General features: G+C 45.4%; 1 protein-coding gene across 1 annotated transcript; it reads left to right on the forward strand.

The window, feature by feature from the left end:
- Positions 1 to 57,292: 57,292 nt before the first annotated feature.
- Positions 57,293 to 111,836, forward strand: GALNT6 (polypeptide N-acetylgalactosaminyltransferase 6). The gene is made up of 10 exons (XM_056858569.1): positions 57,293 to 57,862; positions 69,788 to 69,960; positions 83,288 to 83,437; positions 87,594 to 87,828; positions 96,241 to 96,358; positions 101,563 to 101,763; positions 103,699 to 103,830; positions 106,927 to 107,028; positions 108,266 to 108,418; positions 111,706 to 111,836. Exons 1-10 carry the CDS (start codon positions 57,375 to 57,377, stop codon positions 111,817 to 111,819), a joined length of 1,866 nt encoding a protein of 621 aa, XP_056714547.1. The 5' UTR covers positions 57,293 to 57,374; the 3' UTR covers positions 111,820 to 111,836.
- Positions 111,837 to 122,897: the final 11,061 nt, after the last annotated feature.

A 122,897-nucleotide genomic window follows, 5' to 3' on the forward strand; every position in this document is an offset into this window, starting at 1 on the left:
GTGGATCAACTTGTGGAAGCCACTCTTATCCATCTCATTTTTTTAAAATCTGTGAAATAACAGTTGTCTCTATGATTCCAGGTCATTTGGAGGCAGGATTGCTGACCTCCAGGTGAGGCCTGGAGATCCCCCAGAATTACAGCTGATCTCCAAACAACAGAGATCAGTTCCCCTAGCAGGGTTGCCAATTGCAGGTTGGAAAATTCCTGAAAATTTTGGGGTACAGCCTGGGGAGGGCAGAGTTTAGGAAGGCAAGGGATCTCAATAGGATATAATGCCATAAAGTCCACCTTCCAAATCAGCCATTTTTTCCAGGAGAAGTGGAACAAATGTTTTAAATAAATAAATAATAACTAAATAAGTGATGTATGTAGTCTAGGGTCCCTTTGCTCCACAGGCAGGAGCTTTGCGGGGATGTGGCTAGGGGCGCATGACATGTGCGCATGCCCTGTGAGATGTGCGCCCTGCACAATGCGCCAGTGTCACTTCCAGATTTACCCACATCGCATGGGTTGCGCACATGCACATCACGCACCTCCCCCTGGCTGTCTTTTGCCCGCTGCCCCTCAGCTGGTCAACGGGCAGCCTGGTGGATTGGCAGGCTTTTGCCTGCCCCCACCAGTCAATTGGCAAGCCAAATGTAGTCTGGAGATCAGTTGTGATTCCAGAAGATCTCCAACCTCAACTAGAGGTTGGCAACCCTATCCCGTAAAGGAAATGGCTGCTTTTGAGGGTAGATTCTATAACATTACACCCCCCTGAGTTCCCTCTCCTTCCCAAACCCTCCCCTCCCCAATCTCCACCCCCGAATCTCCAGGAATTTCCCTATTCAAAGCTGGCAACCTTATCTGGTAAAGCATGATAAGCAGTAGTACACTCTATATCACTGGTTCCCAACCTTTTTTTGACCAGGGACCACTAGGACTTTTTTGTTCGGTGCAGGGACCCCAAGGTTCAAAATAAAAATTCAGAGAATTTGAAAATAAACTTTAATCATAACTGTTAGTTAAACAATAAACTTAGAATAATATTTGAATATATATTTTTATAATAGAGAACTTTTAATTGAAAATATTAATTTATTATGGGTTTATAACTTTGTTTCGCGGACCTTAATTTCGTTCTCGCGGACCCCTGGGATCCATGGACCCCCGGTTGGGAACCAGTGCTCTATATGTTTAAACAGCCAAGTAAATAGCAAACGCTGGGGTGCAGGAGCCATTCACTTGCACAAGGACTTCGGGCCTTCCCTACTTTCCCTTCCTCTCATAGTCCCTTCTTACCCTGGAGAAATTGATTCAGGACTCATTTGGAGTAATAGCCACATGGGTTCGTTGGTGGGGCTGCAATTAGGAGGTGTTTTACAATTTAACAATACAGTACTGCAACTGTCCTTTCAATATAAAAGTAAAGTTACTGCTGACTTGGCTTTCCCTGAAGGTTACACAGTTGGAGTACTATTAACAATTCCGCCTGCCAAACTAGGATCCTGGAAGCTATTTATGATTCAACGTGATTCACACACACAACGCTTGCCCTGAGATTTTGTTTCCACGCTTTCCCTTTGCTCTCTTCCAGGTGTAACCGTTATATAGAGCAAACGCCCCATGTGATTATCACATATCAAGTGGCTCTCTCACACAGCAAGCTGCTACTAAACATGTAAGAGCTGACAGACAGGGTCAGATCTCAGCTGCATCTTGGTTGCCCTTGCTCAGTATTTCCTAACCCAAAAGACCCCCAGGGGTGTTTTTCCCCCCCCTAAGGGGCTACATGTTCACTGAATGTCTGCACAGGCAATCCCGCTCGCAGGGCAATTAACACGCACCAGGGCCATTCCAGATCAGGAAAACAGGGTGGGTGAAGGTTGGGGCCTAGGGTTGCCAGGTGCCCACTGGTGGTGGGCATACCCCCGGCAATTTACCCCTCTGCCCGCTGACCACCTGAGGGTCGGCGGGCAAATGTGCACGCATGCGTGCATACCGCGTGTGTCACTTCTGGTTTAGATCCAAAAGTTCTGCCTTGCGAGGGGCCTTATACCTCTTAGTTTGAGTGGTAAAGGGCCCTTTGCGAGGCAGCACTTCCGTTTCTAAACCAGAAGTGACGCGTGTGCGTCAGTGCTCGCGCACACACACATGCTTTCCGACAACAGCCTCCCGCCAGAGGAGAGGAGGGACCTGGAAGCCCTATTGGAGCCTAGGGTTGCCAACCTCCAGCTATCAGAGATAGATAGAAGCCCTATGGGACGCTGGTCGAATATTGAGGTCTATGTACCCTACATGAAATGAAAAGACTTAACAACAACTGATGAAGCAACTGCGAAACGAACCAGGAACCCGGAAGTGTCGTTTTGGATTTTGAATTTTTCTGGATTTTATTTTACTTGCAATTCATTTGCTTTTGGAACTTGAACTTACCTGGTGAAGCAACCTTGCGGCAATTGCATTTGAGAACTGTATGGTGAAGTAACCTTCAGACGTTTGTATTTTCTGTTTGGAACTTACCTTTATAGTGGAATGGTGAAGCAACCTTTGTCATCGTTTTCAGTGCTTTAACTGGAGATTTCGTTTGTAGTTCCTTGTGCCTTTGTCAATTTATTTCCATGTCTATACTTTTGGATTATGCATATTTTGTAAAAATCCTATAAGCTTTTGCTAATATTTAAAAATCAATAATATCGAGCTTTGGTGCTGTTTTGTTACTTAACCTCCAGGTACTAGCTGGAGATGTCCTATTACAACTGAACTCCAGCCAATAGAGATCAGTTCACCTTGAGAAAAATGGCCGCTTTGGCAATTGGACTCTATGGCACTGAAGTCCCTCTCCTCCCCAAACCCCACCCTCCTCAGGCTCCACCCCAAAAATATCCCGTTGGTGGCAAAGAGGGACCTGGCAACCCTACTGGGGCCCCTCCTGCACCATGGTCCCAATCCAGATCAGGCCCCTTCAGCACTTCAGAATTGAGACCTTTTCTGCACACTGGACTTACTCCTGATTTTCTTGGCAGTCGATCCACAAGCATTGGAATCAGTTTGGGCAGGGTTCTTCCACACATCTGCCCTCCCTGTGCATTTTCACAGTTGCGGAGTCAGCTTATTTTCTTCCATGTGCAGCTTAAATAATGACGATTTTCAGGGGAGGGTGCTGTCATCATTGGTGTCATTATCGATGGCATCACAGCACCCTCTCTTTTTAAAAAAACAACCCTAAAATATTGATATAGTGTTGTAATGATAGGTTAAGAAGGTTCTCTGAATCTCCAGCTTTCTTTCTTTTTTAAGTAAGACTCTAGCCCTTTCCCTCACAGAAATATACCTTTCCCCTTACATCTTCACAAGTGAAGAGACTAGAGATTTACTTTTGTAAAAATGAAAGCTGGGAATTCAGAGGACATGCTTAAGCTATCCATTACAACACTACATCAATAAATCAATATTTTAGGGCCATTTAAAAATACGAATAACGAATTACCTTCATATTCATATTGATGCATTCCGTTCTTTTTGTATACTCCTTTTTGCATTCTTTTGCATGTTGTAGTAAGTTATTATATAGTGTGTCTAAAAGTGTGTGGATATTATGATATTATATTATAATTTGTAGGTATATCGCTGAAGAAGCCACCTAGTGGCGAAAACGTCAACAATCCAGAAGACGTTCCTGTTTTGTGATTATTTGGTCGCCTGCCTTGCACGAGGACTCTTGTTCCTATATTCTGTGTGCTCATACTGTCACACAGTCTGCATTTTCTTAGCGACCACTTTCGGGAAGTCTGTAAGGACTACGTAAATATTGGACTTCTTCTGACTTCTAGTAGTCAGCTCATTTGTATATATTGTATATTGTTTTGTGTTTTTTCACTTGATGCACTATAGTCTTTGGATATCATGTAGAATTATTTAAATGGTTAATACATTAGTGCTTGCATATTGAGCCGATGCTGTTATTTATTTGAACTGATACTGTACAGCTTTGGTGATTTTTTGTGTTAGTACCTGAAGGTTGGCAACCCTAAGGGGAAATGGTGGCCAAAAGTGTGCACAACACTACGTTGCTTTGTTGCTAATGAGAATGCCTCTGCATTTGTGGCAGAAATTATAGGGAAACACAGACTCTTCAGTGTACGCCTACAGCCTTTGTGCTGGATTGTAGCTTGAAAGCAATTTAGGTATTCACCTGAAAGGTACTGTATGAAGTGGACCTAGAGGCACAGAGATGGGGTGGGAGACAGGAATCCCCCAAAGGAGCTGCTATTTGATCTACACTTCGGAATTATATACTCTCTGGCTCAGGAAATCACCAGGTATAAATAAAAGGGGATTGCAGGATTTACAGTGCAATCCAAAGAACACTTTCCTGGGAGTAAGCCCCACTGAATAGGCTTAAGGAGGCTTCTGCTTAGGACTGCTCTCTCATTCTTGCTACCCCATTCTCCTTCCCAAACAATAACTGGAACAGAGGACAAATGCATTAGTCACAGCTTCAACCTAGCGATAATCAGCCTTCACACCACTTATTTCTACTTATAACCTATTTTAGAGGGGAAAAAGAGGCAGCTTTGTGAAGAGAAGGACTTGCGCCATCTAGTGGCGGTCTGTGCCTCAACGAGCAAGATTAATTACAATAGACTTTGGTAATCCTGATCGTGGTGAAATTTTTTGAAGATGTGAACTACTCAAAAGCAACCAGCAGCCTGGGTTGCCACTTGGCAGCGCTCTTTGTGACTGAGATGAGATTTGAACCAGGAACCTCTCAACTTATATATCCTTACCCTCTGCACTTGTTATCTCCAACAATTGGCTGCTTGCTATTGCATAATTAATTTGTACTTAGTAGAGCAGGGGTATCGAACTCAATTGTTACGAGGGTTGGATATGACATAAATGTCACTTGGTCAGGCCGGGACATGCCTCATCAGCCCAGATTGAGAGCGGGGGGCGGCTGCCTTGGCTGGCTCGCGGGCCGCACAAGAGCTCTCAAGGGGCCGGATCAGGTTCCCAGGCCTTATGTCTGATGCCCCTGTAGTAGAGGATCTTTCCTGTCTTTTGTACTTCTTTGACTAACACAACACTATCTGTCTTATTTGGTAAGGCCTTACAATTTTCTGGTTTTTTTCCCCCAGCTCTGAAATGCTGAACAGGGAGGTGCTTTGTAAGACGTGGTATAAAAATAAACATGTGCACATTTATGATGTCTAGAGGCTCATTCTTTTTTTCCTTTTATATCAAGCATATGATGCTGCATATATACCTGTAGCAGACTTAAAATTCAATTTAAAAATATACAACCCAACAACCCTCCAATACAATCTTAAAGCAGGTGGTAAGTCACAAGGGTGTTTCCCACGGTGGGGCAGGCTTGTGTAGTTTCCTCATTGCCGCTATGGCTGCCAATACAGCTCAGCGGCAACACAGTTTCTATATGGCACGATTCCCCATAATTTCCCTGACAATGTGCCCCAGCAGCTAGGGTTGCCAACTCTGGGCTGGGAAATTTCTGGAGATTGGGGCTCAGAAGGGATGTGACACCCTCCACCCTCCAAAGCTGTCATTTTCTCCAAGGAAATTGACCTCTCTACTCTGAAGAACTTCCAAGAGAATTCCAATGGAATTCCAGTGGAAATTGGCAAACCTACTCAAGGTTGACTCAGCCTTCCATCCTTCCGAGGTTGGTAAAATGAGTACCCAGCTTGCTGGGGGTAAAGTGTAGACGACTGGGGAAGGCACTGGCAAACCACCCCATAAACAAAGTCTGCCTAGTAAACTTCAGGATGTGATGTCACCCCATGGGTCAGGAATGACCTGGTGCTTGCACAGGGGACCTTCACCTTTACTGGCAGTTGCCATTTACCCTACCACAAGCTTTTGGAGGCTTTTTTTGGGTGTGCTTTTTAACAATCAGGAACGAAGTATCACTATTACCTTATAACAACCTATGTATCAGATTATAAGTATTCGCACCTTTCTTTCTTTTTTAAAGTGTCAAGCACCTTTTGTTGTGAAGCTACACTTTCCCCCTTATATCTCTACAATGAAAGGGTCTAGAGCAGGGGTGGGGAACCTTTTTCCTGCCAAGGGCCATTTGCACATTTATAACATCATTCGGGGGCCATACCAGGCATAGAGGCATAGATCTCCCGGTGCGGGGGGGGGGGGTGGAGAAGCTAGTGTTGCCAGGTCTCCAGCCCCCACCAGGAGGTTAGGAAAATAGTATAGGAGCGAAGAACATTTACAAACAAGGTGCAATTTATATAAGCTTATATAAATTGCACCTTGTTTGTAAATGTTCTTCGCTCCTATACTATTTTCCTAACCTTTGGTATTAGTATAGAGGTGCCTGTTTCTCCCCCACCAGGAGGTTGGCAACCCTAGCAGAGGCTATGCCGAGGAGAGGAGAGGAGAGGAGAGGAGAGGAGAGGAGAGGAGAGGAGAGGAGAGGAGAGAGAAAGAAAGAAAGAAAGAAAGAAAGAAAGAAAGAAAGAAAGAAAGAAAGAAAGAAAGAAAGAAAGAAAGAAAGAAAGAAAGAAAGAAAGGGAGAAAGAAAGGGAGGCTTCCCCCCCAGACACACACACCCGCACTCACTGGGCCACGTAACCCCCCAGACACACACACGGGGGGGGGGGGAGAAGCTAGGGGGAGAAGCTAGGGTTGCCAGGTCCCCAGCCCCCACCAGGAGGTTAGGAAAATAGTATAGGAACGAAGAACATTTACAAACAAGGTGCAATTTATATAAGCTTATATAGCTTATATAAATTGCACCTTGTTTGTAAATGTTCTTCGCTCCTATACTATTTTCCCAACCTTTGGTATTAGTATAGAGGTGCCTGTTTCTCCCCCACCAGGGGGTTGGCAACCCTAGCAGAGGCTATGCAGAGGAGGGAAGGAAGGAAGGAAGGAAGGAAGGAAGGAAGGAAGGAAGGAAGGAAGGAGAGGGAGGCTTCCCACACACACACACACACACACCCCGCATGGAGATCTCTCACACACACACCTTCACTCTCTCCCCTGGCCACACAGCAGCCCAGGATCATGCACTCATCCGCGCAGTCGGGGGAAGAACGCCCCCACCGCACAGGGATCTCACCCAAACATACACACATGCTCTCTCTCTCCGGGCCGGATCACGCACACACACTCACCCACGCGATCATGGGAAGCACCCCCGCCGCTGCACAGGGATCTCTCTCACACACTCTCTCTCTCCCCCCACCCCCGGGCCGTGCAGCAGCCCAGGATCACGCACACGCACTCACCCACCCGATCAGGGGAAGGCCCCCCCCCCCGTTGCCGCACGGGGATCTCACACAAACGCAAGTGCGCCGGCCGGGAAGAATGGAGCACGGGGAGGGCTGGCCGGGGACCCTCGGCAGGCAGGCTGCAGGCCAGATAAAATTATCCTGCGGGCCGGAAACGGTCTGCGGGCTGGAGGTTCCCCACCCCTGGTCTAGAGACATACTTTTTTTAAAGCTGAGGATTCTACAGCCGATAGAGATCAGTTCACCTGGATAAAATGGCTGCTTTGCCAATTGGACTCTATAGCACTGAAGTCCCTCCCCTCCCCAAACCCCACCTTCCTCAGGCTGTGCCACAAAAATCTTCCACTGGTGGCGAAGAGGGACCTGGCAACCCTACAGATGAAAGGATTTTCCTGTGGAGGATCAGGAGGACTGGTAGGCACCTGAGCTTTCCTTAGTTTCCCCACTCCTACACATGAAGCCAGCTGGGTGACCTTGGGCTAGTCACAGTTCTCTCTGAACTCTCTCAGCCCCACCTACCTCACAAGGTGTCTGTTGTGGGGAGAGGAAGGGAAGGAGATTGTAAGCTGGTTTGATTCTCCTTAAAAGTTAAAGTCAGCATATAAAAACCAGCTCGTCTTCTTCGTCAGTGTGTGATTCCATTCCCCCTTTAGCCTTTCCTTCCCCCCCCCACAGAAGGTATGGGAGGGTATTCCATTTAATTCCACCTCCTTTGGGGGGGGTGTCTCACCACTCCATCTCAAAATACAAAAGGTGCACTTACCTCTCAGTCCATTTCAGACAAGACAGTCCAGGAGAATAGCACCAAAAGTCACTAAGAGGACTTTGTCCTCCTGGTCATCTCCCGGTGATGACCATCACAAAGGAGGGCGTAACACCTGTTAAAGGGCACAGAAACACTACCAGGAAAAGAAACATGCAATGTTATGGGGCTTTCACCCAAAGATACAGCACCTCTGCATCTGTGGCTTCCTTTCCCAAGCATTGAAGTGTTCAGAAATCTAACTAGATTCCCTTTATAAAGAAGGCTGACCCTCACTGTCGAGAAGCAAAAGTTAAAAAGCATCACACATCTTATCAGCACTTGCCAAGAATAATGCAGGAGGAAATTGCAGAAAGCTCTCCTAACAAAAGCATCTATTTTGCCCAGAGTGGTCTTTAAGACACTGGAGTCTATATGAAGAAGAAGAGTTGGTTTTTATATGCCGACTTTTTCTGCCACTTAAGAATCAAACCGGCTTGCAATCACCTTCCCTTCCCCTCCCCACAACAGACACCCTGTGAGGTAGGTGGGGCTGAGAGCCCAAGATGACTAGCCCAAGGTCACCCAGCTGGCTTCATGTATAGGAGTGGGGAAACAAATCCAGTTCACCAGATTAGAGTCTGATACTCATGTGGAGGAGTGGGGAATCAAACCTGGTTCTCCAGATTAGAGTCCACCTCTCCAAACCACCGCTCTTAACCACTACACCGTGCTGGAGGAATTACACTAGATTAAAAAACGATCAGGTTGCAACATACAAGGCCGACCAAATCTTGACATGTGGGCTGCAAGGTGACCCCCCCCCCATCTATGCTGGAGAATCTGGGCTGCAATTTAGAAGCAGTCATCCTAAATGTGTCATCATAAATGTGGTTGCTACACTAACAGTAACCAATTTAGCCATGTGTGAGATCGCTCTAGGCACATATGTATTTCCAGGATCAAAGCAAGGCTAGCAGAAAACAAGCAAAGTACAGGCAGCTAAGTCAGGTAAGTGTCCATCTCCCTTCCCCTACATGCCTCTTTTGAAATTAGAGCTCATCTCATCTGGCATCTCCAGTTAAAAGCAGGTGATATAAAAGACCTCTGCCTGAGATTCTGGAGAGCTGCTACCAGGCTGCGTAGACAATACTGACCTTGACAGACCAAGGCAGCTTCATGCATTCACATACAGGATGGGGAGGGTCCATGGATTCAGTGGAAGAGTATCCGCTTGGCATGTAGAAGATCCCAGGTTCAATCCCCGGCATCTTAAGTTAAAAAGGACCAGGTCGTAGATGATGCCGAAGACCTCTGTCTGAGACCCTGGAGAGCTGCTGCCAGTCTGAGTAGACAATACTGACCTGATTCAGTATAAGGCAGCCATGTATTCTGGCTGTATTCTAACAGCACACATTTCCCATTCTAGCTTTTTTCTCTTCCCTACAACTTTTTTTTTTAACATTCATGTTGAGGAAGAGTTCTGGAGAACTAGCTTGGCCACTATGTTGTGTGATTTTGGTCGGTCTTAATACAAAGCATGACATGGCTTTTGTTAATGTAACACAAGGCATCCCTTCACACCAGTTACCTGATGTTTGCTGTGCTGCCTCTCTGGTGACCAATCTCCCTTGCTCTGATGGTGAGCGCCCTGGCACTTTTCCTATCTTTATACTACATTTGTGTGGCAGTTACAGCTGAGTAGGCATGATAGTGATAGAACCCTCAAGAAACCACTCACTGCCTGTAGTAAAAGATTAAATTAATTAAAGGTCTATGAGTAAGGTGCTTGTCTTTAAATTAAGGCAGTTACAAAGGACATTAACGGTGAAAATAACATCGAAAGCAGCCCTAATCTACATGGTAAATGTATCAGTGTTGTCTCTCTTCTTACACAGTTTGCAAAGTATTTCTTTGAGATATAAATATCTGCACAGCCAACACCCTCCATTTCTCCTCAGCTCTCTCCCCTTCTGCCAGCTTCCTTCAACAACTGTCAATTCCCTGTTTAACTATCAAACTCTTCTGCCCACAAAAAATTCAAAGGCTCCAATCACACCTGTCCATCTGGCACTTTTATCTGCCTCTTTGTCATCTCCAGTTTGCTATGTAAATCTATAAGACTGTGTACACATTTCATCGCAAGCTCCATGCCAAGAGGACTTCTACCTGTTGATTTCTGGATATCAAACTTCTGTTAAAAGCAAAGGAGCAAGCCAGATTGGAACAGGTTCAGAAGGAAAAAGAGGATCAAGGGTCTGGAAACCAAGTCCTATCAGTAAAGGTTGAAGGATCTGTGCATGTTTAGCCCGGACAAGAAGGGACATAATCATGTTGAAATATCTGAAGGGCTGTCACATGGAAGAGGGAAAAGACAGCTTCTCCAGAGGGTAACACTAGATCAAATACAGGCTGAGTATCCCTTACCTGGTCTGCTTGGAATCAGAAGTGGTCTGTATTTCGGCTCTTTCCAAATATTGGAATATTTTGGAATTTTTGCATATATATAATGAGATACCTTGGGGGATGGAACCCAAATTCATTTATGTTTTATGTACACTTTATACACATAGCCTGAATGTAATTTTAAACAATATTTTAAATAATGTTGTGAACATTGAACTATCAGAAAGCAAAGGTGTAAGTATCTCACCAGAATACCTGTATCAGCTGTTAAACAAGAACAATAACAAGCAACAAACTAACAACAGTAGGCTTTCAGTCACCTACAATGCAGTGTATACTGTATTTTATTGTTTTAGCAGTAGAATAGAGCAAGAGTCCAGTAGCACCTTAAAGACTAACAAATTTTCTGGCAGACACAGGTGTCTGAAGAAGTGATCTGTGGCTCATGAAAGCTCTTACCTGCCAGAAATTTCGTTAGTCTTTACGGTGCTACTGGACTCTTGCTCTTTTCTACGCTATTGACAGACTAACACGGCTATCGTGATTTATTTTTTTAGGTGAAAGGAAACACTGAAAGCAGGCATCACAGATCTGCCTGCATGCCGGCTCGAAGGGTCCGGTTTTTGGATCAGTCCGGATATGGGATGTCTAGATAAGGGATACTCTACCTGTAAGTATCAAATACAAGGAGGATAGATTCAGGTGAAACATTAGGATAACTGTGGAATATATTCCACAACATCTACTGGAAAACTGGATCTTGCAGAGGTCCAACACTGACATGTACTGTTCAGTACTGTGTACTGACAGAGATCCAGTATTGTGTACTGATGGGTACACTTTGCTTTGCCAATGGAGCAAGAAGCAGCCCTCCTCCGTGGCCTTACAGGACAAGAGCAGGGGGCAGAGGCATAAGCTCCCTCTCCCTATGCTGTTGTCCTGATCTAAACTGATCCCGTACATTACCTGGGAATTAAAATCCCAGCACAAACCTTGCAACATGTCAGACCTACGGAAAACATAGCATGTAGTCAGGCCCACCGAAGGTGGAGGTCCTATGGCTGGATCAGACCGGTGCTGGGGTCGGGCAGACACTCCCATCTCTTGATAGGACACAGTGAATTCCATCCCCTTCCGTCAGGGTGTTGTCCTAGAAGATGCCTCCCTTGCAGTGGAGAGGCAGGTGTTAAACGTGGCTAGGACAGCATTCTAACACCTGCGCCGAGTTCAGCAATTAGCCCCTTACTTGTCCCACTTCGATCTCGCCACAATGATCCATGCAACAGTAACTTCCAGGTCAGATTACTGTAACGTTGTCTATGCAGGGTTGCCCTTGAAGCTGCTTTGGAAACTTCAGTTGGTGCAAAATGCAGCTGCACATGTCCTTACTGGGACTCCCTGGAGGACATATATACAACCAATGCTCCATCAGCTGCACTTAGGGTTGCCAGGTCCCTCTTCCCCACCTGGAGCCTGAGGAGGGCGGGGTTTGAAAAGCGGAGGGACTTCAATGCCATATCCAATTGCCAAAGAAGCCATTTTCTCCAGATGAACTGATCTCTGTTTGCTGGGGATCAGTTGTAATAGCAGGAGATCTCCACCTACCACCTGGAGGTTGGCTGCACTGGCTCCAGTTGGCATCTGGATCAAATTCAAGATGCTGGTTTTAACCTTTACAGCCCTAAATGGTCTCGGACCATTGTACCTTCAGGACCGTCTCCCCCAATATGTCCCCCCAAGAACGTTACGACCCAGTACTCAAAACCTCCTGGTGGTCCCTGCCAAAGTCAATCCAGTTGTCCTCGACCTGGTCCAAGGCCTTTTTGGCCGTGGCCCCTACTTGGTGGAACCTTCTGTCTGAAGAGACCAGGGCTCTGTGGGACCTCTCCCAGTTTTGCAGGGCCTGTAAGACAGAGATGTTCCGCCAGGCTTACAGCTAAGGGCAACACTGCTCCTCTCATTGATGGACCGACCTCTTCCCTCTTGTAGATCGTAACCAGCGGCTTAGTACTTAGTGCCTCTGATCTCATCTGCTCCCCTCAGCACTTTGGTTGGTAATCCATTCCCCCCCCCCCAATTTATTGTTTTTTTTTTCAAATTCTGGAAAGCAGAATTGGTTAAATTGAAGGCTGTTCCTGCCTGCACCATTAGATTAACTGTAGAGGCACTATTATAGTGGCTCAACCAAAATTGGATCTTCAAATTCGGTTTTATTGCTTTTCTATATTTAATTATTGTGCATTGTTTTTAATTATATGTATTGTGCATGTTTTGATTTGTTGGTAGCCAATCTGAGCCTCAGCTTAGTGAGAGGAGAGCAGGATATAAAACAAAAACAAAAATAAAATATGTGGTAAAGCACCTGCTTTGCATGCAGAAGGTCCAGTCCCTAGCGGCGGCAGGGGCAGCAGAAGAAGAGGAGGAGGGGTTGGTTTTTATATGCCAATTTTCTCTACCTTTTAAGGAGAATCAAACTGGCTTAAAATCTACTTCCCTTCCTCTCCCCACATAGGGTTGCCAGGTCCCTCTTCACCAAGGGTGGGAGGTTTTGGGGGCAGAGCCTGAAGAGGGTGGGGTTTGAGAAAGGGAGGGACTTCAATGCCATAGAGTCCAATGGCCAAAGTGGCTATTTTCTCCAGGTGAACTGATCTCTATCGGCTGGAGATCAGTTGTAATAGCAGGAGATCTCCAGCTTGTACCTGGAGGTTGGCAACCCTATCCCCACAACAGACATCTTGTGAGGTAGGTGAGGCTGAGAGAGCTCGAAGAGAGCTGTGACTAGCCCAAGGTCACCAGCTCGCTTCTTGTGTAGGAGTGGGGAAACCAACTTGGGTCACCCGATTAGAGTCCGCAGTTTGTGGAGGAGTGAGGAATCAAACCAGGTTCTCCAGGTAGAGTCTACCGCTCTCAACCACTATACCATGCTGGCTCTCTTTAATTTAAATTCAATCCCTGGCATCTTCGTTTAAAGACTTTCAGGGAACAAGGGGTGTTGACTAAGGCTGCAGAGAGCCCTGGCCAGACAGGGCAGACAATACTGAACTTGATAGACCAGTCGCCCGTCATATGAAAGCAGCTTCATATGTACATGTTTACTCAGTGGAGACTCAATAAATTTCCTGTTTTTACTGCCTGTCTGGGACTGCGAAAACGGGTTGTCATGCAGCTGGTCGAGCTGGTGGCTCAGCTCCTATCTCAGGTTGCAGAGGCCCGGCCACGTTAAGTGCCCTGGTGGAATCTTGATTATACCCTTGTGCCTGTGTGTCAGTTCTTTTCTAGGGTGGTGTGTCTGAGTAACTGCCAGCAAAGAGGAAATCCTGAAGGTGCTTAGGAGAGAAACTGAAATGTCTAGAGGTCAATGTTTATGACTCAGTCGCAACACACAGGAGCCAAACCCTGTTCTGCTCCAGAAACGGAAGTCTCCTTTAACCGATCTTGACCCAGGGACACCCACCCCCCTGCACCCCCAGTGGATGTATTTTTAGACAAAGGGGAAAGAAGCATTGCCTTTAGCCCTGACGTAACACATGGCTTTTGGACCTTACCTGCAATAAATCCGTGTGGGCAAACAAAATGCTGACATGAGAGAAAGTTCCAATTCTCAACTTCTGAACTGAAACTTTAATCTTAATCCTTCAGTCCTTAGTTGGGCACGAAACAACAGTAAACATTTCAGACAGCATGCAATTTGAAACCCATCATGAAACAAGGGCTGTTGTCTTTTTTTTAGGGTTGCCATCTTCCAGGTGATGGAAAGGAAAAAGACACGACTGTACTAGTACCACATAGGTTAGGAAATCAGTACAGGAGCGAAAGGATAAATGTTACCAGTGCAAAAACTTGTATTAATAGCTACATAAGACTCTAGTAACCAACAAAGTGATCTCTACAGTAGACTATCTGAATATAATACATTCACAATAGAAAAAGTCTCTCTATGGAGTGGAAAAGTTCATGTGAAGTGGTTCAATATTTTAATATTTGTATCATATTATGTATTGTAAATATCTGCATGAAATAATTTTGTATATTAAGGATTACAAGTGGGACTGAGGAAGAACTTGTGTGAAGAATTTGAAACGGCCGTATCCCCTTGTATCTCTGGCTTATGCAGAGTGGACTCCTGAGTTGAACCACTTCACAGGAACTTTTCCACTCCAAAGAGAGACTTTTTCTATTGTGAATGTATTATATTCGGATAGTCTACTGTAGAGATCACTATGTTGGTTACTAGAGCCTTATGTAGCTATTAATACAAGTTTTTGCACTGGTAACATTTATCCTTTCGCTCCTGTACTAACTTCCAGGTGGTGGCTGGAGATCTCCTGCTATTACAACTGATCTCCAGGTGATAGAGATCAGTTCCCCTGGGGAAAATGGCTGCTTTGGCCATTGGTCTCTATGGCATTGAAGTCCCTCCCCTCTCCAAACCCCCCTCCTAAGGCCCCACCCTCAAAATCTCCAGATATTTCTCAGCTGGCAACCCTATTTTTTATGGATAAAGGATCTATGTCTAAATTAGTAAGTGAACCATTCCATACAAGGCATCTTCAGGTTAACGGTTACAGAATTCTGGACTGTGCTGCTTCAGACTAGGGTTTATTTATCTCTTTAAAACATTTGCATGCCACCTTTCCTCCCAATGTAGGGTCCTCAAGGTGGCAATCAAAAAAACGTTAAGGGTCATGGTGGCCCTTGTGCGGGCAGAAAGGTGGGGTAGAAATTTTATAAAATAATATAGATAATAAAAATACAGAGAAAAATATATAAAATATTTAAAACAATGAAGTAAAACACACAAATAGGGAGGAGGCCCAGCGAGAGTTAGGAAGGGAACGCCAAACTAAACAAAAAAGTCTTCACCCGCTGGTAGAAGATAATGATAGAGGGAAACAGGCTAATCTCCCTGGGGATGGAGTTCAAGAGGTTCGGCACCATAACCAAGAAGGCCCTTTCTGGGGTTACCACCTGTTAGCCTCAGACAGCAGGAACACCCAAAGCAGGGCTTCTGAACATGACTAGAGTGATTGGGTAGGTTGCCCTGTGCCCATTGGGGGCAGGATATTTCGTGCCCCCAACAGGCCTTGCCTGCCAGCACTCCAGTGCCAGTGGAAGAAATCACATTTTTAAAATGCCGTCAGCAACCTGGAAGTGACATCAGTCATCTCTCAGAATCACTGCACACTCTATGGTTTTACCATAGAGTTTCCAGCAATGCCTAGAGAGGCACTCCTACTTCAGACTGCAGATAAGAGATTGCTTTTCTGAATGCTTTCCCACCTGGAAAAGAAAACGGCAAAACAAAACCTCCCAGAATGCAGTAAGTAGGGTTGCCAGCTCCAGGTTGGGAAATACCTAGAGATTTTTGGGGGAGAGCCTGAGGAGGGTGGGGTTTGGGGAGGGACTTTACTACCATAGAGTCCAATTGCCAACACTGCCATTTTCTCCAGGTGAACTGATCTCTATCAGCTGGAGATCAGTTGTAATAGCAGGAAATCTCCAGCTAGTACCTAGAGGATGGCAACCCAAGCAGTAGGCTAACAATAAGTGAAGATTAACAGTGCCATTCTAAGAACACTTTCTTGGAAGTAAATAGACCGGAGTAGACCTACTTAGGATGGTGTGTGTTTAACTTTTCCCCATGGGAATGAAAGGCAGGCTTATATAGGAAAAAGCATGCTGGGAGGTTTTGCCTTTTTTAAAGGCAGGAAAAGGGTATTCAGACTCCACTGGAGGGATGATTAAGCCTATTCCTTGGTGACCTCAGCCATTAAGAATCAAGTTTTCTCCTAATTTGCACAGACCCATCCCTTTGCCTAGACCTATCCTTGGTCCCCATTATGTTGGGAACTGGCTTTTATGCATACAGAGGGTGGCTGCAGATGTGCCAAGACAGTTTTTTAATCAGCAACACATTTTACTGGAATCCTAAAACTTTGGGGGAAAGAACAAGGTTAATGGAGGTTTGAGTAAGGTTGCCAAACTCCAGGTGGTAGCTAGGGATATCCTGCTATTACAACTGATCTCCTGATGACAAGATCAGTTACCCTGGAGAAAACGGCTGCTTTGGAAGGTGGACTCTGAGGTATTATACCCCTTGAAGTCCCTCCCCTCCCGAAACCTTGCTCTTCTCGGGCTCCACCCCAAACATCTCCAAGTGTTTCCCAACCCAGAGCCTGCAGCATGGCTAATAAGAACAAAAATACAGAGATGATTAGGGCACACAAGAAAATCACATGGGCCCAATACTGAGTAAGCATGGTCTTCTTCTAGCCTGACAGCTATTTTTTAAATATTATTTCAGGCTGCTGCATTTGTATTTGTAGTTTTTGCTTTCTGTTTCAGCAGTGACAAATTAATGGTTGTTGTTTTTTAGTTATTTTCGTGTATCGTTTTTAATTTTGTGAGCTGCTTTGAGCAGGTCTCTGGAAAGGCAGCACCCCTATTTTGCCAATAAATAAATACGTACTACCTTAAACATTCAGCCTAACCAACAACAGAATTCTGAGTCAAAACTTAGTCATACTTGCAGCCCAGTAACATAAGACCTGCCAAGGCAATGATTGTTGAACTTAAGCTTCTAAATAGGGACACACCTTTTTCTCCAATATTAATTTCCTGCATATTCCAAATTTAGCGCAGCAGCCCTGAGATAGCTAATTAAAGAATGATTTGGGCTGGAAAGGATCAAGAAAGAGAGAAGGGCAGAGAGGGATTATGTTTGAACACTTATCATCTCTTTCCGCAGAACTTGCTGTTTTTTTAACTCAAACCTGCTTGCTATTTTCATATATTTAAATGCTGAGTCAGATACATATTTGGGTGGGAGGCACCCATCTTGGAATATCTCTGATTTAGAGTTGCCAATTTTTAAACTGGTCCCACTAGCTGTCCCTTTAATATCAGTTTGATATGCAAGCCATTATCAGGTGACGTCATTTAACCTCATGACATAAAACTGCCCATTGCCAATCATTAAAGCTTTGCTTGAGACCTGGGCATATTTTTCCTGGCCAGTTGGCAACCTTACTCTCATAGAATCATTCTTATCTGCTTCTAGTAGTGTTGCCAGCTCCAGGCTGGGAAATTCCTGGAGATTTGGGGATGGAGACTTAGGAGGGCAGGGACCGGGTATCCATAGTGTCCACCCTCCAAAGCAGTCATTTTCTCTGGGGGAACTCATCTCTGCAGTCTAAAGATCAGCTTTATTCTGGGAGATCTCCGGGCTCCCTAACCTCTAGAGTCCCTGACTTTTCAGCCAGGCACAGTGGCCATGCCTTTAGTGGCAGCTTGATGGCGAGACATTAGCAGGGACGTTTATCTCCAGGCCACACAAAGCTTCACAGCCATTTCTGCGGCTCAAACTGCTATTAAATGCACAGGGGCAAGCCAGGCCAGGGTTTGTTTGTTTTTTAAAGGGGAGGAAATCAATTGGTAACCATGGTCTTTTATGCATGGCTGCTTTACTCGCCATCACCCCTCCAACGACTTTGTTTGGATTATACATGCTGCTTTCAACCGTCAGAGGTCGCCTCGCTCTCCCCCTGGGTTTCCCCATGTTTTGCCTGCGTTTTCAAATTCGAGATAAAACAGGTCCCTCAAAACGGGCAAAATGCGGGCAAAACGCAGGGAAACTCAAGGGGAGGCAACCTCTTACGGTCGGAAACAACATGCATAATCCAAACAAAGACCCAAAGTTGTCAGAGGGGGAATGAAACAGCCATGCATAAAAGACTCGTAGTAGCTTCTGCTTCTATTCTTGCGCCAGTGAAGTGGTCAAACTAGGACGAAGAAGAGCCCAGATTCAAATTGTTGTTCAGCCGACTAGCTTCCTGGGTGATCTTGGGCCAGCCTCTTTCTCTGAGCATCACAAGATTATTGTGAGGATAAAATGGAGGTGGGGAGAACTGAAGAAGCCTTCCCGAGTTCCCTGGAAGAAGGATGAAAATGTGATAGACATACCAGGGACCTGGAGCTGGTCACAGCTCCTGTATGGAGGTAGATTTGCAATTGCAGCTTGGTAAATCTAAATTTTACTCTAAGGGGCAGCCCATTCCTGAAGTGGGGGGCAAAGCTCCTTTGGAGCCGACATGACCCCATGCCATCATAGGTGCCACCTTATCACGGAATAAGGTAGCACCCACGCCAGTGCGGAGGCAAACACACCAGTGTCTGGATGCTGCCGGCTCCCACACCAGTGCAGCCATGCCGACGTGGGGGATGCTCCCGGGAGTGGAGCTGCTTTTAGGCAGCTTCCACAGCCCTTTGGCTCCAGGAACACCCCCTTGAGCAGCAGCGGTGGTGCAGCCTCACTGTCTTCAATGGGACATTTCCCCTGATTTTCTTTATTTTTATTTTTTTTAAAGGTTTTTTTAGTCTCCGTGGTAGCTGGGAAGCCTCTGAGGAGGCAGCGTAGCTCTGCCGCTCCTAGCCGCTGCGGATCTACCCCCCTCCCCTTTCAGGATCTATGCAGAAGTAAGTCCTGAGTAATTCAATGCAGTTTACTCCCAGAAAAGTGTCTTTAGGATTATGAGTCACCTAGAAGAAAGAAATATCTAGTGATGATGGCCCTAATAAAATTGCGTGCTGTGGTCTACCACTGCCTGGTCGTGAGCTTTTTCTGTGGCTACCCTGTGTTTATTTGATACTGTTCAAATTATTGTTTTATTTCTTTTGATATAAGCCATTTAAATTTTTGAGTTTGTGTGTGTTTTGTAAGCCACCTTGAATCCCTATTGGGGGGAAATAGATTAAAAGTTTTAAAATAAAATCTGTAATTGCACAAAGCAAACTGCATTCCCTTCCCTCCAGTGACAGCTCCTACTGTAGTAACTGAAAGATGCCACATCTAGACCTTGAAGAAAGTTCTTGTACCTTTAAGAATAACATGAAAAGTTTTGATACATTAGCTTTTGTAGCATTAATGGGCACAGTCTGCTGATTCACAGAATGCTCACCTCCGTAAAGTTCTTGTAGCTTAGATTACTGAAATGTGTTTTTGTGGGACTGCCCTTAATGACTGTCCAGAAATGTCAGTCAAAAACACAGCAAACAGGTTGAGGTCAAGGGCAGGATGTGCTGAAAGATCTGCACTGTCTGCCTATCTCTTTCTGGGCGCAGTTAAAGCGCTGGTTCTTACCCTTAATGCCCTAAATGCTTTGGGATCAGGGTAGCAGAAAAAATATATCCTCCCTTACTGGCCAGCCCATCTGTTAAGGTCCTTATCTCATTGGTGGCCCTGCCCACAGAAGCAAGGCAGACAGCTATTAGAAATTAGATCTGTGATAAGACCTCTTTCATGAAACTCATCTGGTTTCTACATCTGGCTTTTAAGTGAAAAGCTGAAACAACTTCATTCGCCAAAGTTTTTAACTGAATTTTATTTCTTTGCCCTGTTCTCTCCCCACACTTTTATGCTGGTTTTACTGGTTTGCTCTTTTGAAATGTATGTTTTACTGCTGCTGTTTTAGTTTATTTTAATCGTTATTTTTTATTTTGAATTGTAATTTTGTTTTATATTTTTAGCCGCTTTAGGCAGATCCTGGAACATGCAGTTAGGGTTGCCTCCTGTGAGTTGGGAAATTCCTGGAGATTTGGGGGTAGAGCCTAGGGAGGGCAGGGTTTGGGGAGAGGATGAAGTTCAGCAGGGTATAATGCCATATGGGCCACCCTCCAAAGGAGCCATTGTCTCCAGGGGAACTGATTTCTGTCATCCAGTGAGCAGTTGTAATTCCAGGAGATTGCAACATCTCACCTGGAGGTTGGCAACCATACATGCAGTGTATCAATCTTTTAAATAAATAATAACCATGTGTATTTTTCTTAGGTAGCTCCTGAACTTGAAATTCATGACAGGCTAGGTGAACATTGCTGTTTTGCAGACATGGTATGGCCTATAAATATGGCAGATATGGTTCCCTATAAAAAGGTTACAGTAATATATGGTTCCTGTTCGTGGAGTATTTTGGGAAACTCTAACAGAACTGGAGTTCTTCATTCTCACCAGATGTTCCTCCTCTGACAAATGGTATGTGCATAACTTGAATTAGATTACAATAACTGACATGACTAGCTTTCTTGAATTATGATGTTGCTGGAACATAGAAAGGGAATCTGTGCTGAAGTGGGATATAACAGTCTCACTAATAGGGTTGTCAGATCCAGGTTGGGAAACTCCTGGAGATTTGGGGATGGAGCCTGAGGAGGACAGAGACCTCAGTGGGGTACGATGTCAGAGTCCACCCTCCAAAGCACCCATTTTCTCCAGGGAAATTGATCTCTGTAGTCTGGAGATGAGCTGTAATTCCAGGGGATCCCCAGGTGCCATCTGGACGCTGGCAACCCTACCCGCTAAGGACACAACTGGTTGTTGCCAATTTGCCAGCTTTTTAATTGGTTCTATTCCTGTGCCTTTAAGAATAGCTGGATACAGGGAAGCTTATCAGTTCAAGTAGTGGAGCATCAGATTAGGACCAAACAGATCAGAGTTCAAAACCCCACTTTGCCATGAAACTCATTGGGTGTCCTTTGGGGCAGTGTTTTATTTGCAGGGGGCATAAGGTTGCCAGGTCCCTATTCGCCACGGGCAGGAGGGTTTTTGGGGCAGAGCTTGAGGAGGGCAGGGTTTGGGGAGGGGAGGGACTTCAATGCCATAGAGTCCAGTTGCCAAAGCAGCCATTTTCTCCTGGTGAATTGATCTCTATCAGCTGGAGATCAGTTGTAATAGCAGGAGATCTCCAGCTAGTACCTGGAAGTTGGCAGCCCTAGTTTGTACACAGAAGTGTCTGTTTTTATGTAACCTACAGGTACTAGCTGGAGATCTCCTGCTATTACAACTGATCTCCTGCTGATAGAGATCAGTTCACCTGGAGAAAATGGCCGCTTTGGCAGTTGGACTCTATGGCATTGAAGTCCCTCCCCTCCCCAACCCCACCCTCCTCAAGCTCCGCCCCAAAAACCTTCTGCCGGTGGCGAAGAGGTACCTGCCAACCCTACTGGGGGGCATTAAAAATCTGACTCTTCCCCATGTGCTCTGAAGTAGCTACTTCCAGATGGGGCCTGGAGTTCTCCCTTATCTGCAACTGATCTCTAGACTAATTAATTCCTCTGGGGAAAGGAGCGGTTTCAGAGGGCAGATTCCATGGCATCCATCTCTACCCAAACTCCTCCCTCTCCAGTCACGTGCCCGGTAATCCTCGAGAATTTCCCAAACCAGAGTAGACAATCCTAAAAGTAGCATATCCAATGCTACCATCTCATAATTCTGCCAGCTCATTCTACTGCACGTGAAAACCAGAACTTGTTTCCAAAGTATCTGTGTTAAGTGCCGTCAAGTCGTTTCCGACTCATGGAGACCCTATGAATCAATGTCCTCCAAAGTGTCCTATCCTTAACAGCCTTGCTCAGATCTTGCAAATTGAGGGCCGTGGCTTCCTTTATAGAGTCAATCCATCTCTTGTTAGGTCTTCCTCTTTTCCTGCTACCCTCAACTTTTCCTAGCATGATTGTCTTTTCCGGTGATTCTTGTCTTCTCATAATATGTCCAAAATACGATAGCCTCAGTTTAGTCATTTTAGCTTCTAGGGTCAGTTCAGGCTTGATTTGATCTATAACCCACTGATTTGTTTTTTTGGCGGTCCAGGGTATCCGTAACACTCTCCTCCAACACCACATTTCAAAAGAATCTACTTTCTTCCTATCAGCTTTCTTCATTGTCCAGCTCTCACACCCATACATAGTAACAGGGAATACGATGGCATGAATTAACCTGATCTTGGTTGCCAGTGACACATCCTTACACTTTAGAATCTTTTCTAGCTCCTTCATGGCTGCCCTTCCCAGTCTCAATCTCCTTCTGATTTCTTGGCTGCAGTCTCCCTTTTGGTTGATGGTGGAGCCAAGGAATAGAAAGTCTTCAACAATTTCAATTTAATCATCGTCAACCTTAAAGTTGTGTAATTATCCTGTAGTCATTACTTTTGTCTTCCTGATGTTCAGCTGCAGTCCTGCTTTGACACTTTCTCTTCTATGGCTCAAAAACTAGCTACTTTTAGCTACTCGAGTTCTGATAAAGAATTTTTAAAATGCTTCCTAAAAATCATTCCAACAAACAGGCACAGACCAAAGATTTTTCTAAGGTTTGGAACGCCCTTAAAAGGAATGTGAGATGTGAATCCCAGGCTACAACCTTATCTGATTACATTCAAGCGGACATTATACCTAGGGGACTTAAGAGTCCAAAAATCTCCAGCCCTACACAGGCAAGACAAGGAGTTTAACGATAAATGGACTGCTATGTTGAATAAGTGTTCCATTGATCTGATTATGCTTATAATAGAAAAGTCCATGAAAGAAGCAGAAAGTGCACAAGAGGAAGCGGAGAAAGCAAAGGAAGAACTTAAGGAGAATATGCCGGAGGAAACCTTTAAAGAGCAGCTAGCCACCCTGGAACAGGATTTATCCAATTATGCCAAGAATATTAATACATATAAGGACCAAAAATTTATTAGAGACCAAGAAGATTATGCCCAGGATAGAGTGTATTTCTGGTTGGGTAAGGGCATCCACCAACAACCCAGGGGTAGGCAGAGGGAAGCTAGGACCTCCCCCTCAGAGGGCTCATTGCTGGAGCGGGGAGGGTCCAGAATATCCAGTGCAGGTTCATATAATTCCTCTTATTTTCTCCGCCCCCAACGGAGGGATTTTTCCTATGCCCCCAGACCTCAGAGGGGACCACGGAGAAAGAAGAACTCCTGATTAATCTCTAAACAATTCACTGAACAAGAAAGATGGATTCTTAATTTAGGCATAGGTTTTGTTCCCACCCCCGGCTACTCTAGATTCCAAACCCGGGTGGATTTATATAAATTTTTCAGGAACATCAAATTAAGAAAGGACAGGACACGGAAATCTCCCCCTTCAGACCTAGATCCTCTTTCGTACCAAACAATTCTAGCCATTTCATTAACACATTTCAAGCTCTCGTCCTACGCGACATTGAAAATTTGGAGAGGAGAAACAAATGGTCAAAAAGGGATCCTCCAAATTTATCACAGGAATGGATTACCAATGTCTCTGAGCACCTGATGTTTACGGGTAACTACAACGCCAAAAATATTTCCTTTTTAGACGTTACAGTCTATAAAACAGAACAGCACACAGTAGCTGTAAAACCTTTAAAGAAAAGTACTGATAGGGGAGCAGGGTTACATTACACATCTCATCACCCACTGCACTTACGCAAAAATCTTCCTTTCAGCCACCTGTTAAGGCTAAAACGCAATGCTACTCGTGAGCAAGACTTTATGCAAGCGGCTACAGAACTGAAGACCAGTTTTAAGAATAGAGGATAACCAGAGATTGTCCTGCAGGATGCAATAGGAGGAGCTTTAGGCAGAGACAGAAAATCTTTATTGGATAACAAAAGGAAGGAAGTAAAAGAGAGACGCCTATTGCGTCGCTTGAATATAACCATCTTACATATGATATCCGGAAGATTATCAATAGACACTGGCACATCCTAAGGGATGTACCGGACTGCCAAAACCCTCCCATTTTTGGATTAAGAAAAACGGTCTCTCTCAGAAATTATCTAGTAAAGACAGATCTACTAGTTAAAAAACCAACCATTAATATAAATGGGCATTTTAAATGCAGCTCATGTTCATCATGTACCTTCAGCTTGCCAATTAAAGAAATAAGCTCTTCAGCATCCAACTTTAGATTCACTATTTTAGTAACTGTATGTCCCAAAATGTCATTTATGGAATTTTATGCCCATGTTCACTGATGTACGTCAGGTCTATGTCCCGACCCATTAAATTGTGCATTGGTGAGCATAGGGCAAGAATTCGTGTGAAAATTAAAGATGCGCCACTTGTGGAACATTACTTCAGTAAAGGGCATTCAGACACAGACATGTTCTTTTTTGTCATTTGGCAATATTAACCTCGCCCTTACATAACTCAGGATATAAAAAGAATATTGCTGCGTAAAGAAATGCACTTTATTTATTTATTTAAAACCTTAATGCCTACAGGTCTCAACACAGAATTTGATCTTTCTTGTTTTCTTTGAATGTATAAAATGTTTAAAAAGTATTAAAAAGTATTGAATAGTGTATAAAATAATGTAAGATACCCTCTGTACAATACTGATAACTCTATTGTATTTGGTTTTTGTATATACAGCTTGAATGTAACTTACACAATGTTTCAAGGTAGTAAAAAAAGTTATGTGAAGTGACCATGTCACTTTAAAAACCTATACAGCTGACAATCAAGTGCAAGGAGCTACTTAATTACATATGGTTAGACCTTTCTCACATAGTCAGAACCGTGAGAGGTCGACATACATCATCCTAAGGTATTCGTGGGATGGTTCCATCTGATTTTTATCCTAATTTAATTTAAACTTGACCACCAAGTGAGATAAAAGTTAAACACAGAATTTACTATGGTTATAGTTTATATTAATTCTTAAATTAATTACAGGGACATTACTCTCCAGACTTAAAATTTTGTTTGAATATATGTTTTTATTACAGAGGTTGAATACCCAATATCACTTGTGAGCAATTTCCCACATAGAAGCTAAACCTTAAAAATTAAAAAAGAAGGAAGACCAACATACTGACGAAGTATAGAAACGCGCACCAACCTAGGGTGGCGTCTGAGTTGGACTTCATTATCGCCAATTATTATTCTTTCTGCATGCTGTGGTGTCCCCTTACGGGAGATATCCAGGAGCTCCTGCCCACCGGGAGGCGCGTCTTTCGCCGCAGAAGACAGCGGATCCTGAGAGCTTGGGAACCTCTTTGGGGTGTTCTTCTTTCCTGCCTTTCCCTCGCTACGCAGCCGGTTTGTGAATCAACACATCGCACTGTGGAAAGGTGGTCGCATTGCGACTTTTGATTTGTCTTGAACTTTTTGTGGCTGTGTTATATTCTATTAGGGACCACAGCCAACTCAGTTTGAGTGAATAATTATTTTGGGACATTGCTTTATTTTAGTTGGAACATTGCTTATAAGAAGAATTGAACTCGGTATTGCATATTGTGCGATTCAACACAATGAAATGGTTTCTTTTGTATATATTAGTAAAATGAACATTAATGAACTGTGAATTACATCTTATATCATTGGAGCCCACGTGCTGACTTTGTTCTACAACTGTGTTAATACAGCATAGGTGTTTGTTTTGCTTAAATTACCTGGAAGTTGGCAACCCTACCTCAGATTGCCTAAAGACTTGAGGCAGAGAACCTCGTTCGCCGTGTCTAAAGAAAACACGCAGTGAAAGTCTCAGGTCCTAAAATAATAACAATAACAATAATAATAATGGCACCAGACTAGGGTTGCCAGGCCCCTCTTCACCACCAGCGGGAGGTTTTGGGGTCACAGCCGGGCAGGGTTTGGGGAGGGGAGGGACTTCAATGCCATAGAGTCCAATTGCCAAGGCAGCCATTTTCTCCAGGTGAACTGATCGCTATCGGCTGGAGATCAGTTATAATAGCAGGAGATCTCCAGCTACTACCTGGAGGTTGCAACACAAAGCAGGCACCTCCGTGCCAATCCCAAATGGTTAGCAAAAACCGCAACGGAGTCTCCAACACAAAGGTAGCAACAAAGTATTATTGGTGCTTACACATAAACGACATCAACAAAACAGAGTGAAAAGTACATATAGAAACGACCAAAGTTATATACAGTATATACAATTTGAGCCGAGTGCAGTCTCAGGGCACCCATTGCCACGTTCTTCCAATTATGTATAAATATTTCTTCAAAGAGTCCAAAAGTAGGTACATTCCCAAAAGGAACACTTTTTGGGAAAAGATGGGGTACATTCCCAAAAGGAACACTTTTTGGGAAAAGATGGGGTACATTCCCAAAAGAAACACCTTTTGGGAAAAGATGGGGTACATTCCCAAAAGAAACACTTTTTGGGAAAAGGTGGGGTACATTCCCAAAAGGAACACTTTTTGGGAAAAGATGGGGTACATTCCCAAAAGGAACACTTTTTGGGAAAAGATGGGGTACATTCCCAAAAGAAACACTTTTTGGGAAAAGATGGGGTACATTCCCAAAAGAAACACTTTTTGGGAAAAGGTGGGGTACATTCCCAAAAGGAACACTTTTTGGGAAAAGATGGGGTACATTCCCAAAAGGAACACTTTTTGGGAAAAGATGGGGTACATTCCCAAAAGGAACACTTTTTGGGAAAAGATGGGGTACATTCCCAAAAGGAACACTTTTTGGGAAAAGATGGGGTACATTCCCAAAAGAAACACTTTTTGGGAAAAGATGGGGTACATTCCCAAAAGAAACACTTTTTGGGAAAAGATGGGGTACATTCCCAAAAGGAACACTTTTTGGGAAAAGATGGGGGTGTTTCTTTTGGGAATGTACCTACTTTTGGACTCTTTGGAGAAATATTTCTACATAATTGGAGGAACGTGGCAATTGGTGCCCCGAGACTGCACTCGGCTCAAAGTGTATATATACCGTCTACAACTTTGGTCGTTTCCATATGTACTTTTCGCTCTGTTGCGTTGATGTCAATTTATGTGTAAGCACCAATAACCCTCCGTTGCTACCTTTGTATCGGAGCCTCCGTTGCGGCTTCTGCTAACCACCTGGAGGTTGGCAGCCCTGCGCCAGGCACCTTCCCGCCCAGCCCGACGGCCTCGGGAGGCGGCGGAGGGCGCTAGGACCCAGCGGCGGGCGTGGAGCGGCGGGCGAGGCGGCGTTCGGACCCGACGGCCGCGCCCCCGGCTACACCTGTGCTCAGGGCGGCGGAGTGCCCCGCTGCCTCGCCTGGGGTCGGCTGCAGGTGAGAGGTGCTGTCGGGTCTGCCGGCCCCGCCCCGACCGGCCGAGCCCTGCAACGCGGCTAGCAGACGCGGACCCCCGCCGCCCAGCTGAGCTCGCCCAGCGCCCTTCGGAGGGGAGTCTGGAGGCTGCCCTGGGGCTTCCCCAGAGCGGGCTGGGGGTCGTCTCTGCTCCGGGGCGGACTGGGGCAGAAAGGAGGGGCTGGCCCACGGAGAGGGTCCCGCGGCTGCTGCCTTCCTTGGTATGAATGGGGGCCGGGGGCGCTAGCCAAGTCTTGCCTGGGCAGGGGATGGGTTTGGGGGAAGCGGGAAGGGGAAATAGGTTTCTCATTGATATTCTGTGATATGGTCTTGGCTGCCTTGGAAAGTTCTAGTTAAGATATGGAAAAAGTTTTCATCTACCAGGCCAAAAGTGCTTTCTGCTTTTTCTGAAGATCATTCGCAGTGGGTCGCCGTGTTGGTCTGTCTGCAGTAGTAGAAAAGGGCAAGAGTCCAGGAGCACCTTCAAGACTAACAAGAATATTTTCTGGTAGGGTGTGAGCTTTCGTGAGCCACAGCTCACTTCTTCAGATACCGAAGGTATCTGAAGAAGTGAGCTGTGGCTCACGAAAGCTCATCCCCTACCAGAAAATATTCTTGTTAGTCTTGAAGGTGCTCCTGGACTCTTGCCCTTTTCGGGATCTGAAGAAGTGAGCTGTGGCTCACAAAAGCTCGCACCCTACCAGAAAATATTCTTGTTAGTCTTTAAGGTGCTCCTGGACTCTTGCCCTTTTCGGGATCTGAAGAAGTGAGCTGTGGCTCACGGATGCTCCTACCCTACCAGAAAATATTTTTGTTGGTCTTTAAGGTGCTACTGGACTCTTGCCCTTTTCTACTACTGCTTTTTCTGAGTTAGTAATGTTATCACAAAACCTATGTTGGGTCAAGCGGCAGGTATTGGTCTTGGGAACCAATCTGAGCCCCAATTTGCAACATGGGATCTGTCTTTGAAGTCTGTATTCTGGATATCTTCCTTCCCCTCCCCCTTCTTCTCCCCCCTCCCCTTCCTCTCCCCCACTTCTCTTTTTCCCTCTCCCCTTAGCATGTAAAATACCCTGAATTTAAAAAAGCAAAAGGGGGAAGAGGTCAAGTGCAACTCACTTGCAGTTCCTCCTGCTTGTAGCTTGGCCAGCTTCTTGCTCTGAAACCCACCAGTTGCAGACTGATGGCACAAATAAATCCAGCGGCTAGTCTGAAAGAGAGATCTCTGCTAACAGTGTGAATTCTTCCCTTGCTGTCCTCTCCGGTACATGGATTTCTTGGATTTTCTTGAAACGCTCCTGACCCAGAGGCGACAGTGGGACAAAAGAAACACACCATGCGAAGAATCCCTCTTGCAAAGCGCTTTCAGCTCTCTAAAAAGCTGCGTTCTCTCTCCAGTCTGGGTTTAAAAACGGTTTTCTCGCTTTGCATCAGCATCCTTCAACAGTAGCACTTTGGCAGCTCGAAAAGTGTCTTCAGCATTGCATTAAAGCGTCTGTAGAGTTTAGATCCTGTAAACCACAGAGAAGGTCTTGAGCTGCATGAGTTTTGGCCAGACAGGCCTGGTGCCATTAAGTTCCAGATTAGGGAATTTCTAGGCTATGGGTTGACCTTTTATCTGCTAATATTTTTTAAACTTAAAAAAAAATCAGTTTGAGGAGGCAACTTTCAGGTTCCTTTTTATTGTAATAATATACTTAGCAAGTCATACCGTGTGTGTTAGCGTGAAGTGTTTCACACGATCTTAAACTTTGCCCACAACCATGTAAGACAGAAAAGGGCATGATTAACACCTTACCATGAGCTCTGGTGGCTTCCTGCATAATAGGCATGAGGTTTGAACTGGGGATTTCCTGGTTCAGAGCTCAGAGTTGCTAGACTGAGTCATTAACTTTACAGCTCTCTGGTTGTAAGACTGGCTAGGGGACCAGAGAATTAAGAGAGACTCTAGCAAGGCGTGAGGAATTTAGCCCTGGAAGCAGTTGTCAGTGGCATAGCTGGGACAGGCAGGGTGAAAACAGTGTCTCTGAGCATGAATGTTCCTCACCACAGACTAGCTTCGGCCAGATGTTACACATTTGGGGTTAAGAGGCATGATTTCCAGGGTGTTTTTTCCCCCAGGCATATTGGAGTCTTCTGACATGTTAAAACGTTTGAGCATCAGTCAGTCTCAAAATGAGTTCACATGAACGTTGTGGGGCTACCTACCACCACAACGAATGGGAGCTGTTTTCAGTTTTGGTTTGTATCTAAGCATATCTTGGGGTGGAGAATAATCAACATTTGTTCAAGTTGTGAGTTCCTTGCTAGTAACACACAGAACAGCTCACAAGATATCTGTCACAAGGTGACTATGAACACAATGACCTCCTGATCGGTGGTATGCGTAGGGGGGAGGTCATATGAATCTGCTTGCTCAAGTACCTTGGCACATGGAATTGCCTCTCATGCCTGCATGAACTGGGTCTTAATCAGACTGATGTGTATGTGATAAGGGTTATTCCTTTAATAGCTTCTGACGGCCAGGTATTTATCAGGTGAGGCGTTACTAGCATGATATTGAAATTATGGGAGCTCTACCAGATAAATTAGCAAGCCTATCTAATGCTTTAAGTTGGTTCAGGACATCCCCCCCCCCAAAAAAAAACACTCTACCTCGAATTAAAAAGGAAATTGAAGGAAAGCTCAAAAGAACCACAGCTAAAGTGCTGCTGAAGGAATCTGGAATCCTAAATCAAGCCCAATTAATTCTATCTGTTGCTTGATGTAGTTCTATACAGCGTTGGTCTCATGTAAACCTGATGGATTTATATTGGGGTAATGTGATGTACTGGTTAAGAGTGGCGGACTCTAGCCTGGGGAACCAGGTTTAGTCCCCCACTCCTCCACGTGAAGCCTGCTGGGTGACCTGGGGCCAGTCACAGTTCTCTCAGAACTCTTAGCCCACATGGCAAACCACCTCCGAATGTCTCTTGCCTTGAAAACCCTAATGGGTCGCCATGTGTCAGCTGTGACTTGATGGCATTTTTCTTCACAGTATTGCACTCTCTTGGTTATACAGCACAGTACAGCTGGAAAAATATACTACTTAAAAAAAGTCAAATCATTTTAAACGTAAGGCAAAGGACACTTACCATTTCCTTTTAAACAATTGAAACCAAAAGTAATCAGTTCTATAAGGGGGTGTGGAAAAACTGAATGTCAGATTTTTTTCCCTTAAGTAATAAAGAGTGGCCATTCTGTCATGAAACTGCATTTATTTTGTGTGTTTCTGTTCTCCAAGTTTATCTAAAGACAGGTGAGCTGCCATTTGGCTGTGAATCAAATTCTAACCCACCCACACAGGTGTCTTTGTTCCTGAAAAGACAGCAGTAATTTTACCTCTATTGACATCTAGGAAGTGAAGGGCTGCTACCAGTGGAGTCATCTGTGTTTCCTGGAGTGCGTGCCTAAATACGGACGGAGCAGGTCTAACATGCTGGCAAGCAGCAAATGAAACACTGTTGGAGGTGGCAAAGCTGCCAGCGGTTTTAAAGTTCTGCTCCTGGGGTTCCTGAGCTGTTTGGGACTCGCTCGATTGGCAGGCTTTGCTGGGGAGAGCGGGATATAAGAATACCGTAATAAACAAATAGATAAAGGTCTGTAATGGCTGCCAACGTGCATCGAAGGGCTCCATATGCTCCAATTCAGTCCTATTTTCCAGTTCCTGTCCCTGATAAATATGCAATGGAGAAGCTGTGGCAGGGAGGGCTCAGTGGTAGAGCATCTGCTTTCTGTGCCGAAGGTCCCAGCTCTAAACCTTGGCATTTCCAGTTAAAAGGATTAGGTAGTATGAAAACCCTGGGCCTGAGAGCCAGCATGGTGTAGTGGTTAAGAGCGGTGGACTTAAATCTGGAGAAACTGGGTTTGATTCCTCACTCCTCCACATGAAGCCAGCTGGGTGACCTTGAGCCAGTCACAGTTCTCTCTGGACTCTCTCAGTCCCACCTACCTCACAAGGTGTCTGTTGTGGGGAAGGGAAGGCGATTGTAAGCTGCTTTGAGGCTCCTTAAAGGTAGAGAAAAAGCAGGGTATAAAAACCAACTCTTCCTCTTCTGAGAGTCTGGAGAACAGCTGAAAGTCAATGTTGGCAGTACTGACCTTGATAGACCAGTGGTCTGACTATAGGCTTCTTTCACACACATTGGATAATACATTTTCAAAGCACTTTAGCAATAGCCAAGAGAGCCAGGTGGTATAGTGGTTAAGAATGGTGATTTGGAGCGGTGGACTCTAATCTGGAGAACTGGATTTGATTCCCCACTCCTCAACATGAGTGTTGGACTCTAATCTGGTGAACTGGGTTGGTTTCCCCACTCCTACACATGAAGCCAGCTGGGTGACCTTGGGCTAGTTACAGCTCTCTTAGCCCCACCTACCTCACAGGGTGTCTGTTGTGGGATGGGGAAGGAAAGATGATTGAAAGCTGTTTTGATGCTTAAGTGGTGGAGAAAGTCGGCATATACAAACAAACTCTTCTTCTAGTTTGCAGGTGGAATTTCAGGAAAATCCACTTGCAAACGATTGCTGAAGAGCATTATTCAGCAGGTAGCATAAGGCTGCTTCCTGGGTCAGTTATGGTATGTTCTCAATAAATCTGTCAGCAATCTTTTTGGAGGACATCTTTGTTAAAAGGTTATCATAACCTGCTAGGTTTTGTCATTCATTTGGGCAAATATAGGTCTGATTGTCGGGGGGGGATGCAATATCTTCCTGTGAAGTTGTTGATATGGTGGGAAAGGAGAAGAGGCATGAGGTTTGCACTTGGCCAGTTATGTTTGCAGCAAGCTAAGCTCCTGTGGCATGCCCAGTGCTTCAGAACCTCACCTGGGGCTCAAATGAAGGTTGCACAGGTGGGCAAAAGCCATACACTCCGCCCCTCATATACACACGCTGCTGGCCTCAGAGACTCTACCAGCATCTCTGAGCCTTGCCTTGGTTGTTTGGGTGGCAAACCAGTCTGGTGGGCCAAGCGAAATGGTCTGGCATGGCACTGTATGGGGCACATACTGGTGAACTGCCTATCCTGGCTTCAGGGCTTGGGCCCCAAGGACTCTTGAAGTTCTATGAAGACAGAATTTCCCCCCTCGGCCTAGAGCGCACGTTGCGTGGAGGTGTCGGTGGTGGGAAGAAAGGAGCTGCTTTTCCCTCAGAGTGGGAACCGGCAGGTGCTCGCCGGGCGGGGGGGAGAGGGGGAACCAGGTGACCCTGGTTGTTGGGGGAAAGGATCTGGCTTTAAAGAAAACGAGCCTTCAAGGGGAGGGGAGGTGAAATGAGGCTGGGGGAGGGGGCGGTCTAGCCTGGGAGGGTTGGAGATGACATTGACCACGTGACGCTTATTCCAAAAGTGTGCCTTTTATTATTTTTATTATTATTATTACTGTGTGTGGTTAGGTGGAGGGAGAACGCAGATGCGCCCTTTGTGAAGTGTGTAGAAATGGGGTGGCGGTGGGTGCCCTGCTGTTGGTTCTGTAAGGCGAGGGCGATATGTATTTTTTTTTTAAAGGGAAGTCATCCCTTCCACAATAAGGGGAGGGGCTATGGCTTAGTGGTAGAGCCTCTGCTTGGCATGCAGAAGGTCCCAGGTTCAACCCTCAGCATCTCCAGTTGAAGGGACCGGGCAAGTAGGTGATGTCAAAGACCCCTGCCTGAGACCCTGGGGAGCCGCTGCCAGTCTGAGTAGACAGTACTGACGTCGATGGACCAAGGGTCTGATTCCGTATAAGGCAGCTTCATGTGTTCATGTGCACACATCTGATCCACAAAAATATGTATGCACCACATCTTGCAGGCCTGTTACTTTGAAGACTGCAGCCGCTGAGGTAGATCTTGAGCTGTGATCACTTATTGTAGGACAACTATGTTTTTTAAAAAATCTTTGCCGAAATAACTTTTTCGCTTGGGCAAATGACTTTGGCAGAATAAATGAATACAGCATAGCCTGGCAGTGAAGACCCTTTGGTCATTTGTGGGGTGGCTCATAAAGTAATCCTTGATATCAGATTTGAGGTTTTGAAAGTGTATTCTTGTTGTTTTTTTCTGAGAAATGTTGGATGATACATGATTGAAGTATCCATGCAACATGCACCCACAAGAGGGTGTTTGACACATTCTTGGGCAGGGGTCCCTAACTTTTTTGACCCAGTGGACACCTTTGGAATGCTGACCCAGGGCGGAGGGTGCAACTACAAAATAGCTGTCACAAGGGGTGGAGCCAGCTATAAAATGGCTGTGGCAGGAGGTGGAGCCACGTGCACAAAGGAAGCTCAAGTACAAGGGAAAAGAAGGGTAATTTGAAAAAGACACTGGGAAAGAGGAGCAAGAGAGAAGGAAACCAATACGGTGGTGGCGGCTGCTGCTGAAACAATCCCGATCTCCAGTGGCCAATTAGAAGCCCTGCTGGGCAGGAGCCCCACATGGCCCAACCCACTTTCTAAAAACACTTGGTGGGTACCAGGAAAAGTGTTGGCAGGTGCGACATTGGGGACCCCTGTTCGAGGGTGCTCATCTGTGTCTAGCAATGGAGAGCCCCAAAAGAGGCTCCCAGACTTATAAAACATGCACAGGTTCTGTGTCAGACTCACTGAGATCTCCTAGTGGAATTTATCTCACAGAAAGGGATATCTGGGAGTCAGAAGTTCTGAAACCCCTTGGCTTACTGTGATGAGTGGAAGCTTTGAAATAACAAATGTACTGTACAAGATGAGAGAAGCTCTTTTAAAAAACAAGAATTCAAGCTGTTGAAAAACGGATAGCAATCGTATGCACACAATTTGGGAATAAGCCCCCAATTACTTTAATAGGACTTCTGTTGGGTAAGCATGCATAGGATCAGGATGTGTATTTTTATTTGACTGTACCAGAGGCCTTGTTTATTGCCACTGTGGAACTTTTATGCAGGTAGCAATGTTGGCGTGGCAGTTTCCTTGGCTAAAAAAAAGGTCTCATGCTTGTCTCATGCCCAAATTAAGGGTTAACTTCAGTGCTGGCTTGCCTGGAAAACTTAGCTTTTGTTAACAACCTGCCTTGTTGACTGGTGCAAGGCAGAACTGGTTAGATTGCTTGTGTTTAATATTGACTGATAACTGAACAGGGAAAACAGCTCAATTAGAAAGTGGCACCAGCAAGCTCTTGAGCAAAATTTCTTTCCCGCTCTCTCCTTGGCTTAATGGTCAAAATGTCTTAAAAATCAAGGGGTCAGAAGCTATGTAACAGCTTAAGACCCACTGAGTACCTTATTTCTGTGCACCCCATTGCAGAGGATCATTGGGGGAGTTTCAGAATGCAAGCAGGGGGGTGGGAAGTATTGAGGCCTTGCCCAAGGGCTAAATCTCATTACTGATATATCTGTTTGCCACTTCAGAAATAAGAGAATTTTTTCTTCCATGACTCGAGAGTGTATATTTTGGGGGAGACATTGATCAGGCGGCACCTGTTACTTTGAAGACTGCAGCCGCTGAGGTAGATCTTGAGCTGTGATAACTTATTGTAGGACAATAGGAAAAGTGTAAGTCCCCTCAGCTCCATGCTCCATCCAGGGATACTTCACCTGCACATCGTCACGTGTCTCACTGACCTTGGAAGACCCCCTCTACCAGGGAGTAGAGAGAGCATACCCCTTCGCCTATGGGATCGGCGGTTTACTTCTCTTCATTGGAGTGGGAAGCGATACATATTGACATCCCCTCCAGCTCGGAGTCAGCTGCCTTGATCCAGCACCAGAGACACTGGAGGGACTCACATCGTCGTTGGGATTCGGATGAGGAAGCCTTCTCACCCCTTTGGAGCCAATCTCCTTGACACCGGGATGAGTCACCTTCCCCTCGGTACCAGGAATCGTCTACCCATCGATGTCAAGATGCATTTCCTCAGATGAATCGGCACTGAACTGACTTGCCTCTTCAGGACCATCGGCATTTGCCACGTTGGGAGGCTCGGCGTAGAGATGTTTCTCTGCCGTCCGAACAGTATCACTCCAAATATTACCAATGGTCTTCCTTGCCTGATCAGAGTTGAGATTATCAGTTCTGAGACTCCCCACCTCGTCAGCACCAAAACTACTATTCATCCCACTGATATTCGTCTGGGAGAGACAGAGGGTTACCATCTAGGCTCTCCTCAGTTTTATACTGCATGCCATACAGCTGAGGTTGCCAGCAAAGCAATGGCATCCTGCTTCACAGGCAGTCATGGCTCAGGCCACCTAACCTACCCCAAGAGGCCAAATCTAGACTGGAGGATATGGCATTTGATGGAAAATCTCTCTTCCATGAATCCACAGGTGACTTTTTGCATATGTTTAAAAAGGATAGGGTAATGGCAAAGTCCCTTGGGTCGACTCATCAACCTGTTTCTGCCAGTGGAAAGCAGAAATTTAGACCTAGGTCGGGTCCACCTTTTTTCCAAAAGGGATACCAGTACTAACTGGGCCATTATCCTTACCAATCACAAAAACTGTATCCTTACCAGTAAAAAAAATACTACCCACCACAGGATCAGAAACAGTTTAATCCTAGGGGTAGGTAGCACCTAGGGGTGCTGGTAATTATCCACTGGCATGACCAGCCATCGAGGTATCTGCAGAAACTCAACCACTTTTTTGGCAGGTTGTCGTTGTTTGTTAATGCGTGGAGTCACATTACTTCTGATGGTTGGGTGCTTTCAGTAATAAAATATGGTTATTTCTTGGAATGGTGTCATGTCCCTCCTTGTGGATCACCACCAGGTTTATCAGTTGCAAGCCCTCCAGAACTTATTCAGGAAGTCTCCCTTCTACTTCTCAAGGGAGTGATCTCTAAAGTCCCTGATAACATGGTCAATGATGGTTTCTCTTCTAGATATTTTCTAGTGGATAAAAAGAGTGGTAAAAGGTCTATTCTAGACCTCAGAGCCTTAAATAAATGTATTCGAGTAAGACCTTTCAGGATGGTTTCTGTTCCATAAATAGTGTCCCTTTTGGCTCCTGGAATGGTTTTTGCAGTCCTTGACTTAAAGGATGCTTATTTTCATGTTTCTATTAACTTCTCATGGGAGAAATTCCTTCAATTCTCTTGTGAAGGTTCATACTACCAGTATAATGCTCTACCTTTTGGTTTAGCTACTGCCTCTAGAGTATTTTCCAAATGTGTTGTAGTTGTAGTGGAGTACTTGGCTACTCAGGGAATGAAGGTCTTCCTGTATTTAGATGACTGGCTTCTGGTGGACTCCTCCCCAGAAGCTTTGAATGACAGTGTGTCAACTATCATTGCCTTGCTTGGTTTCCTTACCTATAATTACCTTACGCTTGGTTATCAACTTCGAGAAATCTAAACTCGAACCCACCCAATGTTTATTGGGATGGTGTTAGATTCATGGGTGGGCATGCTCTTCCCCCCACTTCAAAGAGTTAGGGCCATACAAGCCCAGGTTGAAACCTTCACTCGTGTGTGGTTACGGTTCTAAAGTCCTTAGCGCAGTGGAGTTGTGAACAGAACCTGCTATAGGGAGTCCCTTTTGGAGTACATACTCATGAATGTCAGGTGTTTACAGATGCCTCTTTAGGAGGCTGGGGAGCTTAGTTTGGGCGATTGTCAGCCACGGTCTGCAGCAGAATCCACGTTAAACATATCAATCTGTTAGAATTGCAGGCTATAAGACATGCACTTGTCTCTTTTGCAGGTGTCCTACAGGGCAAATGGGTTCTGATCACCATAACAAAATACTACATGGCACGGGCTCCAATGCCCTGTGCAGAGAGGCTATCTTGATATGGGAATGGGCTGTTCACCTTTAAGTCCATTTGTCAGCTATCCATGTAGCAGGAGTGTCCAATACTCTAAGGAGAGACTCAGACATTCATCACAAGTGGTCCCTGAAATGGCAATGCCTTCAACCAGTATTCGACCAGTGGGGTACACCAGAAATAGACTTGTTTGCCACTTGGGACAGTGCACAATGTGCTATCTTCTACTCAAGAGCAGCAGCAGACCCTATGTTCATGAGAAATGTGTTTCAGATACGCTAGGAGGGTCACTTGGTATATGCATTTTCTCCCATCCCACTGTTGCTCAAGACGATGGGGAAAATAGCCACAGACCACACCGTGGCATTACTGGTAGCTCCCTTTTGGCCGAAGTGGCCATGGTGTCCTATACTATGGGGACTGTCCCGGGGACGGCACATACTGTTTCCTTGGGTGCCAGACCTCTTGCCAGTGGGCTCTGTGTGACACCACGACCTGGAGTCACTACATCTAGCGGCATGGCTGGTCCTGCAGTGAGTATCTTCTCTGATAGAGTAGCCGGGGTTCAGGTAGCTGCCGGGATGGCCTCGACTAGACAAGCCTACCATCTTAAGTGGAGAGGTTTGTCACCTGGTCAGAGTCCAGGGGAATTACCCCTTTTGCTTGTCCAGTGGAGGATGTTTTTGAGTACCTGTTACATCTGAAAGATGGTAGCCTTGCTAACTCATCTATCAAGGTTCATCTGGCTGTGTTGTCGGCCTTCCATTATGGTGTTGATTTGGCCTCGTTCTCTAACCCCCTCTGTAAAAAAATTCCTAAAGGGGCTCAATAATCTATTGATGCTGGTACTGGGTTGAATGATGGGGAAACCTTTTGAGCCGCTGGCTACATGTGAGCTGGCACACTTGTCTTACAAAGTTGCTTTCTTAGGCCATCACTTCAGCCAGGAGAGTGAGTGACCTAAGAGCTTTGTGGCATGACACTCCTTTTGTTAAATTTCACCCTGATAAGGTGGTTCTCCACACCAGTATCCAACATTTGCCTAAAGTGGTGTCTAAATTCCATATGTGTCAGGATATAACCCTACCCAAATTTTTCCCAAACCTGGATTTGGACAATGATAGGCAGTTACACTCTTTATTATTCTGTCTGCACAGAACTCTCCCGACTAGGAAGGACTCAAACCTCTTTGTCTGTTTCAAAGGTGATAATAAGGGTCGAGTGGCATCCACTCAAACGATTTCCCAGTGGATTGTGTAGGTGATCAAAATAGCTTATGAGGTGGCCAGGCGTGACTGCCCATTGGACATCCATGCCCGTTCCACATGGGCACAAACATCTCCGGTGGCCTTTACCGCTGCAGTTGACATCCAGGACATATGTAAGGTGGCCACGTGGTCATCTCTGGTGGTGTTTATCCATCATTATGCCATTGATGTTGACTCCAGCACAGATGTATCTATAGGGAGAGCAGTTTTACATTCTATACTTAAATAAATAAATAAAGGTGTATTGCAGTCTCCTACCTCTTGTGTGTTGAGCTTGCTAGTCTCCCATGTGGCACTGCACAGAGGCCACAACAATGAAAAACAATGTTGCTTACCTGTAACTGTTGTTCATCGAGTGGTCCTCTGTGCAGGCACACATCCCTCCCTCCTATCCCCTCTGTGGAGTGCTTCAGTTGTTCTGGGGGTTTTCCACGGTGGCGGCAGGAGAACTGAGGGATGGTCAATCCTCTTAATCATGTGACCATTTCGGAGGGAAAAGCCATTGGCTGAGGCCGGAAACTGATGTGGGGGGAGGGGAATCGTCCCTTCTAGAAGCTTTCCATTCTAAAGTTCTTTGTGGGTGGCCTGCGCATGCGCAGATCCCAAGTGTTCCTGCACAGAGGACCACTTGATGAACAGGTAACCAATGTTTGTTTTTTGTTTTTTGAAAACTCCCTGCCCTCCGAGAAAGTTTTTCCTTATCAGTATGCCTGCTGAGCAAGGCCTATGTGTACATTTGATTAACCCTTACAGAGTACAGAGGATTCTGGGGCACATTGCATGAAGGGCTAGCCAACCTGTAGGGCCTCACTTTTGCCATGTGTGGAAATGAGCGCACTCCTAAAGAATATGTTCAATACTCCATTGCTTTTTTTTCGGTGGAGCTGTTCACAATTACTATCTTAATCTTAATCCGTTATCTTGATCTGAGGAACCTCAGGATTATTAAGGACCCAACTTGATCACCACTGTTGTGAGCAGAAAATGGATTGGGGAAGCTTCAAATCATGAATCTTCTCACTAGCTTCTGACTAATTCCATTGACTTACCTTCAGTTGCTCATCTGTAAAATGGGCATAGCCATCCCACCCCCTGTCCTCCACAGTGTGGTTGTCAGAAATAAGGTCGTAAATCCTTTACCATTTCTTGAGGATGCTGTAACGACATCGTTTTCTCAATTTGACACTAGCCATATGAGGAAGTGGTTGCTTCAGATGTACAAGGTACAGAATTAAAGACCTGGTTGCTTGTTTCCTGTGCTGGAATTAGGCTTGTCCTGGAGCCCTTGAGGAAGGGGGGGGGATTAATCTTCCAACCAGTCTCTCATCAGCGAAATCAGAGTAACTGCAGCTGGATTCTCAGAGGTGTTGCCAAGCTAAAGTTTGCAAAGCATGGTGCATGTAAAAGAGCTAGATAAAAGATTACTAATGACTTCCAGAAGAGTAAAAATGTGTAAAACATTGTACGAAATCAAGATAAAATCAGCTCCTCTCTGAGGCGGTGTTGGTGTTCTTACCTGCACGTCACTTATACAGGCCCTTAGGATTCAAGTATCGCTCTCCACCCCACCCCATTTGGCACAGTGGAAAGTTGCTTTCCTCTTAAGGTTCAAAGGTTTGCCATACTGGGAATTGATGCATTCAAGGCATTGTTGTGGAGCACTTTAGAAAGAGGTGTAGAGGGTATGTGAGCCAATATATGACCCTCTGGCTAAGTGATCACCATTTATGGAGCTGGACAATGTGTAAACTTCATGGGAATAGGAGAGGGGACAAGTAAGTGCTTCACATAACCCTCTTTTCTCTCCAAATGGAGCCTAGGGTGGTTTATAAGTGTTTCAAATAAATATATCCTTGGTAGTCAAGAAGACAAAAGATGTACATCTCTAACTAGCAAGCTGGTAGAATTCATAATGGGGAGATGGAGTTAACAGCTGGGGTGATTTGCCAGCCATTCCCAGTTTTGAATTTTCATGAAACCCACTTTCCTTAGAATATCAGCCAACTGGAGAAAAAAACCTCAGTTTCTCTTGCCACTAAATATACCTTGATCTCTCAGAAGATGACATAACCCTTGAGTGAATTGTATCTGAGATCTGTCATCCCAAAAGTGTTCTATCCTGTGTAACTTACCGCACCCTCTCCTAAAGACTTGACTAGCCATCCACCAGATACGGAGGTGATGGGGGGGGTGTCTTGCTGAGTGAGAGCTAAAATCCAGTATACATGATGTGGGCTTCTGCAGTTCTCATGTTTCATTTTGAAGACAAATAAAACTTCTTTACCTTCACGCATGAGAAGAAAAACTGGATGAGCCAACAACTGTGTGTCTTCTCTGTGTACACACCATCACCCCAGTACTTTTTAGTCTTCTGCTTTCTTGATGACAAGAATGACTGAAATGAATATTGAAGATACCTCATTGTTGAGCAGTTATTAAGCCCCATGTTTTATGTTTTACATGGGAATATTTATTTCACTGCACTACTATGTAGCACCAAAGGTTTACTTCATATGAAAATCAACATTGTAGCCCTATATAGCCTATCCATCCCTGAGTCTAAACTTTGGTTTAAAGCTTTTGTGCTTCACTGGAGTGTGAGGGCCAGAAGGGTTGTTGAGCCGAGAAAGAAAGATGGGGTATAAATATTTTAATTAAAGAAATACATGATTGCCACCCCCAACCGGTATATTGAAAGCAAATTGTGTATATGATTCTGACTAGAGCCACATGGGAAGGGAAGAGGCGATTTAAGCTATCAATCCCTATTCAGTTTTGCTAATCGAAAGCAAGCTCCCGGGATCAGGAGAATCCACATTCTTTCTCTCTCTTCCCAACTTCTCAGTGGCAGGAGAACATAAGGCACACCTTATTGTTTATTATTTATTCATTCAGTTCATTTGTACTCTGCCTTTCTCCCCAATGAAGACCCAAAGTGGCATACACCATTCTCCTACCCTGCATTTTATCCTCACATCAACCCTGAGAGGTAGGTAGAGTATGACTGACCCAAGGTCACTCAGTAAGCTTGGGTAGGAGTGCACTCTCTCTTCTGTGTGATGGGTAGGATTCCCCTTAGTAACAAGATTGTTTAAGAGAGGTGTTCACTCTGTGGTGTGCAGTGTGATAACGTAGCAGTCATTCCATGCCAAATCAACAAAATTTGGCCCATGAGTATTGCATCATGGTAATGGATTTTGTTGAAATTATGCAGCGTCTTTATGCATGTTGGAATGTTTCTGTAGCTAAAAACTTTTTTTAAAAAACATAACTCACTGGTGACATGGCCACATCTCTGATATTTGTCAAGGTCACATTTCCTACGAGGCGTCTAGTCATTCTGGTTGCCATTAGAATAAGATGTGCCTTACCTATATCTGTCATTAAGCCCTCATTTTAAAACATCTCTTTCAAAAGTATAGGGCAGTGTGCTAAAATCAGCAGAAATGCATCACTAATTGATGGCCAAACGTTTATAGGAAGCTTCTAAATTTACAGAAATTTCAGTGCTCGTTATCTTCCATGAGATCTAGTGTGCTTTTGTTCACCCATCTCATTGCAATATTTTTCATGGGCGCACTGTGTTTTTGGCGATTAAATGTTAGATAAATGCAAAAATCTCCCATGTCGCTCCCCAAATCAGCACCTGTAGATTTCCATGATCACAATGCAACCCTCCAGTTGTTGACTTGGCATGGAATGCTCCATGTATTTTTTGAGGCATGAAAAGGTGATGAATGAGGTCCTGATGAAACAGCCAGTGTGGTGTAGTGGTTAAGTGCGGCGGACTCTATAATCTGAAGAACTGGGTTTGATTCCCCACTCCTCCACATGAAGCCTGCTGGGTGACCTCGTTCTAGTCACAGTTCTCCCTGAAATCTCTCAGCCTCAGCTACCTCACAAGGTGCCTGTTGGGGAGGGGGAGGGAAGGAATTTGTAAGCCGCTTTAAGGCTCTTTTCAGTAGAGAAAACCGAGGTAGAAAAACCAGCACTTCTCCTTCTCCTTGCTTTAATAATACTGGAGCTATGGGGATAGTTTGTATCTAGTTGCTGATCTATCTAGATCAGGGTCTAGTCCCTGATCTAGAGTCTGCCCATTGTTGTTGGTTTTAGCTTAGGACACTGTACACTGAGGAAAGACCTGCCACCTAAGATCTGTTAGAAGTATTTTTGTCTAGGGTAAGCTATAGGTGCCCTGGCCTAGGTGGCCCAGGCTAGTCTGATCTCATCAGATCATTGAAGCTAAGCAGGGCTGGCCCTGGTTCTTACTTAGATGGGAGACCACCAAGGAATCATAGAGTTGGAAGGAACCTTCAGGGTCATCTAGTCCAATCCCTTGCACAATGCAGGAAATTCTCAACTCTCTTCTCCCTCCCCGCAGTGACCCCTGCTCCATGCCCAGAAGATGGCAAAAAGCCCTCCAGGATCCCTGGGAAAACTGGCCTGGAGGAAAATTGCTTCCTGACCCCAAAGTGGTGACCCCAAAAGGGCCACGAGAGCCAAGCACTGACGCTGCCCTTCCTTCCCTCCCTCTCCTGATCTGCCTAAATTCACAGGATAAAATCCAGGGTCGCTATGTAGAGGCAGGCAAAGGCACACCACCTCTTGCCTTGAAAATCTTGCAAGGGGTTACCATGTCGGCTACAGGTTGATGGCACTACACACACACAAGCTATAGAGAAAGTATTGGAGTGGTGTTTTTAGATATTTTAAATTAGTAGTTAATCATGACCTCAAGGCTTCAGTGTTATTTCTTTTGATCAGCACCACTACTTAAGAGTTTCAGCTGGGAGGCAGAGTTCGGACATCTGTTTATCTGGCTTGTTTGATAACAAAGGCGTTGATGTTGATTTTTCTACAAATGCAAGATCAGCTAGTGCTCGAAACAGGTGTTACCTTTATTGATGTGGATGCTTGCATGCAATATGGAGTTTTCTTTTGACTACTTTGCTTTTGTTTCACGTATGCACACACAGGGAGGAAACATTATTTAACCTTGCATGATTTGTTTCCCATGCTTTGTTGTGGATGGCTAATCCATTCTCGTGATGCTTCAGGATGGTGTTCTTTGTTCTTTTCTTGAGCAGAGGTTCTCTGCTCGAACATCTAATACTGGGAATAAGACCATAATCTTCACACATAATAGGCACAGGTTTGGTTTGCATCTGGGGTTTTGTGCCCTTGAGTGCGCGCGAGTGGAGAGCACTAAAACATCCAGATGCAGCCCCAAACACTGTCTATGATGTAGGAAGACTTCATCGCTGCTGGCTGTTTGTGGGCACAGCCTTGAGTGTTGAACAAAGAGCTGCTCTTTTAATGCTTCCCATTTATTATATTGTTAGTGTATGTTTTTCCTAATACAGTTCCTCTAATGGGATGCTCAGTCTGGTTACGTGGGAGGTAGCCCGGAAAGTTTAAAGGCAAACATTTATTCTAGCATAAGGTGCCAAAAGCCTTCTTTTTGGGCTTAATAATGTAGAGAGCCAGAATGGTGTAGTGGTTAAAGTGTCGGATTAGGACCTGGGAAACCCAGGTTCAAATCCCCACTCGCACCATGGAAGCTTGCTGGATGACTTGGGCCAGTCACACGCTTTCAGCCTCAACCCTGGCAAGTATTTGGATGGGAGACCTCCAAGGAATACCAGGGGCATGACGTGGAGGGAGGCAATGGCAAACCACCTCTGAATGTCTCTTGCCTTGAAAACCGTACAGGGTTGCCATAAGTCAGCTGTGACTTGACCCCCCCCCCCCAAAAAAAAAATGATATAAGGTGGGACTCGTCTGGGGCTTTGGTCTAAAAAATAAAAACTGGTTATTTTAATATATTTTTATCTCTCCAACGGGAACTCAAAGTGGCTTACAAAAAATGCGGATACTAATGCAGTTTGCACAACCAAAGTCCAGTGTAAAGAAACAAAGAAAAACTAAACCAAAAGGTACACAAAGTATGCTAGACAGGTATCCATGGGGTGATCCATCCAGCCACCGGGGAGCCCCTCCCCTGACCCCCCCCCCATGCTGTTAAGAACTTCAAACAGGAGGGAGACAAACACTCAGCCCCAGTATTACAAGCTGGCAGCCAACTTCCACAATTCCCCTTCCTGCTGAAAGAGCTCACAGCCACACCCAGGCTTTAAATACCTGCAGCAGGAGAAAGAGACATCTTATCAATTATAAGTAGGGTTGCCGGGTCCCTCTTCTCCACTGGTGGGAGGTTTTGGGGGCAGAGCCTGAGGAGGGCAAGGTTTGGGGAGGGGAGGGATTTCAATGCCATAGAGTCCAGTTGCCAAAGAGGCCATTTTCTCCAGGTGAACTGATCTCTATCAGCTGGAGATCAGTTCCTGTATCATTTGTCATTTTTCCATGTCAACTCGGGCATGCTAAGCTCTGCGTCCCACATTTTCCAATCATTACAGTAGCTTGCAGCCTGCTCCTAGGTACAGATGAGTGCCTTTGCACCCACGGAAATCAAATGATTGAGCTAGTGAAGTAGTACTGCCAGTCTTAGGGACTCTGTCCACACAGAAGTGTCCATCTTATCTTAATCGTAAAACCAAATTATTTCTGTAGTGTTTGTAACGTGTTTGAGATGCACATGTGATTAATGCGCAAGTGTACGTGCATAAACTCCCAGGGTGGTCTCCTTAACTAGAACAACATTACTCCATTTTGCCTTTCCTTCTCTGCCTGGTTAGCCTCGACTCCAAGTAGCTTAGAATAATCGGTGTAAAAACAGACTCTACAACTGAGATCAATTTTAAAATACTTTAAAAGTAAAAACATTTTAAAACCAAGAAAGCAAACAGCCTAGAGCAGCACAACACTGATTTGTCTGTTGTTTATACATCAATCTGTTATCTGATAGGTGTTGTGCAGCTGGCTAGAGGGAATACTACATTCCAGTTGGTTCTTATGTTTCCTTCCACACAGCGAGAATTCTCTGTTCTGCATTTATTGCAGGGGCATTCTCCTTGGCAATGGGGCATCCACATGGGAGTTTTCTGCACATCTTCATCAGTCACTACTCTCCTCTGTATTTTTCCTCACTGTTCTACCAGAGAGCTTTTTGAGGGCTTTTAAAAATCCAATTGATAATTGCACTAGTACTATAGCAGCGTGGTGTAGTGGTGAAGAGTGGCGGGACTCTAATCTGGAGAACTGTGTTCAATTCCCCACTCCTCCACATGAATCCTGCTGGGTGACCTTGGGCCAGTCACAGTTTTCTCAGAACTCTCTCAGCCCACGTGGAGGCAGGCAATGGCAAACCACCTCCGATTGTCTCTTGCCTTGAAAACCCTGCGGGATCACAGTAAGTCAGCTGTGACTTGGCCACACACGCACAAGCATGATAGTGTTATAGAAATTACTGTTTGACAAATTTCTCTGGTGGCGTAGCATGGAGAAAAATAGCCACTGGAGTGCTTGTGCCCATTTGGGTTATTGGGAAATTTAAACTGTGGGAAAATGCCATTATACCCATGTGCAGGCATCATATCACAAAGGTGTAGAAAATGTTTTAACTGTGCACTGCAATCTGCCCTTGGTCAACAAACCTCTGTAGTGCTGCTATCCTCGATAGATTTCCACATGCGCGTTCCATTCGACAGGTGCCAACATGCGTTTCTCCATAGAAGCAGAACTTGAGTCTTGTTTTCTTCTGAACCAAAACAAGATCAGCTGCATGCTTAAATGTTGTCAGCAGCAAGAGGGTAAAGATGCCTTAGGATGTGAACACAGTCTTCAGTCACAAAATCCCATTAACTATCATTTAATAAGGAATATGTTTTAACTTGAATGAGCAGGGAAGAGGTAGGATTGACAGGGATGCTGACAAGATATAATAGGAGAAGGCATTTGTTGGCCTCGGGACCTTTTTTTTTAAAGGTCTGCTGGTGTGAAATTTGGCCACGTTTGTTGTATTTCAAAAATTAGTAAGCCGTTCTTCTTAGTTGGTTGAATTTTACACTATGTGATAGCTCCAGCCCATCCTCAAATCAGAGCCAGTCAAGAATTTATTAATGGGTCGGAACAGAAGCGTCAAGACCCAAACTTAAATATTTATTCTGCAATAAAGCATGCTGACTTTAGGTTAGTCGCACACTCTTGCAGAGTTGTTGCAAGACTAAAGAAGAAGGGGGAGGCAAACTATGTACAATTGGGAAGAAGGGCGGGCTAAAAACGGAATCAGTTGGATGGGGTACACCATCACTCCACCCACTTTCTAGAAAGCCGCCATTGGGCACCCAACCCTGACTTGAGTACTCATGTGACCTGTTTGCCACCAGGCAATAGCAATCTGGGGAGAGAGAAAATAGCCAGCCATATTTGAGGGATAGGGTTGCCAGGTCCCTCTTTATCACCGGTGGGAGGTTTTTCGGGTGGAGCCTGAGGGGGGGGTTTGGGGAGGGGAGGGACTTCAATGCCATAGAGTCCAATTGCCAAAGCGGCCATTTTCTCCAGGTGAACTGATCACTATCGGCTGGAGATCAGTTGTAACAGCAGGAGATCTCCAGCTAGTATCTGGAGGTTGGCAAACCTATTGATGGATAACTTCTTTGGTCCCATGAACACATAGTTCTTGAAGACTTAAGATATTTTTAAAAACAGATCACAGTATTAACTGCAGCTAAGAGAGAACCCTGGGAAGAACTACTCTGTGCTCCCAAGGAGAGAGACATGCCCAGCATTTCTATCTAAATGTGCGTCTGGGTTTCTGCATTGAGGTTTTAAAAGCTCCTGTTCTGATATTTCCCAAGCAAGAGCATGACAGAGCTCCAAAACAGACAAGCCACTAATCTTCACATGACTGTACAAATATGTTTATAGAAAAGACTGGCTACTTCCTGCCTGCCACACAGAAGTTTAAAGTCTCTGTTTGCTTTCTTTCTTCCTTCCTCCCCTTTTTAAATTTTTTTTATTGGAATTTTGTTTTAATTCTACTGAAAATAAAGACAAACCTGCTGAACCGGGTGAACTTGCAGGTGCCACTTGTCTGTCCGCTGTTTAGCTGGTAGTAAATATCTTGCCTTGACCTAGATGACCCAGGCTAGGCGGATCTCGTCAGATCTCAGAAGCTAAGCAGGATCGGCCCTCGTTAGTACTTGGATGGGAGACCACCAAGGAAGTCCAGGTTCACCATGCAGAGGATGGCAATGGCAAACCACCTCTGAACGTCTCCCGCCTTGAAAACCCTACTGGGTTGCTAGAAGTCAGCTGCAACGTGAAGGCACTTTATACACACACACAGGTATCTTAAGAACAGATTTTTCAGTTGACATCTGCATTCAGAAAGTACAGAAAGACTCATCTTTTTTTGTGAGTTCCTGTGTTGGACCTCAGCTTAAATGTTCTCATTGTGTCTTGACTGAGTAGAATTGTGGCCCTGTCTAAAACACTGCTTTTTGAAAATGTTTTTCAGGACCCTGCCTTAAAAACAGTCAGGCAATAGATGACAATATAAATATTATCTCAGGGGATTCTACTGTGTCTGTGAGGTAGTGGGGTAACAGGAAATCTACCTTTTCTCCACAGCCTTGAGCAAGAAGCTAATTCTTAAGGTGTGTGTGTATGTTAGCATTTTGAACCTTTCCTCCCCTATGTGAATTGTATGGGAGGCTTTGACAGAGCCCAGCCCTTAAAATATACTCATGCTGCTCCCTCCCTTCTGCTTGTGCCTTCGCTCAGAACACTGGTCATTTATGCATGCGATTTTTACCAGAGGTTCGTTGCTCGCTGGACCCACACTTTCCTGTTGGGAATCTGTGCACCAGCAGTCTCCAAGCTGAAATCATGTCCCGCCCCTTTAAATGCTGCTTTGTAATTGGCTTACTTGTAGTGCTTACTGTGAGAGAAAATCCCCCCAAACCCAATTTCCACATAAAAAAAGCATTTTAAGAACAACGACAAAAAGGAGCAATCTGAAAGGGTGTGTGGGGGTGGGGGGAGAAATCCAAGCCTCAGTTTTAAAAAGATTTTCTTCTGCTCAGAAAGAGTTCCAAGGAAGCAGGAAGTATTTGAATCCCCGCCTCTGGACATGCTGCTTTGTAATTGGCTGTGAGAGAAACCAAGCTTCTGTGGCCCATGCTTTGCCTTCTGCACAGAGATTTCAGCCGAGCTGAGCTCAGGGGAGACGGAAGAGTCAGGTTAACAGAGGAATGGGAAGACCCGGACATTGCGAGGGCTGGCAGTGAGGTCATCTCTAATGGACAGAAAATTTGTGCATTACCCCAAGGAATAACTGAGACAGACCGGGGGCGAATGTGAGTGGAAGTACCCATGCATAAATGACCACTGATGATCCTTTATAGTACATACAGGAGGAGGAAGAGAAGTAAAACTTTTTTTGCTTGATTCTACTTGGAAGAAAGCAGCTGAGGCCTGGTGTACACCAGCCAGAGAATGCAGGGGGAAATAGTTGAGGTGATACAATGGGATGTATCCACTTTAGACTTGCGGGTGAGGGATTCCAGCTTTGGAAGTTCTTGGGCATGCAAGTAGAAATCTAGTGCTACTTACCCCCCCCCCTTGACTGTGCTACCTTTGCACTTGGAGAGAATTGTTAACATGGGGCATTCAAAAATGTGACCCTCCATGATCCTGCAGCCTGAATTGTTGCTGTCCATTTTGCTGCCTCATTCTCCTGCAGGAGTAAACCAGGCGTAAGATGCTTAATGTTGGGTGAGTAGGCAGAGTTGATGTTCTTAGGATCAATTAGACTGTAGGAAATCTTTGGGGGTTATTTGGGCTGCCAGTTGGCAGTTACTTATCCTTGCCGTTAGTTTGCTTCTCAGAGAGCATGGAATATATCATTTGAGCAGTGATTTCAAAATTGGCGGTAAGGAGGACTTAGAAAGAGGTAGTGAGAAGGGTGCTTACCCCTGCCCCAAACAAATCGTGTACATCGTTTTTTTAAAAGTTACATAAGCAAAAAACAAAACAAAAACCCCTCCCTGGGTTCTGGTTGTGTGGATAGAGCCATACACATGTAGAGTTTATGCATGCATCCCAATGAATGCATGTAGACTGGGGAAGAACTTGCCATTGGGATTCTCCTGCCCCCTTCCCTGTGCATGCATACGTGCACTGTATGTGCTTAGAGCATTAGAAGTGGGCTAAACTTACTGTGACAAACACATGTTTGCAAACCTGACTGTCTCTTGTATTAGTCCACTTCACACATGGAAGAAATTGTTACTGGGGACAAATAAGGATTTCCCCCCCTCCTAATTGCAATTGACTGTGGGAAGAGCTTTTGTGGGGGCATTATGGTATTTTATTTGTGTGCCTTAGCTTGCTCATTTGGAACCATCCCAACCCAGTTACTCTGGGTGGACTTGTGTAGACCACACCATCTTTCTGTTCATGGATTTCTGTTTTCTGGATTTCTTCAGTTGTGTAGACCACACCATCTTTCTGTTCATGGATTTCTGTTTTCTGGATTTCTTCAGTTGGTGGTGCTTGCTGCCTTGTGCTGCGGGGACTGAATTTAGAGGTCTCTTGTACCCTTCCAGTTCTACTATTGTAAGTACAAAGGAAGAAGCAAAACATTCCCAGTTATTATACCAAAAATCTAGGTTCTAATGCCCGGCTCTGAACGCCTACTTAAACTTAAGCATTGTGTCTCAAGAGTCCTAAACAAAGATAGTGCCACACACAACTGGTCTAGTTCACTTTAATTCAGAAGGAAATGCTGAGTAATAGGATGGCATGAATCAATTCCCGGCTGTGAAATCTGGCTCAGCACATCAGTCATTTGCATCTCTGCCCCCAGGTTGAAAGGATAATGACTCGTGTGTAGATGTAATTTTATTTCAGACAGCAAGAGAGATGTCAGCAGACCTCTTACAATCAGGGATGGTTCTTTCCGAGTCTGTTACTGTGTTGTATCCTTTTTGCTTTAGCTAAAAAGATATATATAGTCCATAAACCCACACACAAGTTTATCCTCCTTGGTCACGTACTGCTGTCACTCATGCAAGAAGAGAAAAAGGACATCCATCCTGTTTGGAATAGGTTGGGTAGGTAATCTCAGTTTGTCCAAAAGTTAATTCTGTGGGGATTTAGTGTGGTTTATAAAGAGAAGGAAAGGAGAAGGAAAGACGGATGCTGGATCCTCCTTGCACTCTTCGACATACTTGCTAATGGTAGCATTATTTTATGTGGAAAAGCAAATAACTTGTGACCAATCAGATATATATATATAAAAAAAGCTTTCTGCTCCAGCTAACTAGAATGGGAACTGTGAACTGGCTATTACAGGAGTAAGATTTTTTGTGTGTGATTTTTTGTGTGTGGGGGATCACTTCTAAAAATAATCTGTCATTTTACTTAAATTGCATACTGGCTGGTGGCACTAGGCCAGGATTGAATGTTGCGTAACACTTCTATGACATTTAACTATATCAACAATTCTGTCTTGGGTTTTCCCCTCTTCCAAAAGAATGTCCACGTGTGCAATGCAAAATATAAAATCTTTGGTTTTTATAACAGTCTTCTAACCTTCATGACTGAATGTGTGAGAGAGCTGATTTACACATGCAAGAAAAGGATGTAGGAATAAAGTGTGATAGAATAAACCGCACCACATTAGTCTACAGGGCGAAGGTTGCATTGCAGAATGTTCACCTGTGTTAAAAAATAATCCCTGTAAGTAGAAAACTAGCGCAGGAAACAAAGGATGTGTGGAAACTCTCTCCCTCCTGTGCTAGTTTTCTATTTGCTTGGAACTTCTTATGTGGAGGGACATTCAAAGCCTCTGCACTGCCACCTTATTCGCCTGCATATGTACAGTATGTTTTGGCTGGGCAATGGGCTTTTATTGGTCAGGAATGGTATAGTGCAGGGCTCCTGAACCTTTTCCAGCCTGCGGGCACCTTTCCGAAATTCTGAAACAGCAGGGTGGGAATAGTCACAAAATGGCTGCTGTAGCTTAGCTTCATTCACACAGTGGAGATCCCTGTGCTGTGTTAGCAGCTGCTGCCAAAGCCACATTTTTTAAAAAATCTGTACAGCCAGTCAGTAACCTTGCAGGGAAAAGCCCCATCAGGCCCTGTGTGTGTGTGAAGTGTTCGTCAAGTCGCTTCCGACTCATGGCGACCCTATGAATCAATGTCCTCCAAAATGTCCTCTCCTTAACAGCCTTGTCAGATTTTGCAAATTGAGGGCTGTGGCTTCCTTTATTGAGTCAATCCATCTCTTGTTGGGTCTTCCTCTTTTCCTGCTGCCCTCAACTTTTCCTAGCATGACTGTCTTTTCCAGTGACTCTTGCCTTCTCATAATGTGACCAAAATACGATAGCCTCAGTTTAGTCATTTTAGCTTCTAGGGTCAGTTCAGGCTTGATTTGATCTATAACCCACTGATTTGTTTTTTTTGGCCGTCCATGGTATCCGTAACACTCTCCTCCAACACCACATTTCAAAAGAATCTGGCCCTACCCACTTTCTAAAAACACTTGGCGGGTGGCAGGAAATGTGTTTGTGGACCCCCCATTGGAGACCCCTGGTGTACAGATTTAGCACTGTGAGAATGAGCCCGGAAGGAACTTTGGGACCGTCTGCCTGCCTGATTCCTCCCTTCCAGCGCTTATATATATATATATATATATATATATATATATATATATATATATATATATATAGCAAGCCGAATTTACGGAATTTTAGGGCTCTGTCTAAGCTGACCGATGAAGAGGTTCCTCTGAGCGTGCAAAAAGGGCACTTCCGTCATCACTTAGATAACCTAGTCAAGCTTGAGTCTTTTTTTTAAATAAAATTTTATTGGTTTTTTTAGGAAATATTAAATTTAACATTCGTTTAACAACATTTATAATAATAATCATTAGTAAATATCTCGGTAATGTTGTTAAAAATACATAGTAATGAATTAACAATGACTTCCCCATCACCTCTCTCTGCTTCAAAATGGATTAGTACATTTCTTTCATTTATTTTATTGACCCTAATATTAAACAAAAACCGTCAACAACTAATCATTAAAAACACATAATGGGTTGATGTAGTCAGGCTTGAGTCTTAACACATTTTTTTTAATTAAAACCTTATTGGTAATTAACAGGCTATGCTAGATCACTCCTCTCCCTGGGAAAAGAGAAATGATTTGGGGGAACCTCATGTTCCCAACAGGCCCTGTATATAAAGAGTCCCCTAACATGAAATGTGGTAGCATTTTTGAAGCAGTAGATGAGATAGTCTATGCAGTGTCATGACTAAAAGTCTTTCTGTAGAACTTTGTGGCTCCAGGTATCGCCTCCCTTACAATGCAGCTCACTAACTAACCTTGGGCTTAGCCACTCATCCTAACCTTCCTCATATGTGAGTATAAAATGTATGCTATCCTGAGTTCCTTGGAGGAAGGGCAGAATAAAAATATTTATTATCCTACCCTTCCTTCACCAAACTCATGGCAGTGTACATCAGTCTCCCTTCCAAATGCCCTAGACCAGGGGTGTCAAACATAAGGCCCAGGGGCTGGATGCGGCCCCTTAAGAGCTCTTATCTGGCCCGCGAGCCAACCGAGACAGCCACCCCCCCCCTCCTGAGGCGTCAATGATCAAAGAGTATTAAATGAAAGAAAATACTGTAAGAGTGTTTTTGTTTTAAGAATGTTTGTATTTTAAGTAAAACTAATATCATTAATTGGCTTTGTCTGTGTCTTCTATCAAGTTTGTATCTCCGGTACCTAGCATTAAATTTTATGGTACGTCTGGCCCGGCCCAACCAAGTGACATTTATGTCATATCCAGCCTCATAACAAATGAGTTCGACACCCCTGCCCTAGACACAGCCAAGACACAAGGGTGATACAATAAAATTATTGCAGAAGAACGAAAATGCCCATTTTGTCTGGATCAAACAGACTCCTTAGCCCACATTGTTTTAGCATGTCCACAAAATAATATTGCACTAAATAAATATATCGCTCCTTGAATAAAACAGCTAAAGACGCTTTCTGAGTAGCGGAGACTGGGTTATCTTCTGTCAGATAGATTGGTCAATTACGTGAGAGATGTGGCAACTTTTCCCTTTATAGTGTCAAGGAAAAATTAAATTTCATTTGCCCTTTTTAAAGTGTGAAGTGGTTGATGGATAGCCGGTGGCTGTTAAATCTAGGGAAAAAAAGGCGTCTCCCTTCCTCCACTTTACCTTTACAACAGCCCTGCAAAGTAGGTCAGGTGGAAAGAGTGTGACTGGCCCAAGGTTACCCAGCGAGCTTCGTGGCAGAGCAGGGATTTGAACCTGGGTCTCCCAGAACCCAGTCCAACACTTTAACCTACACCAAGCTAGCTGTGATGAATAGAAAGATATGGATCAATATCAAGTTTGTAAATTTGTTCCTAGCTGGGATACTACCATATGTAAATATCTCTGCAGGAAACAGTGAATGCAGTGTGAACCGCCCACCCCACCCCCACTTTCCTGCAGCCTAGGACCTCTCTCAGCACTACCATTCCCCATACTTTCACTAAAGCCATACCTGTATTAAAGAAGATTAATTGTTTTCTCAGTAATCCTTTGGTGACTGACATAGTGACATCAGTCCTCCCAAGGTAATTCTCATGTTCCAGAAGACGCCTTTGAAAGCAGAACTGGAAATGTTGCCCTTCTGCCAGCTTGGGAGCACATCTATCCTTTGTGATAGATTGCTGGGCTGGAAGGATTATGGGTCTCTCTGTGTCTTTCTTTGGGAAAATATAGCAGCACCACTATCCTACGCACAGCCTGATCCTGCGTGTGCTTACTCAGAAACTCCGCTGAGTTCTGCTCCCAAGTTGGGTTGGATCCAGGCTCAGTTTTCCTCTCACTCAAGGCACTTCTGTCAACAGAACACAACCTTTCTGCAGCCCATCGATTCCCCCAAAATACAGCTACCTGGGGACAGAGGACATTCAAAATACCGTATGAGGCAAATTGAGGCTCTTCAGCAGGAAGGGGAATTGGTAAAAACTACCCCTCCCCTTATATTAGTGGAAAGTTCAGTCTGGATCCAACCGTAAGGATGCATAGTATTGTACCCTTAAATAATGGTGGGTGCAGAGTAGGGGGGTCTGGCCACTTAGGCCCTGGGACGAGTAGATGCCACAGCTCAGGTCTTAAAAAGTCTAGTAATTATAAAATGAGCAAATTGCTGCAAGATTCCCCACCCACCACCATGTTTACATGTCTTCATTTCATGAAACAAACAACAGATTTGGTTATCTGCAACTTACTGGTTGAAAGCAACGATAAGTGGCAGGATTAGTGGTGGAAAGTGCTGCTGAGTCACAGCTGACTCATGGCAACCATGTAGGGTTTTAAAGGGAAGAGATGAACAGAGGTGGTTTCCCATTGCCTGTTGAAGCTGGAGGGTGAGAGATTCAGAACGGATAAAAGGAAGTATTTCTTCACATTACGCATAGTTAAATTGTGGAACTCCCTGCCCCAGGATGTGGGGATGGCTGCCAACTTGGAAGGCTTTAAGAGGGGAGTGGACATGTTCATGGAGGCTATGGCTATTCATGTCTACTAGTAAAAATGGATACTAGTCATGATGCATACCTATTCTCTCCAGGATCAGAGGAGCATGCCTATTATATTAGGTGCTGTGAAACACAGGCAGGATAATGCTGCTGCATTTGTGTTGTTTGTGGGATTCGTAGAGGCACCTGGTTGGCCACTGTGTGAACAGACTGCTGGACTTGATGGATCTTGGTCTGATCCAGCATGGCTTTTCTTATGGTCTTATGCCTCTGCGCAGCAACGCTGGAGCTCCTTGGTGGTTTCCCATCCAAGTGCTAACCAGGCCCAATGCTGCTTAGCTTCTAAGATCTGATGAGATCAGGCCAGCCTGGGCCACCCCAGTAAGGGAAAATGACAGACTGCGTACCCTCTTTTTCTCCTTCCACTTCCCATTTGATTGATTTAGGGTTCAATTAATGCTCCAAGAGATGGCAGTCAAGGCATACTGGCACCTGAGCTCATATTACATTAGTCCACTTGACTGTGTTTGCCATCCTGCTAGCTGAGTGGCAAAAATGGAATCTGCTTTCATCCCCAGCTGTTTGTGTGTGTGTGTGTGTGTAAATGAGCATATAAAGCTGCCTCATTGCTGAGTCAGGTCCATGGTCTATCTAGTTTAGTACTGCCTATTGTATTTAGTGTAATTGTTATCCTGCCCTTCCTCCCTCTCAACAACTCAGTAAGGTATGTTATGCTGTGGCAGAGTAACTGGCCTATTGGCACACCGCAGGCTTCATGACAGTGGGGGTTTGAACCCGGGTCTCCCAGATTCTCGTCTGACACCGTAACCACTAGGCAACACTGTCTGCCAACAGCCGCTCCAGGAGCTTAGGCAAAGAAAGGTCTTTCACATCACCTGAACATGGAGATGCCAGGGATTGAACCTGGGACCTTCTGCATGGAAGTTATGCGCTCTACCACAAAGCCCATGGCTCCTTCCCAGAAGCATCATTGCTCAGGGGCTGGTAATCCTGAATGGTGTCACTTTTTGGTTTAGAGCAGCTTAATGCCAGTCATTAAGTGGTTCGTTCACACATAGGCACAGTATATCCCCACATGAAGTCATCCTCTAGTATCTGGCATTTTCTCCCGTCTGGAGCCAGAGGTTGTCCTCAACATCACAGCTCTTCTGCTACCAATTAAGCTTGATTTCTCCCATACACTAGAGTGTTTATGGGCCTGCTTCATGTTGACCAGGGTTCCCCAATGCGGCACCCATGGCACCCACCGCTACTTCCCCTGGCACCATCTGAGCTTTTCAGAAAATGGGTGGGAATTTATTTTATTTATTTTATTGCATTTTTACCCCACCCTCCCCAACTCGAAGGTCGGGCTCAGAGCAGCTTACATGAACCAAAATATAATTGAAACAATAAAACATTTAAAAATACAATTTAAAATAGCCCAGATCAATCTAATAAGTAGGACAATAATGGCCCGCACCCCCGGTGCTAAAATCCAAAAAATAGCCATCTGCAGCCGGTAGATGAATCTGACCCCCCCCCCCAAGTTGGTATAAGCGGGGGTGGCGCTCTGCAGCGGGGGTGGGAGAAGGATTAGGGAGGCCAGTATTTATAATGAGAACTGCTGGGTTGGAGCCATTATAAGGCAACATTTGTTTTGGCTGCCCTCATTTATATTTATTAATTTTATGTATTAATTAAAACATATCCCACCTTTCCTCTTAGTTCAAGGCAGCTTACAATAATAGTTCATACATCCCCAGCTAAAACCAATGATAAAAAAGCCCCAAATCCCTTCTTCCTCCCCACCCCCTTAGAAGATGCCTGCTGTTCAAACCCCCTCAAAAACCCTAGCAGACAGGCAGGCCTTTCATCACTTCCTGAAGATCTCCAAGGAGGGAGCCCCTCTCAAATCTTCAGGTAGCCCATTCCACAGAACCACGATGGAAAAGGCCCAGTCTGTGGTCAATGCCTGATGAGCCACCCACTAAGTGGTGAGATAGCCAACAGATGGCTGTCTGGTGACTGTATGGGGATGCCATCCTCCAGGTGGGACCTGGAGATCCCTTGGAGTTACAGTTCATCTCCAGACTATAGATATCAGTTCCCTTGGAGAAAATGGATGCTTTGGATGGTGGACTCTATGTTATGGCATTGTAGCCCACTGAGGTCCCTGTCCTCCCCAGGTTCCATCCCCAAATCTCCAGGAGTTTCCCTACCTGGATCTGGCAAACCTACCCCACCTCTCCCGCTGGTGGTCAGGGGGGACTTGGCAAACCTATAACCATCATTGGCACCCAGGGACATATGGAAGGAGACGGTCCTTCAAATATGTGTGTCCCAGGTTGTGAAGGGCTTTAAAGGTCATAGGCAGCACCTTGAATTGAACTCAGAAACAGACTGGCAGCCAATGAAGCTGTTTCAAAATGGGCAACATATGGTCCTGGTGGAGGAATGGAGTTAGTGAAGAAGCACATACTGATCTGTTGAGACTTATCAGTTCTCTTGTGTGCCCCTCAGGTTTGAAAGAAGATGGTAAGATTCCACAGATTAAACGAAGTCTTGAAGAGTGTGCATCTTTGATACAGAAGCAGTTGCCCAACATCACTCGCCATGAGGCTGCTCCGAAGACACTACGGCCCACTGAAGCTGGCTTTGGTGGGCGTCGTCTTCATGATTTTCCTCTTCATTATGCAAAGGGACGTGGGCAGTGGGGAGAACAGGGAAGAGCCCTGGCTAAAAAACATTGTGGACAGGAAAGATCAAATGATTGACATAATGATGGGGGCAGTCAACAACATCCGGGATTCTATGCCAAAGCTGCAGATTCGAGCTCCAGTTCAGCAAGAAGCACCTGTACAGAGCAGCAAGTCTTGCCTACCAGGCTATTACACACCAGCAGAACTGAAGCCCCTTATGGAGCGTCCACCTCAGGACCCCAATAGCCCAGGTGCTGATGGTAAAGCTTTCAAGAAAGACCAATGGAATCCAGAAGAGACCAAGGAGAAAGAGCGTGGCTATGAGAAGCATTGCTTCAATGCTTATGCTAGTGACCGGATCTCTCTCCAGAGGCCCCTGGGACCAGACAGTAGGCCTCCAGAGTAAGCTTTTCCTCCTTTCCAAACTCTTTAGAAAATACTGTGATAAACACCAATTACTCTTTTCCAGCTCACCAATTACTCTTTTCCAGCTCACCATGTTGGGTATGACCAGATGGGAAGCTGATCATCTGTAGCAACCACCTATGTGGTGTGGGAGAATTTCCCTGGTTTCCTGCTTGCCTAGATTCTTATTAGGTGCACCTGTACAGCAAAATCCTAGTGGGGCATGAAGATGGTGGCCTTCTCCTGTTTGTTCTTATTAAAATAGTATTTGGGTGTATCATGCTTCTGTACATGGGAGTTACATTTTTGTCTGTCATGACTAATAGCTGTTGACAGATCTATCCCCCATGGATTTTTCTATTTAATGCCTTTTAAGCTACTGATATTGACAGTGTCTAAGTGAAATATTTGCCAGAGCAGTGCCTCATACTGAAGCACTTGTCCCTGGGAAGAGAAAGGGTGGCATCCTGTTGATGGTAGCCAAATTATATTGAAGATAAGTTTCATTGTTTGAAATTCATTGGTATGAATGGTGGAAAGGCCTTTCTAGATCAGGGGCTTGGGGGGGGCACTCTGCAAGGTTTAAAGAACCACTCTTGGATTGAAATTAAGCAAAGGAATTTGTACCTTTTGGAAACCTAACTCATATATAATGAGGAGTAAACCAGTGAGTTAGCCTGAAATATGGGCACTTTTGATTAACAGGGGGATGGTCTGCCTAAATCACTTTCTCTCCCCCCCCCCTTGTTCAATGGGCACAAGTTTCTCAGTGCAGACTTCTTTTGTGGCTTTCTCTAAAGCTTCCCACTAATCCTGTAATGTAGGTTGGGATGAGAGATCATGACCAAAGGTTGCCCACAATTCACTTTTCAAACTGCATTCCATTATTGAACGCCCATATCCATACTCAGTTGTTCTCTGCGGCTCCTCCAATCCAGCATTGTCCTGATTTAATTTCTGTTAAATTAAATTGCTCCGATAAAGCAAGAATTGTGCTACATGTTTGTACTATCGATTCACTTTTACTTGCCTAGAAAAGGGGCAGTTTGCCATTAGCAGTAAAGCTGAAAGAATTTAGGCCTCCAAAAACTTATCCTCAGAATTCTGCCTTGCAAATGCTTAAACTTTGCTGTTTCCAGGTCGGTCATCTGAATATTATGTGCTGTCTTAACTAGACACCCAATTTATATTTTATTTCAGTATTTGGTATTCATTCTGTAGTGGTATTAGCATATGACTGATAGGTAGTTTATTTGCGGCCCTTGGCCAGATAAAACAAGATACATGGACTAAAATGGTCTTACCGACAAAGGTTTACTGTCCGAGTCTTAAATCACTTAAAAAAATTAAAAAAATAAAATAAATAACATCCAAGTTACATCTGCCATTTGGACTAAGAGACTACATTGTGGCAACGAATTTTCATTGCAGCTGTACAAAATTTTGCTACCTGAGAGGTGATTGAGGGATTATCTCCTTGTAGGAGCTTTTCTATCTTTTCTCTTTCCCTGTTGGATCCCATTCTCAGTATGAGGGGCTCAATAAGCTTAGAACGGGGTATAGTGTAAAAGTTACAGTTCAGGAGAACATGTTCAGTGGTTTCTAAATCCCCGTATTTACAGGGGCATAGTCTCTCTGCCCTGGGTATCTTCTTGAATTTCCCCTCTAACATAGCAGAGGGTAAGGCTGCGCACCTAGCCAAGGTAAAAGCCCTCCTATATTTGTTAATCTCTAAGTAACGGAGATAGGCTGCTGGTGCAAGGATAAATTTGGAGGGGGGGAGCCATAAATAGGGGCACTCTTGCTAGATCTACTTGTCGCTCGATATCTTTAATCCTTTGGTTTATAGTTGACTTAGCTTGATCCTACCCTAACTGAAATAGTGCTAGGGGGGTAAAACCCAGGTTATTTAGTTTGTCTTCAATGGCTATTATCCACTTTCACCTAAAGGTATCACAAAAAATCAGTGGAAGAAGACCCTTGGGGTTGAAATTAATTTTCAGCCAGAGATAAAGCGAGGACAAGACAACCCTTGCCTCCAACTTCATCATGCCAGTTTCTAAACGGATCATAGCATTTGATACACATCTTGGCAATTGCAGGGCAGCTCTAAGAAACTTGGATTGCACTCGTTCCATGGGAATAAGACATGAGGGTGGAAAGTCAAGTTGTGTTCCAAATAACATTTGTGCTAGAGTTTTCGCCTGAAAAAGTTTAAGGGCGGCTGGAATATAGTGTGCCCCTTTGGTCCGGAGAAAATTTATTATTGATCTTTCCCCTAAATTGGCAACATAAGTATTATGGGCCAGCTTGGAGCCAGTTGCCTGGATTGTCGTTCCAAGATATTTGAATTGGGTTACCTGTTCCAACCTATGACCATTTATGCTCCACCTCCTATAGTAAGGGCGATTACCAAAAGCCATTACTTTTGTTTTGTCATAATTAATAGTCAAGCGTTGCTTCTCACAGAACGTTCCCACTCTCACTAGCGCCCTCCTTAGGCCAACTGGGGTTCTTGAAAGAAGTACTGCGTCATCGGCATAGAGCAGAATATGAATATGCCTGTCCACTAGTTTAGGTGGATGTAAATCCGGTGCGTTCAAGGAACTGACTATGTTATTTATATAATAGGCAAATAGCAGGGGGGCGAGTAAACAGCCCTGCCTAACTCCTCTATAGGTGTTTATGGGGACGGTAAGATGTCCTCTTCTATTGCACCTGACTCTCAGTGCTGTTCGTTCGTGTAGGGCTCGCAGCAGCATCAGGAGCCTTTTATCTACATTTGAGGCTTCAAGCTTGTCCCAGAGTAAAGGTCTGGAAATCGAATCAAATGCTGCCCTAAAATCAATGAATGCCGCATATAAAGAGGGTTGTCCCATATTAGAATATTTCTCTGCTAGATGTTGCAGGACAAGGCAGTGCTCTATCGTTGCTCTCCCTTCCCTAAAGCCTGCCTGCTCTATTGCCAAAATATCCTCTTGATTGAGCCAGAGGGTTAATTTATCTAGCAGGTGCCTTGTGTATAATTTGCTGATGACGTGAGACTAATTGGCCTATAGTTGGAAGGGTCCTTTCTATTTCCTTTTTTATAAAAGGGGACGACTATTGCCAGCCCCCAATCTTTAGGGATTCTTCCAGTAAAGTCTATGTAGGTAAACAGTGCGGATAGAAAGGGAGCCCACCATTCTATGTTCTCCTTGATAAACTCTTGGGGGATACCATCATATCCAGGAGCTTTACCCCGTCTTAGTTGGTTAATATGGGATTTGACCTCATTTAATGAGACAGGTGGCCAGGAGGGAATATTTGACGGGTCAGGACTATAGGGAGCCAAAGGATGCACGTCGTCATAAAGGCTGTGAAAGAGTATGACCAACCTATCCGCGGCCACATGTGAATCTAAAGGTGAGTTCTCCTTGCAATTGCTACCAGTAACTAGCCTCCAGAATACAAATGTATTTTTAGCCTTGGTCGCTTTAATCAATAATCTCCAAGACTCCTTAAGGAGCTCCTTTTTCTTTTGAGAGATTAAGAGTTTGTACATCTTTTTAGGCAGGAGAAGGGATTGTTGGGCTGCCTTGAGTTGGCTACCCTGAGCTTTGATGAACTTACTATAGGCTTGTTTAAGTGCTGTTTTTGTTTCAAGGCAGTCATTGTCAAACCAGGGCTTGGATTTAATTACCGACCTCTTTCGTTGCTGACATGAGCTAAAAAGCAAGGGTCTTAATCTCTGAATAAAATCCCTATAGAGTATTAATGAGTTTTGATCTGGGGCTGGATTTTAAAAAGCTGAACAGTATGAATATACCTCCTCCACTGACAGGTGATCTTTCAATTTAGATTGCAGCTCATTCGACCATCTTATAAATTTGCCCATTGGGTTAGATTCTGATGTGGCCGTTGTATAAAAAACGCTAAGGTGGGCGTCCCCTAAAGGTAAAGTGGCCTGTAAGCATAAAGCAAAATGCTCTCCCTCTAAATTAGGAAGAATTTAGAGAGCCTATGACTATTGCAAGTGGGTTTCAATTTTTTTGCCATGAGGAAAGCTTTTTCAAGTATTTGTCCATCAAGAAACACCTATGCATGTGTGAACCCCCAGCATGTTGCTGAAGGTGCACATTTTACTCTTGGTTGGTGCAAGGCATTGTCAAGGTCTCACCATACCCCTCTGTGATCTCTCACTGTGCGGCAGAAGACGTTTTGTGTCCCCCTGCTGTGGTAACTTACAGAGGAATCCTTTTTTTTTTTTTAAAAAAGCATTAAATTAGCAGCATGACACCTGAAAAACTATAGTTGCTGAAAAAATTAAAACCAGCAGTACATTGATTAAAAAACAGCATCACCCAAAGAACAACAAAGCAGCCAAAATTTAAACTGAAAGCAGCCTCCCCTGTGAACCTTTCCTTAAAGATAATCCACTGTGCTCTCCCCAAAAAGCTATTTGAAACAGTTACTGCTTTTTGTTATTTAATATGTAGCAATCAATTAGTATTTGCCAGCTGTCAAAGTCTCAGCAGCTGGCAGCAAGTCTAAAACTTTGAGGTTGTTAGGTAAAACTGAAAACGTTAGTTTGAATTTTGGATTGCAATCTTCTCATTCAAAATAGGGTTGGCAAACTTGCGGCTGGGGAGTGGGGAGCAGCATCTTGAGTGGCTGTATTTTTTACACTGTTATTGGCCCTAACAGGCAAATACTTGTTTAATCTGTAAGTCGTGATGATGATAGCAAACTAGCGGCTAAGTACCAACACTGGCTGAACTGCACACTGCCGAGAAACACCCGTGTGAATTGCCCACATGGATTCGGGAGTACTATCGGCTCTGCTTAACCACCTCAAGAAATTGTTCAGGAGAGGATAAAAACTTGCCAGTTTTGCTTCAACTAGGATACATTTCTCCTCTTTTAATTATCGAGCGCTCTCCCTGCTTCCTTCTGCCCTACATTTCCCCGCTGCTTTCCTGTCTGCGAAGCAGCAAAGCATCTGATCTGCAGCCCTCTTTCTTTTTTAAAATAAAGGCTGCCCAAGTTCAAAACCTTCTTGATTCCCTCTGTCCCCACCCCCCCGCCCTTGGTTTCGGTCCATTTCCTTTGCCTCCGAAGAGCTCCATTGCCCCCTTAATTTTTCACTTTGCTCGCGGAGTGGAACGGACCCGTCTTACAGTACAGGAGGGGGGTAAGGAAGGAGTCAAATGCGACCCCTTGTCTTTCCCCTTCCCTGTGGTCTCCCGAAGCTAGGGCTTGCTTTTCATAGGGGGAGATAAGTCAGTCATGGCCTTGTGGTGGGTGGGGAGGGAGAGGGGGGGAAAGCCAACAAAGGCAGCTTGAATAGTGGCTCAAAACCACTTTGCAGACGGTCCTCCTCCTCCTCTACCTCCCCCCGCACCCGACGACGGCCGATTATTTCTGCCTAGCAGGTGTAGATATCACAATGGAAGAATGCTGTGTTCTAGGCAGGGAGCGCAAGAATGTTATTCAGTCAACCAAAGAGGCATAAACCAATTTAAATTAAAGCGCAAGGCCCTCCCAGAACCGAAACCATAAATCGGAAAGCTGGGGGAAATTGGCGCAGATGGAGGGAGCCTGTGAATGAAACTTGTATTGTTGGGTACTTTCGTAGGGGGGTGGAGGCTGAAGAAAAACCTGATCTTCCATGTGGAACGTTTTCCCCTTTTGATGTGTGCCAGAGGTATGCGGCATGTAAGGGACCCTTTGCCTTCCTGCTGACGAGTTCAGAGCAGGGCCTGGACAGCGAAATCAAAAGGGGGTGGTGGTGGGCAGTTTACCCTCTGCCAAAATTATTTAAATCCCCTTGACTCAGCCATGCTCCTCTAAAGAGTTGTTTGTCTTCTGTGCCCTACAAATGTTGGTTCAAATGTGGGAAATAACCGTCGCCTCTTACTCTTACGCGTACCAAATGTCCATTTAGGGAAAACTGTCGTTCTTGTTGAAAGTAAAGATGCCTAGTGGGTTTGGGAATTGTTCTGGCTTTCCCAAAGGCCATCATTCTCCTTGCATATTGGAGTTCAAGCTTAGAGGAATGAGGCTAAACCATTTTGGGAGGGCTGAGGAAAATTCCCACCACCACCGCTGCCCATGTTTCAAACAACACACTTCTACATTTCACATGTTTATTGTCACAGGTAATAATTTGGGACCGTGTACAAGGTATGCATGCCAACAGTATGAATCCCTGCACTTAAAGAATAGTGAACCCTGCTATAGTAGTTTTGTTTTCTGCTGCCAAGTCACACCTGGCCCGTGAACGCACTAGCAGCTTCCCTCGCAATTTAAACGTGTCCAGTACTCAAGCATCCAACGCGACCTAAAATTTCTGTTCCCACCGCGACGCCTTCCTCCGCTGTATTAGATCAAATCCGTATGTTTTCCCCTCGAGGCAGCATTCATGCGCCAGCTCGAAGGAGCATTGTGATTGGCTGAGGTGGTAGCCTGCCGCGCATGCCCACTCAGTGCTTGAAACGCCGATTGGTCCAGCGTGGGCAGTGAGGCGGGGGGAGTGGGGGGGAACAAGGATGGCGATTGGTCCAGCGTGGGCAGTGAGGCGGGGGGAGTGGATGGTGGGCTGGCAGCAGGAAGCGGATTGAAGACAGATTTTATGTTCGCACTTCAGGCTCCGGGTGAGGAAAACGTTTAATTTCTTAATTCGCCGTATAAGCGAATGCTCTTAACACGGAGAAATTGTGCTCTGGAGACGTCTCCGGAATACTTCGGAAGAGATGAAGTGCGAACATGCAAGGAAACCCCGTAGAAATCGGAGCTCCAAACGCGAAGCGCGGACATGGTCCTGAATTATAGGAACCCCGTAAGGTTTTCAAGGCAAGATACGTTCACAGGTGGTTTGCCTTGGAGATCTCCCATCTAAATACTGGCCAAGGCCGGCCCTGCTCAGCTTCTGAGATCAGCCGAGATCAGTCTAGCTTAGGCTATTCAGGGCAGGGTGCAATAGTAGTCAGGAGGCATAAAAATCCACCACAGTTTTATTGCAAACAATCCATTATATAGTGCAAACCAACCAGCGTATTCTTTGTTTACATAACACTATCAGTACTTTCACAAAGTACCAGCACAGACAAGTCTCTGCCCTAGCAGTTTACTATCTAAAATTTTTGCTCAAGAGTAGGCTATAGGACCTTGAAGGGACTCTTGCCCCAATAAAATCTTTCTGTGCCTTCTTGAAATGGTCCCTTTTAGTCAAGCTCTTTTAAAGGACAAAAGAAAGTTCAGACTAGGGTTGCCAGCTCTGAGTTAGGAAATACCTGGAGATTTTGGGAGCAGACGCTGCGGAGGGCGGGGTCTGGGGAGGAGAGGGACTTCAATGCCATAGAGTCTAATTGCCAGAGCGGCCATTTTCTCCAGGTGAACTGATCTCTATTGGCTGGAGATCAGTTTTAATAGCAGGAGATCTCCAGCTACCACCTGGAGGTTGGCAACCCTAGTTCAGATGGGGACAGCAAAATGAAGCAAGAGAGCTATTCAAACTAACATGGCCATATGGCAGGTTTTTAAAAAATCTTATTTAATAAAACTGTTGATTATTTAAAAAATGTCTGTTCTTGTAGGTTATCCGGGCTGTGTGACCGTGGTCTTGGTATTTTCTTTCCTGACGTTTCGCCAGCAGCTGTGGCAGGCATCTTCAGAGGAGTAACACTGAAGGACAGTGTCTCTCAGTGTCAAGTGTGTGGGAAGAGTAATATATAGTCAGAAGGGGGTTGGGTTTGAGCTGAGTCATTGTCCTGCAAAGTATTAAAGGTAATGTGCTAATCATTGTCCTGTAAGTATCAAGATAATGTGCTAATGAGGGTGTGGTATGTTAATATGGAACCATTGTATCCTGAAGTGATCTGTTAACATGTGGAATCCAAAGCTAATCCGCATGGCTATTGTGGACTGTAGTCTTTGTTAGTCTGGAGGTTTTCAGGACAGGAAGCCAAGCCTTATTCATTCTTAAACTCTCTTCTTTTCTGTTAAAGTTGTGCTGATGTTTATGAATTTCAGTGGCTTCTCTGTGCAATCTGACAAAATAGTTGGTAGAATTGTCCAGTATTTTAGTGTCTTGGAATAAGACCCTGTGTCCTGTTTGGGTCAGTCCATGTTCAGCCACTGCTGATTTCTCAGATTGGCCAAGTCTGCAGTATCTTTCAAGTTCTTTTATCCTTGTTTGTATGCTGCGTTGTGTGGTCCCAATGTAAACTTGTCCAAAACCACGGTCACACAGCCCAGATAAACTACAAGAACCGATGAACTCTGACCGTGAAAGCCTTCGACAATATTTAAAAAATGATTTGGATGACAAATGCATGTTCCTAGAACTTAAATCCAGTCCTTCCTCAGCAATATCTGCACTTCAAGCATTCTCTCACATATCTGCTCAGAAAATATAGTTTTCCTTTCCTTTTATTCCTTTTATCCCTTAGAAGCGCCTTGATCCATTGATCTTGAGCAGCATATATCTAGTATTTGAGGGATATAAGAACTGAAACAAATCTTGCCACTGACAATGTAGCCTTGGGGTCTCTATCACTTAGTAAAAAAGGCATTATGTCAGTCACAGAGGCATTGGATTTGTATGTTAAAAGTGGGGAAATATAATGTGATTGGAGTTCCTCGTAAAAGCGGCATTCCAAAAGGGCATGAGCTAGTGAATCGATAGAGCCAGAAGAGCAAGGACAGGTCCTGTCTGAATATGGTATATTCAAAATTCTGCCCTGCATAACCATAGAGGGGTTAGCATTCAATCTAGCTAAACAAAAAGCTCTAGAAAGATGAGGAGTTGTCAAATAATATGTATAAGCAGGCAAACCACATGGTGGTGGTATTCCGAAGAACTGGGATGAACAAACGTGGCGAGCACAAAAAGTAGTGCTGTTATAATCAAGCTCTTTAATGCGCTTTTTAATTTTGGTGAAAGCCTCAGTTTTCCCAAGATCTAATAACATATCCTGCGAGAAGCCCAACAATGACAGTTTCTCATCTAGGATTTTTTGCCATGAGGATTTAAAAGGGTCATGCTTCAGAGAAGCTAGGAACCCCTCAGTGCTGAAGCACAATTTAAGGTATAGTTTAAAGGCGGCCAACCATGCCCTAGCTTCAAGTGGCATTTGGCCAAACTTGGAACGAAGAGTAACACCAACAACACATCGAGGGGCATTTAGGAGTTTTTGTAAGAACTGAAGCAATGGACGATCTATAGATTCATTGACAACTGTTATCCAGATGGCAACACCAAAGAGAATAATTGGGGTAATTTTTAGATTAAAAACCTGAATAGCCCCTGGAATATATTTGCCACTTTTGGTGTGGAAAAAGTTGACAATAGCACCAACCCCAGGTTTAATTTTGTTGGACACTGCTTTTTGATGTGCATTCCAATTTAGGTTATGGGGGAAAAGAATGCCAAGGTAAACAAACTCCTTGACTTGGTCAACCTCAAAGCCGTCTAATACCCAGCAAAAAAAGGGGCATTTTTCTCCTCTTAGTGAAGATCATAATCTTAGATTTATGATGGTTTATTTTAAGATCTTCCTTAGAGCAGTACTCAGAGAAGGTTTGTAAAGGAGAACTGCATCATCTGCATAGAGTAGAATTGGGGTGGGATGACTTGCAAGCTTTGGGGGGTGACAAGACTCTGAGAAATTGGTTGCCATATCATTCAGGTATAGATTAAACAAGAGAGGAGCAAGGAGGCAACCTTGTCTAACTCCCTTGGCCAGTTCAAAGGGCTCGGTTAGTTCTCCTTGGTCGCCACAGCGAACCTGAGCTGTGAGGTCAGTATGAAATTGTTGAATAAGCCATAGTAACCTCCTATCCATAGTAGAATTTGACAGTTTCAACCATAGCCTCTCCCTCGGGATGGTATCAAAAGCTCCCTTAAAATATAGTTTTAGTAGTCTTTTACGAGTAACGTAGCTTAGAACTGGGTAGCGAATATAGAACCACTCTCCGTTTCCCCCATTTGATACATAAACTGTGTGTTAAATAAGCCACTTACCTTATTACATAGTCTTAAATAATAATTATTGGCAATTATTTCAAGAGATAGTGAAGCATAGCGGAGCCCTATTCCAATATATCTAACGATACCCCATTTGTTCCCCTGGTTTTCAGCTGCTATATCAACATCCAATATTATGGATGAAAATGATATTTACCTCCATTTTAAAAAGCAGATATTTAATGTGAGTGGTAAATTCTCTACTACTTTACTAGTCTTTGCTATCCCACTAGTAGACTGTTATGCTGTGAGATAGGCAGGTACAATCATTCTCTTCTTACACATTCAAGTGTGGAATAATGTACAACATTCAGCATCCTGAAAACTTGACCCTTCATTAAAAACACTTTTTCTGGCCCTTAAGGTTGTAAAGATCAGCTCCACAATTCGAGTAATGATGGTGAAATTTCAGAGGGAGTTTAGGGTTCAGTGAGCATTTTTTTAATGGGGGGCACCATGCAGCATAGAGCGTGGCCCCAGTGTACCTGGTAAGCTTTGTGATGAAGTGAGGATTTGAACCCTTTGGCACCCTGTGCTGTTTGCCTCTCTTACCACATCCAACAGAATAAAAGTGGTACAAAATAAGTGAGTCTATGTGGCACTGTATCTTTGACAATCAGTTCCATACCTAGGAACTGTTGATGCTGATTTTTTAAATTTTATTTTATTGAATTCATTGGGGACCCAAGGCAGCTTACGTCATTCTCATCTCTTCCATTTTTTCTTCACAACAAACTTGTGAGGTAGGTTAGGCTGAAATAGGGTTGCCAGGTCCCTCTTCGCCAACGGAGGAGGTTTTTGGGTGGTTTTTGGGTGGAGCCTGGCATGAGTGGAAATTTGAACCTGGGTCTCCAAGATACTATACCGGCATTCTTAACCATCACCACAAGAGCTATATTGGGTGGGAAGAGTGGAGTGATCTGCCTAGGGCTAGGCTCTGAGCCATCATGCAGGAATTTACGTATGCTTGGAACAAAGGATCCTTATTGTGTGGTTCTGTCTCCCAGCTGAGTTTGCTCACAAAGCAGAAGGCAATACTATTCTGTCCTGAAAGTCTCTGGAGAATAAATGATATTTTCTCCTTTTTCCTTAGTGAAACACTACTCCAGTGCATGACAACGCTTCTATTTGTAAGCCTGCATTAGGGAACCAATTGAAAATACTACTGTTGTAGCCTGTCCTATTACTTCAGCCTGTGAGTTACGGGCTCTTGAACCAAGGCAAGGTTAAGTACCATGAGAGGGTGGGGGAGTTGTATATGGGTGACCAGGTAGGCTTTGTATCTTTCATAGCAGGGAAGAGAGAATTTCAGCAGGTACAGTTTTTCTCACTTGTGCAGCACTAGGCCAAAGCAGGATTACAGCAAGAAGACAAAAGTCATGACTGCTCAGGAATTACACAAACAGGGAGGAGGGATAATAACATTTAGGAGGAAAAAATGGCACATCCCCATCCCAACCCAAAAGGTGGTCCAGAAGGATAACACGATCATGAACCAACGGGGTCGCACTCCCCCTATCCATCTCCCAGTGCAGGTCATACGCCAGGGTGGCCAAGGCCGGTTCAGTCTCGTGACCAGGTCTGAAACCAGGTTGGAATGGATTCAAACAATCCACTTCATTTATGGAATGAGGACAATTACTCTGGGGAGATTTGTGGAGGGGAGAAGATTAACTTTTGCCCTGGGCAGCAAAATTCCTCGAACCACTTTTCAGCCCTATCTGTCTAAAATGGAATCTTTGCCTACCTGAGGTTTTTTGATTAAATAGGACTCATACTGAAATAGTACTGTGTATCTCAGTCTGAGGCCAAACCCTGAGGCCAAGTTGCAGAGTGGCTTTCCCCCCACTGCGCTTGCCGAAGGGCAGGGAACAAAGCACGTATCTCTCTGACGCTCGGCATTCCCTTCGCAGGTGCATTGACCAAAAGTTCAAGCGATGCCCGCCCCTCCCTACCACCAGTGTTATCATTGTCTTCCATAACGAGGCCTGGTCGACTTTGCTCCGCACGGTGTACAGTGTTCTCTACTCCTCCCCTGCCATCTTGCTAAAGGAAATCATTCTTGTGGATGATGCCAGTACAGATGGTAAGTACACCCTTCGGGGCTGGGTGGTGGAACACGCGGCTGGCTTTGGTGGAGAAAACATTTGGCTTTTTCCTAAAAGACGGGTGAAGGTTAAAAAAAATCACACTAGTGTTTACCCAGGAAGGTCTGTGACACAAGATCTATTTTTTAGCTTTAAACCTCCCCCCCCCCCCAGGGTTGCCAGGTGCTTCCTGGCCACCAGTGGGGGGGGGGGGTAGGGTGGCCAGATCCAGGTTGGGAAATTCCTGGACATTTGGGGATGGAGCCTGGGGAGGACAGGGACTTCAGAGGGGAGCAATACCATGGAGTCCACCCTCCAAAGCATCAATTTTATTCAGGAGAACTGATCTCTGTAGTCTGGAAACTTTCTTTGCCTCTTAAGACCTGAGCATCCACAGTCCTTAGGGCCCCTCCTGGCAACCGGCGGGAGATATTGGGAGGTGGGTACAGGGAGCAGCGATCTGCATCCCTGCGCAATGACGTCACTTCCAGTGTGATGCGGAAGTGCCAATATTGCACTTGGGGGGGACACTCTTAACACTTGCCCCCAGAACTCTAGGGTTTCCATAGAGTTTTGGGGAGAGCGATAGAGCATCCCCCCCGGTGTGATGCCGGTGCTTCCGCATTGAGCCGGAAGCGATATCATGTAGGGATGCAGATCTTTCCCCCTCCCTTTTGGCTGGCCTGCTTCTGTCTGCTGAACAGCTGAGTGTTGGTGGGCAGCAGCAGGAAGTCCCGAAAGATTGCCCAACATTAGCGGGCACCTGGGAACCCTAACAGTCCTAGGTAACGCAAGTAGGCTAAATACCATTTTCAAACCTTTGGAGTTTATGGTGCGGGTCTTGGGTGACCTGGCTGTCTGAATGCAGCCGGACAGCAAGATTAACTGCATATAAGTTTTAAATGTATATGAACCCACTTGTTGCTGGACTTGTGAATGAGCACCTAACTTCCTTCTCCTCCCCTCCCTTTGCCAGGCAAAGCACAATGAAGGAATCCTGGTTAGAAACTAAGGGCTTTTCTATGTCGGGTTTTTGCTGCAGCTTGGCTTCTTAAGTACAGAGGTGGTCTGGAAAACACAGGGTAAAACTTGAAGAAAAAGTGGGAGAGCAAAGATGGACAAACATACTGTGTGTAAGGGAAGAGAAGGGAAATGATGCAGGTAATGCAAGCCACCAAACACACACATGCAGAAAAGCCCAAAGGCCCAAAGTCTGGCTATCAGTAATGTAGAATGCAGATGTGTGGGTTAGTCAGGATTAGTTTTTCTTCTTTTTAACCAGGATTCCAAATCTGAGTTTAATTCAGGCTTAGAACTCAAGTTAATTGTTTGGGGGACTTGCATGGCTAACCTGTTTGTATAACAGGCAGAGTTAATTTCTAACCAAAATATATTCATCATGGGAGAAGGGAAGGGGAGTGAGGCTTACATACACAAGTGGGCCTCCTAGGGAGATTGTGCGCTGATTGAGTGTGCCATCTGAATGCTCTCTCTCCCTCACCCCCCCCCATCTGCCTCTAGTTTCATTTTGCTGATCTATTAATCCACACACTATGGCCCATTTCAGAACTAGATACATCTCCTACCGTAGCAGGTAAAAGCAGTTGCTCACTTTCACCCCTTGTTATCTTTTGAGAGCCATCGTAGTGTAGTGGTTAAGAGCAGTGGTTTGGAGCGGTGGACTCTGATCTGGAGAACCGGGTTTGATTCCCCACTCGCTCCACATGAGCGGCGGAGGCTAATCTGGTGAACTGGATTTGTTTCCCCATTCCTACACATGAAGCCATCTGGGTGACCTTGGGCCAGTCATAACTTTCTTAGAGCTCTCTCAGCCCCATCTACCTCACAGGGTGTCTGTTGTGGGGAGGGGAAGGGAAGGTGATTGTAAGCCGGTTTGAGTCTCCCTTAAGTGGGAGAAAAAGTCGGCATAAAAAACCAACCCTGCTTCTTCTGCTTCTGCTTCCTTTCACCATTTTTGTAGAATCAAAGAGTTGGAAGGGGCCAGGCCATCTAGGCCAACCCCCTGCTTAATGCAGGATCAGCCTAGAGTACCCCTGACAAGTGTTTGTCCAGCCTTATGCTTTAGATTGTAAGCTCCTTGGGGCAGGGGCAGGTTGCCAGTGTGTATTCCGGCAAAATGCCATGCATGTTGATGTCGCCATGTGAATCCATCATGTGAATCAAGCCCCTATTGAAATCCTTACCCAACTACTGTTAGCCCTTTTGTTTCTGCCCTCTCCCCACCCTCCTGCCTCTGGGCTGTCAGAGGCAAAATATTTGGTGTATCTTTACCCATAATTTGGAAGAAGGTGTGACTGGCAGGCTGCGTATTAGTCATGGTAAACCTGGCAGAGCCAGGTGCGGGGAGGGGAAGGCTGGTCTGCCTTCCAAAAAGGAAAAGATGGTAACTTTCAAAGAAGTGGCTTTTAGAGTTTTCCCTGCCACCTGCGTCCTTAATGGAATCATCTGACTTATTGTTGCTGATTGTGGGTGATTTGGGGAGGGGGGGTTGGATTTATGTTTCCCAAGGGCACTGGTGAAGGAAGATTTCCTGTGGCCCACAGATGCAGCAAGCAATGGTTAGCTTCCATCTGGGGGGAAACCGCTCACTCAGACAAGGGTAGAAACTGCAGGCTGTCATTTAACAATCTAAATGGGTTATACCTAAGGTGAGGATAATGACAACAGTTCAGCCTCATGGCTTCCTCGGGGTGGGGAATGTCCGCTTCCCTGACTCTCAGCAGCAGGCTTCCTGGGTTCTTTTGAACACACCGAGTTGATTTTTATCCCCAGTACCCACTCTGTGGCTCATGGAGAGCCATGTTCTCTATTGGCATCAACCAGAAGAGCCACTTGACTCCTGGATGCCCTGTGCTTCAGCCCTCTGTCTCCTCAGCGTTAGGCACAGCAGCTCAGACCAGAGAGTGAACATGATAACCATGTTCAAGTACTTGAAGGGCTGTCATATAGAGGAGGTGTCAGCCCTTGGCCCACAGAACCAGAAATCACCACAAAGTCATATAGAGTCCAAACAGATGGCTTTTACTGGTCAAATAGGCATACAGTGCAAACGAATAAAATGACAGCTATGAGAGACTCACTAGCTGGGAGATATTATAAGGCAGGAAAGGCGGGAGATTACACGCATAGGCTGAATACAGTTTCCCAGGAGCTGAGTTCCCAGGCCTAGGTATGCGACCTTGGGGGGCAGACAATACAGCGCAGAGACAGAGGCAATAACGAAACCGAGATAGCAGCCTGACATTCTGCTCCCCTCAAGGCCCCCTCCCAGTTCGCAAGGGGGCTGGCCTATTCGGGTAAGCAATGTGAAAGGCGTCGACGAGGTCGGGGGCGGAGACATCCCGTGCGCGCACCCATTCGTCATAGGCAGGGGGGAAATGTTTCCAACGGACTAAATATTGCAGGCTGCCATGGTGAACACGGGAGTCAAGGATCTTGGAGACTTCAAAGTGTTCCTCCCCCCCCACCATGATGGGTTGCGCAGGAGGTGGGTCCGGATGCCACTGTGGAGAAGCAACATGGGGTTTGAGGAGGCTAATGTGGAAAACAGGATGCACACGCCTCAAGGATTTGGGGAGAGCCAGTTCCACCGTGACAGGGTTTATGACCCGGGTGATGGGGAAAGGGCCAATGAATTTAGCACTGAGCTTATGGCACGGTTGGGTGGAACGGAGATTTTTGGTGGAAAGGTAAACCAAAGCACCCACTTGCAGATCACCCCCGGGGGAGCGATGTTTGTCAGCTTGCGCTTTGTATTTACGTTTGGCCCGGTCGAGGTTGCTAACGAGCCAGGGCCAAGTGGTACGGAGGGCGTGTGCCCAGGAGGCAATGTCGGGGTTCCCCTCCCCCTCCACATTATCTGCAGGAGCGATGGGACTGAAATCTTGCCCATACACAGCAAAAAATGGGCTAAAACCTGTGGATTGATGCATGGCATTATTGTAGGCATATTCTGCTAAAGGTAACAGTTCCACCCAGTTATCCTGGTGGTAGTTAACATAACAGCGTAAATAACATTCAAGTACAGCATTGACACGTTCAGTTTGACCATCGGTTTGAGGATGGTATGCACTAGACAACCCTTGTTCCACTCCCACCAACTTGAGGAAAGCTTTCCAAAACTTAGAAACGAAACCACTTCCGCGGTCACAAATTATCTTACGCGGAAACGAATGTAAACGAAAGATATGCGTCACGAAGAGGCGGGCCAGTTTCTGAGCAGAGGGGATCCCTGCGCATGGAATCAAATGTATTTGCTTAGAAAACAAATCAGTAACAACCCACAACACAGTTTTACCCCCACTGAGAGGGAGATCAGTCATGAAGTCCATAGCAATCACTTCCCAAGGTTTGCTGGGCGTTTCAAGAGGTTGTAGCAGTCCCGGGGGTTTGCCCTGCAATCGTTTCGCAGCGGCACAAACGGGACAGCTGCGAATGAAGGAGTCAATGTCGGAACGCATCCCCCCCCACCAGAACTGTCTGCGCAATAAGTGAAGGGTTTTCAGAAACCCAAAGTGCCCAGCTGTTTTGGCTCCATGAGCTAAATGTAAAACGTCCTTCCGGAGAGCTTTGGGTACATACAATTTCGAGTCCTTGTACCAGGATCCTCCTTGTTCCAAAACACCAGGAGGTAGGGTATGAGCGGAACGTTCTAAAAGACACTGGTCCCGAAGGACAGTTAAAAAGGACTCGGAGATGGGGATTTTGGAGGGGGCCCCCCCGTCGGTCATGGAGATCTTAGAAACAGTTATGGGGCTAGTGCTTACGTGCGGCGGCGCGCAGACTGCAGGCGGCTGGGCGGTCGGAGGGGTAGGAAGGGCGGGAACTCCGGTTTGTTGCGGTGGCGGCTGGGCAGCCGGTTGGGCTGGCGGAGCTTGTAAGTTGGGTAAGGTGTGCTGATGCTGGGATCGAGTTTGCACAGCCAGCATAGGTAGGGCCCCACGTTGCATAGGGGTGAACAGAGAGTTGGTGGGTCTCTCGAGTTTTACCGGATATTGTGGTAAACGGGAGAGGGCATCCGCGAGAACGTTCTGCTTCCCAGGGACGTGCTTCAGGGTGAAACGGAACTGAGCAAAGAACTCCGCCCACCGTTGTTGTTTCGCCGATAGCTTATGGGACCCCGTGAGGGCAGCTAGATTTTTGTGATCGGTCCAAACCTCAAAGGGGACTTTAGACCCTTCCAAGAATTGTCGCCATAGAGTCAGTGCATGATGAACTGCTGAGGCCTCTTTCTCCCAGATGGGCCAGTTTAATTGAGCGTGCGCAAATTTTTTTGAAAAGTAAGCGCAAGGGTGAAGAAGACCATCCGGTCCTTGCTGGAGGAGAGCCCCTCCCATGGCTACATCGGAAGCATCGACTTGCACAATGAACATTTGATTTGGGTCTGGGTGCTGTAGCACCGGCTCCGAAGTGAAGAGGCGTTTGAGGGCCAGAAAGGCGGCTTGGCATTGCTCAGTCCATAGGATTTTTGCGGAGGGCAAGGCGGCCGAGCTTACTTTTCCCTTAGTTTTCAGTAGGTCTGTAATGGGTAGAGCCACCTGGGCGAAGTTAGGGATGAATCCTCGATAGAAGTTTGCAAATCCCAGAAATTGCTGTACTTGCTTACGGTTGGTGGGGGGAGTCCAATCGAGGACGGCTTGGACTTTGGCGGGGTCCATGCGAAGACCTTGGTGGGAGATGATGTATCCCAAAAACGTGAGTTTGCTTTGGTGAAATTCGCACTTAGCTAGTTTTGCGAAAAGTTGATGGTTACGCAGGCGTTGCAGAACTTCCCTGACCAGAGCCACATGCTCGTCCATAGTTTTCGAATAAATGAGAATGTCATCTAAGTAGACCACCACCCCACGATATAGAAGGTCATGTAGGATTTCATTGATGAGTTGCATGAAGACCCCCGGGGCCCCTTTTAATCCGAACGGCATCACAAGGAATTCATACATTCCGAAACAGCTAGAGAAGGCAGTGAGGTGCTCATCCCCTTCGCGGATACGGACTCGGTAGTAAGCTTCTACCAAGTCTAATTTAGAGAACACACGGCCTTCCTGTAATTGTCCCAAAATATCTGATATTAATGGGATAGGATAGGCGTTGGTCTGGGTAACCGCATTGAGCTTTCTGAAGTCAATGCACAGGCGAAGGTCGCCTTCTTTTTTCCGGACGAAAAACGCGGGGGCCGAGTTTGGGGCATTCGAAGGGCGAATGAACCCTCTGGCGAGGTTTTTGTCCAAAAAGTCCCGGAGGACAGTGCGCTCGGAAGCGCTCATAGGGTAAATCTTACTCTTGGTTAATGTGCAGTCCTTTACCACTTCAATCGCACAGTCTGAGGCCCGGTGGGGGGGTAAGGCATCACATTCCCTAAGGTCGAAGACATCTTCAAAGTCCCGGTATACAGCGGGTAGAGCCGGTGGTGTTGGGGCAGTAGAGGTTAATGCTGGAACGGGCGGATATAGCAGAGCAAAGTTTTGCCGATGCTGGTCGCAGGTGGGACTAGCGAAGGAGATAGTGTTTGTTTCCCAATCAATACTGGGACTATGTCCTTTAATCCAGTTAATTCCCAAGACCACTTCAAATCGGATAGGGGCTATAGTGAAGTCTATTTGTTCCCAGTGGGAACCAATTCCCATTGCCACCCCTATGGTGCGGTGATCAACTGGACCCCCCTGGAAATGGCTTCCGTCCATTTGGGCAAATTGGACGGGGGCGGGTAAAGCCTCAGAGTCGGCTCTGAGTGCAGCAAAAGTGGCTTCGCTTATGAGAGTGCGACAGCAACCGGAGTCAATGAGTGCTTTGACGGGGATTTGTGGGCCACCGTTAAGTTGTTGTAAAACTGCATCCACGTAGACGGTGGAGTCCACTTCTTTGATTTTGGTAGGAGCATTCGGTTTGATAGGAAGATCCTGAGAGGTCTGTGGAGACGCTCCATTCACCACAGACCGAAGCCGTTTTTTGACAAGTCGAGGGGGGATTCCAGGTTTAAGGCTGGAGAAATCCAAGGATTTTCCTCATCCGAAGAGGGAAAGTTGTCCCCCAATGGGGCACTTGTAATCCGAGACCCGGCGGGGTCGTTGGTAGTAGGCAGGGAGGCTGGGTCCCCGGCATGGAGTGCAGAGGGTGTGGGTCTTCCCGGAGCTGCGCTGCGGGTGGCCGCGGTGCCTCTGCGTGGTGGACGACCTCGGGCGCGGGTTGTCGTGCTGGGACGAAATAACTCCTGGCGGCGCGGGCAAACGGCTGCAAAGTGGCCCATTTCTCCGCAAGTAAGACAGGCACCCCTCTGAAATCGGGCTTCACGTTCCTGGGGCGGACGTGGGGGATTTCGTGGGACGAGCAGTGGTGCCTTGGGTTGAGGCTTTTGGGTGCCTTTTTCCTTGTGCTTTTGACGGACGAGAGAAATAAAGCGTCGGCGGCTTTCCACTTCCTCGGCTAATAGGATCCAGTCTTCGAGGGTATCGGGATCGCCCCGCATGTAAGACCAGTTCAGAATGTCAGGATGCAAGGCTTCCCTGAAATGATGGATCAGGGTGGTCTCGGGCCAACCTACAATTTTACTTGCCAGTCGTTGAAATTCATCGGCAAATTCTCGTACTGTAGCAGAGCCTTGTTTTAATTGTAAGAGTTCCGTTTTGGCTCTTTCCCCCAGGAAGGGGTCCTCAAACCTCCTTCTCAGGGCAGTCATGAAGTTGTTGAGGGAACGAATAGCACGAGAGCGGGTGTCAAACTGGAGGACCATCCAGTCAGCCGCTTTACCTGTCAGAAGGGAAGCTACGTAACGCACCCGGCTATCTTCCGTGGGGAAAAGTTGTCCTTGTTCTCGCATATAACTGTCCACTTGATGCAAGAAACAAGGCAAAGTCTCGAGAGATCCGTCATACGTAGTCCTCAATTTGAGTTGCTTCCAAGGGCCGGGCGCAGGTTGACCCGGTTGCACGGGTGGTCCGGGCGGAGGGACAACAGGAGCTCCAGGAGGCAAGGGTGGAGCAGGCACATTAGCGGGTGGTTGCACGGGTGGTCCGGGCGGAGGAGCAACAGGAGCTCCAAGAGGCAAGGGTGGAGCAGGCACATTAGCGGGTGGCTGTACGGGTACCCCCTGACCCGGTATCGGAACGGGCTGTCTGTGAGCTATCAGGGTTTGTTGTAATTGCCTGTTCTCCTGAAGCATACGTTCCATTACTTCCTGGAGTTGATCAACACGGTCGGAGAGCTCCCGATTCTGGGCTCGTAAGAGATGAACCTCCTCACTTGGGCCACCAGTAAGATGAGGCTTACTGGTTCGGAAGCTTGTGGCCCATTGAGAGCTATCCCCATATAAATCCTCATCTTCAGACTCTCCTGAGTCCCGACGTCGGTCAGCCAAACGGCGTGCGCGTTGGGTCGCGCGCGACGGGACAAACGCCGGGGAAAAAGACAGACCTGATAGCCCTAGTACATTGTCCTTGGGGCGCGTGTCCACGTTCGCCTGATTCCTAATCCTTGCTGCAGCCGCCCTGGCTGCTTCCGCAGCCTCTCTCTCTCTTGCGACCTTAGCCGCTTCGGCGGCTTGCTGATCCGCAAGAACTTTGGCGTTCTCAAGTCTTAGGGCAGTCTCTGCCGTAATGCGCGGCAAAAGTTCTGTCTCCAGGAGTGAGAGTATGGGGTCGGGTTCCCCGCCCAGCAGAGGTTGTACTCGAACCGCCAGTGCGGGTGCCTCGGCTCCAAAAGTCGAGGTCAAAACTTGAGCCAAGGTGGCTACCGGGGTGTCCTTTGTACATTCCACAAGGAGAAGAGCGGTGCTAATAGCGACTCGCTTGGCCTCAGCCTGACAGCTGGCTGCATCCGGGATCAGGGAAAAACCCTCCGGCGGGGCTCCCGCCATGGTAGAAAGAGTTTCTCGAGAAATAAGATTATCCAAAAGTCCAGTTAATATTTGTAAATCCTCAGTCGTCAATCGGGCATCGTCCAGTAATTGATCCAAGTCCTGAAGATCCAAACGAGCATCAGTATCCTCCGACGTTAACATCCAGAGACGTCCTGTAAGAGATTGCCACTGTTCCTGTACCAGTCCCCTCAAGCGGCAAACCTCTCGGGTCGTCCGGAAAAGTTCAGCGATTAAGTCTTGTAACAGAGTAGGATCCTCAGAGAAGGGCTCCAGGGTAGCAGATCACCTGGAGAGCTGCACAGCTCCCATCCAAGTGGCAGGCGAACCCCCCTGGGCTCCAGCCTGGCTAGTAGAATGGTGAAGAGAGATAGCTGTCATAATGTCAGCCCTTGGCCCACAGAACCAGAAATCACCACAAAGTCATATAGAGTCCAAACAGATGGCTTTTACTGGTCAAATAGGCATACAGTGCAAACGAATAAAATGACAGCTATGAGAGACTCACTAGCTGGGAGATATTATAAGGCAGGAAAGGCGGGAGATTACACGCATAGGCTGAATACAGTTTCCCAGGAGCTGAGTTCCCAGGCCTAGGTATGCGACCTTGGGGGGCAGACAATACAGCGCAGAGACAGAGGCAATAACGAAACCGAGATAGCAGCCTGACAGGAGGGTGCCAAGTTGTTTTCTGTTGCTCCAGAAGGTCGGACCAGAACCAACCGGTTGAAATTAAATCAAAAGAGTTTCCGTCTAGACATTAGGAAGAATTTTCTAACAGTTAAAGCGGTTCCTCAGTGAACAGACTTCCTCGGGAGGTGGTAAGCTCTCCTTCCCTGGAGGATTTTAAGAAGAGGTTGGATGGCCATCTGTCAGCAATGCTGATTCTGTGACCTTAGGCAGATGGTGAGAGGGAGGGCATCTTGGCCATCTTCTGGTCACTAGGGGTGTGTGTGGGGGGGAGGTAGTTGTGAATTTCCTGCATTGTGCAGGGGGTTGGACTTGATGGCCCTGGTGGTCTCTTCCAACTCTATTGATTCTATGCCAAGGCACTCCAACAAGAGGAAGCTGGCTGTGGAGAAAGGGGAATGAAATCACCCCCTCTCCCCACACACACACCTACACTGTGGCCAGTTTGCTCTTTTCTCAGGAGGCAGCCATGGCGATTTTTTTTTTTTTACTGTCTTCTATGTGGCCAGCTGGCTTGCCTCTTGGTGAGAATTCAGAGGCTGCCTACAAGGGTAGGGGTTGTTGGAGAGGACAGAGACAAGCCCTTTGCTTTCCCCCCTCTGGCATAATGCTTGCAGTTTACCCATCCTCCAGTCCCTCTGGCAGCGGCTTTTTCAAAGTGTGCGTCACTTCCCAACCACAGGCCCCTCCAGGCAAGGGTCTTTCTCACTTCCCCGAAACATCGGTCAGGTGCCATGGTGGGGGAACAGCCTCAGAAGAGCCTCAGTTGGCAGAAAATGACACACAGGTCAAACATGAGGGTCCATGCCAAAGAGGCACGTGTGGCTCCTGAGACACTGAGAAAGTATCAAGCAGTTTCCTGAACTATTCTGTTACAGTATAGCCCAATTACCTTTATAAAAAATGCCCTCCTGAGCAATTCTGTTTTACACAGTTTTCAGAATGACAGAAGCGTGATAGCCTTCCTGACCTCCTCAGCCATTCCACAATCTGAGGATAACATGGAGAAGGGGGAAATGTTGTAAGCTGCTTTGGTTCCCCATTGAGGACCAAAGCAGGGTAGAAATATCTGATTAATACATGAAGTCTCAGTTTGCCCATGTGAATGGTGCTCCCAGCCTCTCTGTAATCTACAGAAGCAGGGCACAGTTCCCATGCATTTACAAAGGACATGCATAAGTTTTCGTGTTCTCCCAACTAGACACTGTAGTACCCAAATTAAAAAATGCAGAAACTGTCCTGGAAAATGCAGGCACCCCACCCCCAGCAAAGAGAACAGTCCTGGGAAATACCAACAGCCCATTTTAGTATTGTCCTTCACTATCTATGAAGCGCTATTTTGTTTAGCTCTTTAGAAACTTACGTTTTTGTCTGAACTGTTTGCATGTTTCTTATGCAAAAAGAGACACACAGGTCAAACATGAGGGTACATTTGCCCCTTCTGAATTCTCTAATCCCATTCCCCCCTCTTGAACCCCCTTTGAAAACCGAGATTAATTCAGTCAAATTTCAGATGTGTAACTGTGTTAGTCTGTTGCAGCAAAAAAAGCAGGCAGGACTCTTGTGTTCCCTTAAACTAGCCTTTTTATTATTCTTTTGCCTGTGCCAAGTAAATCTTGATCATAGTTTTTGAGAAAAGGACAGAATGGGTCCCTCTTCAGGCTTTTCAGAGCCCTCTAGAGAATTTGGTTATCAGGTTTCTTGCTTGGTTTTATCAGGTTAAGCTGATCTCTCTTCCAGGAATAATAAGGAACTTATTCAAAGCAAGTCTATTAATGTGTCTTTATTTGTCTATATAACCTACTGCATTGTTTACTGTCACGTACCATCCATGACAATATAACTCTAATACTGAAAGGCTCACTTGTATGTACTCTACTGATCTTATCCTTTGGCCTATAGGAAGAGTGAGAAACCTTTTCCTCTTAGGAGCGGAGTGGAATGGGACATATTCCCTGGCCTTATATTCAAGAGGAGCCAGCATGGTGTAGTGGTTAAGAGCAGTGGGACTCTAATCTGGAAAACCAGGTTTGATTCCCCACTCCTCCACATGAAGCCTGCTATAGGACCTTGGGCCAGTCACTGTTCTCTCGGAACTCTCTCAGCCCACATGGAGGCAGGCAATGGCAAATCACCTCCAAACATCTCTTGCCTTGAAAACTCTACGGGGTTGCCATGAGTTGGCTGTGACTTTACACACATACACACAGTACTCAAGAAGAATGGGTCTGAAGGCAAATTAAGTGGTATCTGCAGAAAATTTCCACAAATACTCTTTGATCTCTGCATTGTCGCAGGCGGTGGGGTGCTGCAGCTGCCATTTGAACCTCTGCCATGAGGAGAGCAAAGAGCAGATGCGCACACTACCACCTGGGTATGCAAGCAGAATGTTAGTTTTGCAATCAGTGCTAAAGCTACGACAATATTTGTGTATGGGCATCATCTAAAAATAATAAAAAGAATTCAGTCTTCACACATGGCTGCTAAGTGTTATCTCTCTTTGCTCATACATATACAGATATCGTAATCTTTACATATCGGAATAATCTGCCAAAAATTTTAGCAACCATTCATAAGATGCTGGAATTCTCTTCCATTTATTTTGCTATGAGTATTTTTACCAGCCTGAAATAGGGTTGCCAACTCTCCCAGAATTACCACTGATCTCTGGACGACAGAGATCAGTTCCCTTGGAGAAAAATGTCAGCTTCAGAGGACAGATTCTGTAGTTTACCATAGAATCTAGAAGAAACTCTTAATTCATAAAAATATGATATACCAGAATCTGTGTTGTCTTTTAGGATGCATGAAGAATAAATATTTCAGTTTCGTCATACTTGTTTTCTCAGTACTGAGCGTTCGCGTCCTGTTAGCTCTGTTTCCGGTGGTCTCTTCTGCATAGCCACTCTTCCCGTTCGCACCAAAGCTCAGAGCTGCCGATCATCTACAATCGCTCACTACGATAACTACGATAACCCACTTCCTGCCATGGTTTGCACCTGGTTATGAATTGTGCAGTCACTGAAGGTGCTAAATAAGAACAGATGTTGAGAAAAGATGGAGGGGCAGGGGGGAAGGATAGCCAGCGTGGTGTAATGGTTAAGAGCGGTGGTTTGGAGCGGTGGACTCTGAACTGGAGAACCGGGTTTGATTCCCCACTCCTCCACATGAGCGGTGGAGGCTAATCTGGTGAACTGGATACATTAAAGCAAGGGTCCCCAACCTTTTTGAGCCTGTGGGAACAGTGTGTTGAGTGGAGCACAAAATGGCTGCCACAGGAGGTGGAGCTAGCCACAAAACGGCTGGTGCAGCTTACTTGCAGTCACACAGTGAAAATCCTTGTGTTGTGGTAGCAGCTGCTGCCAAAGCAACAGTTTTAAAAATCTGCACAGCCAATCAGAAGCCTTGCTGGGCAAAACCCCCACCTGCTTTCTAAAAATACTTGGCAGGCTCCAGAAGAGGTGTTGGTGGGTGCCATGTTAGGGCCTTTTTTAAGCAGAGGCTAGATGGCCATCTGACAGCAATGCTGATTCTGTGAACTTAGGCAGATAATGAGAGGGAGGGTAGGAAGGGTTGCGTCAGTCCTTGGCTCTTGTGGCCCCTTCTTGAACGCCCAGGGTAATGCCTATCATCACTTTTAAATAAGATACTGGTCATGCAAACTTCTGCGTGAGTCCATGATTTTCAACAACTCTTCCTTCCAGTCGGTAGAGTCTGAAAACTATGTCCTAGCACATTTTCTGCAACTTTGACATATTCCATTCCAGACTACCTGAAAGACCAGTTGGACGAGTACGTCAAGCAGCTGCAGATAGTGAGGGTCGTCCGACAACTGGAGAGAAAAGGTTTAATTACTGCCCGGTTGCTTGGTGCAAGCGTTGCCACGGGAGATGTGCTCACTTTCCTCGATGCTCACTGTAAGTACAGTAATGGCTCTTTACTTTGTCTCACATCTTGTTTTTGTTTTTTCCAGTGGAAAATGGGCTGGTTTACACACACCGCACTTCTTCCCTATGCTTGGAGCTGATTGCTGCCTGCATAATCAATGACTCCACGTGATGGCTTGCGTGTATGAATGGGCAACAGATGGTTATTGTCTCAGATGCAGTACTTTTTCAATAGAACCTATTCAAACATTCAGCTGCCAGTGATCAAGTCTTGAGGAATGAAGACATGAAGCTGCCTTATACTGAATCAGACCCTTGGTCCATCAAAGTCAGTATTTTCTACACAGACCAGCAGCGGCTCTCCAGGGTCTCAGGCAGAGGTCTTTCACATCACCTACTTGCCTAGCCCCTTTAACTGGAGATGCCGGGGATTGAACCTGTGACCTTCTGCATGCCAAGCAGATGCTCTACCACTGAGCCTCCCCAAGAAGGATGTAGACAAGAGGAATCAAGTGACTGGAAAAGACAATAATGCTAGGAAAGGTTGAAGGTGGCAGGAAAAGAGGAAGACCCAGCATGAGATGGGTTGACTCAATAAAGGAAGCCACAGTCCTCAGTTCGCAAAACCTGAGCAAGGCTGTTAATGAGAGGGTGTCTTGGAGGCATTAATTCATAGGGTCTGCTGTAAGTCGGAAGCGACTTGACTGCACTTAACACACACATTATTACTATTATTTGTGCACAGTTTAGCTTTCTTTGGCAAAATTGGACATGCCTATTTATGTAATTGTAAAACTATTTCTCATCTTTCCTTTGTAGCTCAAGGCGGCTTCAAATCCAAAGTTAAAACATACAAAGTACAGTAAAACCCTAATAATCCCCCTCCCTTGCATTGTAACAATGGCAGAGTTGAGGCTAGAGTAGACTGATTTCTTAGAACAGAAAGCTTTTTTAAAAACCCTGAGTGCGGTACTACCAGTTCTAAATTTGGGGGTAGAGTTGCCAACCTCCAGGTGGGGCCCAGAGTTCTCCCAGGATTGCAACTGATCTCCAGACCACAGAGACTGGCTCCCCTGGAGAAAATGGCAGCCTCAGAGGGCAAAGTTTTTGCTTTCTATGCCCCATCTGTTCTGGGTTAAGAAAACCACAGAGGGTATCTTGCTCAAAGCCCCCCAAAATACGGCTGCCAACTCTGGCTTGAGGAATTCCTGGAAATTTATAGGTCATGCCTGTGGACAGAGGAATCTGGGGAGGCATTTCACCTAGAATCGATGGTATACCATACAGCAAAAACTTTATCACAGAGCTTCTTACATTTTCTCTGAAACACCAGTCATGAGTGGCATTGCTGTTGGGTTTGAAAGCCATTTGAAGGTCTTGAGGGCCCTGGCTAACACGTAACCTTACCACTCACTTGGGCTGTATCATCAGAAGTATAGAGTCCAGATCATGAGAAGTGATAGTATCACTTTACTCTGCTCTGGTTAGACCTCACCTAGAGTATTGTGTTCAGTTTTGGGCACCACAATTTAAGAAAGATGTAGATAAGCTGGAACATGTCCAGAGGAGGGCAACAAAAATAGTGAGGGGTCTGGAGACCAAGTCCTATGAGGAAAGGCTGAAGGAGCTAGGTATGTTTAGCCTGAAGAGAAGAAGACTGAGAGGTGATATAACCATCTTCAAATACTTGAAGGGCTGCCATATAGAGGATGATGCCAAGTTGTTTTCTGTTGCCCCAAAAGGTCAGACCAGAACCAATGAGTTGAAATTAAATCAAAAGAGTTTCCATCTAGATATTAGGAAGAATTTTCTAACAGTTAGAATGGTTCCTCGGTGGAACAGGCTTCCTCGCGATGTGCTAAGCTCTCCTTCCCTGGAGGTTTTTAAGACTAGATGGCCATCTGTCAGCAATGCTGATTCTATGACCTTAGGCAGATCATGAGAAGGAGGGCATCTTAGCCATCTTCTGGGCATGGAGTATGGGTCACTGTGGGTGTGGGGGGGAATCAGTTTGGAATTTCGTGCATTGATTCTATGAGCCAGTCCGGGAAAGCTGACAGTTATCCTGCCCACAGTGCAAGGTGGCCAGTAGAACTGGCCCTAAATGTACAAACAACCAGAGGTAACATTATTTGAGGAAACCATAACTGTGACAGAACGAACTCAGCACTTACCAGAGAACAAGCTATCGCTTCTCCAGTTAAAAGAACATGGGCAGCAGGACTTGGAAACAATGCCCTGAGACCATGAAGAGCCACTACCATAAGAGACAAACCTAGGCTAAACCAACTATTGGTCTAATTCTCATATAAAGCACCGTCTTGGGTTCATGCCAGCATGGTGTAGTGATTAAGAGCAGTGGTTTGGTGCGGCAGACTCTGATCTGGAGAACCGGGTTTGATTCCCCGCTCCTCCACATGAGCGATGGAGGCTAATCTGGTGAACCAGGTTGGTTTCCCCACTCCTCCACACAAAGCCAGCTGGGTGACCTTGGGCTAGTCACAGCTCTCTTAGAGCTCTCTCAGCCTCACCTACCTCACCGGGGGGGGGGGGAAGGGAAGGTGATTGTAAGCCAGTTTGATTCTTCCTTAAGTGGTAGAGAAAGCCAGCATATAAAAACCAACTCTTCTTTTTTGTGCGGGGAGATACTTGGATTTTTCAAGGTTACAGACGTGTCCAGTCTCCATCTTAATTTGCTGCAGGAATTCAAGAAGGTTTATATACTTACAACACAGTGATTTTGTTGTGTCATTGACACAGAACTCTTCTGTTTGTGTACAGTGGATGCATGATCTCGTAGTTAATAATGTGGAATCTACGGAGATTTTAAAAAATAAGGGCAAGGACAGTGGTGCAAGTAAAGTAAAAATATTTTTTTATTACTCAGCTAAAAATTCCTTACGGGTTTCACCAACTTCTTCAGGGGCATGTGTTAGTCTTCCAGGGTTCCTTCAACAAGAGTACAAGGTTAGCTACAGTTCATCAGCATATATTAGTTCAATCAATCAAGTACCTTTATTGGCATAATTTTTTTTTAGTTAATACAGTAACACATTGGAGAGCTATTTTAGGCCAAACAAATTACAGTCATACTGACAAGGAAGTTAGCCACAGCTTCTGTAATATTATAATCCTGATTATTAAGAAGAGTGAGAACCATTTGGTAATTAGGGAATCTCATAATCTGGGTTAAAATAGGATTTAAAATTTTTAAACATAGCGATTGATAAAAGGGGCATCAGAAGAAAACATGTTGAATAGTTTCAACCTCTTCATTGGAACAGGGACAGAGTATGTCAGAGAAGGAAACACCCTGATAATGTCCGTCCAGTTAATAGTGCTGAGGGTAATACTTTAAATCTAGCTAAGGAGAAAGCCCTGCGTAGAGCTGGAGTAACCAGTTGATATAAATATAGGGCAATTTCATCAGATTTAGGAAATGATTCCATGAGACAGAGGTGAACATGTCTTATTGGCAGCCTCATATAATAAGTGCCTCTCAGATTGAAGTAGCTTAGTTCATTTTGAAGCCTAGGATGGCCATTCTCAGATCTTCCTGGCCACCAATATAATAATAGATTAGACCAATGTATCAATCAATCAATTTTATTAATGTTTTAGTCACAGACCATAACAATATTCAGGTTAAAACCATACAAAATATATAACCCACAACACCCAGAATTACATGAATAAAATTTTTAAAACGTTACAAACAGTCACATATATACATATTATTGCTGATTTAAACATTATAGTTCCCCTAAAATATTCTTTCTATGGCAACTTCGGAGCCTAATTTTCAACATAAGTTCTTCCTTAACTTAGATGCTAACATGATTAAAAAAAGAAAAAAGCCACGCTAAGCGTGATCTTTGAATTAACATCTGCCATTAAAAATCTAACTCGGCCCTCAACTGTTATCTAATACATCTGAACAAAATATACAGTGTGACTATAGATCTACAAAGCTTGAGTTTTAAGTGTATCTGTATGGTAAGGTAATTGGAAGTCACCCCCCCTACAAAAAATTAGTTGTGAGTGCCAGCCACTGATTGGAGGGGAGAGCAAATGCATAAAAGAGCTGATTTTTTTTTTAATTGCAGCATTTTGGAAATTAAAAACAAAACAAATCTTGTGATTGCTGCTTCAGATGTCTTACCCCCCCCTTTTTTTTTTTTGCTAGGTGAATGTTTCCACGGCTGGTTGGAGCCTCTCCTGTCCCGCATTGCGGAGGAACCCACAGCTGTGGTCAGCCCAGACATTACCACCATTGACCTGAACACCTTTGAGTTTTCCAAGCCGATTCAATATGGGAAGCAGCACAGTCGAGGTAACTTTGACTGGAGCCTGACTTTCGGATGGGAGTCCATCCCTCAGCATGAGAAGCAGAGAAGAAAGGATGAGACTTTCCCTATCAAGTAAGTTCATGCGGAAAGTACCTTAACTACAGTACTGCTTTCACTTCCAAACAAAGGATATCGAAAGCAGTTAAACATGCAAATTGTTGTGTACGTGATAAGCAGGCACAATTGCAATGGTCACCATACTGACCACTTGGTTAATTACAATATTAACCCTTAACTGTCTGACATGTAGCAAAGCTCGCTATTCAATACCCAACACCTTTAATAATTAGTGTTTCTCTTTGGGGGCCCTCCTCTACCTGGCCACAAGAAACACCCCACTCCTGGGCCCTTGAGGGCCCTTATCGACCCAGCCCACAACCCCTGAAACCCAGATATGTGGGCCGGGTGAATGAGGGCCCCCAAGGCCCTGTGAGTGATGGGTTGTTGGCAAAGCAGAGGAAAGTCCCGAGGCCCCAGAAATAGTAGTATGTGGGCCAGGAGGAGGAGGAGGGGGGAAATAGACTGTAGCGTGCTGAAACATTGATACGGACTCAAATCAGGGCTGCCCCTTTCTGAAAACGTTTAACCTTCGTTGCTGTTAAAATCTTTATGCTGGTGAGGCCTTGGGGGTCTAACCAGATGACATACCAGGAGTTCATATATGGAGCTTTGGGCATTTAAAAAAAATATCTCAGGGGTTCCGGGGGCCTGATACAGGTTGGAAATGCTATATAAAGGGCAGATTGAGTCTTCTTCCAGCACTATAAGCTTTCCCATTGGGGCAAATGGTTCCCTGGGACCATTTTAGACTCGAGAGAGAGTGCGTTGGAAGGCTTAACACCTCCTCCCTCCTTGCCCCATTGTTCCAGCCCAAATCTGGTTAGTTTAAAAAAAATACAGGGAGCTCCATACATGTAACTCCTAGGATATCATTTGATTAGATATTTAGTATGCTTTGGGGTTTGTGGTTGTTGCTGGTTTTTAATGTTAATTTTATTGTTTCAAATTTGTTTCCTGTTTTCAACTTTCTGATGTAAGATTTCTTGGGTGCTTTTTAAGAAGAAAGATAGGTATAAATTTTCTAACTGGAGGTAGCTTTAGAGTTTTGGCTGGCCTTTTTAGCGTAATAAATATTTTGGTGTTTGTAAAAATGTGATATTCTTGTATTTTTATAAAAAATATTGTGAACTTTCTTGGGCCTTTTTCATAAGGAGAAAGGTGGGTAGAAGTGTTTTAAAATTAAGTAACATTTATTTATTTGAGATATTTATATCACCTACTCTCAGACAGTTATGACTCTGAAAGCACCTTGCGTTGAAATCAAACTGTACTGGGGAACAAAAACACTAAACAGTTGAAAACAAGCTTCAAGCACCAACAAAGTGTGGAGGAACCTGCCATGCACAGGATCAGACTGCTTGCTCACTGCAGACTCATGTGCAGAAGCACGCTATTTTGCGCATGCACACAATTATTTTCCTACCTTCCTCCCAGTGACTATTACATACAACTGACTTAAAATTTTCCTTGTGTTAGCACTTAGCTATCAAGTAAAATAGGCATTATGTAAAATGGGTCATCGCAAGGAAAAAGTGGCCATTTGTATGAAGCAGGTGCCATTCATTCCCTTTTCACCAAGAGGGACGGGAGGTGTACCCAACCAAATCAGCCTCCCAAATTGAGTAAGTGAAGCCAAAGATTCCTCTGAATCTGTCTTGTCCATTAGATACATTGCTCAGTGAGATCTGTGATCTTTCTCATGGAAGCCCTTGGAAACGAAAGCCTTCAAAATAGCTCGATCATGCCATTTTACGGCTTAGACAGCCCCTGTGGGGGACGGGATGTTGGGAAGCAGGATGGCAAAGGGATGTAACCTCCTTCGGTTTTGAGTGAAGGGGGGTCATTATGAAGTCATGCCTACAAATGAAAGGACTTGTTAATTCGCCTCCGGCTCCAGACAGGTCATGCTGTTTTGTGAAGCTTCTCATTAAGAGATCTATTATTTCCTTTCATCTTTCGCACAGTTATTGCAAATTCAGTCTTCTCAATGCATTCAAAATACCTGTTTCGTTTCTTGTTTTTTAAAAAAATCTGGTCATGTTGAGTTTTAAAAACAAAACATTCCAGACTTTTTCATGTGTCGTAACAAAACTCCCGAGGAAGCATAAAATGTTGTTCTAGAGTGTTTATAGATAGGAGGGGTTAAGAGTGTTGGTTGTTGTAATGTGTGTTGTGGTCATTCATAGATGTAGAGCAGGAGCATCAAACTCAATTGTTATGAGGGTCGGATATGACATAAACGCCACTTGGTTGGGCCAGGCTGTGCCTCGCCAGCCTAAATCGAGAGGAGGGTGGGGGGGCTGCCTCAGCTGGCTCTTGGGCCGGATAAGAGCTCTCAAAGGGCCGGATCCGGCCCACAGGCCTTATGTTTGACACCCCTGCTGTAGAGCTTTCTGGTTTTTATTCTGTCGGAGGGCTTGTCTACTTAAGACATATGTTGTGAGTCAGGTCGGGGCTCTCCTAACCTGTCACGCAGTCCCACTTTCCATCAGGGGACTCACCTTAGAAAGCATTCCATTGCTTGATGTGAGTTGGGAGCACCAACCAAGAGGAAGAGGGGGTTTCCATTTTCCCTCCTGTGTTGTTTTCCAGGGTGGAAACAACCATTTAAGCACCTATTTTCCCATATCCTCAGTCATATGACACCAGGCACATGGCGCCCGAGAGGGGCAAACAGCCCACTTGGCTGCAGTCGTTTCTGCTCTGGAAAATGGCACCAGAGAGGAAACAATGCAGTGCTATTGAGCAATGGAGGGTTTTATAAGGTGAAGCCCTGATGGTACATGCGATTGCACGTCAAGTCTGGGAACCCCCACCCCAACTCGTGTCACATGTCTTCCATGAAGATGAAACCTCAGAGTTATCTCTGGTCACATGATCCAGTAATGCTTTAGTCTTGGAAAAAACTATCTCCAAGTGCATTAGCTAGCAATAGGGTTGCCAGCTCCAAGTTGGGAAATTTTTGGAGATTTTGTTGGGTGGAGCCTGAGGAGGGAGGGGAGGGACTTCAGTGGCATAAAGTCCAACTGCCAAAGTGGCCATTTTCTCCCGAGGAACTGATCTCTATCAGCTGGAGATCATTTGTAATAGCAGCAGATCTCCAGCTAGTACCTGGAGGCTGGCAATGCTAACTAGCAACAGTGCAGCAAGGTGGCGCCAAGATAGTGGAAATCCCTTTCCACAGAGGCTCATCTAGTGCCAAAGCTGCAACCTTTTAGGTAGCAAAGAAATGTTTGTTTCTGAGTTAGTAGGACATTTTTCTTGTTTTAACCCCCCACCCCCTGAAAAAAAAAGTTTTATGACATTGTTGCTTTAGGAGATTTTATTCTTATTTTTCTTTCTTTCTTTCTTTATTTTGCTGCCTTTCCTTTCTTTTATTCCATTTTTTATGCTCGTGGACCAACAGGTCATGAGCAAAACAAATTCAATACATTCCATAATACATAAATACCCAAACATACTTGCTGCTTGTATAAGGCTTTTCAATATTGGAAAGATATTTAATCATTTCATCTGCCAAATTTTACTTGCTGCTTGTTTATACTTGTATTGTGCATGTGTATTTTTAATTGTTCATTGGATTTTGTAAGCCGCTTCAAAGATATTTGTAAGAAGAGAAGGGGTATACACAGGGCCGACATCAACTTACCCTCAGGTGGGGCAGCTACTGGGGCCCAAGGTTTATGGCAGGGCCAACTGCTACCACACACACCCCGCCCACTCACTTGCTAGCACTGTACCACCCATGCTCCATGCTGTGCGCACTGCCCGGTGCCACGGGGAATATGGTTTCAGGAAGCTGTGAGCATGAGCAGTGGGTGCACTTGTGAGCAGAGATGGGAAGGACACACAAGGAGGTATGAGGCATGCAGGTGGGTGGGAGGTCAGGAGGGCATGGGTGCCAAGTGGAGGGTAGAGGAGGAGAGGGGGGCCCTGGCCACTATCTGCTCAGGGCCCCTCAAAAGCTGGAACCAGCCCTGGGCATACATATTGTAAACTACTATAAAGCAAGTTTTAAAAACATAGTCCTGAAATAAAAGTAGCGAAGAGCAGTAAAATTAATACATAAGCAGTAGTAATAAAAACTTAGAATTGAAAACAACTGCATAAAAATCCATTGTCAAAGGCTCTCCAACACCAATTTTCTCAAGAAGTCCGGTGAAGACTGTGCCAACATTCCTCTGGGTGAATGTCATCAGGGTTTGATGTCCCAGATATTCAAACCACTCTGGCCCCCTTCCAGCACCATCTTGAGTGCCTTAATGTCAGTGACACTTACCGTAATTGTACAGACATTCTGCTGGAGCTACAACATGGGCAGCCAAATCCTAACGGGGGTGGGGGTACTTACAACGGGCTGGGGGTCAGAGGTCAGGCTGGCTCCTATCCCCTTTCAGCCCCCCCATAAGGACTTCACACTTAGTCGATTAATTGGTTAGATACCCTTTTAACTTAAATATTCCTGACTGATCGGGATGGCAGGGTTTATTTCGCACACGTGACTACTGCTGAGTCAGACCATTAGTCACATGAGCACATGAAGCTGCCTTATACTGAATCACACCCTTGGTCCATCAAGGTCAGTATTGTCTACTCAGACCGGCAGCGGCTCTCCAGGATCTCAGGCAGGGGTCTTTCACATCACCTACCTGCCTAGTCCCTTTAACTGGAGATGCCTGTGACCTTCTGCATGCCAAGCAGATGCTCTACCACGGCTCCTCCCCTAGTCAGTACTGTCGACTGACTAGCAGCAGTTCTCCATGGTTTCAGGTTGAGACCCTTCATATCACCTGCTTCCTGATCCTTTTAAGAGGAGATGCCGGGGATTGAACCCTCTGCATGCAAAGCAGATGTTCTAACTCTGAGCCACGGTCCTGCCCTAAGTATAATATGTCAAGTATAAGAACTGACAAATGTTGCAAGTAGCAGGTGCTACCATAGGAAAGATGTTCCTTCTTCTCTCTCACACAGGAGGTAATAGCCTCTTACAAAAAATGGTGATATAGTACATTGGTTGCAGCATCCTCCATAGCTGCTTTAAAGGAGAGCTCCCAGTTTTCCACGCCCCATACAAATAAGTATGTGTTCTCCTGTATTATCATCCGTGGCTGGAGTCTTGGCCACATCATGCGCTCTCTCCCCTCCCCATCAGCATTTTGGAGAACTATTGGAGATTGAGACTGGGAAGATTAGCCATGAAGTAGCTAGAAAAGATTCTTAAGTATAAGGATGTGTCACTGGCGACCAAGATCAAGTTAATTCATGCCATATTCCCTATTTCTGTGTATGGGTGTGCACGCTGGACAATGAAGAAAGCTGACAGGAAGAAAGATTCCTTTGAAATGTGGTGTTGGAAAAGATACCGTGGACCACCTCAAAGACAAATATGTGGGTTCTAGATCAAATCAAGCCTGAACTCTCCCTAGAAACTGAAACGACTAAACGGAAGCTATCGTAAGAGTCATTGGAAAAGACAATAATGCTAGGAAAAGGTGAAGGCAGCAGGAGAAGAGGAAGACCCAACATGAGATGGATTGACTCAATAAAGGAAACCATGGCCCTCAGTTTGCAAGACCTGGCAAGGCTGTTAATGATAGGACGTTTTGGAGGTCATTAATTCATAGAGTCACCTTGAGTTGGAAGTGGACAGCACTTAACACACACACAAGAAGAGAGGGCATCTTACATTATTGCATAAGATAGAGTGGATATTGGTGGCTACAACAGCGAGTGAATACGTATGCCTGCTACAAAAAAATCCTTGTTGCAGAACGGCAGGCTGTAGTGCCTTCTTCTAGAAACAAAGTATGACCTCCCCTTCTGATAAAATTTGTGCATAAATAGAAATATTTCAGTTAATTAGTAGATTACCTATCTAGATAAAATTTCTTCAATCAGGTGACTGCACGCTTTTAATAAAGTTGATTGCTCTGCGATACAAAACCGGTGTGCGTGTAGTGGTTAAGAGCGGTGGACCCTAATCTGAAGTACTGGGTTTGATTCCCCACTCCTCCACATGAACGGTGGACGCTAATCTGGTGAACCGAATTGGTTTCCCCACTCCTCCACATGAAGCCAGCTGGGTGACCTTGGGCTAGTCACAGCTCTCTCTGAATTCTCTCAGCCCCACCTACCTCACAAGGTGTCTGTTGTGGAGAGGGGAAGGGAAGGTGATTGTAAGCCGGTTTGATTCTCCTTAAAGGTAGGGAAGATCGGCACATAAAAACCAACTCTTCTTCTTCTAAACCCTTAAAACTGGGATACTGAGTACGGTATATTTAAAAGCTTGGGTTTTATCATTCTGCTTCTTTAACAGTGGAGCTGACCTTCGTCACTAGGGGCCTTCTCAAGCAGAACGAGCCCCTTCTGCCAAAGGAAGTCTCCTTGTGCCGGCAGCCAGGCAATGGAGCTGCCATTCGCAGAACAGAACCATAAGCTCTAATCCACCGTTTTTCCCCCCCTGATGAGTAAAAACAAGGACAGGTTTTTTTTTCTGTACAAGAGCAGGATAATGAGGGCCCTGACATGAAAGAAGCGGGGTCTGTTCCTTTCTCTTTCAAACCCTGCCAGCCTCTTGTCTGTTTTGGCAGTGGGCAGCTGCGGAGTCATTAAGGTAACCAGTATCCCGACCTCTTAAAGCTTGAAATGACCTTGGATTCATAAAGTGGGAGACATTCAATACCAGGCCTTGGCCCTCGTCATCAGCCATAGCTAGACGAAATCGTGTTCCTTTTGGCCTCAAGTACAGCTCCTCTTTGTGCAAAGGTCAGACAGGAGACTGTTCTTCCCCAATGAAAGGAGCTCAGGGATTCGTCTCTCCCCCCCCTTATTTTAAGAGAGAAAGAGGAGAAGTTGGTAACTTGGCTTTTTTAGCAGCTCCTAATCTCTCGCGGGCCCCTCTCGTTTAAGAACAGAGCCGTTTCTGGGAAAGAAAAAGAAATCCTTGTCGAAACAGCTGAAGGCTCCAATCGCTTCCCCTCCCCTCCCTTTTTCTTTTTTACTTTTCTTTTGTAAAGTTTGGAGAGGTAACTGATTATGGAAGCAGGGCAGAATGAAAAGCTCAATCCCCTAGCCGTTCTTATTTATGGCTCTGTAATATGCATTTACGGTAATGATAGCAGAGGATGAATAAAGCGCTCTCTCTCTCCCCCCCCCCCCCCCCCGTCTGCCAGAAAATAACAATTTCCAAAGCCTGTAATGAATGAGCATCCATCCTAAGCATCCAGGTAGTTTCTGCTGCTTTTGATGTGGTCAGCCAAGGCACACTTCACATTCTCTTAAGTTTGTGTTGTTGTCGTTTCAACTGTTTTGGGACCAGCCAGTTTCTCTCCTTCGGCGAGAAGTTCCGCCCGCTTGTCATTCACAGCAAGGTTAAGAATCAGGAGAAGAGATTAAAACATGGAACTATATTTTAGGCTGCCATCCCACAATTTTTTTCTTTTAGAAGCCAGATAAATTATTTAGTATCTCTTTGTTGATGTTACCGTGCCATGATACTTTACAGAGTGCAGGTTCCTGCCCTCGAGGACCGACACCTGACAATCTAAAATTTGATGTGGGAGGTAGAAAGTAACAGGGGAGCAACGTGCGTTCATTCCAGTTACACATACAATGAAGCTTAATTTGAGTGCAAGTTTCCCTTATTCACACAATTAACTTGAACAAGGAATTTGCAGCCTTTAGTACCAATGTGCCCCCCCACACACACACACACATTAGCAGATCAGTTCTCGAAAGATCACTTAAGAGATGGCTCATTCGAAGCTCTCAAAACCCTGTTCCAAAGCTTCAGGGATATTGTAGAAAAGGCCCTGTTTCTTCCCAGAGATTTAGCGCTTTCACACATACTGAATAATGCACTTTCAATCCACTTTAACGATAGTTTGCAAGTGGATTTTGCCAAATTCCTGCTGCAAAGTGCATTGAAAGTGGATTGAAAGTGGATTATTCGGCATGTGTCAAAGCGCCCTATCTTCTGAGATGATGGAACTCTGGGTGGAGCCTGCCTGCCAATTGTAACTGAGGAAGTAAGGTCACGGCTGCCAAGAAGGGGAACTGTAAACAAGGTCCCAGGGCCCACAGAGCTGTATATGTGATAAGATTTGTTTCTGGGTTAGGTCTGGATGGTGTGAGAAATGTCCCATAGGAAATCTGTGGGCCTGTGGTGACGCTTAGTGGCCCCTCTGCAAAGTCACTCAAGTAGAAGTGTTCTCTGAAGGCTGCAGGTCTTGAGACATGAAAGATCCACCTTTTATAAACATGCCATATAGAAAGAGCCACTTAGAATTTCAAGAAGGAACTGAAGCATTGACAGGCAAGGAGAGAACCCTGCTTGCATTTCCTCTTCAGTAAACATCTGTCCCTTGCTCATCTTGACATAACGTTTGTAAAGCTGTGTTTCTGTAACTCTCTCTTTTTGTGCAGGACTCCCACATTTGCAGGTGGTCTGTTTGCCATTTCTAGGTCCTACTTTGAACACATTGGATCCTATGACGATCAGATGGAAATCTGGGGAGGGGAGAACGTGGAGATGTCCTTTCGGGTAAGAAAGAAAACTCTGCTTGCTGTAGAACCAAGGGATGGTCGTATCTTTGAGCTATACCAGTATCCCGGGTACAGGGTCAATTTATTTACTAGCTGTCTAAAAAAGCATTTGTATGGAAAGGAGTCTTCTGTCGTTTACTTACTTAACTATTTGTATCCTGCTCTTTTCCCACACTGGGGATTCAAAGCTGCTTATGATATAAAACATACATGATTGCAAATTTATGTAACAACCTGACACAATCCCACAAAAGGTCTCTAGTCAGATTTAGCACAGGTGAATAAGCCATGAGGACACCATGGCACTCAGGCATGACTCGCATGAGACCAAGGGGTTAAAAGCCAAGGACCACGATCCCTTTACCTTTTCCCTTTGACTCACCTCTGTCTATGCCCAAGTTTTAAGTTACCTGCAAAAAGGGAAGGGCAAGTGTTCAGCCCAGAGCTTATTCATCTGCCTCAGCTGCTCCCCTTTCCCTCCCTTCTATATTTGCTTCGTGATGAGCTTATTTTGTATGTATTTTTTAGGGTTTTTTGTCCACTTGAGAAAGCATGATTGAAAAATGAGATACTAAGGCTTGAAAAATGCTAAAGCTTCACCATGAGAGCCAGCTTCATAACTTGAAGACAGTGGTAGAGAGCCAGCGTGGTGTAGTGGTTAAGAGCGGTGGACTCTGATCTGGAGAACCAGGTTTGATTCCCCACTCATCCACATGAGCGGCGGAGGCTAATCTGGTGAACTGGATTTGTTTCCCCACTCCTACACACAAAGTAAGCTGGGTGACCTTGAGAAAGTTACAGCTCTGTTATAGCTCTCAGCCCCACCTACCTCACAGGGTGTCTGTTGTGAGGAGAGGAAGGGAAGGTGATTGTAAGCCAGCTTGAGTCTCCCTTAAGTGGTAGAGAAAGTTGGCATATAAAAACCAACTCTTCTTCTATTTTGTGGCTCGTGTTTTCAGGGTATTTTTAGGGGCTCTGCTTTTATTCTAATTCGGTTTTACCCCAAGCGTCACAGAGAGGCCACATTCGCAGTAACCCTCAACCAAAAGAGCCACGTTTACTTCCACCCCTGGCATCAGCCTGCATCTCAGGGAGGCTGGCAGAACTTTCCTTTTTTTATTAGAAAAAGGAGATGCTGTAAAAACAGATTGAACACAAACATACATATGTGGTGTACCTGTATACAAGCTAAAACTATTGGCAGTCTTGTTTTGATGTACTGAAAACTGGTTTCAGATCTAATTTTTTTCCTTACAATTGAGGCTTTTCTGCTTAACTATGAACCAAGAGTTCCTAATAATCTACACTTTATCGTTCTACATCTTGTCACAGCTGCTAAAATTGTATCTGCAGGACACAGGAAGCAGGTAACAGCTCCAAGAATGGGCTCAAAAAAGTTTAGAGATTTATCAACTGATTAGATTGACGGCTCTAAGGAATAGGAAAAGACACTCAACAGACTAAGCACGCAGGAGGGGCTGTGGCTCAGCAGTAGAGCATTTGCTCCCAGCATCTCCAGTTAAAGGGACTAGGCAGGTAGGTGATGTGAAAAGACCTCTGCCTGAGACCCTGAAGAGCCGCTGCTGGTCTGAGTAGACAATACTGACTTGGATGGACCAAGGGTCTGATTCAGTATAAGGCAGCTTCATGTGTTCATGTGTAAATCTAAGATATTACAACTTGAGAGTTGGAGCCCGTACTGTAGGGCATGAGGAGTATTCTACATATACTATTGGGGCCTCCCAGTCCCGAAGTCTTTACCTGCCTACTGTAAGTTTCTAATGGTTCCCAAATACAGAATTTTATTCTCAAGGGCAAAGCTTTTTAAACTGTTATTTAGTTGTTAATTTGTATACAATTTTTCTTTTGCTTGTGACCTGTTGGTCTTTGAGCAGTGAATAAATAGATTTGGAAGCCTATAATGCAAAGGTTATGTCAGCTTGCTGAGTAGGGTCTTTATTTTAATTTTTTTTGGGTGGCTAGCAGCTTTTCCATTCCTTCAGGGGCAGCTGCTACACGGTGGGATCCACCTGCTAACCGCAGTCCTTTCTGGGCAAGGGCCTTGCCCACTTTCCCGAGACATCGGGTATGTGCCACATTGGGGAACTGTGCTCCAAAGAGCCACAGGTGGCAGAGCAAACATCCACATGTTGGCTCATGAGCCACTGAGTATCACTGGTATAATAATTTATTACGTTTTCCCCCACCTTTCCTCTGAGGAGCTCAGAGTTCTCCTCTCTCTCTCTTTTAATCTTTATGTCAACCCTGTGAGGTGCGTTAAACTGAGAGAGTGATTGACTTAGGTCAGGGGTCTGCAAACTGCGGCTCCCGAGCCGCATGCGGCTCTTTGGCCCGTTGAGTGCGGCTCTCTGAACTTGGTTTGGAGCCCCTGCTCTTGCGCCCGCTTGCACCGGCAGCCGGGCTGCGGAGCCGGCGCGCCTGAGAGAGAGAGAGAGAGCAAGTGCGAGAGAGCAGGCGAGCAGGCATGCTGTCTCTCCCCCCCCCCCGCCATGGAGAATGGCCAGGTCCCCCTTTCCCTTGCCCTCAATGGTTGGGAGGCTAAAGCCTCCCCTCCCCTCTAGCCACGCAATTGCTGGGCGGGCAGCTCGGCAATTCCTGCCCCCCCCCCCGCCCGCCTATCAGCTCTTGGGCGGGGTGGGCTTCCTTTGGTAGACCTGGCCTCCGGCTGAGTCCCATTGGGAGGCCATGTCTGCCCACTAACTTTCTTGGCTGTAGACCTAGACTCCGAGGAGGGGAAAAAGTCCCCCTTCAGAGGCCAGGTCTACCAATTGGCTTCTATGGGCCTCCGGAGGCCAGGTCTACTGCCAAGAAAGCCAATGGGTAGACCTGGCCTCCCAATGGGACTCAGCCGGAGGCCAGGTCTACCAATAGGCTTTTATGGCGGTAGACCAGGCCTCCAGACAAGGACTCCGGACGGGGAGGGGGAAATGGCAGGGACTTACAATTTAATTTTTATCAATAAATAAGATCACTATTAAGTATGATATCAAGTTTTATTCAGTGTACCTATAGTTTAATTAAGACTTAAAACTTTAATTAAAGTTTATTAAGTTAATAAACAGTGTACCTACCTATATAGTTTAAGTTTAAGAAATTTGGCTCTCAAAAGAAATCTCAATCGTTGTACTGTTGATATTTGGCTCTTTTGACCAATGAGTTTGCCAACCCCTGACTTAGGTCATAAGAACATAAGAAAGGCCATGCTGGATCAGACCAAGGCCCATCAAGTCCAGCAGTCTGTTCGCACAGTGGCCAACCAGGTGCCTCTAAGAGGCCCACAAACAAGACGACTGCAGCAGCATTATTTGCAGCCATCACCACATCCTGGGGCAGGGAGTTCCACATTTTAACTATGCATTGTGTGAAGAAATACTTCCTTTTATCTGTTTTGAATCTCTCACCCTCCAGCTTCAGCAGATGACCCCATGTTCTAGTATTATGAGAGAGGGAGAAAAGCTTCTCCCTGTCCCCTCCAGTGAGCCTCATAGCTGAGCAGGGCTTTGAGCCTCAGTGAGAAAGGCGGACTACAAATTTCTAGATTGCTCTCCTTCCCCTTCCTCATGGGACCTCAGCCACTGGTAATAAAAAGAACAATAATAATTAAATTAATATTTGAGTGAGTTAAATAAATCTGGGATGTTGCTAAGAAGTTAAAGAGCAGATTGCATATATGTGGACTGGTACATGCTGATCTCTCAGATTATATTTTATTGCAAAAACCCAGGTTTGGGGGGGGACTGCTTTTAACTGTGAAATGCTGCATGGAGTGCCACCATGTGGCTGAAGAGAAAAGATCAAGAATAGGAGATTCCAAATCAGCCCATATTCTTCAGTTCAGGATTGAAGCAGCATATCCACAGAAATACCAAGTACCTGGGGTTTCGGATAATCTGTCTGATCTATAGTGGGGCTGAATTTGCAGAGAGCAAGAAACCAACTAGTCAGAAGCATATTCTAGAGACCTTTGTTGCTACTCTGGGGAAATCTAGAGCTCAGATGGAGCACCCCAATATTACAGCAATTATACTAGCTACCAGTCCACTCCCAAGCCCAATTCAAGATGTTGGTTTTGAACTTCGAAGACCTACATGGCTTTGGGACCAGGGTATCTGAAGGACCATCTTCCCCCATATGTCCCTGCCTGGGAATGAAGATCGCAAGGAGAGGCTCTCTTGACTGTCCCACCACTCAAAGAAGTTTGTTTGGTGGGTACACAGGAGAGGGGCTTTTCAGTGGCAGCCCCACAGTTATGGAACAATCTCCCCGGGGGTGTGCCTGGCCCCCCTCACTTTCGATCTTCAGGAGGCAGTTGAAGACTGTTTTATTTAGGACCACATTTGGTTAAGTTTACCAGCAATCCTGGGTTGTGATTTTTCTCCCTCTCCCAATATACTAGAACTCGGGGCATCCAATGAAGCTGATGGGCAGTAGATTCAGGATGGACAAAAGCAAATACACACCGATTGATTAAAATGTGGAATTTGCCACCAGAATATGTAGTGATGGCCACAAGCATAAATGGCTTTAAAAGGGGATTAGACAGCTTCATGGAGGATAGGTCTATTAGTAGCTTCTAGCCATGGTAACTGAAGGGAACCTCCCCGTTCAGGGGTAGTAAACTGCTGCAGCCCAAAACACTTCACCACCACCCCATGATATTTGTGGTGGTTTCCATCCTGTCTCCTTGGACAGATCCTTCCATCCCCAATTGCATTCCATTGGATCGAAACCACTGGCTTTAAATAATTTAACTGGATATGCAGTAGGGCTGACGTTTGCAGACACTAGGGAACAAGTAGGGCGAAAACGCATGGTCGCTTTATCCTCCTTTAATCCCTGTTTCAGCCAGGATTCAGCCAGGATCGAACGCATGCGTTTCGCCTAATGTACGTTCGATCCTGACTAAAACAGGGATTAAAGGAGGATAAAGCGACTGTGCGTTTTCGCCCCATGGATGCCAGGTCTCCTTGGGGGGAATCCTGGGATTGTTCCTCTGGAGACTCTGATGATGATAGGCTTGGAGACCCTGTGAGAGATCGTGAGCCGCTCCTTCCTTGGCCTGCTTTCATAGGTAGGGTCGTTTTGCATCTGAATGGTTGTTTAAGGTCTCAGTCATGACATGGGTGAGCTCTTTTTGTGCTTCACTTCAGGATTTGTTGTTTTCTTTGGATACTTCTGCAGGTTTGGCAGTGTGGGGGTCAGCTGGAGATCATTCCTTGCTCAGTGGTTGGCCATGTGTTCCGATCGAAGAGTCCCCACACTTTCCCGAAAGGAACTCAGGTAATCTCCAGAAACCAAGTGCGCCTGGCAGAAGTCTGGATGGACAACTACAAGGAAATCTTCTACAGGAGGAACCAGCAGGCCTCCCAGATGGCTAGAGAGGTATTCAGCCAGTTTTCCTCAGAAGTTGTCTCTGAAGAATCTAAGCCTCTGTAGCTTGTGTTTAATTTTGTATGCAGAGCCCCAGCATGAGTTTGCCTTCTCCCCACATACAGCCGGGGTGGGGTTCGAAGCTCAGTGGCAGAATATCTGCAGAAAGTCCTAGGCTCAATCGCCAGCATCCCTAGTTAAAAGGATTAGGAGGAGGTGAGATGTGAAAGACCTTATTCTGAGACCCTTGAGAGTTGTTACCAATCAAAGCACTCATTTTATTTTAATTCCATTTATAACCCGCCTTCCCCGTCCAAGACCAGGCTCAGGGCGGGGAACATCATTAAACATATCAAATATTAACAATAAAAGTAATAATTCTAAAATTAAACAATAAAACCCAATTTAAAACCCTTAAAAACTCCAGCTGGCACTTAATTTGACCCATAGTGCCCAGAACAAGCAGTAGGTTGCCCCCCCCCCCACATAATGAGAGTGGCATAGAACAAGGGCGGGGGGAGATCATCATCTTGATTGACCAATGGTCTAACCCAGTGTAAGGTCTTTTATGCATGGCTGTTTCACTCGCCATCACCCCGTGACAACTTCGGGTCATTGTGTTGATTATGCATGCTGTTTCCGCCGTCAGAGGTCGCCTCACTCTTCCCTTGTGTTTTCCCGCGTTTTACCCATGTTTTCAAATTCTAGATAAAACAGGACTCTGAAAACACAGGCAAAATGCGGGGAAATGCAGTGGGAGAGCGAGGCGACTTCTGACGGACGGAAAGGGCATGCATAATCAACACAAAGACCCGAAGTCATCACAGGGGTGATGGCGAGTGAAACAGCCATGCATAGAAGACTCAAGGCAGCTTCTTGTGTTCAGGCCCTGATTTGTCATGAGAAGAGTTCTAGCTGAACATTTCCCAGTCACCGTCACAATCACAGCTTGCTAGAAGGCAAGATACTCTGCGGAAGCCTTCAGGCCTGTCCTTTGCCTACTAGGCTGCTGCTGTGGGACTCCCAAGTTCTGAGAGTTGCTCCTTTCATAGTATCCGGGGTGCCCAGCCATAGCCTGAATAACAAAGAAGTTAGGACATTCAACCTGGTTAGTTCAATGTTGTCTGCAACAGACAGTGGCTTTTCAGGCTCTCAGGCAGCGAGGTGGGTCTTTTCCTGTTAGCTGAAATCCTTTAACAGGAGGTTCCAGGGATTAAAATTAAGGGATTAAGTTAAATTGTGGAACTCCCTTCCCCAGGATATGGTGATGGCTGCCAACTTGGAAGGCTTTACGAGGGGAGTGGACATCTTCATGGAGGAGAGGGCTATCCATGGCTACTAGTCAAAATGGATGCTAGTCATGATGCATACATATTCTCTCTAGTATCAGAGGAGCATGCCTATTATATTAGTGCTGTGGAACATAGGCAGGATAATGCTGCTGCAGTTGTCATGTTTGTTGAGCTTCCTAAAAGCACCTGGTTGGCCACTGTGAAACAGACTGCTCGTCTTGATGGGCCTTGGGCCGATCCATCATGGCTTTTCTTATGTTCTTATGTTCCTATGTAAATCTGGGGCCTTTTGAATGCTAAGCATGTGCTTTACCTGTCAGCCGATTATGGTGGAGCTTTGCCACGTGATGGGGACCTATTCTCCAGCGTTCTAGATGGGAGAGCAACTTGGAGGTACTACCATTTGGGAGATTCTGGAGCCAAGCCCTGACCCTGGAAACAGGTTCCAGAGCGGTGTCCCGACAAGGTCTTACTCAACTTGAGCCCACAGAGCGAGGAAATTGCAGAATGAAGATGGTTGTTTCTAAGTAACTCTTCCTACAAACAGGCCTTTTAAGGGAGATCAGTTTTGCTCCAAGCAACAAATGGGATTTTGGAGGCAGATAGGACTACTGACCTCATTTTGTAAACTGTGAACCTGCTGCTGCTTTTTCAGAAAACATACGGAGACATCACTCCCCGGCTTGAACTGAAGGAGCGGTTGCATTGCAAGAATTTCACCTGGTATCTGCAGACTATTTACCCAGAGATTTTCATTCCAGACCTGACTCCGGCTTTCTACGGAGCTGTAAGTGCAAATGGAGCCAGTTTGGTTCCCCCTTTCTCATGCATAACAATTACCTTGCGGGATCACAGCAAAGGTCCCTGTAGCCTATCACTTTGTCTCCTAAGACTTGCTGAATGCCACAGGTGCATGCCCGTAAGACCCTGATTATTTTCTTCCAGACACAAACGTACTCTTACAACACAGAATCTCCATTTCCAGCAGTTATGGTGAATTTATGGACACTTTTGTGAATATTCCTAATCTTTGGGGGATGACAATATGAAGAGCTTGTGTACACTACTAATTATAACCAGTTTCAAACCTATTTAATTACTGTAGGTTCAAAGAACTCTCACACAGTTCTCAATAGTCTCCCCATGGTTCTGTGGAGGAAGCCATGGAGGTTAAAAACTAGATTCAAATTGTTCGAAATCAGTAGTTAGGAAGGACATTATTTGAGCTCTTAGAAACATCTTTCTTCAACAAATTCTGTTTGTATGAAATAATACTTCCTTTAGTTTGTCTGAAACCTGTCTAGCCACATGCATTATGAGCATGTTAATTGCTCTAGATTCACTCCACACCTTCATTTTACAATGGCCATATCTTCCTGTTAGTTGTCTTTTTAAAAGCTCACAAAGCCTTCATCACATAAGCTCTTTTCAAAATAGGCATAACCATTCTAGCTATGAGTTTCTCAAACATGGCAGCATCCTTTCAGGATTAATGCCAGAATTATCCACCATATTCTAAATGTAAGCATGTCATTATTGTACTTAAGGGCTCCCCAAAGTATATCGATATTCTTGTATGCTTGGGAGGAGGGAGATCCAAATAGTTATTTGTTTATTTATTTATGTTATTTATAGTCCGCCTTTCTCACGGGCTCAAAGGGGATTATGCAGAGTGAGTCAATTCAATCAATAGATGAGGCATTCAATAAACAATGCAATAGGATTAGGGCTGTAGAACCAACCAGAAGTCTAAACACAGAACTAAAGCAAAGCATAAGTTTTAGCATGATACATTAAATGATTAACAATTCCATAGTTGAATCCTAGTTTCAGCAAGCTATACACAGTAGTATAGACCTCAGTCCCCAATAAATTTTCTAAGTAACTTTGTGAATCATTTAGTACAGTGCACTCATTTAGTATTGCCTGCACATAAAAGCACTCTTGAATAACTCAGTTTTGCATAGTTTGTGGAAAGCCAGGAGAACAAGAGACTTCCTGCCCTCCACAGGCAGGCCGTTCCACAAGGTGGGGGCCACAACGGAGAAGGCACATGTATGGGCAGTTGTTGATTTTGCCCATTTGCAGGTTGGCACCTGCAGAAGACCCTGCTCCCAGTAACTGATGGGCAGCCAGTGAAGCGCCTGCAGGATGGGAGTAATATGCATGCTCCATCGAGCTCCCAGTAATAGCCGGGCCATGGCATTCTGCACCAACTGGAGTTTCTGAATTGATTTTGAGGAGAGACCAGCGTACAGTGAGTGCATTGCAGTAGTGTAGTCTTGAATTACTGTGGCATGGATCCAGGTGGCCAGACCAGTTTTATCAAGATAAGGAGCCATCTTTTGGGCTAAGCTGAGTTGGGAGAAAGCCTTCTTTGCAACTGCATTAATTTGCTTCTCCAGTAATAAAGTTGCATCCAGTATAACCCCCAAGGCCCTTAACTGAATCAGCAAGGGTCAGCTGAGCTCCATCAAAAGTGGGGAGCACAAATGCCTCCAGGATCTCAAGCTTCCCAACCAGCGTTACCTGTGCCTTTTCAGGGTTTAGTTTCAATTTGTTCACCCTGAGCCAATTCACCGCAACAGCCAAGCAGTTATTCAGGACCTCTACCATATCACCAGGGGATTGGATAAGGATATATAGAGCTGGGTGTCGCCATAAGTCAGCTGCGACTTGAAGGCACTTTACACACACATCATCCGCATATTGATGACATCCAACCCCAAAGCTACAAATTATTTGTCCTAAGGCTTTACATAGAGATTGATAAGCACGGGGGATAGGATTGCGCTGTGTGGAACTCCACAGGATAGGTCCCACACTGATGGCAACTGGTCTCCCACAGCAACCCTGTGAGTCCGATCTGTGAGAAATGATTTGAACCAGTTCAGTGCGCATCCCCTGATGCCTACCTCTGCACCTGCGAAGATCATCAGCTAAAGCTAGCAAGCCATCTCTGGCCCATAGGCCGGCCTGAAGCCAGACTGAAAAGAGAAGATATTGAGAAGTCAATCCCCTATTCTCCTAGCAAAGGCTTGTACCTTGGAAAAAATGGTTTACTGGTCCCCAGTTTCACTGGTAAAGTGAATGTTCGTTGGCTCTTTCTTACAAACAGATGTATGAACGTACAGGCATCCAGTGTGTGCATCCAGTGTAACATGAGATCAATACTTCTTTTGTTAACCAGAAAATGAGATTGAATACTTTGTCAATATTTAATTTCTCTGCAGGACTTCTTTCCTTCCTTTGTAGTCGCTTCCTGCCCTCCCTTCAACCTATCTAAAAATTTCCACTTTCTTCAGAACTTAAAAGTTGTATAATCTGAAAACATAGTGGATCTCCAGCTACGAAACACACACACACACACACACGGTGTTGAAGCAAGATGGGAGGGAAGTATAGGAATTCCATCCCAAATGAACTTTTTACAACTGGAGCTGTCTCAGCACACCTTGCTTATCCATATTAAGTGGTAACAGGGTGACATTGATTAAGAGCACCTTTGTTTCTAGCAAGAATTCAGGCCAAATGAAAACACACTCTAGAATCAGGAAGGGTAGACAGCTCAAATGCAGAGAATGGTGTTTTGATTGTAAGCCAGTCTGACTTAATTAATGGATGGAGTGCATTGTTAGACAAAGTTCATAAACAGTCTGACTGCTGACCAAGAAGATAAATTGCATGTAATTGTGGTGAAGGAAACTGAAGGGGAAATGCAGGACTGCAGGGAACATGCACTCTTCTCCATGCATGCATATGTATTACTGCCAAAAGTGGCAGGAAAAGAGCATAGAGGAAGAGATTGAACTGGAACCTCAGTGTGTGTCCTGGTGTTGCCTAGAGATATGCCCTTAATAGTTTTTGGTTCATATGCTTGCAGATCAGAAACGAAGGTGCCAAACACTGCTTGGATGTTGGCGAAAACAATCATGGAGGGAAGCCACTGATCATGTACCCCTGCCATGGCATGGGTGGCAATCAGGTATGGAATTTGTGTGACTGTTCCAGATCCTCTTCTTCCCGCCCCCCATGCACACACGTATACGCGCACTGGTGCCTACTCCATCAAAAAGGGAAGTCCAATATTAGGACATGTGTTTAAAGCCCCCCCCCCCCCCCGCGCGCCTTCAGGGGAGGTAGAACAGGGGCTTCCCTGAAGGTGCGCGGGGGGCCCTTTAAACAGATCTGCGCCTCCTGGCCGGGGGCCTCCTGGGCGCAGGGAAGGCGCGCGGGCAGGCAGCGGCGGCAAGTCCCCCCCCCCCGCCCTCCACCTACCGACCGATCCGCCGACCCGCTGCCCGGTAAGGTAAGCCTGCGGGGGGGGGAAGGGCCTCCTTTCCCACCCTCGGCTTATACGCAGGTGCCTAATTTTTCCCCATTTTTGGGGTGAAATTAGGCACCTCGGCTTATACTCGGGTTGGCTTATACCCGAGTATATACGGTACTTTATAGAGTCAGTCCATCTCATGTTGCGTCTTCCTCTTTTCGATCAAGACATAGAACCTGGGAAATGAAACTGAAGATGCATCTCTGTTTCCCCCCCGCTCCCCCGTAGTTAGGTTTGGGTCCCTGAACTAGGCCAGAAGTACACACAGAAATTCAGCAGAATTCTGAATGAGTAGATTACTATCAGGAGCCCTGTGGTGCAGAGCAGTAAGCTGCAGTACTGCAGTCCAAGCTCTGCTCACGACCTAAGTTCGATCCCGACGGAAGTTGGTTTCAGGTAGGTGGCTGAAGGTTGACTCAGCCTCCCATCCTTCCGAGGTCGGTAAAATGAGTACCCAGCTTGCTGGGGGTAAAGAGAAGATGACTGGGGAAGGCACTGGCAAACCACCCCGTAAACAAAGTCTGCCTAGAAAACGTCGGGATGTGACATCACCCCATGGGTCAGGAATGACCGGGTGCTTGCACAGGGGACCTCTACTTTTTACCTAGATTACTATCACTGAGATGCTATAGGCTGGTTTAAGTGGTATCACATGAACCCAGGCAAACAGCATTCGATGCTTTGTAGAGGTTGTGCAGGAAAGCATGCGTTTCCTGGAATTTTCCTAACAAAATATTAAATGCAAATATGAACCTATGTTTTCCCTTTGTATTAAAAAATACCCCTTTTAAAATAACGAGAATAAGTTATTTCAGTGAAGACTTTGTTTTCCAGTGAGGATCCCTCTCCATTGCTGTATGTGTATGTATTATTTGTTTGTTGTTGTTTTCAGTATTTTGAATACACATCCCAGAGAGACCTCCGGCACAACATTGGCAAGCAACTCTGCCTCCGATCCAAAGCAGGACCTGTGGAGTTGGGCGACTGCCACTATGTAGGGAAACACTCCCATGTACCTGAAAATGAAGAATGGGAACTGACCAACGTAAGTTTACACTTTCAGAAAGGCTGATACACTTCTTGAGCATGTGTTTCCGCATACCACCGATATTCCAATATTTACCAAGTGTATTTTACTGGCTTGTTGCCACAGTTGTGGCCGGTTTCAAAGCACTGATAGGGTGGTGCCATTCCCTTTCTGAAATTCTTGCCATAAAATGAAGCAATTGCTCTGATGGCTGCAGCTAGGGGTGATTTTGGGATCAGCTAGTGTACCAAGGCTGCTGTATCAAAAGTGTATCTGCTAGTGACAGTGCAAATTTCCAGGAGGGGGGGGGAAGAGTCCCTTTTACCTTTGCCCCAGCTTTTCACCTTGGTAAGGTAACAGATACATTTGCACATCATCATAATGCCCACTAGCTTGGGTGACATTTATAAAAAGACTATGGCAGTTTACGCTTGGTAATTAGCAGCGTGTTGCCCCACATATTTTTTTGAATTTTTCATGCTGAATTCAGGAAGTGACTGTGAAGCCGGCGCATACCTGCTTCGCATTTCTTAAGAGCCCCTTCAACGCAACTTTTTGTGTTTGCTCTGCCCCCGCTGCGAAGAATCCCCTCAAGGAAGCATGCAAAATCACAGCCCTGTGTTAGTTATGCAAATGCAAACAAAGGAACTAAAGAGCAGGTGAGAGGGTGGAATTTCTCCTTTTGCATCGGGACCATGAATAGACATTTTAAAGGTCGCATTTTTAAAAAGAGCTTTGAGCTAGCATCAAAATTGACCCTGCATAAATGGCCTATAAGTATGCCTAGAGGCTATCAGCGGTTATTAGCCCTAGAAGCTAAATTCGCCAGTGGTGCGCAAGTGAAATAAGCTATCCCCATGGTAACCAGACACTGGGTAGCAGGAGGCACAAGCAAAAGGGGCCTTTGAACAGCAACACAAGGAAGGGGAGCTGGGATCCGCTCCTCTCAGGGGGTAACTCCTACAAAGGCCAGGTGGTGGCAGTGGTGTACCGAAAGAGGGAGAGAAAAACTCCTCCAAGGGGTTGGGAGAGGCAAGAAAGTGATGTGGTAGAGCCTATGCCGGATCAGGGCCGGATTAAGACCTTTAGAGGCCCTAAGCACTTAAAAGGCTTTGGTGTCCCCATATATATGTAAAACACAGCAATTAATATTACATTATTTAATTTTTTAAAAAAAATTGAGCCTAGTGTGATTATTCTCCGTTCCCACTTTTTCTTCATCCTTATGTTTTTTTTTAAAAAAGGATAAGAGTAAAAGTTGTGATGTTCAGTGGGGGGGCTGGGTGTTGAGTCACTGTATGTATGTAATTTTTCCATTTATTGTGGGGGGCCCTTTTTGTGGTCCCTGGTTCAGCTGCACGATTTGCAGTTTTGCACCATACGGTCCATGGTAAATCCGGCAATGGAAAATTTCTGAGGTGCCCCCCTTCCCTTGAGGTCCTAAGCACGCGCTTATTTTGCTTAATTGTTAATCCAGCCCTGCTTTGCATGCAGAAGGTTCCATCCCTGACATCTCCACTTTGAGGATCTCAGGTAGCAGGAGACAACCTTGTCTCTGCCTGTGACCTGAGAAACTGGTGCCAGTGAAAACAGACACTACTGAGTGAGGTGGATCAGTGGGCCTGACTCATTGCAACCTAGCTTTGTGTCTCTGTCTGTATTGCAGTTTCATCATTTCTGTCCTCCTGGGTGCTCAGGACAGGTTGCTTCCATACCAGGGTTATTAGTGTGTGTCCCCCCAAAAGTAGTGTTTTTTAATTTAGTCTTTCATGGTGCATTCACCCACCTTCTGGGTTTCCCCTGGCTCTGCTGCAGTTTCCCCTAAACCTGCTCTGAGTATAGTGTTTCTAGGAAGACCGTATTTAGAAGAAGGTTTGGTTTGGGGAAAGTATGGATGGACAAGGATAAAACATTATAGCAATATTCCTACTAGCAATTATTCAGCAGCTAAATATCTGCTGGCCCTGACCTGGATATACCCAGGCTAGCCTGATCTCGTCAGATCTCAGAAGCTAAGCAGGGTCAGCCCTGGTTAGTATTTGGATGGCAGACCGCCAAGGTATACCAGGGTTGCTGTGCAGAGGAAGGCACTGGCAAACCACCTCTGTTAGTCTCTTGCCATGAAAACCCCAAAAGGGGTCGCCATAAGTCGGCTGCGACTTGTCGGCACTTTACACACACACACACAAATATCTGCTGGGAAGGGGGCAAGGAAAAAGTCTCTGCAACAGCAGCAAGAGCATTTTGTCCTCACAACAACCTTGTGAAGTAGGCTAGGTAGAGATGGAGCAAATAGCTTAAGGACTGTCGGCAAGCTACCCGGATGAGCAGGGATTTGAGTTCTTGGTCTTCCCCACGCTTGTCTGGCACTCCAGCCATAATACGGCACTGTAATGTTCTGCTTGTGAGTGCTCCAGGACAGGGCTGGTTCCAGGTTTCTGTGGGCCCTGGGTGACAGAGTGCAAGTGGACCCCCTTTCTTCTTTGGTACAGCCCTTGTCTCCTGGATGGACCCTTGTCAGGGATGCTCTAGGCCAATGGTTCTCAGCCTTTTTTGCTTCATTCCCCCCTTTCACCATTGTTCAGAATATAATTCCCCCCTTCCCAAGATAGTCATAAATTTTATTGAATGTTGCAGATTAAATTAAAAATAAACTACAATTTTGCAGATTGTACATAATCTACAGGACATCACACTTGTTGAATAGTGGTCCCAATTCTCCCCCTGGAACTCTAAAATTCCCCCCTTGTTGAGAACCCATGCTGTAGGCTGATCCTGCATTGAGCAGGGGATTGGACTAGATGGCCTGTATGGCCCCTTCCATGATTCTGTGTGGGGCAAGGACACCTGAGAATTTTCTTCTGTAACAATGGCTTTATGCACCTTTGGCACCATTGGCCACAACAATCCACACTTGTCCCCCTGTCCAGCATAGTGCTTGCATGATCTTTTCTTGTTTTATCTGTGACATGTGGAAATTCCAAAAAATTCTCGGATGTCCACAGATTTGCTGTCAACAAAGAGAGGGGGGGGGGTGTGATCATTGCCAAGGGCCAATTGTACCTTGGCACCTTGGTGAGAGCTTAGCAGATGCTTGCTTTCTCAAATAATCCATCACTATAAAGTAATAAAGTTGCCGAGTTCTCCTCTTTGGTGTGAAGTTTGCAGTGTGAGAATTATTTCATAGTAGAGGTGGACTTCAGCATCTGCCCGACCCCACCCACTACTGATGCCAGCCCCACCCAGGGACTTGTGGGTGCTGCTGGGGACAGAATGCTAGATTAATTTCTTTTTTTCTTTTCAAGGATCACCTGATTAAGAATGTGGCATCTAGTAAGTGTCTGTCTGGAAGAGGCGAGCATCCTTCCATGGCTCTCTGCAACCCTTCAGATTCCTATCAGCTTTGGTACTTCAGCTAAAGTGGCCCAGGGAAGACCCCCCAGCAAAAGCGATGGCCTGTCGCCAGTGAACTCACAAGGAGGCTTCTGTTTTCTTCCTCTCAAATGCTCAAGAAAATGGGGGGGTGTTAAAATTCCAAGAGATGGGAAGAGAAAAGGAGATCCATCGAAAAATTCTGCAAAACCACACGCCTGTAATACATTCTGGTGCCTTTTGGAACGGGATTGTCTGCAAAACTGCAGTGAACCTCGGCCGTACCTAACGTTTTCTTTAGTTGAAGTTGCAAGCAGGTGTCTATATCTCTCTCGGTAAAAATTTGCTCTTTAGAGGCTCCATATTGTGAGAAAGACGACGTCAGTGAATGATCCTAAGCTAGATTTTTTTTAAAAGCCTTTGAAATGAGAAATAAGTATTTCTTAATTTTGTATACTGGGAGCAATGTAGAAAGTAGCACCTTGACAGCCAGCCACAGAGCCTGTCCAAAGGAATAAACTTCTCTGCAGGATATTGGGGGGCGGGGGTGGAGAACCTGATGCCAAAGATAAGGACTCTTGTCTCTGTTACATAGGAAATGCATTTCTGATAGATAGTGCTGGGCTTCATAAAGAGGAACAACCCTGGGAAGAGTTTTCTCGTCTGCTAAAGGGCTCTGGTAGGTCTGGGGCAACTCTTGCTCGTTAAAGGATCGGTAACAGTTTACCTGCATTTAACATAGTAAACACTGGAGTGCAGTGTTGTTGTGTAGCTGAAATCCTCAGCCCTTTGCACAGGCCGGTGCATTACCTCAGGCTTCGGGGATTCTCGACAACACACTGTGAATAAACTGCTAATTGCGTTGGAAATTTAAAAAAAAAACTGCTTCCAAGGCAGCTAATCCCTCTACCAAAGAGAAGTGGAATTCGGCAAGAAAGCTGATTTCCTGGCTTCACACAAAGGAATGGTGTAGGGTGTTGGGCCTCTGAGCACCTCCTGACGGCTCCAATTTCAGAGGCCAGCCATGCCATTTTTTCCAGTTCTTCGGATCCCTGCAATCGAGTGCTTCTGCCTGACCTGGCTCCCCATCTGCTCCATGCAATGGGCCCGCGCACAGCAGGATTGACATAACTTTGCACAGCTTGATTTTTCCTGGGCTGAGGAGGGTTCCTTTCTTTCCTCGGGGATACTTCCGTGGCCTTGATTTGTACACTGTAATGCAAAGAGCATGAAAAGCTGCTAATGTGCCTTTTTCGAGACCAGCAGGAGGAGCCGAATCGCCTGGGGAAATGGATGCTGTGTGTGTGAGCCTTCGGCAGATGAGAGTTATGCTGCAAAACCAGACAGGAGTGAGAGAGAGAGAGGGAGTGTGTGTGTGTGAGGGGGTTGTGTGTATGTTTTATCCTGAATGCCCGTTGGGGGTGGGATCCGGAATAAAATGACACTGGATATTGCTAGCTATCGTTGCCTGCTGGAGCAAATAATTGTTCCCGTGTCTTGTCCGCTGTGTTTGGATCTATTTTGTCCTTGGATTTCATGGGTGGTATTCTAATACATGGTTGTGATGCTGCTCATCCACCGAGCGGCAGCTTCCTCCCTACTGAGTGGCCCCCAGTGCCTCTTGTTTACTTGTATAGTTGATTAGCAATCATACTGACAGTATAATGCAAAATCTGAGTTGAATCTGAAAGGAAATGTATCCTGGAGTTCTGAGAAATTTGGTGTTTGGGGGGGTATTCTTTAAAAACTGATTGATTGGTGTTGGGAATTCCTTCCCCTCCCCACTTTTTAAAGTATGCTGCCGGTTTCGGTATCATTTTTAGCATCTTTGAAGCAAGAACGCTTGGGTGAAAGACTGAGGATAACAGACTCTCCCTAGGTTTTTCAAAAACATAACTGGTATTCGCATCCCAGAGTGATTATCAGTTCATTTCCTGGAAGACTTCTGGTGTTGAGATGAAACGGAACGATCTGCCCTGGCAAACCTGATTGGAATAAAACTTATAAAACTTAAACTGTATTTTACAAGAAAGCTTGTCTGTCTCTGTTTCCTTATGAATAGCTCTCTGAGAGTTTTTTTAGTAAGAGGGTAACGTGTCATACAGGTTTTCACCCTTCCTCCCATCCCAGCATGAGACCAGTATTCAGTTTGATGATGTTCATATCAAACAAACACTGCAAGATAGAAAAAGAGCCAGTGTGGTGTAGTGGTTAGAGAGTTAGAGTAGGATTTGGAAAACCCAGGTTCAAATTCCTACTCTGCCACTGAAGTTTGCTGGGTTACGGTGGGCCGATCACATGCTCTCAGCCTAACTTACCTTGCAGGGTTATTATGAGGACAAAATGGAGGAGAATGATGTAAGCTGCTTTGGGTCTCCACTGGAGAGAAAGATGGGATATAAATGAAGTAAATACAGTTGGAATTATGAGCCAGCATTTCCTGGGACAAATCTGCCTCTTTTCCCCCTCTACTTCCCCTGTACTCTTCCCTATTCCCTTGCATTTCCTGTATCCAGTTTGCCAGCAGCTGGAGAGATTCACACACCCATGGAAACTAGTGGCTGGCCAGGAATGTAGAAGAGTCTGGAGAAGAGGTTGAGGGGGGACATGACTGCTCTCTTTAAGTATTTGAAGGGCTGTCACTTAGAGGAGGGCAGGGAGCTGTTCCTGTTGGCAGCAGAGGACAGGACTCACAATAATGGGTTTAAATTGCATGAGGATGGGTACCGGCTGGATATTAGGAAAATATTTTTTACAGTAAGAGTTGTTCGACAATGGAATCAGCTGCCTAGGGAGGTGGTGAGCTCCCCCTCACTGGCTGTCTCTAAACAGAGGCAGGACAAGGACTTGTCAGGGATGCTCTAGGGCTGATCCTGCATTAAGCAGGGGGTTGGGCTAGATGGCCTGTATGGCCTCTTCCAACTCTATGATTCTACCCAATCTGTGTCACCATGAGAGTCAAACCAAGTGTAGCAGTGTTAGACTTAAGGGAGGTGCCATGGTTCAGTGGCAGAGCATCTGTTTTGCATGCAGAAGGTCTCAGGTTCAATCCCTGGCATCTCCAGCTGAAAGGATTCGGGTAGTAGATGAGGTGAAAGCCCTCCACCTGTGGCTGTAGATAGCCACTGCTATGCCAACCTTGGTAGACCCATGGTCTGACTCGGTATAGGTAGCTTCATTTGAAACTAGCAAGGCATGTGTTTGTCTTCAGGCTAGTCACCGAGAGCCAAACCACATGTTACATTTTCAAACTAGTTGGATCTAGCTACCTGAGCAACTGCAGCTTCAATATGGGGCAAAAAGCTCCCCTACAAGTGTTTTGGAGCCGCTCTTCCCCCCCCCCCCACGAACCGCAGTCCCCAGCCAAATCAGGCCCTTGCAGACTACTATGATGTCATTCATAGAATCATAGAGTTGGAAGGGACCACCAGGGTCATCTAGTCCTACTCCCTGCACAATGCAGGAAATTAATAACTACCTCCCCCCACATTCCCAGTGACCCCAATCCTCCCCCCACCATGCAGGATCCCACAATCAAAGCACTCCCAACAGATGGCCATTCAACCTCTGCTTAAAGACCTCCAAAGACGGGGACTCCACCACCCTCTGAGGCAGCACATTCCACCGTCGAACAGCCCTCACCGTCAGAAAGTTCTTCCTAATGTTTAGGTGGAATCACTTTTCTATTAGTTTAAATCCATTACTCCGTGTCCTAGTCTCTGGAGCAACAGAGAACAAGCTAGTTCCCTCATCAACATGACATCCCTTCAGATATTTAAACACGGCTATCATGTCTCCCCTCAACCTTCTCCAAACTAAACAAACCCAACTCCCTAAGTCTCTCCTCATAGGGCATGGATTCCAGACCTTTGACCATTCTGGTCGCCCTCCTCTGGACATGCTCCAACCTGTCAACATCCTTCTTAAATTGTGGAGCCCAAAACTGGACACAGTATTCCAAGTGAGGTCTGACCAATACAGAATACAGTGGTAGTATTATTTCCCTTGATCTAGACACAATACTCCTATTTATGCAGCCCAGAATTGCATTGGCCTTAGCCGCCATATCACACTGTTGACTCATATTCAGTTTGTGGTCCACTAAGACTCCCAGATCTCTTTCACATGTACTGTTGTCAAGCCAACTATCTCCCATTCTGTACCTGTGCCTTATGTTGTTTCTGTCTAGGTGAAGTGCTTTACACTTCTCCCTATTGAAATCCATTTTATTGCTTATGGCCCAGCTCTCCAGTCTATCGAGGTCATTCTGAACTCTGACCCTCCGGGGTATTAACTACCCCTCCTAACTTGGTGTCATCTGCAAATTTGATTATTATGTTCTCTATTCCATCATCCAAATAATTTATAAAAATATTAAATAGTACCGGTCCCAGGACAGGTCCCTGTGGCACGCCACTGGTCACTCCTCTCCAGGATGAAGTTGTGCCATTAATGAGCACCCTCTGGGTTTGGTTGGTCAACCAATTACCAATTCACCTAACAGTAGCAGTGTCCAGCCCACATTTTACTAGCTTTGTTTCAAGAAGATCATGGGGGACTTACTGAAATCAAATTCCCCACAACTGCGTGCAGTTTGGCCCTAACCTAGCTCACAGGCTTATGGTGAGAGGAATGTGTGGTATGATCAGTGGTATTTGGCTAAATAAAAACTGGGAATTAAAGCAGGGAATGCTCTGAAAAGCCACTTAAGAGCAAAATTTAGTATAGTTGCATTGGAGCCATTGAAATGAATGAGATTAAAATAATCTCATCAAGTTCAGTTAGATTTAAGCATGGAGCCAATAAGTTGATAGCAAATGAAACTTGTGTTTGTATGAAGATGGAGTTTTCTTTGCCACAACAAAATCCAGCACCAGAGCACCAGTAAGGACTCCACTGAGATCTGGTGACTGCATCAACTTTTCCCAGCAAAGAAGGTGGGTCAAACTATGCTCTTGATATACTATCTCTGTCCCTTTAGAGGTGATAAATCATAGGATGCCATGCCAGGATCACTGCTTGCTTGCCTGTTGATCAGATATCTGGCTCCGATTGAGGGGAAGCTTGGGAAGGGGCGTGCTTGTTGTGCGCTTCCACAAGCAATGAAATGTTCCAGGGACAAAGCTACCAAGACTGCACCAAGCTATTGCAAAAGGAATGAATGGATCCTTGAAGATGGTATAGTGTGAGAGCCAGCATGGTGTAGTGGTTAAGAGCGGTGGTTTGGAGCAGTGGGCTCTGAGTTGGAGAACCAGGTTTGATTCCCCACTCCTCCACATGAGCAGTGGAGGGTAATCTGGTGGACTGGATTTGTTTCCCCGCTCCTACACACGAATCCAGCTGGGTGACCTTGGGCAAGTCACAGCTCTCTCAGCCCCACCTACCTCACAGGGTGTCTGTTGTGGGGAGGGGAAGGGAAGGTGATTGTAAGCCGGTTTGAGTCTCCCTTCAGTGGCAGAGAAAGACGGCATATAAAAACCAATTCTTATTATTATTTTCCCAAGATTTTTTGATACTAGATATCTGACGAAGAGAGTTTTGATTCTTGAAATCTTATGCCCCTTAAATCTTGTTGGTCTCTACAGTGCTAGCAGACTCGAATTTAGCCGTTCTACTGCAGAACAATGTGGCTACCCTCTGAAATTATTTCCCTAAGTATAACACTTTTGAGTGTTCTAAAAAAAGTACAGTATACATTACACCTTGACAGGAGGTACAGGAAAGGAAATATGTATTTTGTGCTGGAGATAATTGCATTAGAGGGCCCGAAGTTGCAAAAAAATAGGACTCAACTGCTGTTTGTTCTTAAGGGGGGAAATCTTGGTGTGCTCCAAGTAGAGGGACTATCTGGAAGATAAAAGGAGAAAATCAGCAGGTGCAAAAGTTAAGAAAAACTAAATGCTGGGTTTGTGTGCAAACGAGCTTTTCAAGTCAACATTTGATTCGATTGTGCACCCTTCTCTGAGGTGCACACGGAAGTACACCCCAGAGAAACGTAGTCTTTATCACATTATTTGCACCCTTCTCTGAGGTGCACACAGAACAAATCCTTTTCATCGATTCGTTCTGTGTGCACTCCAGAGAAACTTAGTCTTTATCATAGTATTTGCACCCTTCTCTGAAGTGCACACAGAACAAATCGATGGAGAGGATTTGTTCTTTGTGCACCCAGGAGAGCCTTAGTTTTATCATATTATTGACATGCTTCCCTAGGGTGCGCACAGAACAATTCAACTTAATTCAGTAGGTGCAAAAGTCCCCTCCCCAAAAAAAAACACAGTGGGATTGTGTGCAAAGTAGCATTTCAAATCAATATTTTGTTTGACTGTGCACCCTTCTCTAGGATGCACATGGAACAAATCAACTTAATTTGTTCCGTGTGCACCCCAGAGAAGCTTAGCTTTAGCATTAAAATATTCTTTGTTTCATCGTATTATACTGGCTACTTCCCTTGTGTTCCTCTGCAGTTATAAAGAAGTATAGACAGCTTTAAAGGGGGATTAGACAAATTCACTGAGGACAGGTCTATCACTGGCTACTAGCCATGGTGACTAAAGGGAGCCTCCATGTTCGGAGGCAGTAAACCTCTGAATAACCATGCCAGGAGGCAATGTCAGGAGAAGGAGTCAGCACACAATTCAAGAATGGTTTTCTAGCTGCTTGGGAGAGTGAAATCATAGAATCATAGAGTTGAATGGGACCAACAGGGTCATCTAGTCCAACCCCCTGCACAATGCAGGAAATTCACAACTACCTCCCCCGCACACCCCCAGTGACCCCTACTCCATGCCTAGAAGATGGCCAAGATGCCCTCCCTCTCATCATCTGCCTAAGGTCATAGAATCAGCATTGCTGACAGACGGCTAACTAGCCTCAGCTTAAAAATTTCCAGGGAAGGAGAGCTTACAACCTCCCAAGGAAGCCTGTTCCACGGAGGAACCGCTCTAACTGCTAGAAAATTCTTCCTAATGTCTAGACGGAAGCTCTTTGCAACCCGTTGGTCCTGGTCCGACCTTCTGGGGAAACAGAAAACAACACCATCCTCTATATGACAGCCCCCTTCAAGTACTTGAAGATGGTTATCATATCCCCTCTCAGTCGTCTTCTCTTCAGGCTAAACATACCCAGCTCCTTCAACCTTTCCTCATCGGACTTGGTCTCCAGACCCCTCACCATCTTTGTTGCCCTCCTCTGGACACGTTCCAGCTTGTCTACATCTTTCTTCAATTGCAGTGCCCAAAACTGAGCACAGTACGCTAGCTGAGGTCTAGCCAGAGCAGAGTAAAGCAATACCATCTTTCTTTAGAAGAGTGTGTTAATAAGTCAGGTGTGGATGTGCTCATATGGGCAGACCTTTTGAGAGGTTACAGTCATGCATTGTAATAGCCAGCCTGCCAGCCACCCATAATGGCACGACACTTTACTTGCAGTCCTCCCGATTCGTGTGGTTGCCATGTTGCATGAACAGGAGCGATGCACATCTTTATGCTTGTATACAGCCTCAGGATGAGCGTGGAAATGTGTGGGGAGAGCGAGGCAACCTCTGATGGTCAGGAAAGGCATGGTGAAAAACTGATGAGGGATGCCTTTTGGCCACCAAAATGTGCAACACAGGGGATCATGGAAGCTGCAAAAAAATGCATTGAGAGCTGGCTGAAAAATAGGAAGCAGAGAGTAGGAATCAATGGTCAGTTCTCCCAATAGCGGGATGTGAGCAGTGGGGTGCCTCAGGGATCTGTGTTGGGACCGGTGCTTTTCAACCTGTTCATCAATGACCTGGAGTTGGGGTAAAACAGTGAAGTAGCCAAGTTTGCAGATGACACCAAATTATTTAGGGTGGTTAAAACAAAATCGGACTGTGAAGAGCTCCAGAAAGATCTCTGCGTACTGGAAGAATGGGCATTAAAATGACAAATGAGATTCAATGTGAGTAAGTGTAAAGTGATGCATATTGGGACAAAAAATCCCAACTTCACTTATACACTGATGGGATCTGTGTTGGCAGCGACAGACCAAGAAAGGGATCTTGGGGTGGCAGTGGATAGCTCAATGAAGATGTCAACCCAGTGTGCGGCTGCTGTAAAAAAGGCAAATTCCATGCTGGCTATAATTAGACGATGAATAGAGAATAAAACTGCTGATATCATACTGCCCTTGTACAAATCTATGGTGAGACCACACTTGGAATACTGTGTACAGTTCTGGCCACCACACCTAAAAAAGGATATTACAGAGCTTGAGAAGGTGCAGAAAAGAGCAACCAAAATGATTAAGGGACTAGAGCAACTGTCCTATGGGGAGCGGTTAGGACGCTTAGGGCTGTTTAGCTTGGAAAGAAGGAGGCTAAGGGGAGACATGATAGAGGTCTATAAAATTATGCATGGTTTGGAGAGTGGACAGGGAGAGGTTTTTCTCCTTCTCCCATAATACTAGAACACGGGGTCATCTGCTAAAGCTGGAGAGCGAGAGATTCAAAACAGATAAAAGGAAAAATTTTTCACACAAAGCATAGTTAAATTGTGGAACTCCCTGCCCCAGGATGTGGTGATGGCTGCCAGCTTGGAGGGCTTTAAGAGGGGAGTGTATTAGGGATTCAGTGCGAGTTCCATTTCTGTCAGGATAGTTAAAGAGTTAACTTGTTTATATCAACAGTTTAGATAGTCTCAAGGTGATGATGTATTAACAGATGTAAGTATTCTATTGGCTAGGGAATCGCCATTGCAAACGTGCAGAAAGGCACGGAGTCAGAATCGTTTATTACCCTGTTCCTTTGTTAAAGGTGTGAAACTTTGGGGCAGGATGGGTTAGTTACTTTTGAATCTCACAGAAGCAAGATGCCTGTTCTTAGCTCTCCTGAGCTGGGACACAGACAAAGGGGTTTAAGCCTTAGTACCTGCTAGCATTCCTAGCAAGATTTATAGGGAACTAGATAGATTGTTATTTGTTTTTACTCCATGTAACCCTCCCTATTTTTAGGAAAGGATTTTTGTTTGATTAAAAGTCTTTGACTCTGTTTTATTATATGCTTGACCTGATTCTCTCTAACCACAATCATGATCCATTGGGCCTGGATTAAACCCAACAGAGTGGACATGTTCATGGAGGAGAGGGGTATTCATGATTATTAGTTGGAATGGATACTGGTCATGCTGCATACCTATTCTCTCTAGTATCAGAGGAGCATGCCTATTATTTTGGGTGCGGTGGAACGCAGGCAGGATGGTGCTGCTGCAGTCATCTTGTTTGTGGCTTCCTAGAGGCACCTGGTTGGCCACTGTGTGAACAGACTGCTGGACTTGATGGGCCTTGGTCAGATCCAGTAGGGCCTTTCTTATGTTCTTATGCTACACTGGTAGGATTGCCAACCTCCAGGTAGTTGCAGCACTGACTTGGCTGGTTTGTGAGACCTGTGGTCTGTCCATGAAGAATTGTGCATCTGTCAGGATGCTACTCCATGAATGCACCATATGAAGAATTTTCTTTTTCAACTTACCTGAGGCTTGGAAAACACGATACTTTGCAAAAAGGAAGTTGAGTGGCTGATAATAACATTCCAATGTGGACTCTATTAGCTGGATTGATTTAGACATATATATGATGTTATAGGACTGTTTATGTGTATTGGTTGGTGATGTACACTATCTTATAAGTTATTACACTTTGGGTTATTTAAAAAAGCTGGGCAATTTTCTGCTGTTATTCATTTCAACCTCCAGGTAGTAGCTGGAGATCTTCTGCTATTACAACTGATCTCCAGCCGATAGAGATCAGTTCCCCTGGAGAAAAATGGCCGCTTTGGCAATTGGACTCTATGGCATTGAAGTCCCTCCCCTCCCCAAACCCCACCCTCCTCAGGCTCCGCCCCAAAAACCTCCCTCCAGTGGCAAAGAGGGACTTGGCAACCCTATACACTGGGAATCATGGAAGCTGCAGGGACAAAAGTTATATGGGATGGGAGCTGTAACAAGAAGGGGAACTGGGCAGGATTGAGAAAGAAAGCTGACTAGATATAGCCTACAGTTTTTTATGATCCAGTTACCATTATTTCTGGCTAGTGTAAGAGAAGCCATTATTCTGGTAATTTTTAGGGTCTGGGTTATTCAAATATAGGGCGGGGGTATAGACCAATAAGGGAATCCTTTAAAAACACTGGTATCAGATATTTATAAGTGATAAATGTTGATTGAATGAATAGATAAGGAAGTTCTGTTTCCCCCCCTCACTTCTGAAGAAGCGAGTTGTGGCTCACGAAAGCTCATACCCTGCCAGAAATTTTAGTCTTTAAGGTGCTTCTGGACTCCTGCTCCTTTCTATTGCTCCCCTCTAGTTCACTATAGTCCTGACCTGGATGGGCCAGGCTAGCCTGATTTCGTCAGAAGCTAAGCAGGGTCAGCCTTGGTTAATATTTGGATGGGAGACCACCAAGGAATACCAGGGTTGCTGTGCAGAGGAAGGCACTGGCAAACCACCTCTGTTAGTCTCTTGCCATGAAAACCCCAAAAGGGGTTGCCATAAGTCGGCTGCGACTTGAAGGCACTTTACACACACACACAGTTCACTATATATGAATTGTTAAGCCAGAATGGGCATTTAGTTGCACATTCCACTGCAGATCGACTAGCCCAAGGTCACCCAGCAGGGTTCATGTGTAGGACTGGAGAATGAAAACTGGTTCTCAGATTAGAGTCCACCGCTCTTAACCACTAGACTACACTGGCTCTCAACACTGGAGCAATTGATCACAAATCCTCTGGGCGCATATTGGTTCTGTAAAGTTCTGGTGGTATCTAAATGCCTGGTAAACTATAATACTGTTTACAAGTATATTAGGTGACTGTGTTTAAAAAGTGATGAAGCAAAAAAAATTGCACAAATTTAATATTCTGCACAGTTTCTGCATTTTGAAAGGCAACACTGTTAGTATCAAATTCAAAACTTTTACTCACCGGCACTTCTTTTTTATTCTGCTATTATGAAAAATTATAAACCAAATCAAATAAGGATTCAAATGCAAATTTTTTCAGGCCTATTCAGTTTAGGAGCATGTGGTTTAATTCCCGCCCCCCCTAAACTTGGAGAGAGGGGGTTAAAAGCCCCAAAGTTCTTCCTACTCTAGGAAGATAAT

Source organism: Euleptes europaea, chromosome 1 (genome assembly GCF_029931775.1).
Source record: "Euleptes europaea isolate rEulEur1 chromosome 1, rEulEur1.hap1, whole genome shotgun sequence".
Lineage (NCBI taxonomy): Eukaryota > Metazoa > Chordata > Lepidosauria > Squamata > Sphaerodactylidae > Euleptes > Euleptes europaea.

What these genes read in the sequence shown, in the direction of transcription:
- GALNT6 (XM_056858569.1), top strand. Translation starts at nt 57,375, where the DNA reads ATGAGGCTGCTCCGAAGACACTACGGCCCACTGAAGCTGGCTTTGGTG. An exon ending in GGATGATGCCAGTACAGATG is followed by an intron (nt 69,961 to 83,287) that starts GTAAGTACACCC and finishes ATTCCATTCCAG; the next exon opens with ACTACCTGAAAGACCAGTTG. An exon ending in ACGTGGAGATGTCCTTTCGG is followed by an intron (nt 96,359 to 101,562) that starts GTAAGAAAGAAA and finishes ATACTTCTGCAG; the next exon opens with GTTTGGCAGTGTGGGGGTCA.